The sequence below is a fragment of the Dermacentor silvarum genome, chromosome 10 (genome assembly GCF_013339745.2).
Source record: "Dermacentor silvarum isolate Dsil-2018 chromosome 10, BIME_Dsil_1.4, whole genome shotgun sequence".
NCBI classification, from domain to species: Eukaryota; Metazoa; Arthropoda; class Arachnida; order Ixodida; family Ixodidae; genus Dermacentor; species Dermacentor silvarum.
The window spans coordinates 134,521,736-134,665,914 of record NC_051163.1 but is presented as its reverse complement, the minus strand read 5'-3'; the positions used below and the strand labels follow the sequence as shown (position 1 = coordinate 134,665,914).

The following is a 144,179-nucleotide window of genomic DNA, read 5'->3' as shown; positions in this document are numbered from 1 at the left end:
CTTCTCATTGAGTTGCAGCACTGTCTGGTTGTTAGAGCCACTAGAATCAATCATCATGCCAAGAATTCGGATGGCATACACCCTCGGACTATAGCCTCCGTCGTTTGTCCGTAGTTTGATGTCGCATTCGGCGGGTGGCTTCCATCCCTTTGGTTTTGACCCTCTGCGCTTGAGTCGATATTGAGACGTGTACATGTTTATCTTTCGCCGATGGCCGCTTTCCACCGGCTAACAAATGTTAAACGTTATCGCTCGGCGCAGGACGTGCCTGTATCGGAAGATTCTAGAACATTATCGATGCTTCTTTCCGTTGCATGTTTTCACCGACGCTTATGTTATCTGATTGTATGAGTGACGCGAATTGTCTAGAACTTTCTGGAAGACACGCGCGTACCAGGGATTATTCGGGAACCTTCGATGACTCAGGTATAAAAGCCGACGCGTTTTGCCGCTGATCAGATTTTCGACGATCGCCGACTGTGTTCGCCGCTATCGTTGTGCTTTGAGTGTACCTTGCTTTTGTGGGCACAGGTTCGCCCAATAAACCACCAGTTTCGTCGCACACAGTTTTACGACTGTTTACTTCAGCGTCACTACTACGTGACATCTGGTGGAGCAGCGTAGGACTCGGCGCCATGCTTGTGCAGAGGACTGACGGACTAGAAAGGGTTGTAAGTTACGCTAGCCGGTCGCTATCGAAGGCGGAAGCAAATTATTCCACAACAGAAAAGGAGTGCCTCGCCATCATCTGGGCTACATCAAAGTTTCGCCCCTACCTCTATGGCAGGCCCTTCAAAGTTGTGAGCGACCACCACGCCTTGTGTTGGCTAGCTAACTTGAAGGATCCTTCAGGTCGCCTCGCACGATGGAGCCTGAGACTTCAAGCATTCGACATCACCGTCGTTTACAAATCCGGGCGAAAGCACGCTGACGCCGATTGTTTGTCTCGCGCCCCCGTCGAACCGCCGCCACAAGACGACCAGGATGACACTTTCTTGGGACCCATCAGTGCCGACGAATTCGCCGAACAACAGCGAGCCGACCCGGAACTAAGGAGCCTTGTAGACTACCTGGAAGGCAAGAGCGTCATTGTGCCGAAGGTGTTCAGGCGAGGATTGGCGTCGTTTTTCTTGCAAAACGACATTCTCCTAAAGAAGAACTTCTCGCCTCTCCGAGCCAACTACCTCCTCGTGGTACCCGCAGCATTGCGTCCAGAGGTTCTGCAAGCTCTCCATGACGACCCAACGGCTGGACACCTCGGGTTTTCCCGCACGCTCGCGAGGATACAAGAAAAATACTACTGGCCTCGCCTCTCTGCCGACGTCGCCCATTACGTAAGGACATGCCGAGACTGTCAGCGACGCAAAACACCGCCGACAAGGCCAGCCGGACTTCTACAGCCAATCGAGCCACCCCGCCGACCATTCCAGCAGATCGGGATGGACTTACTGGGGCCTTTTCCGACGTCGACGTCCGGGAATAAATGGATCGTCGTCGCTACGGACTACCTCACGCGCTACGCCGAAACAAAAGCCTTGCCCAAAGGCAGTGCCGCCGAGGTAGCCCGATTCTTCGTTGAGAACATCCTCCTGCGTCACGGTGCCCCAGAAGTCCTCATCACCGACAGAGGCACGGCCTTTACGGCAGAACTAACTCAAGCCATCCTGCGGTACAGCCAGACAAGCCATCGCCGCACCACCGCCTACCACCCGCAGACGAATGGCCTCACCGAGCGCCTAAATAAGACCATCGCCGACATGCTGGCAATGTACGTCGACGTCGAACACAAGACGTGGGATGCCATCCTTCCGTACGTGACCTTCGCATACAACACGGCCGTGCAAGAAACGACGCACATGGCGCCGTTCAACCTGGTCTACGGAAGGAACCCGGCAACAACGCTTGACGCCATGCTACCAGACGTCGCTGACGAAGAAAATCTCGACGTTGCCACTTATTTGCAGCGTGCCGAAGAAGGTCGACAGCTCGCCCGCCTGCGCATCAAGAACCAGCAGAGGACTGACAGCCGACACTACAATCTACGACGACGCTACGTCGAGTACCAGCCCGGCGACCGTGTTTGGGTCTGGACTCCGATACGCCGACGAGGACTTAGCGAGAAACTGTTGCGTCGCTATTTCGGACCATATAAGATAATCCGACGTATTGGCGCACTGGACTATGAGGTCGTGCCAGACGGCATTTCGCAATCACAGCGGCGCCGGGCACGACCTGAAGTCATCCACGTGGTGCGTCTTAAGCCTTTCTACGCCCGCTGACGAGCTTATAGGTACTTTGTTACTTTGTTATTTTCTTTCTTTATTACGCGTCATTTTGTTTTCGCTTTCGCGTTTCTTTGTAGCATCGGGACGATGCTTTTTTTTTTAGGGGAGGGTATTGACACGTATACATGTTTATCTTTCGCAGATGGCCGCTTTCCACCGGCTAACAAATGTTAAACGTTATCGCTCGGCGCAGGACGCGCCTGTATCGGAAGATTCTAGAACATTATCGATGCTTCTTTCCGTTGCATGTTTTCACCGACGCTTATGTTATCTGATTGTGTGAGTGACGCGAATTGTCTAGAACTTTCTGGAAGACACGCGCGTACCAGGGATTATTCGGGAACCTTCGATGACTCAGGTATAAAAGCCGACGCGTTTTGCCGCTGATCAGATTTTCGACGATCGCCGACTGTGTTCGCCGCTATCGTTGTGCTTTGAGTGTACCTTGCTTTTGTGGGCACAGGTTCGCCCAATAAACCACCAGTTTCGTCGCACACAGTTTTACGACTGTTTACTTCAGCGTCACTACTACGTGACAATATAGAAGCAGTTCCGACTTGTGAGGTGAGCACCGAAGGCCCGTGGACTCCAGGTATCTCTCGGTAGCATCAATCGCCTCTTGCAGGGCCGTCTCTACCGGTCCGTCACTACCTCCCGTACACTAGATGGTAACGTCGTCTGCGTATATGGTATGACTGATACCGTCGATAGCAGAGAGTTTCCTGGATAGACCAATCATGGCGAGGTTAAAGAGGGTTGTGGATATGACTGCCCCTTGTGGCGTCCCCTTAGATCCCAACTTGATCATGTCTGAAATGAGTTCCCGATCTTATGGGTGGCTTCTCTGTCTGACAGGAAACATCTCGTGTAGAAATGAAAGTGCTTTCCCAGGTTAAGGCTCGAGATTTTGTCTAAAACGAACGAGTGAAGAATGTTGTCAAAGGCCTTTTCCAGATCTATACCTAGTATGGTTCTCGTGTCCCGCATATTACAGTCAATAATGTGATGCTTGATGAGCTTCATCGTATCCTGCGCCGAGAGTGCGGCCCTGAATCCGATCATGTTGTGTGGGTAAATGTCGTGGTGCTCCAAGTAGTGAGAAAGCCTGTTTAGGATTGCGTGCTCAGCAACCTTCCCCACGCGCGATGTGAGCGAAATTGGGCGGAGGTTATCGAGGCTGGGCGGCTTGCCTGGCTTGGGGATGAGAATGGTGTTGGCAGATTTCCACATTTCCGGGGCTTTACCACTGCTCCATGCTTGGTTAATGATGTCCGTTAGGTATTCGATGGACTTGTCGTACAGATTCCGTAGAGTTTTGTTCGTGATCTTGTCCGGACCCGGAGCCGATCTGACGTTGAGGGCGTGGAGCGCCTGCCTGAACTCCGCAATCCCGAGTTCTGCGTCGAGCTCAGGGTTCCCGGAGCCTTCGTAGTCAGGGGAAGGTAGTGTAGGGCCCGAGGCGACAGATAGGTACTTCTTCACGAGTCTGGATAAAATTTCCTCGCTCGAATATTCTCGCTTGGGTGCGTGTAGGGTGCGCGCCAGTGTGTTGTGTTGGTTGGTTTTAGTGTTAGTCTCGTCGAGGAGATAATTTAGGAGGTTCCAGGTTCCCCCATTGCGCATCTGCCCATCGATCGAGTTACACACCTCATCCAATTGCTGTTTAGAGAGGGCTCTGCAGTAATGTGGAAAGTTGGGCGAGTTGGTTGGGCTTCACTAATACGGCTCTGCAGTGTTCCTCTATAGTTCTGTTGATTTCCGCCATCTTTTTTCTGAGCCTGCGGTTGAGCCTTTGCCCCTTCTACCTGGCGAGGAGGGACTGCTTGGCCTCCAACAGGTGAGCCAGACGACTGTCCATCTTTTCCACCGGGAGGTCGGTACAAACCTCTTTGGTGGTAGCTCTGATGTCGTCTCTAACCTGTGCTACCCATTGTTCGAGGCTAGTCTTGTCCTCGCTCTCCGTTCGCTCTTCCCTAATCTTGCGCAACTTGTCCCAGTCTGTGTACTGGAACCTGCGCTGTCTCTTCTGCTCGACCTGGAGGTGCGTGGCCAAGATATAATGGTCGCTACCAAAGTCTACCCCGAGGTTCGTCAACTTGACCGCTGCGATACTCCTGACAAAGCTGAGATCCGGTGTCGTGTCACAGCTCGACGATGTCCCGCATCTGGTGGGGAATGCCGGGTCCGTGACTAGCATCAAGTCTAGGTTTAGAGCCTCACACCAGAGGTCCTCCCCCTTGTTAGCGTTGATGCTGAGTGTTGACCCCTACCCCAGGTGCAGTAGGGGTCGTTGAAGTAACCAGCTACGATCAAAGGGCAGTCGCGCGCTAGTTGCGTGGCCTTGGTGAATAGGGCTTTGAAGCGTTGTCTTGGGTTTTTGGGACTACTGTGGACATTTAGGATGAATATACTTGTGTGGTTCGCTGGGCTGGGGATGATTTCTATCATTATATAATCCACTTTACTTGCGGTCATTATAACGTCGTGAGTGATGTGGGTCAGCTTGTTGCTAATCAGTCCGGCGACCCCCGTCCTTCTTCAAGTTTCGCTACGGCCCTGTAGCCAGACAGCGTGACGTTAGATGTTTGTGTTTCTTGTATAAGGATAACATGTGGCTTCTTTGTGTGTGAGCGAATATATTGTTGCAGGGGAGCCCTCTTGGGAAGGAAGCCCCTGCAATTCCATTCCTACATCCTGAATGAGCTAGTTTGAGTGGCCATCGTATTGCTGTTGAGCTGCTGTGCTAACCTTCGGAGGCCCGATCACCCCGCGCTGTTACTAGTCGATGCTTTTGCTGGGTGTGTAGGAGCTTTAGGTACCAGCACAGGTGCTACCACGTTTTCCAAGAAGGATTCAATTTTGCTGATGCGCTGATTAGTGTGCTCCTCCATGGAAGCCATATTGCTTTGGAAGAGCCAGAACTTCTCATTTATCTCTTTAATGATGTCTCTGAGAGCGGAGAGCATCTCTCGAATCACAGATTTGGACCTACCTGATACTCTCTCTTGCTCATTAGTAATTGTCCTCTTTTTAGCGGGCCTCTCTGTATCGCTTTTCTCAACCATGGGGACTTTCATTGGCTGGGGAGCCGCCGGTTGATTATCCGTATCGTTCTTCTCAGTTATGGGGACTTCCATTGGCTCGGGAGTGGCCGGCTGCTTGTCAGCCATGACGGCTTGCCTATTACTGCCCTTCTTAATCACGGCAATTTCTGTCATGAGTCGAGCTATTGTGTTCTTCATCATCTCATGTTCGCGCTCAAGTTGTGCTAGTCTGTTGTGCAAGTTGTACTAGCTGTGCTAATCTATCATGCTCTTCCGGTGAGCCCCGCGTTACCTTTTCCGGCATTCCTCGAACTCGGTCGGCCCAGATCGGGTAGCACTCGGGTCGGCGATCCCTGGAGCAGGACCTCGAGCAGGACTGGAACCGGACTTGACTGCCTCGGCGCCGGGATCCGGAGCGACCTATAATTCCTATAATTGCTATCGCAATAAAAAATATTCGGCCCAATTAAATCCCATCGAGATGGTTGACCAGCGAAGCTGAAAAGGGGCGGCCGCACTGTTTATCTTAAGGTTTATCACGCGGGTATACTAATGTGTTTTTGAGCTGTGTTGCCCAATTATGTGTCACTTTACGCGCCCCTTTATGCCGAGCAATGAAGACACTTGGCGTTCGGCACGGCGGCGGCGGGTGGACTCCCGGTGCTCTTCGCGGCTCCGTTCTTCGTACGCTAGCTGCTCCTCGGGAGAACGCACGACACGTGGTTGTACCATTGCGATGTCTGATAGAATGACGGGCGCGCGCACCGCTGCATGAGAGGAACGGCATCACCAACCGCGCAGTCAATTGCGCGCCAGACGTTTCCTTACCCCTTGCTTCCTCACAATTAGCGCGTGTGCACTCCCCGCTGGCACTGCGAGGGTACAGAGCGGTCCACTGTTGAAGAGAACACCGGATCGCGTGACCTCTACTCGGCGCCACCGCCAGCCAGCGGCTGCAACGAGTTTCGCGCAGGCGCAGTGAGCGCAATGGACGATGCTCTATCGTCGTCTACTACCGTCGGCTGCCGCGCTTCGGATAGTAGCGAAGCAATGCAATCACGCCTTTTTAATGTTGGCAGGTGACTGTGCAGTCACACACCGACACTCAGCCGTTGCACAGCTGAAAGAAAATTAGACGAGGCAAAATATTAACTGGCAGACAACTTACAAGACTAACATAATAATTTTGTTTTACGGACGTCTCTTTGTGGCACAGCTATATTAAAGAATATTTATCCGTGTGTAGTGCCCATCTCATTGGTACTAATGCATATTCGAGTCACTGCAGTGCGTAGGCTGATCAAAGAATCCACAGGCGCCAATTTAAAGAGCATAGTACGTTATAAAGAGCTATCACTCGAGCTATCCTTGAATTATTGGCATCGACGCGCATGGTGAAAAATTTTTGAAGCGTATGAAACGAGAAGGTGAACAAAAGACGGCAGTGTCAATGCTACTGACATTTAGGGCATTTATCTGATTATAAATCAATGCAATCACTTTCTATACAGCTGAAAGGGAAGGGGCTGCTTTTAAATATGAATTACGTGACGATCCGGAGCGTGGCTGCCGATGGTAGCAGACGACGAAAAAATCACCGCCCACAGCGGTCACTGCACCTGCGCGACACTCGTTGCAGTCGCCGGCCGGCGGTGGCGTCGAGCAGACGCAACGCGCTTCAGTGTTCCCTTTAACAGAGGACCGCTCTGCACGTCAGCAACACGTGTTGCTCCAAGGTGAAAGACCCAGACATCCCCTCTCCTCTTGCTCCTTACTACTCTGCAACTAGTTCTTTTTTTTTTTTTCGAGCATGCACACTGGTTCCTGCGGAGGGCCCTCCTGGGCACGGATGGACGTTTCGCTTAGGCATATGCAGCTTCGCTGTAAAGCCTGTATAGCATACCCGATTAAATCAAGCAGGCTAGGTGGTGGCGCCGTTTTGAAAGGGGAAAGGGGATGCCATTAAATCATCATCATCATCATCACTTAAAGGTTCTCCAGCGTGAGCGACTGCAGACGGTGACGTTCTTGCTTGTCTTCATGGTCCCGCGACGCATTCTCCGCTTTTGCATGATCCCACTTCCGCTGTCTGTGTTCACGTTGTTTGTATTCACGTTGCTGATTCGACGCTTCTTCGCTTTGATAGCTTTTTTGTCCGGCGTGAACGCGCTACACCACACCACTGGCTTTTTCAGGTAACGGTAATAGCCAACCGAGGACACCCGAGGGGGAACTAAGTTAATCAGGCGCGAAGGCGCTCGCGCGGACATCCGCGGGCTTGACAAAAGGCACGTACCCTCGTTCGCTCGACGCGTAAGGCACGGGTAAGGCACGGCTGGCGCCAGGAGGTCCAAGGTGTTCATGAGAAAAAATAACTACGGCAACTTCGTGACACCACACCCCTACAGAAAACAGCTAAGCGTGTGGGCCAGCTAGCTTTATTTCTACAAGGCTGCTACCACTGGTATTTGCGAAAAATACTTTTGAAGAATGCTGGTGGCCACGTTTTTCTTTTTGTGTGTGTGAAAGGGCCATCACCCTGTCAGCTAGGAGCGATGCAGAAATCTGATGGGGGGGGGGAGTCAGGACATCCGGACATCCCCCCTGGATCCGGGCCTGCTCCTTGGTGAGATTAGAGTGTACTAGAATACGTTGTCTAGTACACTAGAGATGGCCAATGTGGTGGTCGCGCGAACTAGTGGCGCTGCGATCGCGTCTTTCGTCACTTCTGTTCCTTCTGGTTTTGCTTCTGCTTTCACTTCGGTATTCATTTTGGTGGTGCAGTATCGTCTGTCGGTATGCTGTCGCCATGTTGTTGGTGTAGTGGGATGCGGGGCTGTTTTACCCAGTGATAAGTTTCGCGCAGAAGTGTTTCGGCATCTCATAACAGGAAGAAGTTGCCTATGCGATCCTGCTTTGCCCACGGCTGCTCGAGCAGCCAGATGCAGATTGATGCTGGTGCTCCCTATTTTTTTCGCACCGCGACGACGGCAAAGAGTTTTATGTATGAAAACACGTGCTACGATGAAAGGAAGAATGCCTCACTGATAAGTCCGAAGTGTGTCAACGTCATGTTATTTATTCATTCTGTAGCGAATAGAGACTCTAGTGGGTCCGGCTTTGGTGGGCCCAGACGCTATTGGGTCCAGCGCTTTTGCTCGGCAACGGCGCTTGTGCTTGAAAGCCGTGTCTCGTTTTGACTGTCACCGCTGCGCAGCTCCGAACTCCAAAAAACCCCTTTATATATATATATATATATATATATATATATATATATATATATATATATATATTGTACAGGGGTTTATTAGAGTTATTATTACGCTCGGCGACATGCTTTCAATGTACGTCGCGTCCGACCTCACGAACTGGGACGCCATTCTGCCCTTCGTCACCTACGCGTACAACACCGCTACTCAGAGCACCACTGGCTTTTCGCCCTTTTTCTTACTGTACGCTCGGCACCCATCGCATACCAACGACACAATTTTACCTTGCCGGCCGGATGCATCCGAGGGCTCGCCTATTTCTGCCACAGCAAGGCATGCTGAAGAATGCCACGACCTCGCACGTGCCTACCCCAGGTGAAAATTTCCAACTGGGATTCAACCGGGATCCGCTGGGATGAACTGGTTCCAGCTGGAAACCAACTGGTCCCAGTTACACACCAACTTGTCCAAGTTAGAAAGCAACTGTGTAGGAAGAATCCTACTGGAACAATTTTCAGTTATACTGGGAGTGACTGGACCCAGTTGGGATCCAACTGGGACTTTGACCAGTTGTACTGGAACCAACTGGTTCCAGTAGAGAGGCAACTGGAACATTGACCAGTTCTAGTGGAATCAATTGGTTCCAGTTGGATTCCAACTGGAACTTTGACCAGTTCTATCAGTAGCAACTGGAACCAACTTAAAAATTGGCTAGATGTACTGGTAGCAATTGGTAGCAATTGGCAATCCAACTGAAATGGTGACCACAAGTTTAAGTGAAAGCAGGCAACATGCAGTGCTTGCTAAGACAGCAGCAGCTAGTGCTACTGATACTGAGCAATTAGGTTTGGAAAGTGAAACTTAAATTTAGTTGGAAGAAACCATGTGTATGGCTGATTATTATAAACACAGGTGAACTTATTAAAGCATGACATATGCCATTTGCGCTTTCAATTGGAAAGCAAAATCAATTCACTTCGGAGACATCAAAACTGGATGTAACTGTTTTATTTGCAGGTGAAAAGACCGCATAAAAATCCAAATGGCATGCATGCACTAGCTGTGCAGCTCGACAAAATGCACTTGTTTGCAATAAGTACGAGGCAAAATAACTCGGGCAGGAAAACAATGGCAAACTTCAACGAATGGCTGTTTGTTCGATGCAAGGTTTGTTAATTTTTTTCTGTACTCTAATGACCCAGATGGCACAGACTATGTTGCGGTCAGTTTAACACATAATTACAAGGTTGATATAGTGAATAAAGCATGCACTAATCAGATTAGAAGGAAACCGCACCAAATAAACATTCAAATGCCTTGAGATAAGTGTTAAATGGCATTGAAATATGATGAACAAGGTTATTACACAACTTTCTTTTCTGTTTCGTTACTGTATAAACGTATATAATATGCACACAAGTGAAGTGAGACATCATGGCTAAACATTACATAAGCGGCTAGTAAATAAGAATACAAAGAAAGGTACATAACTTTTAGTTAGCATTACGTTCCGAAAGCCTAAGTAATTTGGGACAAGGGGATAATGTGCTGCGACATGAAAGTCACATTTTGCATTTATCGATGTTAAGGGCCACGGTTCACTTGGCATTAATAACATTTTCTTCGACAAATGCTTCTGGGACCAATTGCAACACATAAAATTCTGTTGTAGCAATTATACTGCACAAAATTCATAAATTTAGTTTTAACAGATCGTCCTTATACCAGTTAGCTTTCGAGCTCACTCATCAATATCTACCGAGCTTTCAAGGAAGTTTTCTAGCACACTGATAACTGCTGCAAAGTTAGGTTTAGTGTAATTATTTCTTATTTGAATTTTATTTTGAAATTTACAGCAGAATTACATTGTAGTGCTCAGTAACCAATAATTTCTGATACTTTGGCAAATAATTAATATCTGTTATCTTGGATAGTAGTTAGGAGCAATATACTTGTTGCAGTTGCAGCACTTATGTTACACCCTATCTATGTTAAGGCATCATGAAGATAATTCAGCAAAAGCCGGTATACGGAGGCCAGTAGCATGTAGAAAGAACAAGTGATCAATGACTTATATGCAACGCCTTTCGCACTACTTTTACAAAATAGGTTTTGTCCCTAAAATCTATATATATACATGGCAAAGCCCCTGGGAATATTTCTACAAGGCTCTTCTGGACCAGCTGGTGTGCTTTGAAGATATGTGCAGTCATTAACGTTGGGGTTATTACAAATTTCTTGCAGATTGCAAAATAACTTAGGGTAGCTGATCTGTCCTTAAAGGACACTATATGCTCATTCTTTACAAGCAAACCCGACGAGGTCATGACAGCTGTGGAATCAGTCTTGTGTGGCCTGCTGTACTGCTCACTGTGGAACACATACCCACAGACTTCAACTGTGTCGTGTTCAGCAATATGCCCACTTAAAATGTCATGAAGCTTAGATTTAACAAAGCCAAGGACAGGTTCATGCAGTTCTCGCGGATTACCTAACTGCAGCACTGTGTTCTTGCTTGAGGCCTTCTTAGCTTTTAACATGAAGTTTGTGTTTGCATGGTGGCCAATGCTTTCAGTTTTTCGTTGCTGCTACTCATCAGCAAACGTTCCACAATTTGCAACGAAACACCTTCGGCTGATGTCACTAGCTTTTTCAGCTTACCAAGGTTGGTTTCAAAGTGAAAGCACGAATGTACCCAAAGCGGTCCCTGAAGAACTACGCTTTTTGGCAAGTGCATAATTTGATGCATATAAAAAGTCATCTGCTTCTTGCTGTACAGAAACTGTGTGTCTCAACAAATCTCGCAAGGCAATGTGTGTGAAGACACACAGTCCTTCAGCAAGAGGCAAATGCCTTTTACAAAAAGTGAGAAGTGTGTCAAATATTCTGATGGCGAAATTCCCTGAAGGCATGCAAGTGAAAAATACAAAAGCCACTGCTGTCATTCTGTGGCTTTCAAATACTTTCTCAAAGCCAAAGAACGCTGAATGCGAACAAAGCAGAGTGGTGGCTTTAGACTTTGTAGGTGGTTGTCCAGCACTTCAAAAACTTGTGGTGTCCCATTATAATATGGCTCATTGACATAGGTTAGCCACAGATCAGCGAGCTGCCGAGTCACACCAAGCAACACGCAGTGCATGTAATCAGGAGTAAAACCCCAAATTATTTCAAAGTGTTTCAGGTTAATGAGAGGAGAGGGTCCTTTGATACCACTGATCGATGTCCATATTGCTACACGCGTGTGGTATTTGATTGTTTGACCGAGGCGCGCGGGCGCCATCACTCGAGAAAAGAAGAGGAAGAACGAGCAGGGCTCGCGCTGTGAACCTAACCGGTCAGCGCTGCAACCGCTGTCGTAAATACAACCTGTAAATAGTTGCCCGTCTTACTGACTCGTTCTTCGCGTAACATCGTGGTGGAGGTGGAACGTTCCCCGTCCTCGCCACGGAGCTCCGAAGCGGCCGCACCGTCGTCTTCTCAGCCATGGCTTCCGCTGGAAACACCCAGTCGCCACCTACACCTGCGGCGCCTACCACAACGTACGTTACGGTTCCTAGTCTCCGTGATCCTGGGACATTCTCCGCCCAAAATGGCGTTGACGTCGACGACTGGCTCAGCATGTATGAGCGTGTTAGCCGAAGCCACCACTGGGACCCTACCATCATGCTTGCCAATGTGATATATTATCTGGACGGGACACCGCTTGTCTGGTTTCGCACCCATGAGGTTGAGATATCCAGCTGGGACACTTTCAAAGAGAGGCTTCGCGACCTCTTTGGCAACCCGTCAGGTCGCCAACAGGCTGCGCGAAAGGAGCTTGCTACCCGTGTCCAGTCGTCGACAGAATCGTATGTCGCCTACATACAGGAAGTGCTCGCGCTTTCCCGGAAAGTCGACGAGCACATGACCGAGGTTGACAAGGTGGGCCATATCCTAAAAGGCATCGCGGACGACGCCTTCAATTTGCTCCTCTATAACGACGTCTCTTCTGTCGACGCCATCGTCAAAGAATGCCGCCGCTTCGAGGTCGCCAAAAGCCGCCGCGTCGTCCCACAGTTTTCCCGGCTCCCAAACACCCCTGCCACGTCCTCTTTCTCCGCTCTTCCTGCCACACGACCTTTTCAAGAGAACGTCACTCGTATCGTTCGCCGTGAGATTGAAGCGGCGAGTCCGGCCCCCCTTCCTCCACGACCCCTCGACGGTACCTTTGACCCAGCGGCCCCTACTATTTCCGTTATACAAGTAGTTGTGCGGCAAGAAATTGCCAACCTTGGCATCCCTACCGCCTGCTCTGTCTCCCGACCTGATTCGGCATCCATTCCCATGGCCACGTCCTTCCACGACCAGTATTTCGCTCCCCGACCACGCAATCCTGCTGAATGGCGTACCCCCGACGACAAACCGATCTGCTTCCGCTGCCACCGAGTTGGTCACGTAACCCGCCACTGCCGCAGCACCTGGATGCGGCCGTACTGGAGCTCATTCCCTGCTCTTCGCCCATACGCCGACGCTCGCCGTTACTCACCTCGCCGCCCGTACTGTCCTTCTGATGCCCCTGACAGCCGGGGGATTATGCGACACGCGTGTGGTATTTGATTGTTTGACCGAGGCGCGCGGGCGCCATCACTCGAGAAAAGAAGAGGAAGAACGAGCAGGGCTCGCGCTGTGAACCTAACCGGTCAGCGCTGCAACCGCTGTTGTAAATACAACCTGTAAATAGTTGCCCGTCTTACTGACTCGTTCTTCGCGTAACAATATGATGCAGCTTGAGCCATTTGTTGACGTGTCAAGTCATGCGTCCGTTCTTTTGGAACGTTGTCTGCTGGGTACTTGATTTTTCCTACGCACATGTACGTAAAGTATAAATTAACCATACAACACAATAGACTGCAGTACTTTTGATGCAATCAATCTTTCTCTGTTTTGACTGTTTTCTGTTCTTGCCATGATTCTTCCCGACCAGAGGAGATTTCGTCAGGCCTTAAACTTAACCTTTCACTGCAACTGAAAAGACTGCAAGATTTCAGTACAATAAGCTCCATGTTTAGAGGACTGTAAAAGTAAATGTTTACGAAATTATGTCAACATAGTATATTACACATCAAACTACAATGTACCACTATATGAGGTCTGTTTGATTCGCCTGCTCTACCTGAACCAGTTACGAGGTTCTGCACCTCAATTGACATTTGTTTCGACATTGTAGCGATGGCAACTTCTGAACCATGCCGAGAAAGATGCTGGGTTGATTCTCGGTTTTTCTGCATCCTCCCTACTGAAGGTACCACGTTAGTGCAAACATGCAGGTACGAAGCAGACAACGCAGCAGCACAGGGGCACAAGCACCACTGAAACCCTGCTCAGGTGCATCTGCTGTGTCTATGCAACGCGGGGTGTGTTGTTTACGCCAGATGTATATACTAGAATGTTTTGTATTTCCCATAGCTCACAATTCAACCGCTTGTACTCATCAATTTGCAATGCGATTTTGGAATAAACAACATAATGTCTACGTCCTACGCACATGCAGGATTCTCTTGTGTATTTATAGCACTCTAAAGCCAAGAAATAAAATTGCAGGGGAACAATATCACCCACGTTTGCCAGTCAAGGCATGATAAGTGTAGCGTTTTCCTTGCACTGATGAAACTCGGCTGCACCATTTCCGACATTCTTGAGCCTTGCCATCAACTGGTTCGCGTTGGTGCCGGCGAATCGAACAAACTTGTGAAATTGCACACAAGTTTCTTCAAAATTATTCGTGTTAAATTGAATGTCATGTTGATGGCAGTGCACTTAAATTCAATTTTTGATAAGAGGACCCAATTTCCACAGTATATTTGTCTTAAATGAAGTCTATACATGCCACAGAGAAAGAAAGGCACCTAAATTAAACGGATGCGAGTTTGCCACAATGCATGGACAGGATTAAAGAGATGGATGAAATGAGAGGAAAAAGATCAAAAAAAGGAGTCACAAATTTTCGCACCATGTACAGTCTCCCCTGGGTGAAGACACCAGCCACAACCATGGTAGCCATTGAACTGGATACTGTTCTGGAGGAGTGCTCCTGCCGGTGCATCAGCAGTACAACTCACACAGTATACCTGAAATTATAAAGAAAGGGGTGAAATTAAAATACTACGAAGTAGTTTAAACGCACACATCTGCCTGAGCTCAATTACCTTGGAATGAATGCTTTGTGACCCAGCTTTCCATGTGACTCCGGCCGTTTCAAGCTGATTCATCTGCTTCATGAACGACTTTACGAACAGAGTCATGTCAGCATGGGACTGTCCATACCTCAAAGCTGGTATCAGAACATTCTTGTTACGCAGATGTGGTGGCCACTCATTTATGGTCACTTGAATAGACCAATGCCTCTATGACTGCTGGTATCTCTACTGAATCAACTGCCTTTTCATAATATATGAAAGCCATATAGAGAGGTTGATTGTACTCCACAGATTTCTCGATTACCTGATTGATTACATGGATATGATCCATCGTAGAATATCCCTTCCTGAAGCCAGCCTGTTATCTTGGTTGGCTGAAGTCAAGTGTTGCCCTGATTCTATTGGAAATTGTCTTGGTGAATATTTTATACAATACTGAAAGCATGCTAATTGCTCTATAATTAATCAATTCTTTATTAACGTCTCCCTTCTTGTGGATTAGTATAATGTTGGCGTTCTTCCAGCTCTCTGGTATACACTTGAAGTTGTGAGGCATTGCGTATAAAGGGCCGCAAGCTTTTCAAGCATGATATCTCCTCCATCTTTGATTAAATCTACTGTTATTCCATCTTTTCCGGCAGCTTTTCCCTTGGTCATGTTTTTCAAGGCCTTTCTAACTTCATTTCTAGTTATAAAAGGAGCCTCTGTATCCGGTTCATCACTATTTCGAATGAAAGTATCTTGGCTGTTTTGGGCACTGTACAAGTCTGTATAGAATTCTTCCGCTGCTTTTACTATGCAATCGAAATTGCTGATGATATTACCATGCTTATCTTTCAGTGCATACATCCTATTCCAAGCTTTCTTCTTACTGATTTAATGCTGCGTCCATATTTTACGGCTTCCTCAATCTTTCCCACGTTATAATTTCGAATATCCCTTACTTTCTTCTTGTTGATCAGTTTTGACAGTTCAGCGAATTTTGATCTGATCTCTTGCGTTGGACATTTTTATGTTTTTTCGTTTCTTTATTAGGTCCTTTATTTCATGGGATAGGATAGATAAACTTTAATTCAAATATAGTTTTGTCTTGCCCCAATGGGGCATCGCTTGGGAGAGCTTACCTACTGGTTGCCTTGGTGCCTTACGTCCCACTTCAATTGCTGCTTCTGAGATCAACCTATTTACGGTTTCATTCATGACCTCTAAGTTGTCTTAATCTTCATTTTCTAAAGCTGCATATTTGTTTGCAAGCACCAGCCTGCATTGGTCTGCTTTAACTCTTACTGCGTCTAGGTTGGCCTGTGTCTTCTTGACTTATTTTATTCTTTCTTTCTTCAAATTGAGAGAAATCCTAGACCTCACTTACCTTTGGTCACTGCACTTTACCCTGCCTAACACTTCTACATCCTGCACTATGCTGGGATCGGCAGAGAGTATGAAATCAATTTCATTCCTTGTTTCTCCATTAGGGCTTTTTCAGGTCCACTTCCTGTTGCTGCGCTTCCTGAAGAAGTTGTTCAATATTCGGAGCCAATTGCTTTCCGCGAATTCTATCAACATCTCTCCTCTAGTGCATAGAATCAATGCTGTAGTTGTCAATTGCTTGCTCGCCAGCCTGCTTTTTCACCACTTTTGCACTGTAGTCGCCCATGACTACAGTACACTGAATTTGCACCTTTCTCATTGCTAATTCAACATCTTCATAAAACTGTTCTATTTCTTCATCATCGTTTCTAGAGGTTGGGGCGTAGGCTTGTACTACCTTCACTTTGTACCTCCTTTTCAGCTTTATTACGATGACTGCTACCCTCTCATTAATGCTGTAGTATTCATCAATGTTGCCCGCTATGTTGTTATGGAGTACAAATCCTACCCCGGACTCTCTTTTGTCTCAAAGACCTCTGTAGCAGAGGACGTGGCCGTTAATCAGCACTGTGTAAGCCTCGCCAGTTCTTCTAACCTCACTAAGGCGAATAATATCCCAGGAGTAATCAAGGAGTACAGGAGGCATACGTGAATATCTTAGCAAACATCTACAAGGATTCCACAGCTACCTTGGTTCTCCACAAGAAAAGTAGAAAGTTACCTATCAAGAAAGGGGTCAGGCAAGGAGACGCAATCTCTCCGATGCTATTCACTGCATGCTTAGAAGTATTCAAGCTCTAAGACTGGGAAGGCTTAGGAGCGAGGATCAACGGCGAGTATATCAGCACCCTTCGGTTTCCAGATGATATTGTCCTATTCAGCAACAATGGGCACGAATTACACTAAATGATTGAGGACCTAAATTGAGAAAGTGTAAGAATTGGGTTGAAGATGAATATGCAGAAGACAAAGATAATGTTCAATAGCCTGGCAAGGGAACAAGAATTCAGGATCTGTAAAGTCTGTAAAGGAGTACGTTTATCTAGGTCAATTACTCACAGAGAACCCTGATCACGAGAAAGAAGTTTACAGAAGAATAAAATTGGGTTGGAGTGCACGCGGCAGACATAGCCAAATTCTGACTGGGAGCTTACCGCTGTGATTGAAAAGAAAAGTGTACAATCATTGCATTCTACCGGTGCTAACATATGGGGGAGGGGGGGCAGAAACTTGGAGGTTAACAAAGAAGCTCGAGAACAAGTTAAGCACCGCACAAAGAGCGATGGAATGAAAAATCTTAGGACTAACGTTAAGAGACAGGAAGAGGACGGTGTAGATCAGAAAACAAACGGGGATAGCCGATATTCTAGTTGAAATTAAGCGGAAGAAATGGAGCTGGGCAGGCCATGTAATGCGTAGGATGGATAACCGGTGGACGATTAGGGCTACAGAATGGATACCAAGAGAAGGGAAGCGCAGTCGAGGTCGCCAGAAAACCATATGGGATGATGAAGTTAGGAAATTTGCAGGCGCAAGATGGAATACGCTAGCGCAAGACAGGGGTACTTGGAGATCGCAGGTAGAGGCCTTCGTCCTGCAGTGGACATAAAATATAGACTGATGATGATGATGATGATGATGATGACGACGAATAGGCCTAATCGAATACTTGGATGACTTGAAAATCGGTGCCCCATCTACATTGAGCAGAAGCGTAAGGTCGTGGCGAGAAATCTTCGCCCTAATGTTTTTATACATGTGACCGTCAGTCAAACCGGACATTTGGCTGTTATCTCTGTTTGCAGCAATGTCTTCAAGTTGGCTGGAAAGGGCAGCTGCCACAGATGTATGAGCAAGGAGAGAGCTGAGTTGCTGTTCGAGTGGCAATGTCAAAAAAAAGTGGCCATCGAGGAGCATTTTGTGGTCACTGTAATTTTTATGACAAATTGAACAGCAGCCCTCAACGCTATTTCTTTCTTGGAGTTTTCTCGAAGTTTCAGCCAGCCGCGTCAAGCATTCTGCGCAGCAGAAGTAAAATCTCGCAGCTTCGACACCTGCACCAACATACTTCTTGAAAAGATATTTGGTTGCAGGAACGCCGTTTCTGTCAAGAGCGTACGCGATCAGCTTCTGGAGAGCTTCCACGCCATTCCAGGGAAGCCCAAACTCTATCGCGAAATTGACTGTTAAAGCAAGCAGGTCTTGCGGCGGGATACTGTTGTGTGCGTCGACTTCATGGTCAACATCAACTTCTGCAGAAGCTGTTTGGGTACCACTCTGGTCACCAAACCAGAAGAACTGATCTGTTCCACTGGCAGCGTCACCAGACACTGTATCGGAAAACTGGGAAAACAGTTCATCTTCCATCTTAACCTCATTGCCAAATTCGGCTGCACGGCCATTTGTGTCAAGGGAGTGAATGGGCGTTGTGTCACAGTCGGGCTGCTGTGGTAGTGGCGTAGCAGCTGACACCGATACAGCAGACGCACTTTGTCCACCTGCCACTAGCGGGTCACATGAAGGAGTTCCCATCAAACGAAATCTCGTTGTCGTCGGGAGATCCGCGACACCACTGTTCTCACCGCAGTCAAGGTAGCATTTTCTCCGCTTCATCTTCGACGCGTGAGGCTTTACACAGTGCAATACAACAAAACCGTTTCCACGCGGAAATACTGTGTAGAATAAATATATACACAGCCGCTCAATTTCACTCAATGTTCCTTAGTGCGAACCAACATAGAATAAAGTGCGAACCACGATCTGATTGAAACAAATTTAGTACAAGCGCTGACGCATGTACATGCAATGTAATGTCCATGACGATGGCGGCAGCCAGTACAGTGAGCGGTCAATGAACGCATTCCACACCGTCGCCCTCATTTCCAAAATCTACAGTAAAACTCTTGCCAGAGACAAGAAAAAAAGAAGCGACATGCTAAATAGGTATAATGCACATTTAATTATTATGAATGTATAGTTACCCTGCCATACTTAGCCCATTTCATTAGCAGAAAAATAACGTTTAATTGCGCGTAGTTTTGTTTGGTGTTATTATATAAAATTAGCCTAAGTCAGCTTTGTATGTCAGTGTGTACACTCCAGAAATAATAATTTAAAAAGTCCTTGAAACGAATATGGCCTCGAAGTAATTTGGTTGGGGAAGGTCATATGGACATCGCGATCATCAGCGCCAGTGTTAGGCACGTTTTCCATGCGTTTTCCTGCTGTGTGTTGCTGATCGTTTGTCTATTATTGTTTTTTGTCGCTCGTCGTTTAGTTTCTTTATATATAGCTCAGCTTTTGTCGTACATCTTTTTTTGTATTTAGTTCTGTTAGTGTTAATATGTTTGCACTTGTACGGTTTGTACATGAAGAGGACAACCGGCTGCATATCGTGCCAGTCGATGACATAGAAAAGTTTAATCCCGGTGATGATACAGATTTTTATAACAGACTCCTATATTCTGTCATGTGGCGGGACGACGTGAATGAAGAAAATACAGGTGCCTACAGTGGGCAAATCCTGATGCTGGACCGTAAGTATCTCATTCTCTCGTTTATTTATGAGGTGTTCCTATATTTCTCGGGCAATTACGAAAATTCTGAAGTCGCTCGCAACATTCGCATATCTGGAGACCGTGTTTTGTGAACAGAACCATTTCGGGACGTCACCAATTACAAAACGTGACACTCGCGCATATAGACAGTGTGTTGAATTATTGTAGATTATTTTTCTTTAATTAGCACCCATTCATTTAATGGTGACGATTGCTCTTGATGCCGGAATGTAGGACCGGTAAACTAAAAAGAACTACGCAGTTCTCGAAAATATATGTAAATCAAGATATGCGAAAATATATGACAGTAAAGCAGACGTGTGTGCAAATAAAAATAGTAACAGTAAAACTGTGACAGATGGGTAGTTATTGATCGATAGAGTAACGGTAATATTATGCAGGTTCAATACATTCACTCATCTTACTTGCTAAATATAAATATTACGCCACCGAACTGCGACTGCTTTCACAAACTTCTTAAAGCATGTTCTCTTGGCTGCTAGGAGGGTAGGTGAAACTTTTTAGGAATGAAAGAAGCATAATGCTCGGTTTCCTTCGTTAAAGGCACACGAGACGGTTTGGAAAAGCGTCAAGCAAGAAAGAGGGTGCATATTCCAAAACATTATGTTGAAGATGAATCAACTGATGAAGAAGACAGAAAGAAAGGTACGAACTATCGCGAGAGTATAAACCAAATACATCAGCAAAGTATATATATAGCATGCATTGTTTGCACATTTTGTTTAGCCTAAATTATATTTGTACTCCTGTATACACATATATGAGCCGTTGGATAGTATTGCACATTACATTGACTAAGTGCTGCTCCATCTAGTTTCCCACGAGATTAGTATGCATGCCTTCTTTTTTCTGTCTGTAGAGGCGCAAGCATCATCGTGAAGCAGCAAAAACAACTGCATATGAGCAGATACTGCAGTCGAATGTAAAGGCGGCACTGAACAACAATTGTGTGCCAACAAGCTGAGCTGGAGAAAAAACGGTAAGCATAACTTGAATTTAGTAGATAGCTGATATGTCTTGCAAGGCTGACATTTATCTTGCCTGCAGGGTGCAAAGCGGACACGAAGTCCATCAAGTTCATCTGGTGAAAGTGACTCGCTTTGCTCTAGAAGCGAGTTGCTTAAAGCTATAAAAGAAAAAAAAATGTTGAAACAAAGGGTCATGGATCTGGAAAACCAAAACAGAAAACTGCTGGAGCACACTTCTTCATTTCAGCGCTGCCTGCAGTCAGAGATATTTAATTGTAAGTGTCCCTAACTATAGTGGTTTTGTGCTGGTGTTCAATTTATAATTGCAAGGAATGCACACTTCACAATCACAAGTGTATAAACGATGTCAACCATGTGTTTTAATTGTTTTAGTGGAAGCCAGATTTAAACGTTGCACATCTGGCGTGAGAAGTCCTACACGCTCTGAAAGGGCCCAAACGCCAGTTGACGGGGACGACGAGAGATGTGGTAAGCAGGGCATGGTACAAGCAGTGCAGCTATTGAAAGGGATGTTCATCTTTGATGAAAAACGCAAGTGAAATATATGCATCCTTTTTGTAAATTCGTCATGCAGATCTGCCAACCAGTCCAGCAGCGTGTCATATATGCTGAACCAGCTTCATCAAAACCTGCCCAGACTGAATGTAATTTTATACAGCATAGATTTGTATTACAAATGCAATTTATAGGTCATAACCATTTGCATCATTCAAATGTGCATTCAGTGAAATGAACATTGCATGTTGTTCTACATGTTAATTCCCAGAGCTGTTATGAATACACAATGATACATTTGAGTATGATGAGGTTTAAGCCAGGAGTCCATTTTCTTGCTTTTTTGCGAAGGGTTACATTGCATGACCTCCTTCCAGACCATATATTGCCATAAAAGCTTAGCAAATTTCAGAACATGCTAATGCTTTGAATCACCATAATCTGACCCCTGTCTATGCCACTGTGTGCTTGTGTTATTCACAGTAAATGACATTGCTTTACACGTGGCATAATGTGCTTATTCAGACTGTGCTATCGTGACTGGTGGTGCGAACTAGCGCTAAATTTCTAGTAAATGGTTCATTTGAACTCGAGGCACACACTTATACCGAGGATGCGCATGTACCTTCACAAATGACACGGACAGTGGTAAGAATGTTTGCGTTGATACATGCACATGTTCTCATAAGAAAACGGGCACAGTATCGTAGCGCATACCATGACCCATTAAAAAAACTTTTTCCTGGCAGAGGGAGGGACAAAGGGCACGTAAAGTTGCAGTCAATGGTTCTACAGTTGTTATTGTTGTTACTTTGACTTTGCCTCAACAAAACCAAGGTTCTCCGAAGAAGAAAGTGGTTCGCAACCACACGTTGTACAACCCAACCCCAGACACTTGTTTCGTCTTTTCTTGTCATTATAACACTCTTAATATATAGCCTTCAGGCAATGGCCCATCTGGCTCACATTGCTAATTGACTGCATTCTTGCAATTCACATAAGGCGTTAAGTGGCATTTTTTTTTCATGAATACGTATGTTTCATCTGGTTGTGGACTATCTTGCAAATTGTTTCTGATTTGAATGGGACGAAACAGCTACTTTAACTGGGCAATCTGCTAGCCTTTTCAAGTCAGCATTCTGGGCAGCACTGTTGCTGTAGTGCTGCACTTTCATAAAATCTTGAACAACTTTAAAGGTCTGGCAGAATATTGTTAAAGTAGTTTTTTCAGTCCCAAGAAGGTTTGAAGCAATATGTAAGAGAGTAGTCTACTACCAGATAGGACGTTCGTATTCTTGCAAAAAATTGGATTTAATGCTTTTTGTATATTGCAAAGAAGCAGTTTAGCGGATACCACAGTTCTGTGGCAAGCTCTATGTCAATTAGTAGGGCCATTGTCTGAATGTTAGATTAAGAGAGCGTTATAATGTCAGGAAAAACTGCAATGAACAGCTTGTGTTTCATTTTAGCACATTTGGGTGCAAACTGTATGTTTAAAGGACCTTAGCTTTGCGAAAATACAGAGTAATGATAAAATTAGTAATTGGAACCAATGCAAATTGCAAGTTTAGCTTCACTCTGTCGCTCCTGTCAGAAAAAGAATTGTCTTTCTTGAATCGGCCATAGTGTGTACTCTGACACTGATAGTTTTCTAGCACAAGAAGTCCTGTCACTGCCTCTGGCATTTAAAAGTATATGTGTTGTAAATATATATACGTGTGCCTCAGTACCATTTGTTGAAAATTAGCTTCTATCTTACTCCTCTTCTTTCTAGCATTTAATACTTGTTGCAGTGTCCTTCCCAACGAGGCCAGTTGTCAACTGTTGTGTGCTAAAAACGTTTCTTTTTCTGTTTACAGTGCAGAAGCCAGACTTTTGTACATGAGAGACGGCTTTGTAAGTTATAATTTGTTGCTTAACCACTGTTTAGCAATTTGTCAGCATGGTAACAGAAGTCCTTTTTTACTCCTGTGTAGCCCAAACACTGCATGTGTTTAATGCATCATAGTCCCAATTGAACATGGCGTGCAAAGCATTTTACAAACGAGCGGACTAGTAACACCTCGCCAAGTCCGTTCATATTTTTCTGTGTTCATTGTCAGTTTGATTATTTCTGTATGGTGTTATGTAAGCACACATGCTAAATTGTAACAATCAAATAGGTTCTGCCATGATATGTGTTAATGGTAGAAGAAGCCTCGGAAGTATTTGAATAATTAGGTACTGTAAGCCAACTTCAACAATGTCAAGCAAAGATCTGTGAAAACTGGGTGCTAATGTTTGGGAGCTCGTAGTTTTTGGAGGTAGTAAGAATTATAATGTTAGTAATTGTTTTTGTATTTAATAAACATGGTAAAACAAGGAAGTGGGCTGCTGGTAGCAGCAGAACCTGTTTCCTCTGCGTGACACCCTGTTAAGCTAATTTGGAGGCTGCCCATTTTCTATTTTCATGGGTTATGTGTATACATGTTACGTCAGCTAGTCAGAAGATCATTCACCATTGCAATATTGTTTTTTGCAGTTTCACTTAAAGGACGGCTTCTGCGTTTCTGGCGCACAAGCGGCCAAAATATTTGGCAACAAGAAAGGCACGCTCGTGTGCAAGGACACGGCACAAGCACTGTGGGGCAGCGCCATCCTTGCTACCAGAAGCATCAGCGGCAATGTAGCCCCCAAGAAGAGGGCATTGGGCGAGCTGCCAAACCAGCAGTTAACACCTAAGAAGGTGGATGTCGTAGTGGGTAAGCTGTCACAAAATGTTAACGCCACCACTAAATATGCAGCGTTGTATTTTAATGCTGTAGTTCACGTACTTGACGCAGTAATCATTTGGGTGGGTGGAGGTTCGACTAGAATGATGGATGGCAGCACAGTGTCTCTTTCTATTGCTTTTCATTCCTTGTACTGCCTCTGCTTTACATTGCTCGGTGACAACCGAAAGACTTCGTGCAAGGCCTTTCTCCAGAACTGGACTGCATGTTTTCTCTGTGCTTGAAAACATAGTTCTCTAGATGTGCCGATAGTTTTCATCTATGGGAACGTGATATTGTGTTATGCTAATATATCTTGCAAACCATGAAGTCAAAGCAAAAGTCAAAGTTAAGGACAACACAAAGCGATGGAACGAAAACTGTTAGGCCTGACGTTAAGAGACAGGAAGAGAGCGATGTGGATCAGAGAACAAACGGGGATAGCCGATATTCGAGTTGATAATAAGTGGAACTAATTAATGGAGCTGGGCAGGCCATGTAATGCGTAGGATGGATAACCGGTGGACCATTAGACTTCCAGAATGGATACCAAGAGAAGGGAAGCGCAGTCGAGGATGGCGTAAAACTAGGTGGGTTTATGAAGTTAGGAAATTTTCAGGCGCAATTAGGAATCGCCTAGCGCAAGACACGAGTAATTGGAGATCACAGGGAGAGGCCTTCGTCCTGCAGTGGGCATAAATATAGGCTCATGATGATGATGATGATGTCCGCACTGGCACAAATGAACACTGTAAGACTTGGCAATGGCCACAATTTTCAGACGAGTCTGTGAAGTAATGATCACAAAATTTCCATTGCGTTTAAGTGCACAATTTCTGGAAATGCATAACCCAAGTCATCTTATGCGCGAAACATTTCGACTGAGCCATGCAGCTGATGAAAGAACAGAACGGTCATTGTGCTTATTGTGTTAGTCGTTCGGCGTATTGAAAAATTTGTTTATGAGGCCAAAATGTTTTATATTAAAAGAGCATGCCTTTATTGTGATGTCATGGAAATGAGCAAACGTAATTGGCCTGAAGCATTTATCCAAATTTTAGTTTAATTAAACAGTGGTAGATTTGCCATTTCATTCTTAAGTTATTACTTGTGCAGATAATCTTAACTTTCACATAAGTTAGGGTTTTCTTGCGATCAATATTCTCATATGAGAATATTAATTTTATATAATGTCTTTGCATCATTTAATATTGTGTGATTTCTGAAGTTGTTTTTTTTTACTTATGCAATAAACGTAATTGTTTTCAGCTACAGTCCAGCACTGGGGCAAGGAAAAGAACGTGGATCTGTCCGACACCATGAAAAATCTGTTGCGCCTTCCAACCAAAAAAATTCAATATGTTTCTAAGGCACTCCGGAAGCTGGACAAGTAAAACTGCAATGCAAATAAAATTGAATAACACCTTAACTGCCTTTGTTCTGTGAAATCCATCAGCAGAACACGCTTTTGGTAGGGCCAGTCGCGATGGGGACCGCCATTGTACATATGCAGTAAAGCCGCCAAGGGTTTTTGGCCGTTGGCGGCTTCCTCGGCTCGCTGGACGGCCCAGAGTTGGTGCTGCAGGTCTGAGCTGAGCAGCGCAGACTACCAGTTGCAATGGGGACCAACGGGGACCGACTCGGAATTGTTCCATAAACCAGTTTAACTGGAACTAGTTGCATTCCCAGTTGGAAATTTTCACCTGGGCTTTACTTCCAACGACCAAGAGCGCCAGAAGAGCACTCGCGGCGACTCCACTTCCGCGGTCACCTTGCTTCCAGGCGCACTTGTGTGGCTCTCTGTCCTGTTCACCGCCCCTGGCCTCTCATCGAAACTACTCCCGAAGTATGAAGGCCCTTACCGAGTCGTCGAACACGCATCTCCCGTGAATTATGTCATCGAACCAGTTGAACCGTCTTCGGACCAGCGTCGTCGTGGACGAGACATTGTCCATGTCGACCGCCTCAAGCCATACTACGATCCTGTCATCCTGACAAGCTGTTAGGTCGCTGGACGGCTCCCTTATCACTCCCGGGGTAATTGTAGCGAAGATTACCCACTAGTGTCTGGGCCCACTAGAGCCGGACCCACATTAGTGGGTCCGGCTCTAGTGGGCCCAGACACTAGTGGGTCCAGCGCTTTTGCTCGGCAACGGCACTCGTGCTTGAAAGCCGTGTCTTGTTTTGACTGCCACCGCTGCGCTGCTCGGAACTCTAATAAACCCCTTTACAATTCATTCATTCATGATACCTCAAAGGTCCCAGAACGGGACATTGCAAGAGGGGTGGGCTGGGAGAAAAATGGCGGGACAGGTTAGAACTTAGGTGGCGTGATTTGACAGGTATTCAATGGCAGCTTTGAAACTGGAAATGTCGGTGATGATGATGGTGATGTCAGAAGGAAGGGTATTTCATTCGCGGGCTGTGTGCACAAATAAAGAAGGCTGATACGTAGTGGAATGGGCGCATGGTAGATACACAGATCGCCGTCCTCAACCACAACCGTTGAGGACGACGATCAATATTTTTAAGCATTATTCTTCATTCATTCAAATAACTTTATTGAGTGCCCTGCGATTTGGTGGGGTGGGCCTAGACCCCGCCTAGGCTTTGGCCAAGGGTTTTTGGCCCTTGGCGGCTTCCTCGGCTCGCTGGATGGCCCAGAGTTGGTGCTGCAGGTCTGAGCTGAGCAGCGCAGACTCCCAGCGCGCGCGGAGGCTGTCGCTGTTTGAGGCGGCATCACTGTTATCGTGTGTTATACCCACACATTCCCATAGGATATGCTCTAGGGTGGCTCTAGAGTCGCAATGTCTGCACTTGTCAGTCGTGTACAAATCTGGGTGTATTATGTGCACGATAGCTGGACTCGAATAGGATCTGGTTTGTAACTGAAGCCATTCGACAGACTGTTTTTTATTTAATTTTAGGTGAGGCGGCGGGAATGTGCGCCTCTGCAATCTATGGTGTTGTGTAATTTCATGGAATTTGGTCATTCGATCTTCCCACTCCCACTCGTCGGTAGTCGCTGAAGCGGGGCTAACCGAGGCTCGGTCCGTAAGCTCTCGAGCCATGCGGTGCGCCACCTCATTGCTACCGTCTGGTAGTGTGTGAGTGGGTGTCCAGATGAGATGGACACTTCTGTCGTGGTTGTTACCTAATTTTAGGAGTCAGGAGATTCGACCATTGGCGAAGTTTCGTATTGCCGTCTGGGAATCACTAATGATTGTATCTGCTTGTGTTTGTGCTATGGCTAACGCGACAGCTATTTCCTCGGCGGTTTCTACATGTGGCGTGTTGACTGTAGCGCTTGTCGTGCATTTTTTCTCGTAATTTATCACCACCGCTGTGTAGGCGCGCTTGTGTCTGTATCTAGCTGCGTCTGCCAATATGGTGTCCTTGCTGTTACCGAATTTCTTTTGTATATCGCGTGCTCTGCTTTCCCACCTACCCTGATGATGGGTGGGATGCATATTCTTGGGTATTGGAGTGACGGTTATCATAACTCTGATGTGTCTGGGCATATCTACTTTGACACCATGTTGGGTTTGATACCCTATACCCAGGCGATCCAATATTTGCCTACCTGTTTTAGTTTTGGACAGGCGTTCATATTGTGCGATGCGTTGTACCTCGATTAGCTCATCCAGTGTATTGTGTAGACCTGGCTGCAGTAGTTTATCGTTGCTGGTGGTGATTGAGAGTCCGATTGCTTGCTTGTAGATTTTTCTGATTAAGCAGTCTAATTTGTATCTTTCTGACGAGTACCATCGTAGGTACGATGCGACGTATACTATTCTGCTTATTACAAAGGCTTGGACTAGCCTAAGCAGATTGCCTTCTTTCATTCCACTGTGTTTGTTGGCTATTCGCTTCAGTAGTCGCATGATTTGAAATGTTATATTGTCTAATTTACGTATGGTCTCTCCATTGTAGCCGTTACTTTCAATGATGAACCCCAATACTCTGATCTTGCCAACCTTGGGTATGGGCGTACTATCCGCGGTAGTTAGGCGAATTTCCGGATTGTTTCGTTCCTCGTAGTTGCGTGGTTTTCGGCCACGTCACGATGGTACATAAATGAGGAGTTCAGATTTCTCAGCCGAACATGCCAGTCCGGTTCCTGCTACGTATTGTTCAACTGCTTCTATTGCACGTTGTAATGTGTTTTCAACCTGTCCATCGTTGTCATCACTCACCCAGAGGGTGATGTCGTCAGCGTAAATGGTATGATTGAGGCCATCGATTTCCTGTAGTTTTGTTGGTAATCCAATCAGAGCCTGGTTAAACAGCATCGGTGATATTACTGAACCTTGGGGCGTACCTACGCTTCCAATCTGTAGTTCTTCGGAGTTAAGGTCTCCTATCTTAATGTGTGCTTTTCTGTTAGTAAGGAAGTCTCGTATATAATTGTATACTCGCTGGCCTAGGCCTAGCTCATTTATTCTGTTTAATATTGTTTCGTGGGTAATACTGTCAAACGCCTTCTTTAGGTCCAATCCTAAGATAGCTTTGGTGTTCCGACTGGTGTTATCTATAATTTGATCTTTAAGTTGGAGCATTGCATCCTGTGTAGACAAATTTCTCCGGAAGCCCAACATTGTAGGCGGGAGAACTTCGTTGTCCTCGAGATAGTTGGTCAGTCTCGCTAGGACAACGTGCTCCATGAGTTTGTCCTCACAGGACGTGAGTGAAATGGGTCTCAGGTTCTCCAACTGCAGCCGCTTGCCTGGTTTGGGTATTAGAATAATCTGGGCCGTTTTCCATTGCTGTGGTATTGTACCGGTTAGCCAGCATGTGTTGATATACTTGGTAAGTTCTTCTAGAGAGGCATCATCGAGATTTCGGATCGTCTTGTTAGTTATTACGTCTAGTCCTGGCGCAGATGTAGTATTTATCTTTTGTAGAGCTACTCTCAATTCCGCTTCGCTAATCTCTTCGTCTAATTGTCTGTTTTTGGTGCCTGTGTATCTGGGTGAGTTGTTGGCGTAGCCCTAGATAAATACCTTGTGGCTATCTCATCGATAAAAGCTTCTTCAGTTTTGTCATATGCATGCAAGATTTTGTTTATGTTTTGTCTGTACGTGGCTTTACTTTCCTCAGGATTCAAAAGGTGCCTGAGGAAGTTCCACGTTCTGGATAATCCTAACTGATTATCCATATTGGTGCATGTTGTTTCCCATTGTTGGTTACAGAGCTGTTGTGTGTATGCTTCTATATCTCTGTTAAGTCGAGCTAGCCTGCGTCGGAGCGTCCTGTTGTGTCTCTGAGTTTTCCATCTCCTTTGGAGACCTTCTTTAGCTGCCCCCATATGTAGGAGTTTACTGTCTACCTGTTCCATTTGCGCGTCCTGGGGGATTACTTGGGTGGCTGAGTTAACATCCTGCTTCAAGATTCAAGATTCATTTTATTTCTCCAAGAGAAAAAGACCCGGGACAAAAAGCTGCCTTGAAGCAGCTTGACGGGGTCCGGGGCCCATTTACAAAATGTCCGCAGTGAAGCGGAAAAATACAATTTCACATATATATCATGAATCAAGGAACCGTACACAATACAGAATTACAATTAAACTAAATGCAAGACAAAAGTAAAATTCAAATATAAAATGCACTGATAGTAAAAATTTAGAAATACAGTGGTATAGCAGAAACAGAATATTTAAAACATTTATTTATTTATTTATTTATTTATTTATTTATTTATTTATTTATTTATTTATTTATTTATTTATTTATTTATTTATTTATTTATTCATCCTGCAGCCCAATTGGACTATCGCAGGAGTGGGAGTGTACATTAGATAAAACATCAGAATATTCGTCTGCACAACTCAACTTCAACACCTTGAAAATCAGCATTGTTACAAAATGAAACATACAACAAGTAACATAAACACAGCATGAATCAACCTAATTGATATAAAAATTCCTCTAAAGGTAACGACCTAGTCTCACCTGGCACTAAGTTCCATTTTTCAATCGTACGAGGAAAGAAACTGTACTTAAATGGGTTAGTGCGTGGTTGAAATGGTGCAAGGTTGAGTTTGTGGCTATTCCTTGTAGGTTTCAATTTAGCAGGAGACAGATAGTTGTTCGTTGATGAGTAGCATGGGGTGTTAATGAGAATATGCAACAATTTAAGAAATTCACGATCGCGCCGCTCGGACAGAGGTTGTAGACCTAGTGCAACAAGGTGAGATGAGGGTGAGAAGTTCCAGTCATAACGGCGGTATATGAAACGGATTGCTTTCTTTTGAACTGATTCGAGAGTGTTAATGTCAGATACCTTATAAGGGTTCCAGATGGGGCAGCCATATTCGAGAATGGGTCGGATGAGCGATTTATATGTTAGCAGCTTTGTTTCACGTGGAGCTTTTCGCAATGTGCGATTTAAATAGTCTATTTTCTTTGATGCTTTACTGCATATGTATTCAATATGCCTTGACCACGACATGTTGGGTGTGAAGATGAGGCCAAGGTACTTATATTCGGGCACCCGTGCAAGACAAGAGCCATTAAATGAATAATTAAGCAAAGAAGTAGAGGTGCGCTTACTGAAAGATAAAGTGACTGTTTTTAAAAAGTTTATATTCATTTGCCATTTGTCGCACCACCTGAAAAATTGGCCAAATGAATCGTTAAGTGATATGTGATCAGCATTCGTATTAATTACGTTATGAAGCACGCAGTCGTCAGCATAAAGGCGTATTTTTGCGGATACACAGTTTGGCAAATCATTTATATACAATAAGAACAAAAGTGGCCCCAGGACAGAGCCCTGGGGAACGCCGGATGACACATTTACTATAGACGAGTTTGAGGAATTAAACGAGACATACTGGGAACGGTTATGTAAAAAGCTAGCGATCCAGTCAACTAAGGATGAATTATTAAGTATAGCGCGAAGTTTATGGAGAAGTTTTGAATGTGTAACAGAGTCGAATGCCTTGGAAAAATCTATGAAAATGGCATCAATTTGATTTCCACTGTCCAGAGCGTAAGAAATGTCATGCGAAAATTCTACGAGCTGAGTTATAGTACTAAGTCCGCGACGAAAACCATGCTGGGCATCACTAAAAATTTTATTATTTTCAAGAAACTCCATAATATGCCTAAACATTATATGTTCAAGACGTTTACATGATTGAGACGTTAATGAGATCGGACGATAGTTTAATGGTGACTGTTTGTTGCCGGATTTATGCATTGGAAGAATTTTTGCCAATTTCCAAGCCAAAGGAACTGTCGAGGTAGATAAAGACTTTTGAAAAATTACAGTCAAATACCGGCTAGTCCAAGCACAATATCTAACAAGAAAAGCGTTGTTAATGCCATCAGGGCCACAAGATTTTTTATCTTCTAAGTGCAGAATTAGATTCAAAACACCTTCGAGAGACACGGTAATATCGCCAATTGAATGATGCGAGTCATGAATGAATGCAGGTATGTCGAAGTTATCAGTTGTGAATACTGATTGAAAATATTCGTTGAATGCGGTGGCGATAATTAAAGGGTCACTGGAAGGTACATTATTTATAACAACTGTATTTGTGGAGGCTGACCTGGGTAGAATTGAAGCCCAAAATTTCCGAGGGTTGCTCTTCATTAAATGATGCAATGTAACGCCGAAGTAGAAGTCTTTGGTGAATTAATTTTGCGGCGAAGTTCCTCCTTGGCGACATTAAACTCGGCAATTTTAAGGGGGTCGCCTTTTTGTTTTAAGCGCCTTAACCTAGCAACACGACGCGATAAGTGAAGTATGTCACGTGAAATCCAGGGCAGATGAGGATTATTCTTTTCTGTCTTCAAAGGGACGAAGCGCTGGATGCAGCTTGTCACAATCGCTTGTCACAATCGATTGCAATTCCACACTAAGATATAGCACATCATGTTCAAATAAAGTACATAGCAGTATTTTCCCTTTATGCCGTGGCAAAAAATATAAAAAGAATCTCTAATTTGGGTGTGAGCCCACCACATGCTCAAAAAATTGCTGAACAAATGTTTTTTTTTTTAGGTTCATATTTTCTATGTACCATTTGTTTGTGTTTAGGGTGTTCGGAACCACGAAATTCAACATTTGAGAGCCATACGTTGTGCGAAGTCGGGGTAGATGCCATTTCTCTTTGCGTCTGGTGCTAGTATGAGTGTGCGATTGTGTCACCGATGATAGTTGGATTATGAACTTAGCCCGAGGTAAGATCAAGTTATTCAAGGCGCGAAGTATGGTAAATGACACTAGATGATGGATGCATGCTCCAGTCCGCGATGTCGGTGATAGTATTATCCTTTTTCTCGCGAATTTGTCTCTGTTCCAGTCTACAATTTTCAGTTTGCCCTTGGATTTGCTTGGCCCTGCTTTAACAGTGATTTCGAGGATATTGTGATCGCTGCCGAGATCCTGTTGGGTGTTAAGCCAATTCGCATCCCTAATGTTCTTTGTAAAGGTGAGATCTGGCGTAGTATCCACACTAACACTAGACCCCCTCCTCGTACGAGTCGACGGGTCTGTGATGAGGGTAAGGCCCTCTTGTTGTGCGTCTAGCCATAGGTGTCTACCTTTGGGATTTTCAAATCTGTATCCCCATGCCGTATGTTTTGCGTTGAAATCCCCTGCAATCACCAATGCTCTGCCTTTTGCGATACTGAGAGTCTTGCGAAGAAGTGATCGGAAATTGGTAAGTCTGTTTCTTGGTAAACATTAAGTCTGTTTCTTGATAAACATTAAGGACAAATAGGCTTTGATTGTTTTTTCTAGCAGGTATAAACTCGATTAATATATTGTCTACATCTGCAATGCCTGTATCATACTGAACGACCGTGTACCTACGTTTGACTAGAGTGGTGACAGCTCTCGTCTCCCCGTCGGCACTACAGAATGATCTGTACCCAGATAATTTGGCCTTACAGTGTGGCTCCTGTAGCATTATGACATCAGGATGTTCCTTATTAATTAGGTGTTGATGTAAGTTGGATCTTTTTCTACTGTATCCACGACAATTCCATTGCCAGATAGTATAATAGTCGTGTCTATCCATGGTGGCAGTTACAGTTTTCCGGTTCCCTCCACCGTAGGTGTCGAGGGTTCATTATAGGGTTTACTGTTTGTTTTGATGGGGCCACCTCCACTGGTTTGCGGTCCCCACGTCTTCATACGAGATTCAATGTCGGCAAATTTTGTATTAATTGTGTTGAATTATTGTTGTATTTGAGTCATAATAGCCTGTGTAACTTGCTGGGTAATTTGTGTGCCCAGATCTGTAAACTGTGTACTTATGATATCTAGCTTGCTTTCTAGAATGTCAATTTTGCTTTCGAGTTCATGCTGTCTTTTCTCAAGAGGTTTAACGGATTTGGTCTTTTAACTGCGATTGTCTTGTTATCGTCTGTGGCTTTGCGTTTGGCTGGCACGTTAGCCTCTTCCTCCATTTCTGCCTCTTTTTCCTCAATACTATCTAGTGTGACACCTTGCCCGTTTTTAAGACTAATGTTCTCTTTCCGCAGTCTACTGTTTTCTTCTTCTAGAGCGACAATCCGCTGATTATGTTCTAGCATCATTTGTTTCATCTGTGCTAGTTCTTTTTCTAACGCTCTATTTCTAGTGTTAAGTGCAGCCTCTGCCTCCGCGCGCGCCCCGGAAGCCACGTCAGCCCAGCTCACCTGTGATGGGGGTCCGGTGGTGTGGTTGCCGATAGTGCCCTTGCTGTTGCCAATGGCCTGGGGTGACTTGGTGGGGTTGCCACTGCGGGTTCTGGTCCTTGACCTTGATCGGTTGCCGGAGTGTGATCTGCTTCTGTTTCTTAGGAGGGAACCCGATCTGTTCCTGCTGGCTGTACTTGGACTTCTTTGTTTGTCGACGTAGTTCTCGTATTCTACTTGTTCCTCTCTCCGGGCACGTTCCCATTTGACGAGGTATGGGATCCGGTACCTTGCTTGGCATCGTTTATCCGCGGTCGGGTGGTCATTCCCACTTAGTTGGCATTGTGCTTTGCATTCGTGGTCTTGCTTTGGATTTTTGGTGCGGCAACTCCGGCAAATTTTGTCAGTAGGATTGGGGCATACGTCCGCTCGGTGTCCAAGTCTTCCGCATTCGTAGCAGATGTCAAATTGTTTCTTATAAAGTGCGCATCGAACAAGCGCAGCTCCGTAGTTCACATAGCTAGGGACGTAATATCCATCAAAAATGACGATTACGTTGTTTGTATTGCCCATACATTTGGCGTAGAGGACGCTTGGGTTACGTGGAGTGACCAGCTTCCTAACGATGTTTTCCGGGCTTTCATCGGCAGAGATACCTCGAATGACTCCTTTCTAGGTGTTCTCCGGTGCTGCGCGATAAGCACAGGTTTCATATTCCTTTCTCCCAATGCTCAGACTGGTTATCGCGACATACTTTTTGGCTCTTTCTTGGTGTGCTGAGGACTATAATGTTCTGCTTCTGGTTGAGGCAAAGATTATCTTCTTCATCCGCTGTACGTTCAACATTTGCAGCACATCGTACACTGTGGTAGATGCGGTCTGTACCATGTTCAGTCACGTTGAGTCCCCCTCTTGGTCTAATAATGATCCTGTAGTCGTCTACTGGTAAGTGTGGCATGCGGCTTGCTACAATTATATGTCGGATCTGCCGATTGCCCTTTTTCTTGTTCCATGAGGTTTCGTTAGCTCGCTGAAGTGGTGTTTTATCACTACGTGGCCTGTCCACGTCAACAGTGAGTCTTCGATGATTTCTTTTAATTTGGAATCAATTGTCTTGGTCCAACTCTTCTGGTTGAATATCTTCGCCTTCTACACGTACAACGTCCATGTTTGGCATGTTTAGAGGCGTTAGGCTCAGCCCATCAGCCATCGTGGATGGTGATACATCGCGACGGGGATGCTATCGCTAGGCTTAGGCTTCCCAGGCGGCGTGGCAAACTGTTTGCAATGATTGCTGGAAATGGCCCACCTGGGTGATTAGGTGTCCAGGTGATCCTTGGATCTTCCTGCTTCTCCTGAGATGTGAATTTCCTCCTTATAGTCGAAAAACCGCCGGCAATCATTCGAAGTTTACGGAGCCGACGTGAAACGCATTCGCTTTCGGTCTTCTTCTTCTTCCTCTTTCAAGCGTTATTTTTGAAAACAAAGTATATTGAAGGCGAATGACCGCGCTTCGATTTCTGGGAAAAGAAGATGACGATGAGCGGTGGTTGTTGTTGACGCTCTAGCTCGCGCTCGCCAGTAACTCAACCTGCCTTTCGAAAAGCCTTCTGCAACGCAACGTCCAGGCCCACGGGTCCTTGCGCTGCTGAGATGGCATGTCAAAGATGGCGAGAGCGGTGGTATCGCAGGTAGTATTTGTGAAGCAGACAGGGTCGGTAAGCAGGGGCGAACGGGAGAGGGCGTCTGCATCCGAATGTTTCCGACCACAGCGATACACGACGCGGATGTCGTATTCCTGGAGGCGCAATGCCCATCGAGCGAGGCGACCACTTGGATCTTTCAGTGACGACAAAAGATATATTGATTACTCGTGGGGAAATATGAATGCTGGTTTCTACCCCGATTCCTCGACCCGGTCTTCATGAACACATCCAAAGCCAAGAGATATGATGCAAAGACGAAGTTCACCAAGAGAAGGAGCTCGAGTGCCTACAGGTACTTCGGTGGAAGCTTGCAGTGATGCGCTTCAGGTTCAAACCAATTGTGCTTATAAAAGTGTTGTGCTTGCCTTCGAAACACACGCTACTGACTGGGACCAACAAGCTCACGATAGTGAACTTTCCTTCGGTACTCTGAAATCTTGAATTTATTGAACACGACACTACACAGCAGCGCTATGTGGATCGTTTTACAGAGGCAACTCGTAGCATCGTTTGAGTCATGGAAACTGTTGTCCTTGAAGAGTATCGCACCTAATTTGCTGCATGAAAGGCTGTAACAAAATCCACAAAATGCTATTTCTAGTGGCTATACTACCCTCACAAGCGCAATCGAAATCATCTTTAGAGAAGCAGACGGCTTGAAAATTAAGCACGACCGAGTGTGCATATCATCAAGCCAAAGTAAAATGGCGACATATAAGATCATATGTGCACCACAAGCAGTGTAGCGCACAGTACTTATTCAGAAGCGTGTGAACGTTATCTCCATCTGCAGAGGCAACTTCGTTTGAGCAAGCCTCCCAACACAACCCTCAAGTGACACCAGAAACATGTATGGCTAATATATGGTGAAGAAAAATGCCTGTGCTTCAAATGTACTCAATTCTCGATCCCCACAAGCCTCTTGGAAGAGATATGAAGTCTTTCAAAACCACCCCGAGATATTCACCGTTATTTAGCACATACAGAATTTAACAAATATTCTCCACGCATTCAAGTGAACCCTGTTTCCGCCGATTTATTCGGGAACACCCCGGTCAGGCTAGAGATACCATATAGAGACAGTAACTGTGTGTGCCTGGATTTGGATGCGATGATTTGTAAACCCTGATATGTGCAATCAAGTTTTGTGTGGTCATGCGCATGCACTTAAAAGGAAGAAAATTAAAGCAAGTGTTACACGTTTGTACAACGTGAAGGCGAAAGCCTGTCAGCTGCGAAAGAAGACGACGAACGCGCGAGCAGGGGCACGAGCGCGTCTCTGTGATCGCTAGATGTGTGCAATCCGCCGCGAACTAGCCACACAGTTAGTAAACCAAACCGTGGAGCAGCCGTGACTTCAGGTATGCGTGCTCGTCTCGCTTGACGGTGACTGGGGCTCGATGCCCACCCAGACCAAAATTTAGCAAATTTTGTTTTCAAAACCACTAATTTACTTTGCTTACAGGAACCTCAGTGAGAAATGTGACGTCAGTGACAGAATTTTGAGACGTGTTTTTGCTCTTTGCAACGTCGGCCATTTCTCGTAACGGCACAGTTAAAAGGTCACAGCCATGGGCACCACCAACATGGACACCTAAGGCTTTCGCCTTAAAAAGACGTCACAATGTTCATTGCCAATTTCGTTTATCAAAAACAACATAAACTTTTGAAATATTAAGGTTCAGTTCTGGAATCGGTTCTTGCCGCTTATTGACGATGACATATACCTTTTTAAGGCGAAAGCCTTAGATGTCTATTTTGGCGGTGACCTTACGGTGACCTTGGTGAAACTGCGCCGTGACGAAGAGTGGCCGACGTCGCAAAGAGTAAAACCACATTTAGAAATGCTCGGACTAACGTCACATTTCTCAGGGAGACACCTGTAAACAAAGTTAATTAGTGGCTTTGAAAAGAAATTTTGGTAAATTTTGGTCTAGATGGGAATCGAACCCGGGCCTCCACGGTGCGAGACGAGCACGCTTCCCTGAAGCCCCTCAAAGGCGGATGCACACGAGCCTCCCCCAACGGACGCGCACGCGTACTTAGACTGACGTCATGAGTCGGACGGCCGGTGGCACCATAGAGTCAACTCTAGAGGAAAAGCTACCCATAGCGCCCATGTATTGAATTCGGGAACCGAAAGGGTGCTGCCATGTGGCTACTCTATGCAGGCTCGCAGGCGCAGACGACGAGATGCGATTCAGACGAGGCGCGCAATCAACGCGATCCCTAGCCTCCGTCTAGGGTGTTTCGTTGTCTTCCTCCCCCGCCGCTCCGTGTAGGGTGGCGACATTCATTGTTGGGTTAAGTGCCGCCGATATTAAGCACGTCCGCCATTGGGGTGCTCCCGCCTTCGCTCGCGCACGTGCCAAAGCAAGCTCACACAGTGGGTTGGATTCCGCGCTCCGAAAAAGATGCCTGGGGGTTGTGCGCGCCTGTCCACGAATCATTCCAGGAATGGCTGGAGAATGTTTTCATTTCCGAAAAATCCAAAACGAAAACTTCTCTGGATGTTTTTTTTTTCTTTTTTTTTTTTTGCTATCACGCTTGGCCCCGCTTAAGGCCTGCAGTACGTAACAAAAAATAATAAATATGATACATCTTAACGGCCCACTATAGTTGTAGCTGTATCCTATTGCGTGGACGGCTGTTTTATTTCCACTTGCAACTAAATTATGTCCCTGCGTAAACGTGAAAGCATGCGCATGCGGCTCATTAGTTTTAAGCGCACCTTTTAGGGCACTCCGAGATTTATTACTTCTGATAGAAATAACATCATTTTTTTGTTTGTACAGCAAGTAAGCTAATACAACCGAGTTCAACGATGATGTAGTCCTCCGCTGTTTTTTTTTTTTTTACCCTACACTCTTTAGTCGCTAAAGTTTATTTTTGATTGGTATTATTTCATAAAAAGCGTGATGACGCGATGAGTTTCTGGAAGTGTTTGTTTGCCATGGATTGAATCAAATACCATATTTTTAATTTTATTTGAGCTGCTCAGCTCACGGGTTCGATCCCAGTCGCTACGGGCAGAATTTAATTGGAGCGAAATGTAATAACTCTCGTGCACTTAGATTAGGCGCGTTGTAAAGAGAACAAACGGGGATAGCCGATATTCTATTGACATTAAGCGGAAGAAGTGGGGCTGGCAGGCCATGCAATGCGTAGGATGGATAATCGGTGCACCATTAGAGGTACAGAATGGATACCAAGAAAATTGAAGCGCAGTCGAGGACGGCCGAAAACTAGGTGGAGTGATGAAGTTAGGAAATTCGCAGGCGCAAGTTGGAATCAGCTAGCGCAAGACAGGGGTAATTGGAGATCGCAGGGAGAGGCCTTCGTCCTGCAGTGGACATAAATATAGGCTGATGATGATGATGATCATGATGATTAAAGGACCCTAGGCGGTAAAAGTCAATTCTGAGTCCCCTAATACCACGTGCGTGTAGTGAATTCGGGGTTTTGGTATGTAAAACCCGACAATTTCTTTTTTTTTTCGCGACACTAAGTAGCGCCGTAAAATAATCTGCAGCATCATAGCCCGGTTATTTAAGCGAAGTGTTCTTTTCAAAAGGTTCCGACCCTTAGTGTGTAACAATACAAAACCCAAAAAGTCCCCCCACGGAAAAAGGAAGTAAAAGGATCATGCGCTGTCAGAAAACACTATAATGTCTGCAAAAAAAGTTCCAGCTGTTGTTTTATAATTATATAAAATAATAAAACGACCAGCAGTGGAACCCACTTAACTGCTAAGGGTGCTAACGCAGGAATTTGCAGGATGTAGAAGGCAAGCGCTCACCCGCCGGGGTGGCTCAGTCAGCTAAGGCGTTGCGCTGCTGAGCACGAGGTCGCGGGATCGAATCCCGGCCGCGGCGGCCGCATTTCGATGGAGGCGAAATGCAAAAACGCCCGTGTGCTTGCGTTGTAGTGCACGTTAAAGAACCCCAGGTGGTCAAAATTAATCCGGAGCCCTCCACTACGGCGTGCCTCATAATAAGAACTGGTTTTGGCACGTAAAACCCAAGAAAGAAGAAGACAAGCGCTCACACACACACACTTGCTCACTCGCAGAGCACATCACACACACTTACAGGGCAAGAACTCGGAAGTCGACGTTGCAGAATATACAGGAGTGCCGGTTTAGTCCGGTCGCAAGGAAGGGGAGTCCTAGGGGGTGGAGAGAAAGCTCTCTATGCTAGATATAAGCATGAAGTTGCGGTGTTGGACTGTACAGGTGTGATGGGGCTCAGGCTGTCCTGACGGCTTGTTCAGACGGACAGAAGAAGAAATGTAAGTGTTTCCAGAGAGCCACACAGCACCCTGCAGAATAGACGGACTAGTGCAATGTTGCGCTGGTTTGCAGGGTGCGCTACTTGAGGGCTTTAAGGTGATCCTCGTAGGCTGGCATGAGCTTGCGACGATCGAAAAGATGGGAGCAGAGGGTGCGCTCTTGCCCGACGCTGAGCAAGCTCAAGTTTGTCAGCGAGGTAAGTTTGGTACGGGGACTATACTGATGAGCAGCACTCAAGCTGTGGCGGTATAAGAGAAGTGTAGAGTGATCTGAAAACCTCAGGTCCCCAGGGAAGGGAGGGCTAGGTCACAAACCCCAGTATGCGACGAGCCTAGTGACTTGTGCGGAAAAGTCGAGAGAAGGGCTGAATATTTTACACCCAGGGTGGGAAGGGCCCGAACGGTCTTCATGGGGGTGCCACCGAGAAAGTAGGTTGGGTGCACAGCGGTTTTGTTGTGGCTGATTCGCATGGCAGCACTTTTTTCAGTGCTAACACAAAGTTTGTTATTGTGGGCCCAGTCGTCCACTTTTACAAAATGTATTTATTTCAAGCGCATATGCTATGTATCAGCATAATTTTGTTGCAGTGCAAGTGTTAATTAGCTAGTTAATTAAACACATTCTGCGAAGATGCATTAGGAACTTCGTTTTGAGTTAATATTTTTCCTGACTACAGTTCACAGCGAGATGCAATTTAGTGCAAGCTGAAGAGATTTGGGCAGCTTAAGCATACCGTCTGTGCAAAGCACTGACGACACCTTTACCCCTGCCCTGCAATGCACTCACACCATCTGCTCTTTCCATAAACAAAAAAAGATATCAAAAGCCAATTACAGTTTCATTGACTCAGTATGTGCTGCTTCTCAAGCAGGCATCGAGACATTCCTGGTATATGCAGCTGCATGCATAAGTCTTGTATGATGCAGGTCCTCCTATGAATTGCACACGGTGCACATATTGCAAACAGATCATTTCTTTTTGCAGCGCTCAAGTACAAGAACCCACAAACTCAAACATGACTGCACTATGTCCCGTTTCCTTCAGTGCTTCAGCGTTCTCGAGTGCTGCACGTGCTACTTATCCTCAATAAGCCCATAAGACGCCTGCACTTGAAAGAAGTGAGTGAAGGAGTACTGTGAACTTATACTGAACTAGATTTCACATGCCGAATAGAAGAGCGCACTCTCAGCTGAAACGGATGACATTACTGAAGATGTACTTCCCATTGTTCGTCTACTAGTGTCTTATGCTTTCGCAAGTTATCTTTGCCACTGGAAACAGCGCAGGACTCGCCCGTTAAACTTGAGTCACATGAGCCCACATAATTCACACACGAAACACGCCGCGCGGTTCACCACCTGAAGTTCCACACCGGTTCATTCACCACACCACACGAAGTCAGGAGTGCCATATTTCAAATCAGTGCAGCGCAAGACGGACCTGAAAATTCATTTCCTTCGGCAGAGTTTCTGAACTGGGCTCGTTCACAGCCGGTTACGAACTTGACGCACGCGCTAGGCCTACACGTAATCTAAACAACATCGGCGGTAGACGAGTGCTGATTGTCCAGACTTCGGACTTGGAAAGCATGCTTCCATTCGTTTCGAGCACAAGGAAATATACATAAAACAAGCATAGGCTTTGTGACAATCGTGATTTGGTCGGATGTTTTAGCATACGATCCCATTGAGATAGGCGGAACTCAGCGAGCCGGCAGGTTGGATTCGGCGGCGTCGTTCGAACTCGGCACGAATTCTCGTCGCACTTCTACCACTCATGGTCGTCGGTCGTGTCGTTGTTGGCCTGGTATCACAACACTGTCTTTAAGGAACACTGTCGCACGCGTCGTGCGTCCAAAGAACTCTGACTATCGTTGGTGTCGGCGCCTTCACATCGGCGGCCAGCACCAGGCGTAGCAGCCAAACATTTCGCGACCTCTTATTGGTTGACACCGGCGTCGCGTCGCCTCGGCGTTGCCTCACGTCGCCGGTCTTCTAGCATCCGCAGCCGGCAAAATCTCCGCGCGTCGGCACGCGTCACCCTGTTCGCGACTGACGCTTTTGACGCGTTTGACACATTGGCGCGTGCCGAAGCGTGCCAGTAATTAGGCCTTTAGGAGCGGCGCGGAAGGAAGCCATCGAGGCACCCTACATCCACATAGAGTTGCTGTATATGCTCCCCTTGGTGAGCAGAGTTGCGCATCGGATTGAACGCGCCGCTCGCGCCCCTATTCGCCAAATCTGGTCACATGCGCAAAGAGCATCCTTTTGAGGGAAAGCTAACTTCCCGGCTGCGCCTGCACCATAGTGTTTCTGTGACCTGCACAGCCGCACGGCGCGCCACCTGGCCTTCGCAGAATGAAGGAGCAAGTACACTCGGCAGTTAAGCCGTGCTGTATCCTGCATTCAAGAGGAGTGGCTTTTCCGCTTAACACGGATGTGTCGGCGGGCAAGATGGCGGACCTATGCGCAACTACAAAAGCCTTCTAGAACCCTGTAGCGCACCTATGTTCTCTGCGGGAGCATATACAGGAGCCTCCGTCAGTATGGTAGCCCCATCTGCGTTTCCAGGCTGCGCCTGCCAACGCAGCCTTTTAGGCACTGTTAATTTCACATTAAAATTTTCTAAATAGCCATTCCATCTTTCTGAAAAATATAGGGAATGAACTTCAAACGTTGTCCGTGCCTACGTGCTACGTATAAGCGCTGGCTTTTGGATATATGTTGAATATTTTTAGTGCTACAAAAATGAGTCGTAGCTACATGGCGGCGCCTTCGCGGTCCCCGCTTTTTTCGCCCAGCTTTTCCTCTAGAGTTATAGTCGGATACAACTTAAGTCTGCAGTGAAGCCCCGCCAACGCCTTCATAACCGCCAGCCACTGTTCCTCCGAGAGGCTGCAAACAGTTCGTACTTCAAACTTTCCCTGGTACCTAAATAAGGCGGTAACCACAAAAATAAAATCATAAGCGCCTAATTTTATACCTTTTCTCTCGTCTATTATAGTGGAACGTACAAGTACGACGAGTACAGTCGCATCAAGTACGACGCCATTTGAAAAGGTCGCATGACGACGATTTTGTTTGCTTTTGTGATTGGCTGTCGGGTAACACAACCGCGCGCTGTCCGTGTGCCTTTGTTGTCAACTGCTTGTTTTTTTTTAAGTTGTATCCTACTATAGTATACTAACTGTATGGGTGACCCCCGCCGACGGACTGACGGCCGACGGACTGAAGCTTCGAACTGGGCCGAGTCGCGTCAGAGGGCCTATTTCTTTAGTGGGGGAGGCAGTCGGCTTCCGTTCTTTGGTCATCTGGGCGGGGCCTCTCCTGCTTTCTTAAGTTGTACCCGAGTATAGATAAGGTGTTAACCACAAAAAAATCGCAATTTCGCCCGAAAGGCGAAGCATCAATTGCGATAGCAAATTAGTAGAGCTATACGGAGTGCATACGGCAGGCATTACCAAATCCTGACTGGGAGCTTACCACTGTCATTGAAAAGAAAATTGGACAATCATTGAATTCTACCGGTGCTAACATATGAGGCAGAAACTTGCAGGTTAACAAAGAATCTCGAGAACAATTAAGGACCGCACAAAGAGCGATGGAACGAAAAATGCTAGGCGTAACGTTAAGAGGCAGTAGGAGTGCGGTGTGGATCAGAGAGCAAACGGGGATAGCTGATATTCTAGTTGACATTAAGAGGGAAAATGGAGCTGGGCAGGCCATGTAATGCGTAGGATGGATAACCGGTGGACCATTAGAGTTACAGAATGATACCAAGAGAAGGGAAGCGCAGTCGAGGACGGCAGAAAACTAGGTGGGGTACGTGATAAAGTTAGGAAATTTGCAGGCGCAAGTTGGGATCAGCTAGCACAAGACAGGGGTAATTGGAGATCGCAGGGAGAGGCCTTCGTCCTGCAGTGGACATCAATATAGGCTGATGATGATGATGACGACGACGATGATGATGATGATTATGATGATACGGATTAGGGATAGTAGTTTTATCGGCTGCATAAACTTGGACACATTCGCTTACTAACTGAATTAACAAGCATGGTGTCAGCGCTGTTGCCAAGTCCGAGGGTCCGAGCGGCGACGAAGGTTCCGTGGATGGTGACGTGCCAGGTACCGGGAGAAGGAGAGGTCCAGTAAGATCAGAAAAAGGTTTTATATACAAATGTACATGGTATTTTACAAGAAGGGCTCCCTGATATTGGTACCGTCTACAAGCTAACGTCTTTGCATGTCTGAGCATTTACGTCTCGCTCAAGCCCCGCTTTTTATCAGTTCGTTTACCCCCTTCACTCGTCGAGGGATTTCACTGCAGTTCTACTCGGCCATTCACAGTCGTCGACCGCTGGCAAAATCCCGCCCACCATATGGCGACGTTCCGCCGGGCTCCGCCTCCAATGTTGCTCGATCGCCCCCGTATACTACGCAACGAGCCAAACGGCGAAGCTGTTCCCACGGAAATGCCTGACGTTGGCATCTTGGAAGCTTGACGTTGGCATCTGACCTATCCATGACGGTCAGCTTGTCAATCAGGAGACTGGCCTTCGGGGAAACTACCGCCAAGCCCCGTCGTAGTCCGGGCGGGTGCCGGTGCTTCAAAGAAACACACCAAGTTGGACGTTGACGTTTTATCGGCGCACGAGGTCCATTTCTCATGGCAACCTGGGTCTAATTGCTCGTCCATTAGTCCTGGATGGCAGTGACGCTCCCCGGCCTCGAGAAACGATGAAGCGTGAATAGCATTCCACAACTGCACGTCATTCGGTGAGGCATTCTTTGTCCCGAAGTACCGCCAGGCATAACAGCGTGCACAAACAAACATGAATAGATCACACCCGATGACCGCAGAAAACCACGGTCATAACGCTGGCGTGAGCAAGCGCGTCACTTCAAGCCGTCACCTCACGTCGAAGGCTTGCCACAATAGAGTTTAGCGTGTCCGGAATCCAGGTAAACGCAAGCGCAAGTGTATTGGACGTTTTACCACGTTTTACGTGGTAAAACGTGAACTGCTTGCACGGTGCAGGCACCTGGTGGCCCAAAGCTCAAACGCACACCTAATATAGCAGTAACCAAGTTTTTTATACTTTGCTGCGGGTTCAAATGTTCGGCGGGAGCGTAATCTTGAACACGTCTTTTTATATGTTTAAAATGTTTTACACTTGATTACGGGAATATTAGCTCTGTATTTGGCTGGTTAAGTTCTGCGCCACCGGATGGCTGGACCGTGCATGCCGATCAGGCCGCTCACGTACGTCTACGAAGCTCCTTCATCACAGCGGTATGGAGGGGCTTTAGTTTACGCCTCTGCCTATCCGTCAAAACATCCAGCTCACCTGTGGTTACCGGAATACCGGACACGCTCGGCGTTGCGACAGAACGCTCGTAACGCACGCTGCTTGATCGCTCTCGCTGGGGATCGACGGCCGGGCGGCTAGCGGAGAGGTTGGCGAGCCTTCGCGCGCTGGCTCCAAGACAACCGCAAGTAGACGACATGTCATATAACATGACGTAGAGCCAGCGAAGGCGGAGCTTAGACCCGATCACTCGGCGAACGAGTTGAGGAGGAAATGCATAGCTAAGGAGGAGGGTAACTTGTAATCGTCCGTAGCTCTCGTAATATGAGACGCTTCACTTAAATTGTGACGCGAATGTTTTACTGTATAGCTGTATGACGGCCGCTACATAAAAAAAAGGTGCGGCCTGCTGCGTCGCCTCTCTGTCAATGGGCGAGCGCGTCTCGGCTGAGTTGACAATTGCGGCCGCTGTTTTTGGTGAGGACGCCACTGCTCCGGTACGCAAGGTAGACGCCGGTTCGTGCTACAATGTGATTGCCTCAGGATTTATGCGTGTTGGTGTGCTTTTTCGTGTGCATTCTCGTGTGATTTTTTGCGTGATCGTGTGTGGGAGCAGCTTGCGTCATGTTTTCTGTGCTTCAGTATGGTTCTTTGATGTGCGCGTGTGTGGCAGACGGTGTTTTTTTTAGCGGTTTCATACCGCGAACGCGGCCGTGCCGCGAACCTCTTGTGTGCCGCTGTGGAACTCGAATGCGAGAAGAGACGCTACTGTGAAGTATACCACGAATTCCCCTACGATCTACAGCGTCGGGAAGCGTGTCTGAAGAATATTTCTCGCCAAGGGCCGTCAGGGAAAGGAAGCAAGTGGGAGCCAAGCGGCAGGTCGCTGATATGTTCATTACATTTTACTGAGAATGACTATAAAAAGAACGCGAAGATTAGGCTTTTGCTTCCGACTGTGGTCCCGACTGTGTTCCCCGGTTATCCGCAGTACATGCGAAAAAAGAATATCAGAAATACGGGCACCCGCCGGGGTGGCTTAGTCAGCTAAGGCGTTGCGCTGCTGAGCCCGAGGTCGCGGGATCGAATCCCGGCCCCGGCGGCCGCATTTCGATGGAGGCGAAATGCAAAAACGCCCGTGTGCTTGCGTTGTAGTGCACGTTAAAGAACCCCAGGTGGTCGAAATTATTCCGGAGCCCTCCACTACGGCGTGCCTCATAATCAGAACTGGTTTTGGCACGTAAAACCCCAGAAAGAAGAAGAAGAAATACGGGCAAGATGTAAGATGAGCAGCGCGTAAAAAAGAAAAAGAAAAAAAATGGAGGCAGAAGGAAGCAACGTACACAGAACAAGCGCTTGTCATTTCCGCGTATCTTGTTTTGCCACCGTTTCTTTACGCGCTACTCATTTCAAGTCATGCATCTTTACTAACCTGCCCAGCCTGCCGCACTTGTCAGATTGCCGAGCACAGATAGAGGAAAAGTCATATTTCAGGAGAAAAGGCGTCAGGGCCCTTTGTCCACCCTCCTCAGTGCCCGCATCACTCACTGCTTCGTTTTAAAGAAACACGCAAATCCACTCCCGATTATTCGTAATAGAGCACTTGTTTCATTTCAGGGAGTCGAGCGGGCAGCCTTCATGCGCAGCATTGCGGCCCACTCTACAAAATATTGGCACTCCTTTTCACATATGTAGGGTAATCGGCACTTCTAATAACGACTTCAATATTCAACCGGTAATGTGCAACTTTAACACGCGTTATTTACGGCAAAGACACCGGTCTGTAATTGCTTGCCAAATCACGACAACTACTTTTAAATATAGGAGTTACATTGGCCATTACATTAGACGATCTAGGGGTCCGGCCTAGCAAGACGGAGACCTCCCTAGTCGAAGTCATCCCAAGTCAATCCAACAACTCCAGCATTTTTATACTTAACGTATAGAGCAGCCCAAGCGATCACAGACTACGTTTCAAAACCATCATCACTAGGGCAACGAAGCTCGCCGGAAACTCTCCACTGGTTGTGGCCGGCGATTTCAACGCTCCCTTTCACGCTTGGAACTACGCGCACGACACGGTCAAGGGCAGAAGCCTGTGGCAGGAGGCGGGAGATGCGGGACTTTCTCTATTGACGGACCCAACATTTCCCACCAGACGTGGCACCTCCTCGACCAGGGACTCTGTCCCGGATCTGGCCTTTGTTAAAAACGCTGGCTCAGCCGTGTGGTCGAATCTGCTCATAGACCTCGGTAGCGATCATTACATCACGGCCACCAGCCTACAAGTGGAGCAGAAAAGAAAAAAAGGCCTTCTCGGTCCCTGACTGGGACAAATTCCGTGAGGTTCTCAAGGCCCGCGCCGCCCGTGGAGAAAAGCCCAAGAGCCTCGTCCAGTGGTCCGAACTAATTCTGCAAGATGTCTGCTCCACCACCAAAACCATAGAGACGGATCTATAGATAGACAAAATGGATAGCAGGCTAGCACACCTACTCGAGGCCAAGCAATCAATCCTCGAGAGGTGGAAAAGCCAACGCTGGAATCGCAAGCTCAGGAAGAAGATAGCCGAGATCAACAAACAGATCGACCAGCACTGCCAAGCCCTGTCTAGGAAGCGATGTGGCGAAATTTGCAATTCAATCGACGGGCAGATGCGCACGGTAGGCAAGTGGAGTCTTCTCAAACACTTGCTCGACCACTCCGGCACCAAATCAAACCACAGAAGTGTCCTCGCTAAACCGCTCCACGAAGCCAAGAAGTCATCTAGCTGATGGTATACGGGTTTGTGGAGACACATCTTAGGGACATGGAGCAACCTCCCTATAATCCTGACTATGCATGGGAATATTGCAATAGAACAGAGGGCAGCAGAAAAGGGGGTGGAATTGGTGCATTCATTCATAAAAGTATGAATTGGCAAAGGGTCAAACAGGAATGCAAGGAGCATTTATGGTTAAAAGGGAAAGTTGCAGGAGAGCAGACGCTCCTTGGCTTTGTATACCTGTGGACAGGAGCAAATGCCAAAGAGGAAAACAAAAAAATGCTGGAATGCATACCAAGTGACATTAATGAGCTAGGAGAAGGGTGCGAGATTATTATACTAGGAGATATGAACGCACACATAGAAGACATGGACGGGTACACAGACTCAACAGGCAACATGATGCTGGATATGTGTGAAATGCATGACTTAGTTGTACGCAACAGTACTGAGAAGTGTGAAGGGCACATAACATGGGAGGTAGGGAGCCTGCAGTCGACGATAGATTATGCACTAATGTCACATAGGATGCACGATAGGCTAAATGTAATGAGCATAGATGAATATGGCTCCAGAAGTCTAGGTAGTGATCACAAACGTATTAAGGTGAGTTTTAGAAGGGAAATGAAAGTAGGTAGGAGGCAAGATGATCAACCAGGTGGGATATTTTACTCGGAAAAGCAGCTTGAAATAGCAACCCAGCATATTGAGCAAGTAATTTCGGAGGATACAAAAACAGAATGGACATGTGCAAATTTAACAGGGCTATTTGAGCTAGAGCTTACTAAGGTACGAGTCAGGACAAAAGGGAACAGAAGACGTAAACCCAAGAGCTGGTGGGATGAGGAGGTTAAGAAGGCCATAGAGAAACGCCAGGAAGCATCCAGGGAACACAGATATTCAAAGCAGAGGGGTGAACCAGAAGCTGATGTAGGCAGAAAATGGAATAACTTTTTAAACTGTAGGAGGGAAGCATCCCATTTGATCAATGAGAAGATCAGAAGAAAGGGGAGCCAATGGTTGTCAGAAGTAAACAAAAAGGATAGAAAAGCAGCGAAGAAATTTTGGCAACATCTCAACTCCTTGAGTAATAAGACTAGCCTAGAGCAGAGGTTTATAGTTACAGCTCAAGGTGTTCGACTAGAGGTAGATGAGGCAATGGAACATATAAGAACAATGATGACAGAAAAATTTAAAGAACGAAACATAGCATGTGCTCAATCAGGTGAGGATGGACTAGTGAGTGCAGTGGCTCCACTGGCACAAAGCGAGTGGGAAAGGGCAGAGAAGAGGGTTCCTAGTAGCACGTCGACAGGTCCTGATGGCATCCCAATTATGTTGATAAAGACATTGGGCCCAAAATCTAAGAAAGCATTAAGAGAGGCAGTGAGCGAAATGATAATGGACGGTAAAGCCCCCGACGGGTGGAGACTGAGCAGGATGAGCATGATATATAAGGGAAAGGGGGACAAAGCCGACATAAACAACTACCGTCCCATAACAGTGACGTCAGAGATTTACAGGGTAGTGATGCAGATTATAAAGGACAGACTGGGCAGGATGAGAATGATATATAAGGGAAAGGGGGACAAAGCCGACATAAACAACTACCGTCCCATAACAGTGACGTCAGTGGTTTACAGGGTGGTGATGCAGATTATAAAGGACAGACTGCAGGCATGGGTGGAGAGCGAGGAGGTGCTGGGGGAACTACAAAATGGGTTCCGGAAACAAAGAAGGTTAGAAGATAATCGGTTCTCATTGACACAGTGTATTGAAATAGCAGAAAATGAACACAGGCCCCTATGGCTTGCATTTCTGGATATCAAGGGAGCCTATGACAGTGTAATCCAAAAGGATTTGTGGGACATACTGGGCACTCTAGATGTGGAAGATGGAGTAAGAAATCTTTTAAAAGATATCTATAAAAGTAACAAGGTGCTTATAAAATGGGAAAACAAGGTATCTGGGCCTATTAGAGATACAGCAGGGGCTTAGGCAGGGGTGCCCTCTGTCACCTCTGTTGTTCATGCTGTATTTACAAGGATTAAAGACAAAATTAGAGAGGAGCGGACTTGGCTTCAACATTTCCTATTTCAAGCAAGGAGAATGGATTAAACAGTCATTACCAGGACTGATGTATGCGGATTACATTGTACTTATGGCTGACAGCAAGGAAGACTTGCAGAGATTAATGAACATCTGTGGTAAAGAGGGAGATAGCTTAGGTTTGAAGTTTTGTAAAGAAAAATCGGCAGTCATGACTTTTAATTATAATCAGGGCAGCGTGCATAGGATACAGGAAGTTACGCTGGAGGTGGTGGATAAGTACAAATATCTTGGAGTGTGGATAAACAATGGGGCTGAGTACCTAACGGAACATGAAAAATATGTGACGGCTAAAGGTAGCAGAAATGCAGCTGTGATGAAAAATAGGGCACTGTGGAATTACAATAGGTACGAAGTGGTGAGAGGGATTTGGAAAGGGGTGATGGTCCCTAGATTGACTTTCGGCAATGCGGTCCGGTGCATGAGATCAGAGGTTCGAGCAAGGTTGGAAGTTAAGCAGCGAGGGGTAGGTAGACTGGCTCTGGGAGCACACGGAAATACACCAAATCAGGGGGTACAGGGTGACCAGGCGCGGATCCAGGGGGGATGTCCGGATGTCCTGACCCCCCCTCCCCTCAGATTTCTGCATCGCCCCCTCGCTGACAGGGGGATGGCCCTGTCGCAAAAAAAATATGGCCACCAGCATTCTTCAAAAGTATTTTTCTTAGTTGTATTCCGTAGGAGTGTGGTGTCGCGAAGTTGCGGTAGTTATTTTTTCTCATGAACACCTTGGACCTCCTGGCGCCTGCCGTGCGTTACTCGTCCCGTCGGTGGCGTCGAATGAACGAGGGGACGTCCCTTTTTTCCAAACACGCCGAGGTCCGCTCGAGCGCCTTCACGCCTGATTAACTTAGTTTCCCCTTGGGGTGTCAATGGTTGCCTCATTGGCTGTCATAGGTTCCGCGACCAACCTGCTTAATGAAAGAGATCTCTTGCTGAAGTGTTCATATATAAATAATAACAACTAACATCTAAACTAAGAACTACGCATAGGCAACTTTTTTTAACTGTAGCACTCATTGTGATCACAGTTGCACGTTGACAATATCCAGTACGAGCACAGTACCGTTCGTACGCTACAAGTTTTTCATTGTAACTTCGCAGTTTTATTGTCGTACATTAAGCATAGGAGGCTCAAGCCCACCGGATCCGTTTATCTGAGTGGGCGTTCTCGCGGAGCGGGGCGAAGCCTCGAGCCGCGGCTGCGAAATGGGAGAGCGTGACGTCAGCGGCCAACGCCAGCGCGCGGGCCTAGGATGGCGTCGCGTGGTTAGAGAAACGGGAGCAGATGCGCGCCTTGTGTAAAAGGATGACGTCGCGTGGCAAACAAAACATGAAGACGCTGGCTCGCGCTCTCGCCTACTACGCCACATCGTTATTCTTGTAGGTGGCGTCCTGAGACTTCAGACGCGGTGATTCGCATATCATAAACAACCAGCGTAGTGGTTGCTGCGTTGGAGCAGACCGTTACGCCCGTATTCAAGAACGTTCCTCTAGTCAACACACCACCATGACTCAAGAGAGAAGATGGCACGGTCATCCCTCCACAGAAGTGGTCACTGAGCTTCATGATCATTCACGGGAATTCATGAGAATTGTCGTGTCTTTATTCTCGATTATTCTGCGCAGTACGACAATTGAAATTTGGAGTCTGATATCTCGGAGCACGGACACGCTAGAATAATTCTTCCGACTGATACTGTGTAGAAACTCGACTGTCTCTAAGTTTTCAATACAAACATACCCACTTACTGCAGTTAACAAAAAATAATTGTTCAATTTTAGTTAATTGGGCTGCTCACAGCGATAATTATCATCTCACTTTGTGCCCCCTTAGCCACATAACTTATTTGCAAAGGTGGTCTTCGCATGCCTCCCAGTGCCTAACTTTAAGAAAACCATAAAGCTTAATTTTTAACACCCTGTATTATCAGGCGCAGCCACCGAGCACGTGGCTGTATTGGGTAACGTCCTTTTCCTATAAGCTCAGAGAAACCGATACCTGGCTTCGCTACAGGTCTTCTTCCTCTTTCTTGGGTTTTACGTGCCAAAACCAGTTCTGATTATGAGGCACGCCGTAGTGGAAGGCTTCGGATTAATTTTGACCACCTGGGGTTCTTTAACCTGCACTACAACGCAAGAACACGGGCGTTTTTGCATTTCGCCTCCATCGAAATGCGGCCACCGCGGCCGGTATTTGATCCCGCGATCTCGTGCTCAACTGCCTGAGCTGACTGAGCCACCACGGGGGGCTACAAGTGTTGCTTTAGCCGTATAAAACGCGGGTTTGTCGTGAGAAAAAACGGTAAATTTCGGTAAATAAGAAAGGCTACTATCATCATCATCACCATCATCATCATCATCATTGACAGAAGCTGACCCCCCCCCCCCCCCTCAGAAAAAACCTGGATCCGCCCCTGAGGGTGACATGGGATGGACGTCATTCGAGGGCAGGGAAGCCAGCAGCAAGATAGAATTTGAGGAGCGATTGAGAGAAATGGCAGAAAAGCGGTGGGCAAGGAGAGTTTTCAGTTATTTGTACATGAGGAATGTTGATACAAAATGGAGGAAGCTGACCAGAAAACTGTCAATCAAATATTTGGACTGCAGGAGGGGTGCAAACCAGGAAACAGCGGTTAAGAAAAAGGTTAAGGAAACAGAGAGGGGTCTGTGGAAAACAGGGATACAGACGAAATCAGCACTGGGAACATACCGAACTTTCAAGCAAGAAATTTCCAAAGAAAATATCTACGATAATTCTAGGGGAAGCTCTTTGTTGTTTGAAGCCAGGACGGGAGTATTGCGGACTAAGATGTACCGAGTCAAGTACCAAGGTATAGACACGTTGTGCTGTGCGTGTGGAGAAGAAGAGGAAACGGCTGAACACCTCATACTTTTCTGTAAAGGGCTTAACCCTACAGTGCAAGGCAACATTCAAAGCATTGGGGTTTAGGGACAGTGAAGGCAAAATAGACTTTAAGCGAGTAGAAATAACCAAACAGAGGTTATCTCATTGGTGGATAAAATCAAGGCAGGGGTGAAATTTCACCCACCACAAAGTACAAAATATGTAAATAGTCATGGCTAGGTGGCGTATGCCACCGCCCGGTTTAAAGGGTTCAGCCTCATCCATCCATCCATCCATCCATCCATCCATCCATCCATCCATCCATCCTTGGAAATAATATCACTAATAATAAGAAAAGGCGCTCGCTCTTGGCGCGCTTTCTCTTTCGCTCGGAGTCGCCGGATGGAAGACAAGGCGGCGGAGCGACGAGCGCGCAAGGCGGCGGCAGCGTGCGCTCGCAGACAGAATCCGGCCTTGCGAGAACGAGAGGCCGAAGCGTGTCGTCAGGCTGCTCGGCGACGCCGGGAAAACCCCGCAGTGCTAGAACGGGAGGCCGAAGCGGCACGGCTGCGGCGTGAAGAGGATCTGCAGAACGTCAGGGAACTTGAAGCGGCGAGAAAGCGCGCGTATCGGCAGGCAGACCCCGATGCAGCGAGAGCTCGTGAGGTGTCTGCAAAACACATCAGGCGAGCTCAACCCGAAGGTGCCGACGCGCGGTTTAAGCGAGACTTTCTAGACGTTACGTTCGGACACAGCTGCAGTGTGTGTGACTGATTATGGTTCTCCAATAATCTCGTCCGATGATTCCCTCCGGAGCTTCGCCCCACTCGTCATCATTCACCCCGTGGATATGCTGTGATTTTTTTGTAACTATTTAGAATCGCTGGAACCATTTTTATCTTATTGCGGCAGTTCGCGCTGTATTTCAAGCGCCTATTCTATCACGAGCGAGAGGGTAATTGCTTGTGATCAGAAATTTTCGATAATAAATTGTTATGCGTAAACAAGGCCGTCGTTTGGAAGCTGCGCTGCACTCATGCATCTGCCTCCAAGTTGTAAGACATAAAAAGTGACGTTTTTTGTCTCATACCGCCTACCTTCGGTCAGCTTTTCGGCGCTCTGGGAGGGGAGGGGGGGCTGGCTGCCGCCCACCCGTACGCAACACTACATTTGCTAGTAGGTACAGCGTTTGACCGCTGGCGCCACGCTGCGCCGCTCGCACGTACCGCGTTTCTAGGTGGTTCCGTTCACCGAGGGCGCTCGAACGCAATGATATGCTTTGCACGAATGCAACCCTTGGAAGCGTGGCTGTATGGCTGATCATTCTTTCGTCGGCTGTCGTGTGCATCGCACGCAGGAATCATGAGCTCCAGTGGAGCTGCGTTTGCGGCCGTGTGCGGTCGCGGAAACAGGCTTGACGAAGTGGAAGATAGCGAGTATCAGGTTATTTTGCCGACTCTGCCCACCGGACGCGTTGTTTTAAACACGGTTTTTTTGCACGGAGACGTGAGAGTGCGACCGTTCAGAGTCGAAGATTTTCGAGACGCGCTGACCAAGACCGGAACGCTCCCTGACGTGGTGGCGTTGGGGGCGTACCAGATCAACCACGTCTGGGCTGTGACTTTGAGCAGCGCGGAAGCAACGAAGCGGCTTCTCGCCTTCAAGGAGCTAAAAGTGAAGGGACGCCGGTGCCTCATCCTGGACCCGGAGAATCAACAGGTGAAGCTGCGGCTCCACTGGATGCTTCACGGCGTGACCGATGAGGACATTCGGACGGCGCTAGCGGCGTTTGGAAAAGTGACCGAAGTGACCCGTGAGCGGTGGCGTGTTCAAGGCGTCCAGGAAAAGGGTTCAACGACCAGAACCATGCTTCTAAAGATGAAGCCTGGGATGAAGGTCGAGGACCTGCCGCACCAGATAAGAGTTGCAGGAGAGCTGGCCCTGGTAGTGGCGCCTGGACGGCCGATGCAGTGCTTGCGCTGCCGCGGCACAGGCCACGTGCGCCGAGAGTGCAAGATACCACGGTGTTCGAAATGTAGACGGTTCGGCCATGGTGATGCGGAGTGCGTACGGACGTACGCAGCGGCTACAGGATCCGCATCGACGGAGGGGGTGGCGGACCACCTCATGGATGTCGTCGAGGCGGAAGAAGCTGCAAAAGGAGCCGGGGAAGACAAGCCAGCAGCGACTCCGGATTCTTCGGCTCTTGACGGAAGAGGCAAAGATTTGTCCAACGAAGAAAGCAAACAACCGCCAACGACACACGGTGAAGGAACAGAAGGCGGAGGGGCGAGTGATGCAGAGGGCCGACCAGAGCCGGACACATCGGAACCAGGGAGCAGCCAGGAGCCCCTTGTTAAGAGCGGCGCCCGAGCGACGAGCGTCACCGGCGCAGTGAAACGCACGCACGCCGAACGCGGGAACGAAAAGGATCAAGCGACAGACGCTAGCAACGAGGAGCCTCCGACGAAAACGACGCAAGGGAGACTACTAGGCTTAATACCAAAACCAATTGTACCGACGGACGCAAGAGCCGTCGAAAAGCAGGCCTTGCAACAAGGCCGACCTTCCCAAACAGACCGCACTGGTGACAACAAAAGCGTCTAGCGACGCGCTAGACGCGAAAGGTAAGCGCTATGCTCTCGTTCTCTTCTAACCGCTGCAAAATGGCTTCTGCTCTTACGCTTAAAGTTGCCAGTCTAAATGTGCGAGGTTTAGCCACGAAGAAAAAGCAGAGCCAAGTCCTGCACCTTTTAACTGAGCAAGGTATCGATATGCTTGGTATACAAGAGACAAAGGTCGAAGGGGTCGAGGAGACCGAGAGCATGGTGCGGCGTTTCACGTCTAGGTTTTGTGCTATTGTCAGTCACGCAGTTGGTACTTCTGCCGGTTGTGTCTTGTTTGTCAAAAAGCTAACAGGTCTCCTGTTTCAGTCGCATGTTTCACTTCCTTCGGGACGAGGAGTTGTCTGTGATTTTGTGTTTTGCTCTACTCAATGGCGCGCTGTCTGCATATATGCACCTACCGCAGTTGATGAGAGGGCGGCCGTTTTCGAATCCACTCAGCAACATCTGAACACGGAAAGGCAGCTCATCCTGTTGGGCGACTTCAATTGTGTTCTGAGCGCCAGTGACAAAACTAGCGGGCGCACCTTCAGGGATAAAAGTACTGAGGTTCTTTTTCGCTTAATTGACGATCTTGCTTTGGAGGATGCGGGCGATTGTCTGGTGAGCAAGAGCCAGCTTAAGTACACTCATTTCCAGGGTACCAGCCATGCTCGACTCGACAGGATTTACGTGTCTGCATGCTTGGTCCCAAAGTGCCATGGCTATGATGTAGTGCCCGCGCCTTTCTCGGACCATTGCATGGTTGAATGTTCCATTGGAACCAAAAAACGAGGCAGCAGTTTCCAGTGGGACCTTTGGAAATTGAACAACCAACTGCTCAATGATGTAGAATTCACCAGAGGTGCGGAGGAAGAAATTAGTAATGTCACTGGTGCTGGAATGCATGAATTGGGCTAGGAATGGGAACTATGCAAGCAACAGATCAAAATAAAAGCTATTGAAAGGGCGAGCTGCATGCGTTACCAGGAAAAAATAAATGAAACGCAGTTAAAGACTATGCTAGAAAAATTACTAGCTCTGGAGTGCAACGCGCCTGGCTTATGCATGGATGACATCAGAAAGATAAAACAAAAGCTAGAACTGAACGCAGAACACTATCGCGGAGCGCTTGTCCGCGCCAGAGCGCAGGAACTAGACGCGGCGTAGACGCCCACAAAGCGGGCGTTAGGGATGGAAAAAGCGCACGCAAAGCGGAATCACGTCAGTGAGATAGAATGGGCGGGACGCAGCACGACAGATAATGGAAGAAATCGGGCAAGCTTTCTTTGAGTATTATCAGGCATTGTTTGATCAGCGAAATGTTGACTTGGACCGGTTTAAAGTTTTTTTGAGGGCGATACCACGACTAGACGAGGAACGAAAACTAAGACTGGAAACGGCCATTAGCGAGCAAGAAGTACAGCGTGCAATAGATAATTTAAACCCTGGGAAGTCACCTGGGCCCGATGGTTTGAGTGCAGCCTTCTATAAAGCATTCAAGGAACAACTAGCTCCATTGCTGACTGCAGTATTTAATGAGGCATATGAAGTAAATGCATTGCCGAAGTCGTTTGGGACGTCACATACTGTACTTATTCCGAAAACTGATAAAGCAGATAAACTTAAGCAGGTATCGGTCGTACAGACCTATCGCTCTGACAAACGTGGACTATAAAATTTATATGAAGGTTCTTGGTGGGAGACTACAGGGGGTTATAGGCGAAATAGTCGGCCCTCACCAAACGTGTGGGATCAAAGGTCGTTCCATTGTTTACAACATTCACAAGGCGCGATGTGTACTCGAATGTTGTGATGCCACATACGCACGTGTGGCGTTACTACAGTTGGACTTAGAAAAGGCTTTTGATTGTGTGCCACATTGTATTTTGTTTTGCATATTGGACAACATCAATATCGGTTCAGTCATCCGAGAGGGAGTGACTTTGGCGTACCGCAACTGCACTACGGGGGTAATTGTTAACAAATTGCTGGGGGCCCCCATAAACGTACGACGTTCTGTGCGCCAGGGTTGCCCCCTCAGCCCTCTATTGTTTGACATCTACATAGAAGCGCTATTTCTTAATATAATACAGGACCATGCAATCCATGGATTCAATCTACAGGCGACCGAGGTTAAATTGCTCGCCTATGCAGATGATGTCGCGGTTCTTTGCAGGGACAAGGAAAGTATTACCAGAACAGTCGAAGGAGTGAAGCGCTTCAGTGAGGTAACCGGAAGTGAGGTAAACTGGGGTAAGTTCCTGGGATTTTGGCACGGAGAATGGCCTTCGACCCCAGACACATTTGCCAACGTGGCTTGGGTTACGACGCCACCAAGGTACTTGGGGGTGCCGCTGGAATTTTATAAAGACACTGATCCATACTGGCGAGCGCAGGCGCAAGAGACGCGAGAAAAAGCGGACCGATGGAAAAGTTCTCGTCTATCAGTCTTCGCAAGAGCTACGGTGTGCAATCTTTTTTTGATCAGCAAGTTGTGGTACGTAATGCAAGTGCTGCATTGTTCCCGAGTAAATGTGCAGAAGCTGCACCGTGTTTTTGCTGTCTTTGTTTGGGCGTCCAGTTGGGAGAGGTGCAGCCGCACGAACTTGTTTCGGCAGGTGAAGGCCGGTGGTTTAGGACTGGGACATTTGTTTGTGCGACAGATTGTAAACAGGTTTTTATTTACAGCTCCCCACACTCCATTTCCTCGCCAAACCCCGCTGACCAAAATCCATACCTAAAGATATTGGCCGAAGGCTCTCCTAGCAGAGCACTGATGCATTACATTCGCACTAAAATAAAAGCAGATAGTAAACGGAGACTATTAGAAGCTACACCAGTACATGTGTTTGACAACGGCGGCCTTACTCGCACGGAAGAGGTTTTTTTGAACAAGGTTATGGCCAATGCTGCATACACACCACACATAGTTGAGAAATGGCACCAAACCAGACAAGCTACGACTGCGAACACTTATACCCAATGCACACATTGTCAGGAGTCATGCAGAGCAGACTTGCAACACCTCATTTGGAACTGTGCAGCTTTTTCACAAGGGAGATCCAACATTCAACATTTACTGCACGGAGATATTAGAACACTAGGAATTGAAATACAGACTAACCCTGAAACACAGAAAGCCATTGCGACATATGGCAGACAAAGTGGCTTGTTTCGAGTAGTGTAGAAGGGGTCGACCAGCCCGTGCGAGAGCGGCGGAAGTGAACATGCACCTGAGTCTGCATAAAGCGGGAGATCAAAGACTGAGATGAAGATGTGCCCCAGCCAACAATCCGGGAACCCACATTCCTTTCCCACCTAATCCCCAACAGCGGCCTAGAGCCGTCCCCTTCCTTAAAATAAAGGCTTTATTCATTCATTTTTCCGAGATGTTAGAGACCCATTCCTGCGTACGGTGTGTCAACAAAGACTCGGGCGTGCACTGCCTAATTTTGTGGTGACGACGCAATATGTTTCAGGTGGCGTTCGTGGTTTCTTCAGAGAAATGGTTGTAAGTCTCAAATTTCTAAACACACGTTTTTCGATGGAGTATTTGAGTAGCGTTAAAAGGAAAAAATTGTACAAGGATGTTTGTGACGTGGTGTTTCCCGTGCCCTTGTACAGGGCCGTATACTCTGGAGGCCCAGGTGGAAATGTTTTAAAGAGAGTTAAAAAAATGCAGGTGTCGCCGGGAACCAAAACCTTTTTTTTTTATGTTACACACTGGAACTTTAACTGTTAAGTCTTTTCTAGAAGAAAGGGGTTTCTTTCTACCTTGGGGTTCCCACTGCCTCATATGCAAGCAGCTTGAGACAATAGACCATGTCTTTCTTCACTGCTGGGAAGGGGTATATTTTTGGGATGTGCTACAAAGAACCATTAAAAAAGAATTACCGCTCGACTCTTACGGGATCAGGTACCTGCCAACAGATAATGAGGATGGTTTTCCGTTTGACCAGATTATGCTGATGGGCCTCCACAGTATATGGCGCTCCAGAATGGCTGGCTATTTTTGTGACCCAGACGCAAGACCAGCCCGCATGTACTTCCGCGAACGTGTGCACAGGTTTATTGAGATATTGAAAGCACAAACAGATGTTCCTGAGTGGCTGTCAAGGCTGGCGCCTTTGGTAGTGCTCAGGGATTTTAAAATAACAACACTTGGCCGCAGTGGCATTTTGGCCACTTGAGCGATCTGGCGTACTGTCTATTGTTGTGTGTTCATTTCTTGTACTGTGTCGAAGCCCGGCAATAAAGAAAAAAGAAAGGCTGTATGGCTGAGTGGTTACGGCGCTCGCTTCGGGATCTTGCGTACGCGGGTTCGAAACCCGCTCTGGCTACTTTTTTTTTTCTTTTTTTTTTTAATATCACGCTTTTCCCTTTTTTTTCTCTCACTGTTTGCCAGCGCGGTCGCTTGAACCCCGGCGCCACGGCGGCAGCTGTGGTGCCGGGCGCCGACGCGAAGCGGCGGTCGTTGGGGTGTTGCGGAGTGCAGCGTAGCAACACCCCAAATAAAAAAATACTGCTTCAGTCAGGTAGACTGCTCCCTCCCTGATAGTGAGATTATATTTGGATCATCAAAACAGTGATGCGTTTATAATACCACCGATCCCAACAGCAAGCTAAGTCACCACCAGCCCAGCGTTTTCTCCGTCAACGCCTCCTCCGTTCCAACGGCGGCGGCTCGAAACCATGGTACGCGCGAGCGGCGCAGCGTGGCGCCAGCGGTCAAACGCTGTACCTACTAGCAAATGGGAATACGCCACCCGTACCCCCCCTCTGGCGCCGCCCCTGCGACGGACAAGTTACAGTGTACTAGAAGGCAAGTGGTACAGGCCAGTTGGGGCAAACTATAGTGCCTAGAATATACTGGCTAGTGTGCCGACCACCCGCTCTTTTCAATGGAGGAGCGTGGCACCGTCTGCAATGAATGCCCACGGTGGCCGCCAGGGGTCGCAGCAATACAGGTGGGTATAAAGCCCCTTGATGTTAGAAAGTAGCGACACTCTCCCCCACGCGCGCGCTTTCCTCCTCAATTCTCCTCGGATTTCTCCCCCTCACCGGGCCGGCGCGGCGCTGAACCCTCCAGTGGCTCTCTGCAGCCGCATTAGAATCAATGCGCGCGCTTGTTTATTCGGCCCTTTGAAGCGTTGTATGGGAATTTATCCCTTGTGAAACTCTCATGATGAAAGTACGTTTCCGATAGAACGTCGTGCCATTTTTTTAGGACGCTTCTATAAATACAAGCGGAAGCGTTCCGAAAAAATGAGCACCAAGCAGTGGCTGAGCTGTTTACCTCTACGTCGCCACTTGGGTTGTCCGTAACGCGGAGGTGTATTGGGTGCATACAATATAAGCAGTGTAGAGTATAAACGAGAATTTGGTTCACTATCTTCGCTCTTAAAAGGCTCAGAGAAGGTAACCTAGAAGGAATGTGATAGTTTACTTAAAGTGAATTCGCCAAAATGAGTGGGCCAAAAGCCTTTGTACCAATGCCACTGTGCGAAATGCGTGCTGTGCTTGCGAAACAGCCAACATAGAACTTTACACACGCGCCTGTATTCCGTCACTATGAAACGACGAGAAATTACATTCCATCACCTCTGGGAGTAACCTGGCTCCCAGGCTGATTGCTTACAAGGCTGATTGCTTACACGGAAACTGCTAAGACTGGCACTTGATAATTAACTTACAGACTTCAAGATGTCAAGTTTATCAGAATTGAGGGAGATTATCAGAAGCGCGTGGCTTGTACTTAATGAACATGCGCGAATAATACATAATACCACTTATCTACCTATATATTGCGGTTCATGCCTTTGCAACATAAAGTACATAAAGAAAAAAATGCTCGCAGTATTGAAACTTTGCAAAGATACAATAAGCACGCAATAAGAGTAAAATAGTTCCTTGGCTTCACAAGTATCAGGCGCAAGGATCACAAGCACACACACACGCGCGCACACACATGCATGCACACACATACACGCACACAAGCACGCACATACACAAACACGCACACACACACGCACACAACTACAAAATATGAGTTACAGGCATTAACTCACAAATTACATACATTTGAAAACTAACGCACGCGCGAAAACACAAAAAGCTTTGTCACGGCTCGAAGAGTCAACGAAAATTTCAGCCGACACACTTAAAAAAAAAACTATATGCACAGTTATCGGTGCTCTGTATTAAACTGAACGAAGAGTCCGGCTATGCGAAGAGCATTAAAATCTCCATGCAACTTCATCCACAAATATGAGGAAAGCTGCAACATTCACCTCGCAAAGAACGGCGTGCTTAGAAGGGGCGAAATCCCTTCTCCCGATGTTATGGAGCCACTGCTTCCGACGCACGGCATTCCGTTCACCTCGGGGGATATAAAATAAGGCTTGCCCTTTCTCTGGCCTGCTGCTGCATTGAAACGCGCAGCAGCAAGGCATTTTCACGAAGAACGAATCTCAAATTCCTACGAAAGAATGGAAAAACTCGGGAAACACACGTTCGGAGCGGCAGGGCGACCACCACTTGGACTGCTCATGGCGAGCGGGAGAAACTAAAGGCGCGCGAAAGCAAGTTTCGCGCCGTTTTCGTGACGTCAGGGTCACCTGACGGCGTAGTCTCGAGCGCCGCAGCCATTCAGCGTGGCGGATGCGCTGTCTCCGCGAAAGAGGGGGAGAAAAAGAGGAGGTTGACCGCGCCGGAGAGGGTGTTGCGGCGTAGATCAAAGCGCGTCGCTACCACGGTGTAAGAATAAGGAGAGGTGCTGACACTCTCCCCCCAACGCGCGCGGAAGCGCCGCTCGCTCGCGTCCAGATTATGTTCGGCTTGGTTGCAGCTGGTTCGGCGCCGTCGTAGAGGGCGCTGCGGTATGCGGTCCCAGCCTCGGTGGCAAGGCGCGTGCTGCCGCTGCTTCGTCTTCCTGCTTGCATGCGTGGTTGCGCTGTTTTGAAGGCACGATTTTTGTTCGCGTTCGTTTCATGAGCTTGTGCTTGGGTATTGTCGCCACGGGCCCTCGACGAAGGTGGCAGCGGCCTTCTGAGGGGCGTTTGAAATGGCTAGAAAGTACTTCGTTCCGAACTGCAATTCTGAATACCTGACTTGTGCGGAGCGTGTGCCTTTATTCAAAGCGCCGTCCGACAGCGGTCGTCTAGAGTAGTGGCGCCGTGCAAATCTGAGGGCAGACCGAACTCTAACGCCTACCGACCATGTCTGCACAGCCATTTTTCAGAGGATACGATATCGATGGCATATTGTCACGACGTCGAAAGCTCGAGGGACAAACGAAACGCATTTGTCGGCAGAGGCAGTAACAAGAACGGACGGTTTTAAAATAGCGGGCGCTAGTCACTGCTTCTTCTTCTTCTTGCTATGTTTTTCATAAGTGCCGATGTGTCTTATGCCGTCGTCATCGCCGCGCTAGACACGTTGCAATATTACGCGGAGCGCTCGATAGTAGGATTCCCACCTTATTTCCAAACTGTCCAAAGAACCTCACATGGTCAAATAAACCTCGAAAGCCGCTGCGGAAGAGAGAACCTCCTGTGTGCCGCAGTAGTTTGTGCAAATTTTGCTGCATGTACAAGATATATACTGGGTGGTTTACTATCATGCACCAAGATTGGAAATATCTAAATGTCACGTAGCTGGACAGAACCAAGGTAATGTTGTCTGCCGTCGCTTGGAGATACTTAGATTATTTTTTTATACCGCTTAATTACATAATTATTTTCATAATTGATTAATCAACTCTTTTAATTGGATAAACAGTATGATCAAGAGAATTGTACAGCAGCGTGGAAAACTCCCAGTATAACTTTCTGTTGCTCAATACGTGATACATAAAAGTGTTTTCCGAGCGTGAACGAAACCCGCGAATACAGCAATTGGGTGTATTCGTGAGCTTCTTTCATGCTCGGAAAAACACTTCTACGTAGCGCGTATTGAGCAATACAAAGCTGTATCGGGAGTCTTTGATGTTGCTCTACAATTTTCTCATTGACACTTTTAATCTAATTATAATAATTTAGAAGTTGATCAATAAGTACGACTAGTTATCTAATTAGGCGAAATGTAAAAAATAACCGAGTATCTCGAAGGGACGGCAACAACATTACTATAGTTCTGTCCAGCTACGTGACATTTGCATATATTGAAATATTTGTGCACCCTGTAAAATACTGCTGTTTTCTGTGCAGATGTGTGCCTGATTTGCAAGTTTGTTCCATCCTGGCTACTGAGTTTTTTTACAATGCGCGTGCGGTGTGTATTACACGCTTGCATGTTTTTATACATTTTTCCATTGTGGGAGTGTATGAGACCGCAAGCTTCTGGGATGGTTATCACCTATTAAAATTATCGAGCTGCTTCATGCACAAGTTTTTTTCGTATTGTGTCTATGCAAAAAAAAAAAGGTCTATGGGATTATTGTGTGGTGGGTGTAAGTGTATTTGTGGACAGGCTGTAGCATGCATTGTCAAACACGCTTACATTGGCACATTCTCATATGCAATTTAAGAAAAAAGAAAGATACCTCTTCTTTTTTAGATCCTGCAAGAGTCACTCAATCCTCAATGGACGAAAATCCAATGAATAATATACATGATCTATGTTAAGTGGAATTGGAATAAAAAAGGCATTTGCTCAGGTTTTCATCAGTAAACTGTGGTAGTGATGCTCTAATCCAAGATAGTCGCCTGCCTTCGTCCCGCCTAATAAATTCCCATTTGAAAGAGTTTTTACATAGCTGATGTGCATTGTCATCTTGAGTTCTATGAACAGCCACTTTGCTCTAGTGCATTGCATATCGGAAGCTTGTGCCGTTTCATTTCTTAATTTATATCGCGGCCACATTGAATTCGCGCAACGATGATTGAACGGTTTTCTGAGCGTGAATGGAAGCAGCGATAAGCATGAAATACATTTTCTGGTGCAGTCACTATTTTCTTCTGATAGAGGGGTAGCACGTGGGCTAACACTCAATTTTTTATGCTTGGATGACCGGCTAGACCAGACGAAACAAATTCCGCGCGCGAGGGTAACTTCAGTGGGCTTTGAGTGCTGCGCGATTGATCCGTGTTCACGTCATCCACGCCCTGCAGAAGGAACCTTCATGTTAGCGAAGCCTGGTACACTTATTACTTTAATGTGAAATAACGATTTTTTTTCGCGCTTTGAGATTTACTCACTCCACTACGAACGAAAATTTAGCGGAGGCAGAGGAATGCCAAGCCGCCGGCGCCGCTAAGCTGGGACCGCTGGCCGCGGCGCCCTCTAACTGCTCGCAGCAGAGCTACTCGGTGCGCCCGCGCGCGGCCGAACATAATCTGGACGCTCGCTCGCGCGCAGTGTCAACACCTAACCGTGGTCGCTACTTTCTAACATCAAGGGGTTTTAGGTGGGTACAGACTCCGCGTGTCGTCTGCTTGGCTGGAGCAGTTTCGCAGTGCTTGCATCGATTTCTGTGTTTGCGTTTTCAGTGTCATTACGGTGTTGCGTGTTTGTTCTTGCGTCATGAAAGCTTCAAGTGAGTTTGTGGTTGTCTGCTCCCGTGTCTGTGAGTAGGGGGACTATGTGACGGCGGTGAAAGAATGTTGAAACCACAGCGGCAGTGAAGAGAGGACAATTGCTTTGCGTGGTTGCGTTGGAGTAGTTACTGCTCGAGCGAAGGGCTTGTATTCTTGTTCACTGCACCATCTGATGACATACGACTCGCAGAATGGGAACGAAGTATAAGAAGAAACGACAAAAGGCTGACGCCAACTTCTGTGGTGTGTGAAAAGTATTTAAAAAGCCGTTTCATCGAACGCACGTTCACTATCATCGTGAACGGCGTTTTCAACGATCTTCGCCGCAATAAATCGCGTCTGAAATCGATGCGATACGTACGATATTCCATAAGTATCCTACACACCTTAAGGTGTAGGAACATGCGCAGCATATATACGAAGATCATCGAAGAGAATTAAGTCATATATATCGGGTGTTTTTTTTTCTCTTGGAGATACAATTGTATCTCAAAGCAGAAAATTAAAAGAGCAATATATATATATATATATATATATATATATATATATATATATATACAGAGTGTTTCAGCGAACACTTTCAAAAATTCTTATAGGTTGCCTGTGGCAGATAGCACAATCCTAGTTCAGGAGCTGGTCTACTCGAAGAGGCGGACATTACTTGCACAATAAATTGAACTGCATAATCGAATAGTTAACAAAAATCACTAAGTTTTTCACTAATTATCTGATGGCCCATATTGCAATTGACAAATTGCAGCCGTGGAGTTCGCTAGGCGGATCCACTTGGAACGAATTCTCGGGAGGGCACCAGTTTCGAGATATTATTTCCCGAAGTTTGCGGAGAAATGCATTGGCGTTCCAGTTACTTTCGTAACAAAACGTTGCTTTATGCATTGATACAAGATTAACTGGAACGCCAATGCATTTTTCCGCAAAGTTCTGGAATTAATATCTTGAAACTGGTGTCATCCTGAGAATTAATTCCAAATGGATCCGCCTTGCGAACTCCGCGACTGCAATTTATAAATTGCAATATGGGCCATGAGATAATTAGTTAAAAGCTTAGTTAGTGAATTCTTGTTAATTAGTCGATTATGCATTTCAATGTGCAAGTAATGTCCGCCTCTTCGAGTAGACTAGCTCATTAACTAGAATCGGGCTATCTGCCACAGGCAACCTTTAATAAATTTTGAAAGTGTTCGCTGAAACACCACATATATATATATATATATATATATATATATATATATATATATATATATATATACGAAAGAATTTCCGTCAAAGTGACACATAGGCGCACCCAGTCGGTGGCCTCCTTGTTGTGCTCCGCCGTTGAGCGCGCCGAATCGGAGAACTTCGAACGATCTGGTGTCCACCACGAAGCTTCTGAATCGGATCGAACAGTGCGCCCAACGCTGTAGTTTCAAAGCCGCGAGCGCTGATAGATTGCAAAATGATGGTGAACAACGGCCGCTAACCACCAATTGAATCGTGCTATCTGGGCCGGTGGAATCATTAGCTTATGTTTATTGAGAAGGTGAAATGAATAAATTAAAATAATTTACTTGCCACCTTTATTTAAAGAAAATGAGAGTGTTCTGAATGCTGTGATGAAGATAGAAGACAAAACAGGTCGCACAACTTGTGATGAGTTGATCAAGAAAGTTGCCTTAATTAACAGCTCCTGCTTGTTTATGGTCGACGCAGTTTAAAGCCTGCTTCAAAGAAGCAGTACTATAGAGACATGGTTCTCGCTAAAAAAATGTTAGTTATAGCTTATGAAAAGAAGTAAAATGTACGGGGAACATTGTAGGTGTTTTCTGCATCTACCAAACAGTTCTCATATACCAACCAAGTTACCATCCTTCTCGGCTCACCTTCGCAAGCTTTCGCTAGCACCTACATAACACAGCGTGTGGCCGCAATGTTATGGCACTTGGACTTTATACACAGAACATCACGGCGACGGTGGAAATTCGCCTGGAGTGTCCATCGCAAAAAAAAAAAAAAATCGAAAGTGCAGGAAAGTATGGAGAAAACGAAGAATCAAAAGGAGTAATTCCATATAGGAACATTCTGGCAAGTGATCGAAGCAAAAATTTATATTTTGCCTTGAAAGAGCAGCTCTTGTTGCACGACGTAAGTCGCATCACGGCATGCGATACAATGGTGAGTTTTTAAACGTATGTTGAACATGCGAAGCATATATACGAAGATCATCGAAGAGAATTAAGTCATATATATAGGGTGTTTTTTGTTTTTTTAGACAATCCAGATTTTTTATAAAGAGCTAGGTTATATAAGAGCAGCGAAATGGCGTTGTTTTGCAGATGAGTTCCGAGGCGAGGCGAAAATACATTGCCGCTAATAACGTGAGGTTCAGAAGATGAATTAACAAAAATGTATTAATGACCTAACTGTAGAATATGAAGGCACTCACATTTTAATGCACCTTTGTTTTTACCTTGAAAGTCACATTTAATTCGAGATACTTATCATCGAATTTCAAAGGTAAATTCAGGCTATCCGCTGGAGCACAGAAAAGGCGACCCCGTTATCAGACCGAAACGCCGTGACGAGAAGCGCGAGAAAGTAGCAATCCGAATGTCTCGGCTAGGTCGCGGCTGCTACTGATGCGTCACATACGCTTTGCCTGGCAAGCGTGTGCGGCTGTGTGTCCGGTTAGGATTTGCCGCGGCATGCTGTCATTCCAACTTCGCCACACACTTCTTGAATATCTTGAATTAGGTGCGATTCTCCAGGTCTTTAAAAGATGGGTGTGGATTACCCCTGTTCTAGTACACTGTAGTGTGGATGAAAATGTCGCTGCCTCTAGCTAATTTCCCATTTAGACAACGGCCCCTAGACACGAATAACAAATGTAATCATAAATTTTTCTTAATTAGTCTTCTGAAGCTCACGTTATTTGCGGCAATGTCCGCCTCGCCTGTGAACTCGTCTGCTAAAACACCACGTTCGTTTCGTTCACTACTTGTTAAAGACAAAAATCTGTATTGTCTAAAAAAAACTATATATAGTGCAGTTTCACATGTCCATGCAAATTAGGCATTCTTATTTTCTATTAGTAAAACGTCACCCAATAAGTATACTTTAAAAATTCTACGTTGCAATGAGCTGGAGTGTCTTAGAAAACGAATGTAGAGCTTCCTTTTCCTGAATTGAACCACTGGAGGTTGGACACTCGAAACAGAGCTAGCTGGTACGTAAGCAGGCAGCAAGCAGTAAATAAGCTTTCTGAACTCATCTAACTCATCATCAGCCTCGGAACTCATCTGCAAAACAACGCCATTTCGCTGCTCTTATATAGCCTCTTTATAAAAAATCTGGATTGTCTAAAAAAACAAAAAAACACCCTATATATATGACTTAATTCTCTTCGATGATCTTCGTATATATGCTTCGCATGTTCAACATACGTTTAATAGCTCACCATTGTATCGCATGCCGTGATGCGACTTACGTCGTGCAACAAGAGCTGCTCTTTCAAGGCAAAATATGAACTTTTGCTTCACGTGCCAGAAATAGTCAAAAGAAACCCTAAATTAGAAATCACCTCCCTACATGAGAAATTTACTGCTCCTACGGCTTTATAAATACAAAAGGCGCAGCAGCCCCCTTGTGATAACACGGCGGTCTATGAAGAGCGGGCGGCGCCGCGGCACGATGGATGGATGGATGAGGCTGAACCCTTTAAACCGGGCGGTGGCATACGCCACCTAGCCATGACTATTAACATATTTTGTACTTTGTGGTGGGTGAAATTTCACCCCTGCCTTGATTTTATCCACCAATCAGACAACCTCTGTTTGGTTATTTCTACCCGCTTAAAGTCTATTTTGCCTTCACTGTCCCTAAACCCCAATGCTTTGAAAAAAAAAAATCAGCCCCGTTGCCTTGCACGGTAGGGTTAAGCCCTTTACAGAAAAGTATGAGGTGTTCAGCCGTTTCCTCTTCTTCTCCACACGCACAGCACAACGTGTCTATACCTTGCTACTTGACTCGGTACATCTTAGTCCGCAATACTCCCGTCCTGGCTTCAAACAACAAAGAGCTTCCCCTAGAATTATCGTAGATATTTTCTTTGGCAATTTCTTGCTTGAAAGTTTGGTATGTTCCCAGTGCTGATTTCGTCTGCATCCATGTTTTCCACAGACCCCTCTCTGTTTCCTTAACCTTTTTCTTAACCGCTGTTTCCTGGTTTGCACCCCTCCTGCAGTCCAAATATTTGATTGACAGTTTTCTGGTTAGCTTCCTCCATTTTGTATCAACATTCCTCATGTACAAATAACTGAAAACTCTCCTTGCCCACCGCTTTTCTGCCATTTCTCTCAATCGCTCCTCAAATTCTATCTTGCTGCTGGCTTCCCTGCACTCGAATGACGTCCATCCTATGTCACCCTGTACCCCCTAATTTGGTGTATTTCCGTGTGCTCCCAGAGCCAGTCTACCTACCCCTCGCTGCTTAACTTCCAACCTTGCTCAAACCTCTGATCTCATGCACAGGACCGCATTGCCGAAAGTCAAACTAGGGACCATCACCCCTTTCCAAATCCCTCTCACCACTTCGTACCTATTGTAATTCCACAATGCCCTATTTTTCATCACAGCTGCATTTCTGCTACCTTTAGCCGTCACATATTTTTCATGTTCCGTTAGGTACTCAGCCCCATTGTTTATCCACACTCCAAGATATTTGTATTATCCACCACCTCCAGCGTAACCTCCTGTATCCTATGCTCGCTGCCCTGATTATCATTAAAAGTCATGACTGCCGATTTTTCTTTACTAAACTTCAAACCTAAGCTATCTCCCTCTTTACCACAGATGTCCATTAATCTCTGCAAGTCTTCCTTGCTGTCATCCATAAGTACAATATGTACTTATGGATGACAGCACTATGTACTATTTCAAGCAAGGAGAATCCATTCTCCTTGCTTGAAATAGGAAAGGTTGAAGCCAAGTCCGCTCCTCTCTAATTTTTTCTCTAATCCTTGTAAATACAGCATGAACAACAGAGGTGACAGAGGGCACCCCTGCCTAAGCCCCTGCTGTATCTCTATAGGCCCAGATACCTTGTTTTCCCATTTTATAAGCACCTTGTTACTTTTATAGATATCTTTTAAAAGATTTCTTACTCCATCTTCCACCTCTAGAGTGCCCAGTATGTCCCACAAATCCTTTTGGATTACACTGTCATAGGCTCCCTTGATATCCAGAAAGGCAAGCCATAGGGGCCTGTGTTCCTTTTATGCTATTTCAATACACTGTGTCAATGAGAACAGATTATCTTCTAACCTTCTTTGTTTTCGGAACCCATTTTCTAGTTCCCCCAGCACCTCCTCGCTCTCCACCCATGCCTGCAGTCTGTCCTTTATAATCTGCATCACCACCCTGTAAACCACTGACGTCACTGTTATGGGACGGTAGTTGTTTATGTCGGCTTTGTCCCCCTTTCCCTTATATATTATGCTCATCCTGCTCAGTCTCCACCCTTCGAGGGCTTTACCGTCCATTACCATTTTGCTCACTGCCTCTCTTAATGCTTTCTTAGATTTTGGGCCCAATGTCTTTATCAACATAATTGGGATGCCATCAGGACCTGTCGACGTGCTACTAGGAACCCTCTTCTCTGCCCTTTCCCACTCGCTTTGTGCCAGTGGAGCCACTGCACTGACTAGTCCATCCTCACCTGATTGAGCACATGCTATGTTTCGTTCTTTAAATTTTTCTGTCATCATTGTTCTTATATGTTCCATTGCCTCATCTCCCTCTAGTCGAACACCTTGAGCTGTAACTATAAACCTCTGCTCTAGGCTAGTCTTATTACTCAAGGAGTTGAGATGTTTCCAAAATTTCTTCGCTGCTTTTCTATCCTTTTTGTTTACATCTGACAACCATTGGCTCCCTTTTCTTCTGATCTTCTCATTGATCAAATTGGATGCTTCCCTTCTACAGTTTAAGAAGTTATTCCATTTTCTGCCTACATCAGCTTCTGGTTCACCCCTCTGCTTTGAATATCTGTGTTCCCTGGATGCTTCCTGACGTTTCTCTATGGCCTTCTTAACCTCCTCATCCCACCAGCTCTTGGGTTTACGTCTTCTGTTCCCTTTTGTCCTGACTCGTACCTTAGTAAGCTCTAGCTCAAATAGTCCTGTTAAATTTGCATATGTCCATTCTGTTTTTGTATCCTCTGAAATTACTTCCTCAATTTGCTGGGTTGCTATTTCAAGCTGCTTTTCCGAGTAAAATATCCCACCTGGTTGTTCATCTTGCCTCCTACCTACTTTCATTTCCCTTCTAAAACTCACCTTAATACGTTTGTGATCACTACCTAGACTTCTGGAGCCATATTCATCTATGCTCATTACATTTAGCCTATCGTGCATCCTATGTGACATTAGTGCATAATCTATCGTCGACTGCAGGCTCCCTACATCCCATGTTATGTGCCCTTCACACTTCTCAGTACTGTTGCATACAACTAAGTCATGCATTTCACACATATCCAGCATCGTGTTGCCTGTTGAGTCTGTGTACCCGTCCATGTCTTCTATGTGTGCGTTCATATCTCCTAGTATAATAATCTCGCACCCTTCTCCTAGCTCATTAATGTCACTTGATATGCATTCCAGCATTTTTTTTGTTTTCCTCTTTGGCATTTGCTCCTGTCCACAGGTATACAAAGCCAAGGAGTGTCTGCTCTCCTGCAACTTTCCCTTTTAGCCATAAATGCTCCTTGTTTGACCCTTTGCCAGTTCATACTTTTATGAATGAATGCACCAATTCCACCCCCTTTTCTGCTGCCCTCTGTTCTATTGCAATATTCCCATGCATAGTCAGGATTACAGGGAGGTTGCTCCATGTCCCTAAGATGTGTCTCCACAAACCCGTATACCATCACCTTTTCTTGCCTTAGTTGCTCGTCTATCTCCTCCCACTTCAGCCTATTCCTGCCACCTTGCATGTGGCACACACCCGCACTGCAGCGCTCCTAGCGGCAGCCGCTAACATTCATTGCAAATGGTGCCACCCGGGAGGCCGCGGTCGGCACACTAGCCAATATTCGCGCAGCCGCTAGGCGCGTGAGGAAAGATGCGACTGTAGCGCCGCTAGTTCTAGTGACAGCCGCTGTGGCCACGCAGGCCACGGCCGCTCGACGAAACGCACTTTCATTGAGCGGCCGTGCGCAGGGCCGCAGGCGATCCCTCAAACATAGCCTCCTATATAATGTAGGAGGCTATGCCTCAAAAGACACGGCCGTGCGGCCGTGCTCCCTCAGGGGTTGCAACCACCCCAGGAGGGTTTCACTCCAATCCCGACTGTGGCTCCGCATCGCTGCAAGCCGAGTTGGAGCGTGGTAGGAACCAGCTGATCGAATGTGTCTTCACATTTGTGCCGCTCTTCACTTGCTTCAATTATTTCTTTATTCCGCCCGTGATTTGTTGTTGTTGTTGCTGTTTTCTTTTCGCTGAACGTTTTGTTTCTTGAAGATGTTCGAAACATGCAGGAAACGTTACAATGACGTCTTTCTTTCTGCCGCAATCCCTTCTGGTGCTTGCAGAACGCAAAAACATGGCCTTCAAGATTTGTTTTTTTTTTTTTTGTAATAAAACAGCATCTTTAAGGCCATGTTCTTACGTGTTGCAAGTAACAATAGAACGTCATGGACGCCATGTTTAAAACATTTTTTCTAGGGACTTTTGAGGAGTCATTGTAGATCATTCTAGGGACAACTCGGTGTTTCAACTTGGCAACTCTGCAGCAGCCTGTCAAGCCGTCGCGCGAACGTGCCACGCACGTGCCATGTGGTCGCGGTTGTTGACTTTTCGTAGTTCGGCAGCTGGCAAATCAAGCGGAATTGAAAGCGCACTGCAATAATGGTAGGTTCGTCGATTTTTGGAAAGCCTTATTATACACATTCTTTAGCCTCATCGCTTTGCAACGACGGTGAGCTTTCGATGTCATCCGCAATCAAAGCGTGATCTCAGCTTGTTAACGCGGTACAAGGTCGCGGCATTCTATCTGTTGCTTTGTTTGCAGAAAAAGCAAAGCAGAGACAAGTTTTCTAATCGCGCTGTACTTCGCTTGGGAACTCGCACGCTATTGCCGAGAGCGCTGAGATCAACTTACTTTTCGTTTTTACCGTAACCGAAACCGGCAGCGTTTCGCTTTAATTGCGCCTTTTACTTCTTTCTTGTTCTCTTGTTCGTTTTTTTTTTATTCTTTTCCATTTTTTTTAATCATGCAGGCGTCACTAATCAACACCGTGGACACTGCTCATCATGACATGGTGGTAAGTTTCTCCTCTTGATCTAAGCATGTGGCCGCTGCGTTTGGTATGCGAGCCATCACAGCAGTTTTGGGGATCTCGTTGTAAGCTGTTCATTATGCGTTTTCACATGGTACTAACACGTACGTTAACCTTTCCATAGCTTTACTTATCAGCGCATACATCGTGGAGTCTGGACGCGGTGTTCGGCGGTAGTCGTCGTGATCACGTGTCACGCGCAGATGGATCCCGTTATTCGCTTTGACACTGTGACGCACATATCGTTTCCGCGCAGCACGACGCCCAGACCGACTTCTACGGTACCCGGCTGGCGACTTGCTCGTCGGACAAGTCGGTCAAGGTGTTCGACATCAAGAACGGCACGCAGAAGTTGCTCGCCCTGCTGACGGGGTGAGTCAGCTGTTTGCAGTATCGTTATCGGCTGATGCGATCAGATGTGTCCACACGTTTGACTTGACGCGGAATATACGGAACGAAGTTTGCGGGTTAATTTTTGAAAATAAGGAAATAATAAAGCTGGGAACTTTACTCTGAACAAGCTCTTTTTTGGTGTGCTCTTCGTCCAAGTTCTCTGCTCTGTCTTGCAGGGCAGCCTTCTCACACAATTTCGCATGTCCACCATTTGCCGCAACGTCAGGGACCGTTTTGTATCTCTAAATGCAAAACCTGCCCCGCCATTCTTTCTTTGTGATTTACACTGTTGTGTCTTCCTTGGATGATTGAATAGCAACACAGAGAAATTGAAAATTCTGATAGGTGTGCAAGTGGTAAAAGTTTACCTTGTGAGAGTGTAGAGCTTTTGTGGGGAAATGTTCTGTTCAAGTGCAGTCAATGGCTGAGAGCCAGTTGAAACATTAAATGGTGCAGTTCATGTGCAAGGGTTTGCTTTGTCTCCGTGTGTGACACATTCGTGTGCACAGTCACTGCATTATGGATAGAAAAGCATCCTTTGACCTATGATGTGTTCATCTCGCAAAGCCCAGCAAGGTGTTTTAGTGATCTTTAGCACAGACTTGTCTTTGTAAAAATCCATACACACCTGACATCCTTGTTGGAACCTCCTGTGTACTGTTTTGCTTTTTCCCTGTATCATTTCTGTAACACTTTTTTAGTGCTTTTTAGCTCTGATAGGTGAGGCGTAAACTTGCAAAGGCTCGTGGGACGCATTGTCTCCTTGGTGCTTCCAATTGAACAGATGACTGTTCTGGCACGCAACTCTCCGTTCGCGGAGTGAATCGCGCTTGCTCTTTGTGTGCTTTCATCGCAAGGCATTGCCCGCACTGCTAACTTCTAGAGCCTGTGGTGGTCACACTGATGACTGACCATGAAAACTGAGCATAGGCAGTCGTTTAAATAATTGTTTTTTAGCTGAATCAATGGAACACGTGAATTAGCTATGCGTGCTGTCACAGTTTCGTGCTTATCTTGAATGACGAGTCGCACTTTCTTGTTCTCAAGTGAATTCTGCTCGTGCCGACGACAAAATTTTTTTTTTTTTTGCTTTTTTTATCTCAATTTCACTAGGCTGATCTAAACATGCATGGTTTAGTAGTGGAGGCACTATAGGGGGGCAGGCAGTTCCAATCCAAGCTCTTTCTTGGCACAAATGTCTTGGAACACCACTTAGGCGACCAGCTTGCATGGTGTAGCGACTTTAATTCGGTGTTCGATGCGAGATGAGCTAGGTGTACTGAGAGAATTGAAAAAACGTAGACCATAATTTTTCTCGCTTATCCTCCAAAGACCCCTTCCACAGTACATTGCACATTGCCTTCTACATTTTTTATAATTTCACTCAGTTCCGCAAAATATTCATTATGGGTGTAAAGTACGGTCATGTGTAACTGTAAAAAAGTGGTTCACTCATATTCTTGTCATCTGCTTTCGAGGAATTTGACACTCAATCCGCCTTTTTCATGGCGCTACGGCGCATGCGCCCTGCCCTGGCGGATTAGTCGCGAAACGTTTTGGAAGGGTCGGGCGCGCGGCCGTGCGGCCTCGTCTCGGGGAAACGTCCCCCGAAAAAAAAAAAAATGCGCTCGCACGCGCGTTACTGCAAGTGCAAACTCGTGCTGTTTACCTCGTTGAAACTTCACTGGTAGCTCGACGTCGGTGCGGTATCGAAAACGTGCGTAGCGTAAGACTGCAACTCCACTTTTAACAGAAAGTGGCGAGGGCTTCGTCCAGACTGCACAGGGAACCACGTAGTTGCCGCCTTGCATTGATGGCTGTAATAGCAAATTTATCGATAAACCCCTGCGTTACACTTGGACAACACTTAAAAACACGTTGCTGACGAAGACATCTTGTAGCGTCGTTCCTCGCTTGCTGGTAGTGGCAGCGTGTGCCCGACTTTGCATACGCGTTCAAGGCGCGGCAACACTGGGACGATACGAGACCGACAACACGCGGACGCTTACGATTGGCCGACCATTCAGCACTGTGTCGCGGAGACCATTTTATCATACCAGGCCTATACAAGACGTAACCGACGAGCGCGAGTTGTACTGCGACGGGCTTTCTTGTCGACGGCACCGATAAAATCAGCGTGCCGACCATCATTCGACCGAACCCCGCGCGATCGGCCGTCGAACCGATAACGCGATAGCCGCAACGCCTTCGTTGGTATATATAAATAATCGTGCTCAAAATGAGTCAATACATGCCTACGAAGTTGAAATGCACAAGATTCGACCCTCTCAATTTGTGCACATAAGTTTGAGCCAATGTTGATCCTGTTCAGCGGAGGTTAGGCCTGGCGCCGTCGAGTTCGCGCACCCGCTACCGGCGGACCTGTACTGAAAAGTAAGCAAGTTAGGATGAAGGAAAGTGCTTTTATAGTCCAGTTCTAGCTTTAGCGATTTGAAATAAACTACTCTTCGCGTGGATCGCCGCGTACAAAATAAGTTGCAAGTGGGGACACAGCGCTGTGCCCAACACCTGTGCCAACATCTGTACGTCACCGTTCCCGTAGGCTGCCGGTCGCATTCGCAACGTAGATGGGTGGGTTTTTACGTGTTGGCATGCTGACACATTTCTTAATTCCTGAGATGTACTCTTTATCTCTGCGTCAAACCCGAAACAAGAGATGGTACATTCGGTACAGCATCATAAACAGTCGCCTCGCTCAGTTATATACCAACGGTGTCAGCGATGGCATCCGCGTTTTTACAGGAGAACAACACGGCCTTTAAATGAGCGCTTATGCGAGCACAGTTTGCTCTAATAATGTTTTATCACACGCGCAAACTAACTATCGCGAAGTTAAAGAAAAGTGAGAATCAGTAATAAATTAACAGCCCAATATTTGTAACTGGATCACAGCCGCCATTGTTTAAGTGGCTCAGCCGCTCATACTGACTCGTCTCACGATGGAACAACGCGGCCCATATGAGCAGATATGTGTGTTTTATTCTACGTTTCGACATTCTTTCATGTCAGCGTCTTTTCATATATGCACCTTTCCCCCATTTTTTGACGCTAACAACGATCTGTGGCTGTCGATGCCGATGTAAACAAGTGCATCGCTTTGTTAAATCCGACGCGGAAGGCTGTGGACTCGAAAACATCTTATTTATGCGAAATGTCTAAAGAATGTGTAAAAAGAATTACAAAAAAAGTGACGTGCAAGTGCAGCAGTTAGCGCCAAGACACTCCAAAGCAGCCGCTACGGCAGAGGGAACTCAGCGTGCCTTTATCGGCCGCACTGTAAGCAAAACAGCACACTCAGGCCTGCTCACCCTACATGTATATAGTTGGTGAGTGCTACATGGCTTCCAGGAACGACATGCTGCCCCCCAGAAGCCATTAATAATTATTCGCAATCCACGAAACGCACAACCGATGCGCCCTTAACACGGGTGCAGGTTCACAAATCAACCGGCGAAAGCCCCAGCCCCCTACCAAAACGTTTCCAGCGGCGCGCGGCAGAGGGAAGCACAGGAAAATGAAAAAGGCGGATTGATCTAGACCTATGTGTCGTCCTAGGTGGTGTAAAGCAACCTTGAGGTGTGTTTCAAAAATACTGGACGCTCCAGCAACATGGCAATGTACTACACGTAGTTTCATCTTTGTCTCTGCGTTTAGGCAATGTCTTGAACTTTCTTCTAAAAGTTTTTACCATAGCAAACATGAGGAGATGAGCAGGTCTTCACGTAAATGGAGATGCAGATTTTGGCATATAATCATGATACTCAAATTTTAAAAATTGTTTATAAACTTCATAACATGACAGTAGACAATAAAAACCATTCTGAGAGGCGATTATATCACATAGTTGTGTTCGGGTCTCAGGAAGATATATTGTGAAAGGTGCGCAGGGCGAGAAATGCTAGCCTAATGGTCACAAAGTTGCAATGTTTTCCCTTATAAAAAGAAGTCGAAAGCATATTGAGACAGGCACAACCGTGCAGGGCAAGCCAAATGCAGTCAAGGAATACTTCTAGCACGCCTTACGTTCCTTATCTCACACAAATATCACAGTATCCCAAACACAAGGGGCATATTGCAGCTTTGAACACTTAAGTGACTTTTATAACAAATGTTTTGGTGAAGTTGGAAAAAGAGGTACTATGTTAAAATATGGGTAAACCATGCCGACCGCATGGTTAACCGTTTGTTATCATGTATGTTGCACAAAATATCCGTAACATGGACTGCAAGTTATTTTACAGGACAACGCATGTGTGATTCATATGTAAACATCGCGAAACATATAAAGGTTCGCTGTAAAATTATATAAAAGTTCCAAACTTCAAATGTGTGGAAGGTATTTTTCTTAGGGAAAGTCAAGTTTCTTGGCAGCTGTGCGCATTTGTGCAATGCAATTTATCGATGGCTACGACAGGTGAACACGTTAGTGTATACGATGGGTTCTAGCGCAAATCTGATATTCACGTATGAAATGTTACAAAATCACTCATCGTTGACCCAAAAAGAATTGAACTGATAACTTCAAGATAAGTACGAAACTGGGACAGCATGCATAGCTAATTCACGTGTTCTAACAGTTCAACAAAAAAAGTTATTTTAAATAACTGCCTATGCCAGATTTCATGGTCGGTCATCGATGCGACCGCCACACTACAAGCTCTAGAAATCAGCAGCATGGGCGATACCTTGCGATGAAGGGGCACAGAGAGCAGGCGGGAACCGCCCCCTGAAGGGAGAATTGTGCGCCAAAACCGTCATCTGTTGAACCGGAAGTGCCGAGCAGACAATGTGTCCCATGAGCCTTTGCAAGTTTACACGTCATGTATTGTACGGTAAGATTTCTTTCTTTTCACCTCACCTGCAGCAATGATGCCTTTCCTTTTTTCTAAGAATTTTAGCTATCAAAACATCAAATATGTGAGGAGGGATGCAAATATGACAGTTGCAGGTCATCAGTGTGAAACATTGTTAGCTAGTTGATTGTTACCACAGTACAACCTGCACTGATTTTCACAGTGCAAGAAGTGTTTCCTTTGCTGTGCGAACAATTTGCTTTGTAGAACCCTGGCTTTTTGTATAAAGAGGCTGGAATGAGTTTGATGATTGTGTCAGAATGCATGGAGTTGGCAGGGCATTTGCTTGTGATCTTCAAGTGCCAAATTTAATGCTCTGAGCAAAGCACGCAATTTATTACCAGGTTTTAAACGCCAGAATTTGCTGGATTGCAATGGCACCACTGCCTGCATTTTCACTAACCTTCATCCATTCAAAGTAGAATGGTTGAGTGATGTCACCCTAATTGAGCAATCTGATTGGCTGCCCACAAACTCAGCCAGGAGGTGAGCTTCAGTACCAACGTAGACACTCTCTCCCTTTGCCTTTAGTAGCATCTGCTTGTGGCCTTTCTTCCCTGCCTTCTTCCATGCGGGAGCTTAGGATCTGTGCCACGTCCATGTCGCAATCCCCACCTCCGTTTTTTTTTTTTTTTCTCTTCTTTTTTTTATGCTGTGTGGTCTACTTGCGGGGGGGGAGGTGGTGGTATTGCACATTCTGCATTGGATGATTTACCAAAGTCAGGTACTATAATCGTCGATGTTACTAGCAGTGCATCTGATATAGAGTCATATGTGCACATGACCGTAAGTCTCCAGCAGGAAGTGGCACTCTTGGGAGAGCAAGGGTGCATGGGCGTTCATTTGAAATTGCAGCTCTTTTGTTTCCACATCTGTGCACTGTGTTTGTCTACTTGTAATAGCCAAGCGTGGTGAGCTGTCCATCACGGATACTTGGTGGTGAGGGCGAGCACAAACACACATTTTCTAAGTTCGAGATGCTCTACCACACACACATAAAACTGCAATACAGGGCAAGTATGCAGAAACAACACTTATATTTTAATTTGTTACTAAAGTTGGTCTTACAGTGTTGATGTTCGGATGAGTTGGTGTAGAGAGATGGTAGTAAACAACAGTGCAACTTTTTGCATGTACGGAGACAAAGTAGGCACACTCCAGCACTGAACTCGCGACTAAACATTGATTGAAAACATAGCAAAATATTGACACGTGTACTTATTTATCTTTCTCCGGTGACTGCTTTTCATGCGTGGCGTGAAGCAACAACTTTTCACCAGAATGATAAGGAACCCACTGAAGACCGTCGAAGAGTTTCTTTGTGAGGCACCAGCATTGAGAAGACAATCGAAATGCTTAGTAACCGGCAATACTTCAGCCGCACGGTGAAGACAAACTATGCCGAACTTCAATCGCAGGGCACCGACGACCTGTGCGAAACCATCAGCGGTCATGTGGGAGGAGCTTAAGAAATTGTTCACTTCATTGCAGCCTTAAGTGGCTTCGAGTGCCGACATAGCACGCAAGGAGATGAACCAGGAGGGCCTGAACCACCGCAGCCTCAGCCAAGAAGCGACGAGCTACACCATTGCCACCTGCCGTCACATCCCCCCTCTGCGCCCACGTCAGGACCCGCTGCTGGCGCCAGTCCACCCACTCGTTGGCCCGCGCAACGCCCCGAGAAAGACGGACATTTGGCATGTCTATCAAGACCCTGACCACCACCCCCTGTGCTTTCACTGCAGAGAAGCAAGCCACATTTACTGCATGTGCCCATAGCCACGAGATGGCCCTACGAGGGTTCACCGTCAACCACGGTGTAAGAATAAGGAGAGGTGCTGACACTCTCCCCCCAACGCGCGCGATAGCGCCGCTCGCTCGCGTCCAGATTATGTTCGGCTTCGTTGCAGCTGGTTCGGCGCCGTCGTAGAGGGCGCTGCGGTATGCGGTCCCAGCCTCGGCGGCAAGGCGCGTACTGCCGCTGCTTCGTCTTCCTGCTTGCATGTGCGGTTGCGCTGTTTTGAAGGCACGATTTTTGTTCGCGTTTGTTTCATGAACTTGTGCTTGGCTATTGTCGCCACGGGCCCTTGACGAAAGTGGCAGCGGCCTTCTGAGGGGCGTTTGAAATGGCTAGAAAGTGCTTCGTTCCGAACTGCAATTCTGGATACCTGACTTGTGCGGAGCGTGTGCCTTTATTCAAAGCGCCGTCCGACAACGGTCGTCTAGAGCAGTGGCGCCGTGCAAATCTGAGGGCAGACCGAACTCCTACGCCTACCCACCATGTCTGCACCAGCCATTTTTGAGAGGATACGATATCGATGGCATATTACGCGGAGCGCTCGATAAAAGGATTCCCACCTTATTTCCAAACTGTCCAAAGAACCTTTCTGTCCAAGAAAGAAAGTTAGTTTGTCATTCACTAGTTTTGCTATTGTGTTCTTGACTGTCACTACAGCGTGACAATATATATCTCACAATTATCGCAATAAACAGATAGCAAGCAAGCATAACTCAAGCAGTAAAAGCACCCCTTACAATTATATTGATGTAGATGAGTGTGTGAAGAAAGCCTGTCTTTGGGATGATGCATAATAAATGGGAGGGGCCATGACACCAACCAAAAGGACTTAAAAGTGGAGGTGGGTGAATTTTCCTAGTTTTGATTACGAATCGAGCACCACGCACCAACTATGCTAGACTCTGCCTAAACTGAACTCAAAGGGACGGAACATAGAGTTCCATTCATCAGAAGTTTCGCTTATGCAAAATTACGAAAAATTTTTAGTTCAGAAGCTTGGAGCATTCTAATTTCACTGCAATGAAAAAAGACATCATTGTACTCTGCTTGTAGCATCACAGCTTCTTTCGCACGAGGTTCAGGCTCTATCGGTTTTCGACTGTCGTCATCACGATGCACAAAAGAACGCGAAAACTCTACAGTGTGTACACTACAGAGCAGCCACTGCTGCCACGACAGTGCAAATGACTGATACATGGGATTTTCTTGGCTATTTGACATCGTCATTTGAAATTCTTGTCAACCTAATCCTGTTTCATATGAAGTATGACAGCCTAGGAGGTAGGCACAATTTCAGTTGTAGTTTCATTTGACCGGTGTTCACAAAAAGAAGCATTCCTTTTAACGCTTTCTTTACCGTGCCTATTGAAAGGGATCAATTTGATTGGCAGTTTTTCTATGCATTGTTAAACATTTCCGTTAAAATTCTTCTGTTAGCAACATGATGCACCATCTCAAATGACACTTTAACTTTACCTATTTTTCAGATTTGGCAATTTTTGGCAGATTGGGAAGTCTGGAAATATAAGTCTTTGCCTAGGGAGGTTTTGCCAAAACTAGCCCCCAGTGCTCCTAGAACTTTCTCAATAAAAAGACGTAAAATGTGCACTTTGGCCGACTCGGTCACATAATTTTTAAATGATGGCAGCAGTGAAGACACAGAAGCTTCTCTCCGATTGTCAATTTTTCAATCCCACATATAGGCTGTTTTAACATCAGTGCTTTGACAGTGTATCTACAAATTATTACGAGCAATCGATCCCCTCGTGTGGGGGTTTTCATTCACGCAAGAGCACGCAGTCGATTTCTGGCCAACCTTCGACCGAAGCTTGACTAGCTGTTTAATGTCTTACATTTTGAACAGTGCCTCTGTAAGTGCCCTCATTCATCAATGTACAATATTGTACAACACTCCAAATTATGGTACGGCACTGTACAGAAACTAAACGAAGGACATGGAGGCTCCAGCGCTGTTTGAATGCACGCTAGACCACCTTGCTTGCTCAGAAAAGCTGGTCGAACTCAAAAATCAAATGTGAGGAGGCTTTGGCATGCTCCCTGACTTGACAACCTTTGTGTCATGAGCCCTAGGAATCCTGTAGAAAACAAGCCAGGTGCCTGCTGCAATGAGTAAAAACAAGTACTCCTTGTACTATAGAAACTTACCTGTTTTCACGTTTGCAAAGCTGCTGCTTTACCACATAGCATGGGCACCACTATGGCTAGTATTTATGCCAAAAAATCTTCGTAATATCTTTTATTGTGGGATCTGACTTACAAAAGTTGGGAACCTAGAAGCCGGGTGCATATCATGTATATTTCAGATGTGCTTACGTTTATGAAAGTAATAATTTGCTATTTTAGTATACATAATAAGTACTAAAATTAGCAAATAATTACTTTCATTCGTGTTCCTTGTGGTGCTTCTTTGAAGTTTAAGCTAAGAATTCGCAAAAATTGACCAAGGAATTATTACTGCTACACACCCACTCAAAACAGCATATATTTTATGTATGGCAGTATACGAGGTCTGTTAGAAAAGTATCCGACCTTATTATTATTATTCTTTTTTTGTGAACACCTGATGTATATGAAACAAGCATGCTTGCATCAGCCGACCTTGAACCTTCGTGCGCATGCACAAATTTTTCCTGCCTGACGGATAGCATCAGTCGCTGGGACGCAGCGTTTGAGTGAGGTAGTGCGCAGTGCTCTTGTCGGTTTTTTTATTGCAAGGAAAATGACAGAGCGACTGGAGCAGCGCTACTGCATCAAATTTTGCCAGAAACTGGCCACAGCCAAGTGGAAACCATTCTCGGAAGATTCAGACGGCTTTCGGTGACGATGCTGTGAGCAGTACAACCGGTTTAAAGATGGCCGCGCATCGATGGAGAGCGAGCCACGATCCGTTCGGCCATCAATATACCGAAATGACCAGGTCATTGCCGAAGTGAACGCCGTGCTGATGCGGGACCGTCGTGTGGCTATCCAGGAAATTGTGGAAGAGCTGGGCATCGGCACTTTTTTCTGCATATTCCATTATGACCTAAGATTTGGCCACGAAGAGGGTTGTGGCGAAATTTGTGCCGAAGCTGTTCACGGTGGAGCTAAAGCAGCTCAGTGTTGAAGTCTCATAGGACATGCTGGATTCCACGAACAGTGACCCCAACTGCATGAACACCATAATCACTGGTGACGAGTCTTGGGTGTACGGCTACGACCCGGAAGCCAAATCCCAGTCGTCACAGTGGAAGCATTCCACGTCACCAAGACCAAAGAAGGCCCGCCAAGTGCGCAGCAACGTCAAAGTGATGCTGACTGCTTTCTTTGACTCCCACGATGTGGTACACCCCGAGTACGCACCACAGGGTCAAACAATCAGCAAAGAGTACTACAGGGATGTCCTCTGTCGCCTACGTGATGCTGTGCAGCGCAAGAGACCGGGGAAATTGGCGCAGCCAGCACGACAATGCTCCTGCACATTCCTTGCACTTGATCCAGACTTTTTTTGGCAAAAAACCAGACTCCTGTAGTTCAACAGGCTCCTTACTCTACTGATATGGCCCCCTGCGACTTCTGGCTGTTTCCCAAAATCAAAAGGCCATCGAAAGGAGCGGGATTTCAGACAAGAGAGGACATAATGGCTGCAACGACAGCTGAGCTAAGCTCCATTCCGAAAGAGGCCTTCTCGGAATGCTTCCAACACTGGCAGCGCCGCTGGGATAAGTGTTTCAAGTCTCAAGGAGACTACTTTCAGGGTGATTTTAGGTCTCCAACGTTCCAGTTATGCCAGTTTTTTTCTTTGGCCAAAGATCGGATACTTTTCCAACAGACCTCGTATGTTATGGCTGCTAAGTCATTAAATCAAATGTTAAATCTTTATATAAAAGCACCGAAAATGAGCACATTTATAGTGGTTACGGAACAGTTAACTGAAGTTTGTTAACATTGTCCCTGTGGGGTGGCCAACCAAAGTTGATACCCTCATCCCGCTTATCTGGCATTTCCCTTTAATCTAGTTTCGTTTATCCAGAGTACACTGTATTCATATTTATGTTTAAAAAAAAACAATTCAGTATTTTCGAATATCGAAACTAACCAAATATTTCACAAAATTTGAATGTTCAAGTCTGGTTACTGTTCTCCATGGGCTAAGCAAAGTATCACAAATTAACACATGCGAACTACCAACAAAAGTTTTTGAAGCTATGCATACGTGAAATTGGTACTACTGGCTTTGTTTTTGGTTTTGCGGTGTAAGCCTACATGACAGCCTGTGATTTTTGCTTGTAGTATGTCACATACTGTTTTTGGCAGTCTAGTCATGTAGTATTTTGATCTTTTCCTTGCAGCTGTGGCCATGGTGCACAGAGCTCTTCAGCGGCCTTGTATATATATATATATTTTTTTTAGCGTTTTGGGTAACTACAGCTGCCATTCCTTTTTGGAAAGCTTGTTTGCAAACCAAATTCTAAAATGGTTGAGAGGCTACTCGTGCAGTGTCTTTAATGACAATTATGATCCTATGTTTAAAAGTGATTCGTTGTCCCCGATAGTTAGCTGTGTTTGTCTTTTTTGCACTAGTCAGTACAAGCGTGGTGCCTAATTATATCGGAATAACTACTCCCGCTTTAAATATATGCGTATGTGTTTCGCTATTTGATATTCGATACTTAAGAGGCAGCTTTAGCTCGGGCCCAACTCCGTTGCCGCCTATTCAAATGTAAAACGCGCGAAGGCTTTTCTGAGATAAACCCTCAACCGATTTTAATTAAATATGTTGCATTTGAGAGAGAAAGTTAAATTCTAATGACTGTTAGAAGCGGAATGTTGATTTAGGGTGTGAATTTCTTCAAAGTAATTTTCAAAAATGGGTAAGCTTGAAAAAACTATAAGGATAAATTTTGCAAATTCGTAGCTGTGCATCTACAACAGATATCGCAGTTCTGCGAATTGCATCCATTAGAGCATCCAAAGCGAACAAATTGTCAATTTATATCTTACGTGAATTTCTTACATTTTTACAAGTGTGCTGCAAAAGTTGTGCTCACATAATAGTGGTTTACTTGAGATCCATGTATAATATATCAATTTTGTCCGCTTTAGATGTACTATTAGGTGCAATTTACAAAATTATGATAATCATTTTTCATTGCCGAGTTACATAGTTGCAAACTTGAGCTCTAAAAGTTTCATTTTCTGAACATGTGCGATATCTGCCAATTTTTATTGCCAAAACTGGCAACCTAAATCGAAAATTTGCCATCAACAGTCACTAAATTTTTTCTTTTAAATCCAACAAACCTCATTAAAGTTGGTGCAGCGCTTACTGCGAAAAAAATTTCTCATTTCCCGTGTATTTAGATAGGAGCCCCAGATCTAAAGCTTCCTCTTAATATTGGTATTCAAAAAAGTTTATATTCGCACCCACCTCTAGTTAAAAGCATTTCAACATTTCTGCTCATGAACCAAGCTGCGGTTGCTAGCGTTTGTTTCTCTTTTCCTTTTTTTTTTTCAGCATTTTAAGTTTCTTTTCCATTTGGTGCAGACACCCAGTCACCAGATTTATGAGAGCATTGTGGTAAGCAGTGTACCTTGCCAGACTGTGCTGCCACATTTATAAGTAGGTTTGATCTAATGTAAATGTTTATGTCGGTTCCTTCTCTTTTTGTGTGTGTGGAACCCGGTTATAACAATTGAATTATGGCAGTGGAATCGTTCTGGCTCTTGTTTAAGGGGGTTATATTGAAGTTGCATCCGACATGCCGATTCTTTCGTTACATATCTGATATTTCTTGTAATCTATCGGGTGGAAGACACATTAATTTAGATTTTAGTACTTTTAGATAATTTTACTCTGTTATGTGCGATAAATGTTATGTTCATCTGCTGAAGCGTATGCATTTAATCTGGTTGGTTCATGACTTGAGCAGAAACAGTGCCAGACAACGGGACCTAAGAAAGGGAGATACAATGGCACCGTTGTCACGTCCTGTTATGTCGTGCTGTTCTTTCTCTAGTTAATGTACATCCAGCCAACTGCGACTACAAATGCTCTCAAGTGCCGAACCCTCTCTACCATATGGTATAGGAATACCCACCAAAACATATCCACACAATCCAACCAACCGCGGAGTGGTGGGAGGACCAGCCCTAACTGGTGGACAGGGCCAGACTGGCGGCAAGCAACCACGGAACCGAGGAAGCCACCCACCTGGGGACAACCAGAACTTTCGTTGACTCATTTTTCAATAAAGTTTATTCATCATCATCTGGAAAGTCAAGAATGTCATTACTGCTTTAACAGTGAAACATCCTTGCGTAATTATAATGGGCCTGCAGTTGTGGAGTGAACGAGACCCATCTCTCTGGCTTTGCAGACACGAGGGTCCCGTGTGGCAAGTGGCATGGGCACACCCCTTGTTTGGCAGCCTGCTTGCATCGTGCTCGTACGACCGCACCGTCTGCCTCTGGGCCGACCAGGGCACACATGGCCGCCCAGACTGGCACCGTGTGCACCATTACCGGGACCACGACTCATCCGGTCAGTGAGTGGTCACATTTTAGGGGAAGGGGTGGGGGACACTACAGGAAAATGTCAAGTCGAGCTAGATTGAAAGATCCTGTGATAAATTCTTAACGAGAACAGAGCTTTAGTTAGTGACAAAATGGAAAATACTGTATGCGTGGTGCCATTATTTGGACTGTGGTACATCTCGTGTGACAACACTGGCTACTAAACTGCAGCACCCCCCCCCCTTTCTGATGCCCACATATTCATAGAGAGGGAGGGCACCTGGGTGTTATGTCAAGTTGTCCGTTCAAATTGATGACCAGCAGCGGGACATTCAGTGGCAATGTTCCACAAAACAATGTAATATATTGGCACACAGAATGTGATGATAGCCCACTATTTTTGGTTTCATTTATTTGCTCTCAAGGCCAAAGTGTTAAGAATAGTAGGGGTTACAAAAGTACATAAATATAAAAAGAACAGCAAAGTGAACATAATACAGGTTACTAACAAACAAAACAACATTACATAATAAATTCAGAAACAGCAGTCCTGAAGGCATTAGCATTGGTTATGAAATTTAATAATTTGTCGATCTTACTCGGGCCTAATATTTTCCTTTAGTGTCAAGGGACAGTAAAAAATGAATCAGTTCAAAACTGATAATGCAATATTTCTTGCCAATTTTGCAGCAGTAACTTGAGTAGAGAAATAACAGGAAGCTAAGGGGAGACTTTGATTTCTTCACTCAAATGCACTTGGAAAGGCAGATAAATGACGAGCTCTTACAAGCTCGTCAAGTGGGCTGAATTTGCGTTTAAGGTAGCAAGTTCAATAGTACCAACTGTTGGCTTTGACAAGCTGGGTCTGCCTCTGGGTCTGGTATTGAGAGAGATAAGTGAAGCCTTCCACATATGAAAAAATCGTAGATGTGTCAGCTAGCCATTCTTAGTGCATTTAGAGCCAGAAAAATCTTTTTTATATTTGGGGGAGAATAGGTATTCATGTATGTTTTGAATACTCGAACGGTTTGCTAGGTTCTAGCCGGTGCTACTGTGTGCTTTTTATGCAGATTTTTGTTACTTTTCATTCGTCCATGTACATTTGAAGTCACACGCAAGCATGTGCTATTGGTTTTCTATATTTGACAACTTTCTCAATTAAACTCTCAGTTGTCGGTGTGCGCTGGTGTCAGTGTGTCCCTTTATTAGCCGTCTGTAAACCGCACTGAATTTTCAACTCGTACCCATACCGACTAGCTCATTTTATTCCACTCCTGCGGTAAACTTCCTCTGAACAGTGGTACTTGGTCGGAACAAGCTGCGATGTGTACAGCCCAGCGAACTGCACCGTATGGCACCTGCCATACGCCAATGGCTATCTCGACTGAATATGTTGCCTGTAGAAAAGCCCACCATCGCAGAGTGCTCAAGTGTGAGCTGACCAAGGCCTCTCTAAGTCTCTGATTATTAACGGTGCTAGGTAGTGGGGGCAGGGTTGATTGGTGCTGTGTGTCATCTGCTGTGCAATGAATTCATGGCTGACTGCAGTGAATTCCATCTGCTGGGCTCCTCACGAGTTCGGCCTGATGCTTGCCTGTGCCAGCTCGGATGGGGCTGTCTCGGTTCTCTCTAGCACTGGCGATGGCGTCTGGGTGGCCAAGAAGATTGCCAATGCCCACACGGTCAGTGCCTGTTTCTGGTTCATTATAAATGTTGTTGTGGGGTTGAGTGAATACAAGAGAGGCCAGCAGTCATAAGCCCTTTGAGGGTAACATTTTTTAGCACCGATACAAATGCTTCAGAGTGACTTATTTTCAAAAAGGATAAGAAAATAATTTTTTATATACGAGGGCGAGTCAAAGGAAAGTGAGCCAACCTAACCTGCACAATAATGGTTTGGTCCATTATCTGCGAGGCATGCACGTAGAACACAGGCATCTCTCATTTACAAAAGTGACACGCAGGTGTCAGGGTAAATATTCTTTAATGCCCTCATATACTGGGTTGAACATGGTTGTGCTACATAATGGACGCTCCAAAAGTTTAACAGCATGGTGTCATGAGGTTTTTGATAGCTGAAGATGTTTCCCCAAAATAACTTAGTCGCCGTATGGCTGCCGTGTACGGTGAACATTGCATTTCATTGGCCACTGTGAAGCATTAGAGTTAACGGTTCAAAGAAGGACGTTGGGGGGAAAGTTGCAAAGACAATCGAAAACAGGGCCAAAGCCACCGTGCAATCACCCCCAACACAATGCAAAGGTTGAGTAGCTGATTAGACAAGAACGGAGGATAAGCATCGATGAACTGGCAGAGCATGTGAACATCAGTCACGGTTCGGTTCACACCATAACTCATGACCATCTCGGTTATCGGCTCTTGTGTGCGCAATGGATGCCCAAGATTTTGAACCACAGCCAGAAGACGGAGAGGTTCAACGCTGCCTTGACTCATCTGATCCAGTATCACAATGAGGGTGACGACTTCTTGTCTGCGATTGGGATCACGGTACCACTACTACGAGCCTGAAACACGACGGTAGAGCTTACAGTGGAAACATTCGAATTCACCACCTCCAAGGAAAGCAAAGATTGGCATTTCCACCGGAACGGTGTTTTTTTTTTTATCGTCAGGGGCCATTACTGATCTAATTAGCTAAAGCTATCAATATTTTCGATATTGTGAAACGCTGGATCGGCTGCAACATCCGCCATACAGCTCAGACCTGTCCTTGCAACTTACACATTTTCGGGCAATTTAAAAAACAGCTCAAAGGAACCAGAGTCGTGTCGGACGATGATGTGAAAGAGTCAGTAACAGACTTTTTCAAGCAGCAACCCAAGGAGTTTTATGAGATGGGAATCACGCAACTTGTTAGTCAGTGGGACAAATCTAAATGCTCATGGAGACTACTTTTAAATAAAGTACCCCGTTTGTCATATATTCGCATTGGCTCACTTTCATTTGACTCGCCCTCATTAGACCAACAAAACTTTTTATATGTATGTGGAGTGTTATACAGTGGAATCTTGTTGATACAATCTTCACGGGAATCAAAAAATAAAGCGTGTTATCCAAAAATCGTATTATCCAACGTATTATTCAACCAAATCGTGATATCCGGAAAAGAAAAAGAAATGTATTATCTCGAAAAACATATTAGGGAGAATCGTATCAACGAGATTCGACTGCGCATGACTTAATGTTGAATGCATGAATACACTTGCATAATAAATTTTTTTGCAAATGTAATGCAAATGTGAGGCTTGCCACAACTAGAGTCCCCTTTTTTGTAATGTTCTATTTTATTTTTCATTCTCATGTGTCACACCGAAGGTGGCAGTACGGCAGCCTCTGAGCCATGTCTGAATCAATCTCAATGAAGTGGATCATTAGAGAATACGGCCCCAGGTACACGCAGCTATAGTGAAAGCGAGGCATGTTATGTGAGCGTCTCCAAGCAAATACAGTAGTTGCCACCTATCAGAAGAAAAAAAAAAAGCGAGTGAGAAACCTGCAGTCTGTTTGATCACTAGATGAGATAATATCAGTTCTTGTGTGTTTTGCAAAAATAGACACCCGCGGCAATATCGTCGATTTGCGAGTGCTTGCCTGTAAAGTAATTGCACACCTATAGGAGAGCCATGCAGGCGAGCATCTCGCAGAAATGCTTTGAGTGATAAGAAAGAAGACAAAAACCACTTTTTCTGAAGCCGATAGCTTGAAATGACATGCAACAAAATTCAAAATATGGTGTGCATAAGTGCGAGAGCAAACCTAACCTGAGAGAAAATGGGGATAGCTGATATTCTAATTGACATAAAAAGAAAAAATGGAGCTGGGCAGGCGTAGGATGGATAACCGGTGGACCATTAGAGTTACAGAATGGATACCAAGATAAGGGAAGCGCAGGTGTGGATGGCAGAAAACTAGGTGGGGTGATGAAGTTAAGAAATTTGCAGGCGCAAGTTGGAAGCAGCTAGTGCAAGACAGGGGTAATTGGATATTGCAGGGAGAGGCCTTCGTCTTGCAGTGGACATAATATAGGGTAATGATGATGAAGTGCGTGGCAGTAAGCTACGCGAAGTGGTTACTCTTAAACACCAGGGTGGCAGCCCCCATAGAGCAAAGCAAGAAATTAGTTCTGGCAGAAGCCGATGGGTGGCAACGCAGGAACGAATTTTTTACAAGTCGCAGAGGGTTTGAGAACCTCCAGAACGATGCTACGTGGCATTGCGTTTTGAAAGGGCACATTCTTTCAAACATTTGGTAGCTACCATACACGAATGTCCATGACTACTTAGGACTTGTTTCCTCTTCTCTACATGTATGGCAGTGACCCTTGAAATTTAACGGGACACTAAATCAGTTTACACTGACTAATTGTTCTTTCTCAATCTAAAGTGGAGTTCAGCAAGATGGGGGAGTTGGTTTGTTTTCATAATAGAATACAGGGCGTGATAAGGGGTCGAGGACTAGATAGAAGACGAGTACTCGCTCACAACTGAAGCTTTTTAGGGAAATCATGTGATGTATATACATATCAGAATAACACCCTGCAGATAACGGAAACTGTGACACCCTCAGTCTAGCGCAGTCATCTAGTACTAGATTCAGCAGAGATGCGACAACACAGACGTACACCTCACAAGTAGCAACATAGCAGACAACTGAGCATGCCAGAGAAAGGTTCCAAAGAGTAGCAATATCCTGCTCTCTCATGACCTCCTTCTGCATCATGATATCACAACACAGTCAACTACTGGGATATGCAATGGAAACTGGCTTTAACAAAGCTGTTAAATTATGTAGGATCCTCTGAGACTGTCCAGTTTGTTTTCTTTTTTTTTTTTTTTGGTGGGGGGGTGTTAGAGTGAGCATACGTGCAATTGATGCAAAACATGAAGAGTTGCAAGCATCATTTCAGTACACCTTTAAAAAACTGGCAGAACCCATATTGTAATGACTGTTGACGTTACTGCAATTAGCATTAATGCACATTATCGACACACTGTATTGCCACCACCGAAACTCGTCATGTATGAGATGTGTATGCAGCCGCCCTTAGCACATCCCCCTGGACACTTGGCACTATTTAGCACCGCCACAGCGAAGATAGTCTGAATGTATATGATGCAGGCGCGACTCCACCTTGCACTGGACACATTTAAATGACTTGTCATTTAAGGGTGGCACATACCCAGTCACCCATGTTGGTGTGAAACAGGTTGCTGCCACCAGCACGGGGAGCACGTGATGCATGCGTTAGAGAATGAAGCCAGATCCCTAACGTTGCAGCTGCACCCGAGGCACCGCCTTCTATTTCTCCTTGGACGCCATGCCCGGCCACGGAACCCGTCGATAAACTGGAGACGGTCTGACCGACATCACCGTTTCCACTATGGACATCGACAGCATGGCCCTCCTTCCTGAATACACAACGGCGAGCAGCACTCTCGAGCCACCACTGTTCCCAAAGTTCTGGGCTACGAAAACTGGAGACCAAATTCTACCTTCATGGCATCGCGTCACAGCAGGACACGTGCCACATTGCGGTAGCTATGCTTCCTCCTGCTCTGTGACGCGATGTCCCACATCCAGGGCCAGAACCGCTCTCCAGACCTTTGTGCTGGTCCGACCAGAACCGGCCACAGCGCCAGCCACGTCGAGTCTTCCTCCTCCAACGGCAGTTGCACCTCGCGATCGGTCACTTCAACTGTCCTCGGCTCCCGCGCGCGTTCCTCCGCTCCGCTTTCCAGCAGTTCCCATTCTTTTCTCTGTTGCACCCTTCTCCGTGATGTGCCTAAGCCCCGCACCTTGTCACCTTTACTTGGGAGTGCGGAGAGTTGCGAGCATGCGCTACTCTCGATGGAGGAGAGAGACGACTGGCGGCACGGCAAACGAAGATTTAATATATACAGGAGACGGTGAACACACGCGACACACAACACTAAAACCACAACTAAACAACTAAAGGCCCGCAAAACTAGACATAACTCAGCGAAAAAGCTTATTTAAAAGAACATCCAAATCTCTAACTAAATACAACAGCACTAGAAAACCACTATCTCATTTCCGGAGCCTAGCTCCTCCTTAAAGTCTCTCGGTCAGTCTTAGCTTTTCTCGCCAAAGTCTGGCCACCTTGGCCCCGGCCTAACTGCGTCGTAAATCAGAAACGGGATCGTCTCTTACGGGCCGCCGACTTGAAGCTCCTCTCGTCGGGTCCAAGTCGCATTCATTCGGGGCGTCGTTACTGCAGTAGATGCCGACGACTCGCGTTGCCTCCTTTGTCGGTGGTGAGCTCGTCGGTATCTCGTCGGTGGTGCGCTCATCAGCTCGTCATTGATGGCGTTCACCGTAGCTTAGGCCCACCTGCCTAGGCCTAGCGTCGGGATGCGTCGCAACTTCTTCAGGAGTGCAGACGTGGCGTCCCGAGGAGAATCAAACGCGCCGGTCTGCCGCAGAAGGGGGATCCTCTCTGGGGTGCCTGGTCCTGCCGTGAGAAGCTGCAGCCCGTCCAGGAGCCTCGCCCGAACTTGCCGAGGCCGACGGCCACACCATGGACGGCCAACGTCACGGACTCGGCCAGACCCCCAAGTCTCCCGTCGCCAGAGCGGAGCTGGAGATGCGACCTTCCTGACCCGGTGCCACGTTGAAACTCCACGGACAGCGCCGTTCATCTCTCGACTACGCCTCGGTTCGTGCGCCTCGCGCGCTCGCGCCGTTCCGAACACCAGGCATTGCGTGCTCCTCTTCTTTTTCGCGCCACCGGCGGCCTCTTATATGTGACATAGGCCCCCTCTTCAAGAGTTTTTTCTAAAAAAACTGCTCACTCTTGGCGTTCAGGTGATGACTGTGACTCCTCGTAGTGACATTGGTGCTGGTTTATTGAAGACTCGATGCACTACACAACACCACACTGTTGTGCACGGTTCACCAGACGCACTGTTCACCGCGTTTAGGAGTTCACTATATGCACTTTTCACCACCTAATGCATTTCACTCAGCTGTTCACAATGTCCACTACTTCAATGTTTCGAAACACTCTACATGAATAAACTTTGCATCACAGCATGTTTTACAATACTCTACCTACTCTATATCTACATAGGTACTGTTTCACTTCTTTCCTCTCTATACACATTTACAAGTTCTGCAATCTTCCGCGTGCCAGTCCTACATGGTTTTCCTTTTCGTTCTTGCCATTGCACCTGCCCTATTTCTTTTCCATCTTCTGCGCTTGCGCGTTACACGTTTTGGGCGATTTGGGTATCTATCTCCTTCGCCCTTTTTCTCGGAGTCCCAATGTTCCATCGTGTCTGGTGCATGATGCTCCCTGGACTCAACTGCACCTATCAACTTCCTATCTTTCTGAGGTGGAACTACTTCTTTCTTTACTCTCTTCTGCTCTTCGGGTATATGGACCTCGATCGGGATGTTGTCCATCCTCTTATCCCGGTTAACCTGAATCAAGGGCTCTCTAGTCGTGAGCTTCTTTACGGCGTCACTGGCATTATCTCGTATCTCTGTCCTTCCCTTCAGCAATCATCATGCAAACGCTAGTCTTCTTCTCGTTTTTCCCCTAAGCCATAGTCTTTTGACATACATCGCATGCCCTGACGTATCTCCTCACGTCGCTCTGTACCCCGATCCAAAAGAAATCTTTTGTAATACTCGCCAACATGCTCCCTATCCCTTGATGTCCTGCCATCACACTGTCATGTCCTATCTTCATTACTTTGTCTCTAAGCTCTTTCGGGACCATCAACTGCTGAACCTCTCTTCCCGAGTTGAACACACACCTCCGGTATAATAAATCGTTCTTCTTGAAAAACTCCACCACGTTTCGACTTCTTTTCCTTCGTACTATTTCTCCTATCTTCTGTACGCACTTCTGCAGCGACTCGTCTTTCTCCAGTAATTCCTTTAATTCGGCCGCTGTTCTGCTCAACCCCTTAATGTTCGTGACCGGTAATGGTGTTAAGGGTTTAGTACTCTTACTCATAGCTCGCGTTTGTATTTCCGCTGCTACCTCTACTTCAGGTGTCTCCTCTTCTGGCGCTTCTGGCTTATTCCTCTCCTCTAAATGCTCTGTCCTCCTCCAGTTAGGGTCTGGGTCTTCGGCCCTTCTCACCCCTGGTACATTTCCCAAAATCAAGTCAAACAGAGGATCTTCTACACACCTAGCTGTGACCAATCCCGTAAAAAATGGTGTCGAAACTTGAATTTGCGCCTCTGGCAAATACTTAACAGACCTGTCCGCCAACATGACTGGTTTGAAATAGCCGGTCATGTTCTCTGATGGTACCAGACTCTCCCTGACTAAGACTGTGTTCGCCCCCGTGTCTCTCAATACCGTGGCCCTGCGTCCTTGAACTTTTCCCTCTACCACGGGCATGCTCTTTTCTCTCGGCCCATCCTCTTTACCTTTCATCATACATGCAGCTTTGTCCACGTATCCTGATCTGCATTCGTGCGCTCCATGCCCTCTCTTTTGACATAGCTGGCAAACCACTGGTGGACCACGTCTACTATCCTTCACCCGACAGTTCATTGCTATATGTCCCAGCCGGTTACAAAGAAAACATCTTTGGGGCGTCCCTTGCCTGTTCATTGGGCCCCGATTCCTCGTCTCACCTGCAGCTGCCATCGGCACATCCTTGCCACTCTTTCCTAAATTCCTTAGACCCTGCGCCTCTACAAACTGATCTGAGTGCGCTGCCATCTCCTCCACTGTTTTTAATTTCCTCTCTTTGAGGAATACCGCCAGACTGTCGCTGCACCTGGCGAGAAATTGCTCTCCTACGACCTTGTCCCGCACCCCTTCATATGTCTTGTTGACCTCCGACAACTCCATCCATCTCTCAAAGTAGTTTGTTAATCTACATGCAAACTGTTTTCCAGTTTCCGCGTCTTGCGGCTTGCATGACCTGAACTTTTCGCGGAAACCCTCAGCGGTTAGCCGAAATCTTTGCAATAAAGTGTTTTTCACTTTGTCGTAGTCTAGACTCTCTTCGGCGGGCATCCGTCCGAACACACTCAAAGCCTCACCAACTAGACACAGGCTTAAGGCGCTAGCCCACTCGTTCCTTGCCCAGCCTTGCCCGACCGCTATTCTTTCGAAGCGATGCAAGTACGCATCTAAATCGTCCCTATGCTCATCAAATGGAACCATTAACTTCCTGGGGCAAATCTGCTTTGGCCTGGGCGAAGTAGAGTTGGATGACGCTGACCCCGGCGAACTCGCGCCGTCACGAGAGCCCGCGCCCATCTCCGCTAGTTTTAACTTAAGTTCCAAAATTTCTTTTTCGCTTTTCTGCTGTTTTTCCTTCTCTTGTTGCGTGTATTCGAAAAACGCCATCGTCTCCTCCTTCGACATATTTAAATCCTTCGCTACCGCCGCCAAACGTTCCCACTCCATCTTTACCACTCCCGAGTATCGGTGACTGGGCCGTATCTATCCTGGCAGGCTCGCCAATATTTTGTCACCTTTACTTGGGAGTGCGGAGAGTTGCGAGCATGCGCTACTCTCGATGGAGGAGAGAGACGACTGGCGGCACGGCAAACGAAGATTTAATATATACAGGAGACGGTGAACACACGCGACACACAACACTAAAACCATAACTAAACAACTAAAGGCACGCAAAACTAGACATAACTCAGCGAAAAAGCTTATTTAAAAGAACATCCAAATCTCTAACTAAATACAACACCACTAGAAAACCACTATCTCATTTCCGGAGCCTAGCTCCGCCTTAAAGTCTCTCGGTCAGTCTTAGCTTTTCTCGCCAAAGTCTGACCACCTTGGCCCCGGCCTAACTGCGTCGTAAATCAGAAACGGGATCGTCTCTTAGGGGCCCCCGACTTGAAGCTCCTCTCGTTGAGTCCAAGTCGCATTCATTCGGGGCGTCGTTACTGCAGTAGATGCCGACGACTCGCGTTGCCTCCTTAGTCGGTGGTGAGCTCGTCGGTATCTCGTCGGTGGTGCGCTCATCAGCTCGTCATTGATGGTGTTCGCCGTAGCTTAGGCCCACCTGCCTAGGCCTAGCGTCGGGATGCGTCGCAACTTCTTCAGGAGTGCCGACGTGGCGTCCCAAGGAGAATCAAACGCGCCGGTCTGCCGCAGAAGGGGGATCCTCTCTGGGGTGCCTGGTCCTGCCGTGAGAAGCTGCAGCCCGTCCAGGAGCCTCGCCCGAACTTGCCGAGGTCGACGGCCACACTATGGACGGCCAACGTCACGGACTCGGCCAGACCCCCAAGTCTCCCGTCGCCAGAGCGGAGCTGGAGATGCGACCTTCCTGACCCGGTGCCACGTTGAAACTCCATGGACAGCGCCGTTCATCTCTCGACTACGCCTCGGTTCGTGCGCCTCGCGCGCTCGCGCCGTTCCAAACACCAGGCATCGCGTGCTCCTCTTCTTTTTCGCGCCACCGGCGGCCTCTTACATGGGACACACCTGCAGCATCCGTTGATACGACAGCAGACTGCCAGCATCGGAAAGAGCTCGCACGAACTGCAACCTAACTTCTCTTCCAATCCCAACAGCCTCCAACATTCAGAACACGCTGCCCATACAACTGGACAATTTGAATGCAGCTCTGCAAGTGTGTTCTCCTTCTCCGGCCTGTGACGGCGATTCAACAACAACACACGCAGTGTCAGTTCCTCTTGCCGGGTTGAGAACTCCACTGGGGTCCCTGTGGGGTGCACCTTCTCGAGCCCTCGGCGCACGAGACCCACCGCCAGGCTAAGCTGCACACAGCACGACTGCCGGTCATGACGGCAGTGATGCCACAACGTGCCGCAACTCGTCCACTGCACTGACGCTCTGGCGACGACCCCACCGCACCCGGCGCTATGCACCGATACTCAACCGCTCGTGCAGCGTGTTCAAGGCTGCACGTGGCCATCGACTCAAGGCGTCTCTTCGCCTGTCGTCTGCTGGGGCCGGTACAACAGCATCTTGCACCTACAAATGGGGCCCCTGCTGCTCATGGAAGAACAAACGCCCTTCTCGCACTGCACCACGCAAAATGCCCAGTCAGCCACACATTTGTCACACTCGGTACAGTTGACTAGCATCCTACTTCGAGATTCAAAAGACTGCTGGTGCCCCGGTGTTTACCACATGACCACGACGCAGATTATCGTTGGCCTGTCGTTGCCTACAACTGTCGCGCATTTCCTTAACTCTTGCACTCCTGCACCTTCCAAGTCATCGACCTGAGATGAATAACCTCCCGAGACGTGTACATAGCTTCATTCAAAACATCTGTTACTTCGCTGCATCTAAGCCGACACTGTACAAGTGAACGAGCTGTTCGCCTCTGCAGTAGAGCGAATCGTGGACACCAGTGCCACGATCTCACCCCGCACTCAACAGCCAGTGTCGCCCCCCTGAAGCAAATCACACACACCGGGTGTTCTATAACGGCCTTTGAAGTGTTGGATGTGGACATCCACCAATTTCGTGCCTCCGTGCCTGACATATAGGCTGTAAATAGTATTGCATCTCTGTACAAACTCTATATTGGCACTCTCGTTAGCTCACAATTTTTTACGCAATTTATTTTTTCTGCATTTAGTTTCCCGTGCCCTTACGGCATAGTCCTTGTATTTTCCTTTTTCTCTTGCCTGTTTCTTTTTCCTTTATGCTCCTTACAAATTCACACTAAGTGGGGAAGTTATGTGATAGCCCAACTGCCACCAGCGCGGGGAGAACGTGATGCATGTACTGGAGAACGAAGCTAGATCCCGAACATTGCAGCTGCATCGGAGGCACCTTCCTTTATTTCTCCTCTGATGCCCTGCCCTGCCACTGAACCTTTGAATAAATTGAAAGTGAGTGAGGGGATTGTAGGGCTGTGGGACAAGAGAAAAGTCTGTTGTACATGTCTACACAGTTAGGGCACGAGGGGATACAAGTTGGGACTGAGCGCTGCACACTCAAGAAAACACAGTATTGCCCTAAGTTAGTGGAAACTGTTTACTTGTCTCCGGCAACACCCAACACTGCACAAACACCCGGTCCCGGGCCAGCATGGGAATCAAAGAGGCTCCTGCACCAAGGGCGAAAAATACAGGCAATGTGCCGCTAGCACGTTGCTGCAGGACGATGGCTCTCCGCGACATGCCACTAGGAAAAGTTCCCACAGCTGTGCTGCTTGCTCTCGTGAAAACCAATATGCCCACTTGCAAGAAGTCGGGTAATCTCCATCGGCTTGGGCCTCCAATAAGTGCGGCTCAGCGCAGTATGACCGCGCGCGAGCACTAAGCACTGCTCTTCAGCTTAGCATTCGGAAGAAAGGAACAACACAAGGTACATGCTCGCTGTTAGTGCGAAGGCACATAGACAAGCCATTTCTGAAGCCCTAACAAAGGGGCCGGCGGACGAGAGGAAAACATGTACATACCAACAGCTCTCCCTCGCGCTTGCTCTGCCCATCGCACCAGTCACACTGTCATAGCGCCGTGGCCGCCGCGATTGGCAGTGCGAAGTGCCACCGCCGCAAACTGGTCCTTGGCAAAGGCGAGCCCCGACAACCTTCAGAGTGGAAAGGGAGAGGCGTAGGGAGGACAGAACAAATGAATGCCCGCACAAAGAATGCCGGGGTGCACCTCAATCCCCGCAAACTTCACCCACTTCGTATCCAACTTCTTACATACCCAGTGACCCAAGCTGTCTACTATCTTGTGGCCACTAGTTATGTGCTGGCTGCTGTCTTGATGAGCTCACAACATGGGCCACTGCACTTGCGGTATTACTAGTATGTGCCCATTCTTGGCCCATGCTTTAGAATGGATGTGCCAAGATGACACAAGGGGTATATAGCCTTAAATACGCTAGAACCTTGTGCATACAACCTGGAAAAAATATGTGAAAAAGAACATAGTACTAACCGGGAAAACATACTATTCCAAGTGTTGCGGAAATCATTGCAGCACGAGACGCCATAGTGCGCTGAGCTGGTGGGGCCCAAAATTCTTGTTCTCGCGGTTTCATCAAGCACATGTTTGCACTCCTCAAATTCAATCTAGGTCAGCAGCTTCTTTATGCGGGGCATTTTGGTGGGAATTTTTGACGTGCCCTCTTTGTTGAGAGTTGTTGCAGCACGGGAGGCCAACACACATCGAGCTAGTGGTGCTCGAGCGGCCAGATACGCGCTTTGTTGTTTTCCTATTGCATGATGTTTTAGGATGGCAGAGGGAAACCAAAACAAAATCAAGCTGGTTGCCGATGGTGGAATACAATACCACCAGAGCAAAACATGATGCTCACTTAGTGCTGTCTGAAGCAGGGAACAGCGGCGAGTTCGGGTTATCACCTAATAAAAGCTTGCAGTATGCTTCCAACGGCACTACACCACACGTGCTGTCAAACATATAAATGAAGATGCTTATTGCAATGAGGTTGGCAGCGATTGCTGTGAATGCGGCATGCCATTAATGACCTGCAAGAAGATTCGCGGGTGTGTGCCGGCGTTTTCACGTGATGCGTGGGCGAGTACTACAGTGAAGCTGCTGCAAGCGGATGTGCTTGATCGTGTGTGCCTCGCACCTTTTCTTGTTCGCATGGGATCTAGCAGCCAGAAAACGTATCATACAATCGTAGTTTGGCGATGTACTGAACAGTGGTGCCGAAATATTGTGTCTTCTGGGAACGTATTAACTGGCAAAAAAAGACGCATAGCTGTATCGAGTCATATTTTGTCTTCCCGGTTGCAAACGTTGGCACCAGAAAATTGTGTAAAATGGGATCGTATCAGCGAGGTTCTACTGTATATGAAAGTGATAGTGCCCCATCCATAATAGACACCTCTACGTTGAGTGCGGCCTCTTGAGGGGAAGCCATTGCAATGAAGTTGCAGCCCGGATACGGAGGGATACTGTGGAGTTTCAACTGAGGTGCACTAATTACAACAAAATATGTTGTGGTACCGTTCATCATTGTGGTTGGCCGCGAGATTGCCATATCGTGTGTCTGTTGATGGGCCCATAAGGTTTCGTGATTCGTCGATGGCATAGAGATATGTCATGGGGATAGAATCATCATCATAACATAAGACATCACCACTTATACACTTCTAAGATTGCTAATCACATTAACGTCGGCAAGTATCTCCAAAGGATGGATACGCCGCCAATTTTTGCTGTTGATTTTAGCGTAAGAGGTTGTTTACTAGAAAAGAAGGCCCAGTTTACATGTTTTAAATTTTGTGCCAAAGCCTGAGCGCTGGTACTACAGTCGAATCCCCTTACAACGAATGCCGCTACAACGAAATTTCGAACAAAGCTTTTTCAATTCCCCGTCAGCTACCCATAGAAAGTAATACAAAAAAAAGTCTCTCCTTAATGAAGGCGTTTTATTCGGTATTTCCACTTCAACAAACTTTTCGAAAATGAAACTGGTACTGGTACTGAATTGAAATTGGAACTGCCTAGTAGTCAAATTTGAAGCCCCTTCCAAAGCTGTGAGGATCGTATGTCTGCTTGAACGAGGTTTTCGCGAACGAAATCAAATTAAAAGTACCGATTTACACCACTGCATAGCCACACGTGGTCATCATGCGCAGACTGCACGGGATCACCACAATCGCTGCCGTTTTCTGTACTGTGTCCGGTCGACATGGCTACGTCAACGAAGAAGCGTAAATTTCTCTCTCTCAAGAGAAGGCACATGTAATCGCTGAAGCAGAAAGCGGAAGGAAAAAATTTCACAGTTTTGCCCAAAAAGCGAAGCATCGATTGCGACAGCTGATTTGTAGACAGCTATACGAACAAGGATCGTAGTTTTATCGACCGTATAAACTTGTAGACATTCACTTACTAACTAAATTACCAAGCATGGTGTCATGCGTGCACAGGTAAACATGAACACATTTCGCCCGATGACCACGGAAACTCGGTGTCAAAACACTGGAATGCGAAGGCGCGGCAATAGCAGCGAGCGAATTGACCTCTGTGCCGTCTCCCGCTTCAATGCGAACTAAACATCGAAAGCACAGCGCACACGACTCTACCGGCACTAGTTGCACTTTGCCACATCGCAGGTTGCTTTGAAGATGAGGACCGGGCGGGCGCATCGCAGATTGCTTTCAAGATACGGTGGCCGCGCCACAGCCGCTGTTGTCAACGTGATGCCAACGTCTCGTCGTCACGGGAAAATGACAACCTGCTAGACACACTAACTCCGGCGACTGCTTTGAAAGTAATGGATGCATTTGACCTCATCTTAAAAGTTATCAGAGCCCACGACAATGACATTGCGATGACTCTTTTAACGGACTGTGAGACTCGCGTAACGCCTTTGCTTGCCGTGAAGCGTAAGAAATCCAGGCTGACCCACTTCAGGAAATAATATTCTGGTAAGCGCAAGCTTGCCAAGTTTGCCGACTTTGTCATACATATGCAATGAAATTGGGATAATTCAAACCGCTTCATTGCGACGGTGCATGTGCCACAATATGAGTGTTTCGCAATCGGCCGGGAAGGCGCATTGGGTTAGGCATCGGCCGCAATGTATGAAAAATGCTGTAACAGCGGCGTGAAATGCATTCTGTCGTGAAGTTGACACTTTATTGACTGCCTTCGGTACGTCTCAGTCTTTGTCCCCACGCCATTGTGAAGATTTCCCGGACGATGGTTTCAGTTTCGTTCGCAGCTTTGCCGTTTGGCATACGTATATACATACTAATTTCACATCAACGAAGTTCCTCCACAACAAAATTTTTCGCGTGTCCCGTGAATTTCGTTGTAGCGAGACTCGACTGTACAACACTGTGACATCGCAGATATAAAATTATTTTTTCGTGCTTTGGTCGTTGTGTTGAGTAACGGTTCTCGAAACTTGCCTAGTTCAGTTCTTGGCTTGTTCGGGATATGATGCATACTGCATTTTTTCCTATAAAGAATTCCACTAGGCGACACCATCAAAATCCATGACATCACAACTGGTGATGGCAGTCATGTGTGACATTTTCAGAAAAAGCCACACGTAACAAAGTGGGGTGGAGATAACAAAAGACATAACGAAAACAAGTTTCCTTGATGAGAAAGTGTTTGTTTAGCGCAAGTAGATGGGAAAAAAAGAGTACTCGCCGCGCTGCGCTCTCCGAGGCGAGGTGGGGGGGGGGGGTTAGTTGTGACTGCCAGGGGCTCTTTATAACGCGCACCCAATGCACCATACTGTCACGTAGTAGTGACGGTGAAGAAAACAGTCGTAAAACTGTGTGTGACGAAACTGATTCTTTATTGGGCGAACCTGTGCCCACAAAAGAAAGCTACACTCGAAGCACAACGATAGCGGCGAACACAGTCGGCGATCGTCGAAATCTGATTAGCGGCGAAACGCGTCGGCTTTTATACCTGAGTCATCGAAGGTTCCAGATTAATCCCTGACGCCCGCGTGTCTTCCAGAAAGTTCTAGACAATTCGTGTCGGTCATACAATCAGATAACATAAGCGTCAGTGAAGACAGGCAACGGAAAGAAGCATCGATAACGTTCTAGAAACTTCAGATACAGGCGCGTCCTGCGCCGAGCGATAACGTTTAACGTTTGTGAGCCGGTGAAGAGCGGTCACCGGTAAAAGATAAACAAGTACACGTGGCAATACGCATGGGCGTGTTTCCATTTCGCCCCCATCGAAATGCGGCTACCGTGGCTGGTAACTGATCCCGCGATTTCATGCTTAGCAGTGCAATTCCATAGCCACTAGGCAACCACGGCAGGTTGGAACCTAGTGCTTGCTGTGCCAAGTCTATGGTAAATTTAGTTTTTACATCTCTTTATTGTATGTACCATTCTTACTTTCATGCCGCCAATCTTCCAGCGGCATTTTACTGGCGTTTAGTGCGTGATTACATGAGGGCCGGCATTTGGCGGGCGCCATCTGACATCAACTTTTTGCAGCATCAGGCACATGATGCGAATGAAATTGTTGAGCTGATGATGTTCTGCCGCATGCATGCCCGTGGCTGGCCTCTCCTTTCACATTGTGCACTGAGTCTCCCAGCCTTCCCAGTATCCTGTACGAAGGTTGAAAGGGCGTTCTCTATTGTTTCATGTCGGGAACAAGAAGGAGCGTGCCACAGTTGCATGTGCAAATGTTGGAAAGTATGCTGTATATATTACAAGCTTGCATATAGGTTGGATGCTGTAACAAGCAACAATGGTTTTGTTGCCATTTCCTTAGTAAAGTTAATTTTTTTTAGCATTGACAATGTGTTCTTGCATTAAGGAAAAGTTGCCTAAACTTGGAAGAAATAAGTCAATTCGGAAAAAATACAATTGGTGCATGTAACTGTATGTTAAATTGACACGCTCTGAAAAACGCAGATCTTTTCAAAAAAAGTAACTTCGAAATAAACCCTTTGAGTTTGCCCAAAAATATACTACAAAAATGCAGCATCCTTTATATAACCAACTTGCCCAGTGAGAAACTTTAATGAGCAGATGGAAAAGTCCAGTGCAGCGGAAACAAATATGTGCCCTTTGTCCATCCAGATTGGCTGCAATGCAGTGAGCTGGGCCCCAGCCCAGGGTTCAGGCCAGGGCGGCGAGCCAGGTGTATGGGTTGGGCTTCGCCAGTTTGCCACGGGTGGCTGTGACAACCTTGTCAAGATCTGGCAGCTCCAGTAAGTACACAGGGGGTGGAAATTTCATTCCTTTGAGGAACTTGAGGGAAGTTCACCAAGCTAAAAAAAAAAAGGAAAACTCATTTTGTAGAGCATTCCTTTTCTCTCGCTAATTTCGTAACTCACCCCCGCTGCAGCAAAAGGACTGTTTGTTCAGCGTTTTAGAGGATACCTTCAATTTTGCATGAGCAGCTCAAGTCGTGTCGGTGTCTACGAGTGACGGCATTCTCGGCACATTGCCAAGCATGCTGTCTTGTCACAGTGTGAAAAACTCTGCTGCCCATCGACGCATTCAGTGTTAGTCATGTGCGCGAAAGTGAAAGTACAGTAAACCCTTGTTATAACAAAGTGAACGGAACAGCGAAAAAATTCAATACAAGCGGTACTTCGATAACAGTGACTACTCCATAAAAGCTAAAAAAGTAGAGCTGAAATACAGTCAAACTTCGTTCATACGTAGTTGGCCGAAAACGATGTTTAGGTACGCACTATACGATGTACGAATTAACCACCAGTGCTAGTTTAGTGGCTGCTTACCGGCTGGAGAAGAACTACATCATGATGCTCTCAAACACGCACACTCAGACGGGCTTTATTTGCAGGTAGATAGCAAAAAAAATTGGTTATCTTCACTTGCCGCTGTGGTGGCCTTGCCTCGACGATGGCATTATCGAAGAGAACACTGCAACAACACCACGACCACAAGCACACTGGCAGGGGGAAAAAAAAGAATGTTGCAGCATCGATTGCAATAGCAAATTAATAAACTATACGAGCTAAGGATATTACAGTGTAGACCGCTTATAACGTAAGTCGCCAGAGTCGCGAATGTCCGCACTATAAGCGGTACCGCACTATAACCAAAGCAACAATTTTCAAGGCCCGCACATATGCAAAACATGTGCACCGAGCCGTCATGCGTAAGCGACAGTCGAGGAATGCGGCTAGAACGTTTGCATTCAATTTACAGTCGAATCTCGTTAATTCGAACAAAATCACGCGGCGGCACTGCCATAGAGTAAAAGCTTAGGGGAGACCCCTCAATGTCGTGCGCGAACAAACCAAAAAGAGAAAAAAAACGCGGCAGACATTTCACCCTCTCTCAAATAACAAGGTCGCTGATTCTGCGTTGCGCCGGAACATGCGTGTACGTGCTAACGTCTCAGCCACGCTACTGTAGCCACGCGTAGAAAATGGCAGTAAGCCCTTCTTTCTCCTTTATGCTTCCTCTACTTTCTAGTCACGTGTTGACCTTGCACGCTGCGGCTATGGCGCAGAAGGAAGCAGCGGCGCTGTCCCAGGCCGGCCAACGAAACTACCCACGCCGGCAAACGCCCGCTTGATAACGGCAGAAAACGAAACTTCGGGGAGCTGGCGCCGGGCCGGCTGTAGCGGCGGCGCCTGCACGGCGGCGGGCGCGCACGGTGACAGTCCAAAGTGAGGGAGCTACGAGGGAGGGCGAGGGGAGCCACCGAAGTGGCGGAGTTGCCAAAGCGAAATCCGCTTCCCTGCCGCCCTCCTCCCTCACATTCCACGGTCTCTGCGTGCGCCCTTCGCCGTGCCGTGCCGGCGCCGCCCGCTCGCTCGCTGAAGTTTCGTTTACTGCCGTTATCGTGAAGCAAACGTTGGCCGTTTCGTGGCCCTCGCTCGCTATGCGCGCCGTGATATTTCATGACTCGACTCGCACTCAAGATTCTGGTTTTAGCCTCACTGGCTGTTCGTTCGCACCACGTGCCCTTCTCCTCCAGTTCGTCTCTTTCTTCCTCAATCACTCCCTGGGGTGCCCGTTTGAGGGGAGCGTTCGCCGTCTCCGCTGACTTCCGTACTCCCAGGCAGCCGCACTGTAACCGGTATTTCGTTTCCCGCAACTGCACTATAAGCGATGCGTGTATACATGGACTGCTATGGGAAAATTAACGGGAGTCTGAAATGACCGCACTATATGCGGTCCTGCAGTATAAGCGGTTACGTTATAAGTGGTCTATACTGTAGTTTTATTGGCCTCATAAACTTGTAAACATTCGCTTACTAATTAAATTACTAAGCACAGTGTAAAGCGTGCACAGGTAAACGTGAACACATCTCGCTCGATGACTAAGGAAACTCGATGTCAAAACGCTGGAGCGCAGCAACAGCAGCGAGCGAATTAAGCTTCGTGCCGTCTCTGGCTTCAATGTGAACTAAACATCGAAAGCATAGCGCACACGAAGCTACCGGGCACTAGTTGCACTTTGTTCACATCGCAGATCGCTTTGAATATGAGGCCCGCGCGGACGGGCACTTTTTCCATGTCGCAGATCACTTTCAAGATACAGCAGCGCCCGCGTGGCTGCCGCCGAAGTAAAACGCCCCCCACTTTCTCGCTTCCGCCCCGCCCCGCCTTTCTGCCTTGCGCTCATGAGATTGAGCCGCAATCGTCGGCTGACCCTCGCAAGCTTTCACTCGCACATACAGCGTACGGCGCGCAGCGACGGATGTGACCGTGTTTTTACTTTTTACGGAACCTCAAAGCGACGACCATAGTGACGGCAGATATGCGCTTGGAGTGTCCATACGATTGCTATCACAATAAAATGTGTTTCTGCGCGGTTGCTACTTGAATTGATTTGGATTCGACGGCGACAGCGAATTCGCAGCCCCTACCAGCACCTTCTTTGTGTTACTGGAAGCCAATCTCAAAAGCCGTGCTCTTGTGCGCTGCATTCGGCAACAGCTGTATGAGCAGGAAATACATCATGGTAGCCACGTTTTAAGGTCACTATTGCTGGCGACTGGCATCTAGGCATCACAACTCGAGAATGGAACATCTGCGCACATGAGATTTTTCTGATTTAGTGTCCATGCGTGTGGAACTAGAAGGAAAACAGTACGCACTATTCGTTTGGTGGCAAATGATTGACTACGGCTTAAGCAGTCAGCCAATACATGGGGTTCAGGGGGGGCTGGGTGGGGGTATCTTCGCAACTATGTTTAAATCGCAATTACATATTAAGCTGGTACGTCTAATATGGGTGTCACAAGGCACATTTTCGATCGCGATTGAGTCAGATTAGGATCATCTACTCTTGCATCTATTGCATCTACTGGACACGGATGCATCTACTGGACACGAAACAACAGTGTAGCTCCAGTGCACGATGTTGCCCGTAGATGCCAACGTGTTTGGTGCGGAGTGCGAAAGTGATCATATCTTGTATCCCCGAAAACCATCGACCGAGACTACAGCCCCTTTGCACAAATCTACGTTGATAACGCGGAATCTGCACATGATGCTTGTTAGGTAGTACTGAAACCAGTCTTGCCTCAAGGGACGCATATTCTTGGACGATTGCTAAACCACATCCGGATTCGGGGCAGCCCATGCTGCGTCCGCCGTGTCAAGCATCATAAACAAGTCCACGTCTGTGGGACGTACATTTCTTTGTTTTTGCTGCAATTTTCTCACTGAGCTGTATATTATCAAGGTGCGTACTGGTCCTTTAAATCCTTGAAAACCCTTGAAATTGAAAAGTGCATTTTCAAGGGCCTTGAAAGTCCTGGAATTTTTTTCCTTCCTTGAAAATCCTTGAATTTCGGGAGCAGTGCACTCTGATATCGACATTGCGGCCTCCTTTTTGTGGTAGATCGGCGTCGATCTGACAAACTCCCCATTTCAGAAACAATACGTCGGCACGGGCACACATGGTTCCGTTTTGCAGAACTGCCCGGAAAAAATAAAAGGCTTCACCGCGTCAAACCGCGAACGGAGCGTGAGACCCGTGCCGCGCTTCGGTGCTGGCTGTGCGGTGGCCCTGGGCCCGTGAAGGGTCCAAGTAAACTCGCTTGCTTAATAAAGTTTTTCCATCCATACATCAGTGCTGGCTCCGCTGGTAGTGTTTACGCTGCTTTTCTCACGTACGTTTCACTCCTCGCCCGTGCCTTGTCCCACTTTCACTCTTGCGCGCGAGGTGAAGCTAAAGAGAGCTATAGTGGAGCAACTTTACCACTGATGCTCAGTGCCTTTGGCTGGAGGTTTGTTATAATATTTATGATAATATAAGTGCAATAACATTACCGTATTTTCCGGTGTATAATTTGCACCTTTGTATAAGGCGCACCCCCCCTCGAAACGGCAGTTTTTCCAAAAAAGAAAATGTATATACGTCGCACCGGTGCATAAGACGCATCTGTTCTTTTTTCGGTAAGCAATTTAAAAAAAGTTATGTTTCGCTCAGTCAACGCAGGTCACGCGCAAGCGTATGGGTGCCATATATTTCCACTCCAGGCGTATTTCTGCCGTCGTGGTTGCTGCTTTGTTCCGTATGAAGTCCAAGGGCGATAACATTGTCCCCGCGTGCCGTATGCTGTATGTGTGAGTGAAAGCGTGCGACGGATAGCCGAATCGCGCACAAGGGAGGAAAGCGGGAAGGCAGTACGGGAGGGAGGGGGGGGGGGCTGCCTGTACTCTTGTAGCAACTGCGTAGTTTGCGTAGCGGCGCGCGCCGTATCTTGACAGCGATCTCCAGATGCGACGACTTCGAGGTCGATCGACTCGCGGTTGGCCTACCGCCGCTTGCGTTGCTGCTCCATCCTTCTCGCACGGCGCTCGGGAACTTGATCACGAAAATCCGGCACCTCGATAGTGGGCACAGAACTCATAGCAATTAAGTCAACCAGCCCGCTTCGCGTGGCCATAACAGCGGATCCGATTTTGATGGCAGTTTTTCCGAAAAAAAAAACATACACCCGTGAGCAAAAATATACGGACCAGGGGTTGTGTGAAAAAGCTGATTTTTTCCTCAGCCTATGAACGCAACTTTAAATTAAGGACTGCACTCCAAACTTGGCATTGCGAACTTTTCAGTGTACTCATCAATTTCAGTTTATGCTTGGTAAATACGAAGAAATTCACTTTTTTCGCCGACCCTGTGGTCCTTTTGCTCACGGGTGTACATAGGTCGCACTGTTCTATAAGACGCACTGACGAAAAATTCAGAAAAAAATGCGTCATATACACCAGAAAATACGGTATGCTGAATGTTTTGGAAATGTTTTATGAATAAACCCAGCTAATACTGCAGAAGCCTGAGCAGCTGTTGTGAGTGTTCATTGTGTTAACTTTTAATATTGCGGACTTGAGAAATGATCAAGACAAGGCACGTTTTACAAAATTGCAATATACACCAATTTGTTATAATATAATGGATGTGTAGCAAGACTACACTGAATTGTTTGGAAATGTTCGGTAAACTTGCCCAGTTAATACTGGGGAAGTCAGAGTAGCTGTTAGTAGCATTCATTGTGATTTGTGAACTTTTTTTTTGTATTTGTGAACTTGCAAAGTGATCAAAGCTAGAGATTATTAACATCATTGGGATATACATTTATTTCTTTTTATTTTAGGACAATAACCCTATACTGAATGTTTTGAATATTTTTGGTGAACTTTACTCAGACCCGCTGAGGTGGCTCAGTCAGCTAAGGCGTTGTGCTGCTGAGCACGAGATCGCGGGATCGAATCCCGGCCGCGGCGGCCGCATTTCTATGGAGGCAAAAGGCAAAAACGCCCGCGTGCTTGCGTTGTAGTGCACATTAAAGAATCCCAGGTGGTCAAAATTAATCCGGTGCCCTCCACTACGGTGTGCCTCATAATCAGAACTGGTTTTGGCACCTAAAACCCCAGAAAGAAGAAAAGAAGAACTTTACTCAGCGTATACTGGAGAAATCTCAGCCGCTGTTAGCGTTCATTTTGTGTTATGATCTTGAGAAGTTATCAAAGCTAGACATTTTTATTGTAATTGTGATATGCATTTATTTATTGTAAGTGCAATAAAACTAGTCATTTTTGAAAATGTTAGAGTAAAGAAATCCTACTTTGAATGGCGCTTTGAGTACTTGAAAAACCTGTGACAGGTCCTGGAAAGTCCTGGAATATCCTTCAATTTTTTCTGTGGAAACCGTACGAACCCTGATTATGTACAGCGCTATGTACGCAAGAACCATCGTCACATGCCGGTAGAAACGTACAGCTGTGCTCTTTGAAATGGGCGATCGCCAAACAAGGATTGCAGCCACTACGTGTTTCCAGCTCATGTGGTAGCTTCCAGTGCTGGGTTGTTTCTGTAAACAAAGATTGTAGCACCCATGCAATGTGAGGGTATTTTATGCAATTTAAGCGCTAAGTGAAGGCATTTGTGCACTTATTGTATTCTTGTAACCTTGCGGGAGTAGGTAATATGCATGGTAATGTTCCGACAAATTTTGTTGATGGGAGATTGGGGTTCAGCGTTTGCTTTACTATATTACATGTTCTCTTAGCACTAGTTGCCTTCTTTCATAAAAATAAAATGAACACTTATGGCTCGTGATTCTGGCCTACGGAAGACCAACAGGGACACAATGTACACACAACACACATTTATAATTGAAGTACTGACACTTGATACACAACATAAGAACCCTACCAATCTATAAGTTGCATCTACAAATTGCATGCAAATATTCTCAGCCAATACATGGGATTCAATGGGGGCTGGGTGGGGGTATCTTCGCGACTATGTTTAAATCGCAATTACATATTAAGCGGGTACGTCTAATATGGCTGTCACAAGGCACATTTTCGATCGCGATTGAGTCAGATATGGATCATATTTTCCTGTCATGATTGCACAAGCTGTAGGAGGGAGCCAATAGGATTCAGGTGACTTTGGGCACATCAGGCACACGGAAGGCAGTAACAGTTGTCAGTTGTGTTACGCACTACTTCCATGGCGCCATGGTGGCACTCACCGCTAATAATGCATCTACTGCATCTTCTCAACAAAGTCAAGCCATAAAACAAGAATAAGGAAGGACGAAGCGTTATGTTGAGCAGGCGTCGCTGACTCCTACGTCGCGTAGCTCGGCTCGACTTGGTGGCAAGGGATCTGGTGTCGCTGCTTCTGACGTCAGGGTGACAATTGTGGCCCAAAGGTGGTGATGACACCAGGTTGATGCACCGCTCGGAACTTGTCCACTATGCCAGCGGAGCATAGACGTAGGATCTCGGGTACGTCCTCGTGGTGGACGTGCCGTAAGGTCATTGCTGTGGTTCTCAGTTGCGTCCATTCAGCCAGTGGATCGTAACCGCAGAAGCGGTACACAGCCTTCACAGGACTGCTGCCTCTAGGCCACCGCCTTCTCCACTGTCCCGGTCGTAGCTGGGCGCTGGTTCCTCCTGTTCCGTTTCTCTTCGATGCGTCTTACGCTGATTGGTGCTCTCAACTCCGTCTGGCCATTCTTGATTCGCTGACTTGTGCTACTTGCATTGACTCTTCTTCTACTTCCATTTCATGTCGTCTCCTTGATTCTCAACTACACTTTGTTCCTTGAATTGTGAGAACGAAATACTGGGGTGGTTAACACTTCATTAACATTATTTACTTCATTTTGTACATTATGGACAATGAGCATGAGCAACTTCAAGGATCCAATGAAGGAGAAAGTCTGAGGTAGGTGTGACATGGTAAGACATTGCAGGCACACCAGGTGCCATGAAGCCCACTGAATGAACAAATTCCGACCCCTAGACACATCTGTATGTGGCAAATCATTTTTGGGATAACTTTTTAATAGTTAATGGCTGTGCGAAATAAAACAATCTGCAGTAGCTTTCCGCAGTTAGTAGTAAGGGAACATCTACGTTTGTACAAAAGCATCGTGCTTTTTTTAGCCGGAGTTCAGCGACATTTCAGTGTCGAGAGATACGAAATGCATTGAATCCTATGGCTGTTGACTGGGGATGTGTAAATATTTTGTTGTTGTGAGAATTTCATTTGTAGGGGATTTCACTGTCGTGGATTTCTACTGTACTTATCGCTAAACATGTCTTGGTCCAACTGGCAGGGTACCTCTGTTCGAGACACAACCATAGCAAGAGCGTGGCACTCGGTGCCATACACTAGCGCTGTAGTTCACCTCATCACGTTCTTCGTACGTCAAATTACCATTCTGTGAAGTATGAATAAATGTGATGGTCTGTATATACTGTATTCATTCGAATATAAGGCGAGGTTTTTTCCTCAAATCCTTAGGCTCAAAGTCACCCCCCTCCTTATATGCGAATTTTGCCTTTGGGTGTGGCTTCACGGCATTGCGAATTTCTTCTTACAGTGTTGCTTTACAACAGTGCTTGGCGCTATGCCGTGAAGTCACACCTAAAGGCAAAATTTGCAGATAACTTGCAATCCGCGTGGTGAAGCTCGCTTTACCCCTATTTCATGGTCACCATTTTGTGCCAGTGTGCATACTTCAGTTTTTTTGTTTTTTTCTTGGGTCCCCGAACTGCACCCTCGCCTTATAATCGTGACCGCTTGATAATCGAATAAATACGGTACTGAATTTTCCAGATTATAACTCCCTCTTCCCCATTTTTGCCAGTGTCTAAAAAAATGTGGTTATATAAGCCACACCATTATATAGGACTTGCCTATTTTAACTCAGTCAGCATAATGAAACAGTACATTCAGTGTGAAATGCTGAACTTACTAACATTTCTGGGTACTAAATTATTGTAAACAATGTTTTTATGAGCTGCAAATTTTAGCAGAAAAAATTCTTCAACTAACGCTCCAATTAGACTCAATAAGCCAATATTCACTAGACTTCACTCGAAGCCATCAAAGGTCTCGTCCTGCAATGCCACTTTAGTTGCCAGCATCGCTGAGGAATCATCATCGGCCTCTGATTAACCTTAAGTAAAACGGCAAACTTTCGCATTCTGACTTCTTGATTTTGTGGATGGCAGTAATTCATGCCTGCCGCTGTTCCTTTTCATACCATTTATCCAGGAAATTATAGAACTTGACAGGCAGGTGCAGGCCTCGGGTGATTTGGTCCCTGTTGTGGTAGTTCACCATGTGACAGTACCGGGCCCCTCAGCTACCCAACTGCCCAAACAATCACGAAAGAACGGTGACATGAGGAGTGATTTTGTAATAATCACAGGCATTGAGAGCGCCTGACTGTGCCTGTGTCCTGATACATGGTGATGCCGCTCTCCACTAGGGAAAGGAGTGGCGCTAGTGTCTGTTGGAAAACGAGGTTGGGAGCCTTATCAGCCAGCCATGAACATTGGATGATAAATGTGGCATGTAATCAAGAGGGGGAAAGCATCGCTACAATATCACAGCCTGTATCTCGGCCATTGTCATGTTGTCACTACATATAGATATAAGTATAGTCAATGCATGCACCAAATTCACATCCACAACTACTAGATTGACTAGGCTTCGACAGTTTCGGTTTTATGGAGCTTGACTCAGTGACAAATTAGCACACGGTCATGCAGTTGGAGCCCGAATTATCACACATTCAATATTTTGGCCGTTCTTATGTATGTTAAGTCTATAGGGCTAGTAGTGGTGCCGTGAGGCTGTTCGAATAATCAAGTATGTCCGAATAATTGGTCATTGACTGTATTTGTTTGTCTGGAACCAGTTATGAATTCCTCGGATAACGGACTTCAAGTCTTGCTTCAAGATCAATCGTGTCCTCTCAGTGCCAAGCGCTGAGTCATGCTATAAGTGTTTGAATGAAAAATTACTGATGCCATTTTGGAAAGGGTCCATGGGGTCTATGCTCTTCTAGCGAGTTTCCATTGTCATAATTTTGCTTATTTTTAAACTCTGGTTACTGTATCTCTAAATTTTTTTCTCTATGTACAGTTTTGAGGTAATCTGGTTTTACTGTAGCTTATTTCAAACCTTTGAAATGCGCAATAACGTTAAAAGGCACTTCTCTGCACTATAATTGCTTAAGTTAGACCCAGAAGGGACTGCCATGTAAATACGCTAACACAGTGGGCATGCTAGGCCATAAGATATCAACAAAAAATTATGAATAGTGCGGTTGTAAAGTAAGTCGAGTTTCAGAAGCTAGTGCTGATTCGCTCGAGATGACGTCGCAGTTATCGTTTAAGCCCACAATGGCCGATGTATTATTGTTTATATGCTGAGTTTGGTACTTCAAAAGGACAGAGTTAAATGTGGGAAACTTAACACAAATCCTATAGCAGTGTTGTTGACAGATTGAAGTGAAATTTCATTTGTGGATAGCTCAGCAATCTAATTAATATGCTGATTAACTCTTTCATTACCGCGTCCATAGAAATCTATCAGTTTGACCGACACAGTTTTTGTGGACATTTAACATTTCCGTTGCAATTTTTCTACCAGCACCGTCATGCATCATCTCAAATGACGATTTAACTTTTCCTATATTTCAGATTTTACAATTTTTGGTGATTGGGGAGTCTGGAAACACAAGTCTTTGCCTGGAGGTTTCGTCAGAACTAGCCTCCAGTGCTCCTAGCACTTCTTCAATAAAGTTATGTAAAATTTGCGATTTTGTCAACTCGGCAACATAACTTTTAAATGACAGCAGCAGTGAAGACACCGGAGGTTCTGCCGGGTTCTCTTATTTTCTCATCCAGCGTCTAGGCTGTATAAACGTTGTCTCAAACAATGGCAAAGATGCATGAGGGCATGGCATAATTGTGTTCGACCAATATCAAGTCACACTTTATTTTTTCTTTGCGGGTTGCTTTCATTCATTAGCGTGCCAACAGTGTTTCTACAGATTATTACGAGCAATCCTTCCCGTCGTGTGGGGGCTTTCGTTCACACAAGAGCATGCAGTCGATTTCAAACCAACCTTCGACTGACACTCGACTAGAAGTCTGACCGCTTGCATTTTGAACACTGCCTGTGAAAGTGCCCTCATTCATTAATGTACAATACGTATTGTGCAACACTGCAAATTATGGTACAGCACTGTACAGAAACTAAACGAAGGACGTGGAGGCTCCAGCGCCAGTTGGACGCACATTAGACCATCTTGCTTGCACAGAGCCGCTGATTGAATGCAATAATCGAATGAGAGGAAGCTTCTGCATGCTCCCTGACCTGACAGCCATTGCTTCGCGAGCCTAAAGAATGCAGCAAAAAACAAACCAGGTGCCTGCTGCAATGAGTAAAAACAAATGCTCCCTGCTCAATAGGAACTTACCCATTTTCAAATTTGCGAAGCTGCTACTTTCCTGCATAGCATGGACATCACTGTGGTCATTATTGACGCCAACAAATCTTCATAATATTTTTTATTGCGTGATCTGACTTACAAAAGTTGGGAACGATGAGGCACGTGCGTATTTTGTATATTTCATGTATTTTTTTTGCTCTGAGTACTTATTCTAAAAATAGGAAATTATTACTTAATTAGTGTTCCTTGAGGTGCTTCATTCAAATTTCACATAAAATACTCAGAAACTGTCTAGGAAATAATGCTGCTTTACATTCATTTAAAACACCAGTGATCAAGCTATAATTTTATGTATCGTGGTATATGTTGCGACTTACTACGTCTTGAAATAAAATGTTAAACCATAAAAACACCGAAATCGAGCACATTTCTAGCGGTAACAAAAGAGTTGATTTGCTGCAAAACTTTCTCATTATTTTTTTTTTTTTGTCTTCTTTCTTCTTACGAATATGCTCCTCTCGGCTGTAGATGAAGGTCAGCAAATTGTTCCCATTTTCTTTGGTTTGTAATGGCATTTGGGCTTTGTAGGGTTATGCAATTAGGCCTGTCTTCTCTGCTTGAATGCCCAGCTGTGTGAGCAGTTGAGTTAGTCGTCTGCTTCTGCTTCTGCCAGGGACGGTGCGGAGGACTGGCAGGAAGCCCACCAGCTAGAGGCCCACTCGGACTGGGTCCGGGACGTGGCCTGGAGCCCCGCTGCGGGGCAGCCCAGCCGCATTGCCAGCTGTTCCCAGGACTGCCGCGTCATCATCTGGACCTGCAACCTCAGCAGTGGCAGCTGGCAGCCTCTGTTGCTGGGCACCTTCGACGACGTTGTCTGGCTCATCAGCTGGTCCCTTACGGGCTCCGTGCTGGCTGTGTCGGGAGGTGACAACAACGTGAGAACTGTTCTTCCTGCAATTCTAATGATGATGAACTGCAGCTGTGCTCTCGGAGATTGGGAGCAATGTTTTATTAACTTATTCTTGGTTTGAATTGCATTTTGTGCTGACTTTTGGATTATAATATCAAAACTAAATTTTAAAAAAATTTATGTGTACATACTGCAGCCTCAATGAGGCTATTGCAGGAGTGGGATGAACAAACATATGAACATTCATGCACATGAACAGGCTTCTAAGCATTCTTTCAATAGTAGTGAACAGATGCTTCCCGGCAGCGAGTTCCAGGCTTCAATTGTTGACGGAAAAAAGCTATATTTGAAGAGGTCGGTGCAAGCGAAAAAGGTGGAAATGTTAAGGGTGTGGTGGCTCCTTGTCGATAAAGGTCTAGAAAAAGTAACATAGTTATCTAGAGTATCGAAGCGGGAGAATTGATTAAAGTGTAAAGGAATTTCAGGCATTCAAGATGGCGACGCATTGCAAGTGTAGTGAGACCAAGCTGGGGAAGAAAACTGGACGGTGAAAAATCCTTGTCATATCTTCTACAGACAAAGCGCACTGCCCTTTTTTGAAGGGACTGTAGTTTTTTAATATCACATTTTCTATAGGAGTTCCATACAATGCAACCATATCCGAGAATAGGACGAATGAGAGCTTTATAAGTAAGAAGTTTGGTTTCTTGAGGAGCACGACGGAGCATACAATGTAAATAACCTAGTCTTTTAAGGTCCTTGCTACAAGTGATATCAACGTGTTTGGTCCATGGCAAATTGTGTATTACAAGGATACCGAGATATTTGAATTGGAACACTCGGCGTAACATAACATTGTCAAAGGCATAGTCAAAGGACAAGGGGCCTGGACGTCGGGAAAATGACATGATGACGGTCTTGGAAAAGTTGATATTCATCTGCCAAAAAATGAGTTGGACCAGTTACAGAAGTCAGAGAAGGAATCGTTAAGGGTGGCATGATCGATCGGAGATTTTATGGTATGATATAATACGCAATCATCTGCAAAAAGGCGTATCAGCAGACCAGTGCTGCTGAAGGCCACAAGGTAAAAGGGAGTGGCGGATTCTGCAGAACTGATTTGCTATATGCATTCCCTAGCTGTGCTTCATGTTTACTACTAATCTAGTGTCCCTCTGCGCTCTGCTGGCCTCTTGGTTAGCTCAGATGACTGAGCAGCTGTCCCGGAAAGGTGTAGGTCCCAGGCTAACCCCCCCCTCCCCAGACCAAGACGAATTTTTCTCGACTGTCAAGCTTTCTTTCTGGCAAACCTCTGTGAGGTTCCTCTGCAGCTTTCTGTTGGGTGGATGGCAATAGTATTTTTCTTTTGATGGATCCAAAATGACCTGTGTAGCTAATGATCTGGGTCATACTGTCAACACTATTGATTCATATTCATCAGCCTGTATTTTATGTGCACTGCAGGACAAAAGCCTCTCTTAGCGATCTCGAATTAGCCCTGTCCTGCACTAACTCATTCCAAGTTATGCCTCCAAATGGCTTAATTCATCACGCCACTTAATTCTCTGCTGTCCTTGACCGCACTTCCCTTCCATCGGCACTAATTCTGAAACTCTGATGGTCCATCAGTTATCTGCCCTGTGCATTGCATGGCCTGCCTCTCCAGCTCCATTTTTTACTATTAATGCTCACTAGAATATCAGCCAACACCGTGTGTTCTCTAATCAATGCCGCTGTCTCTTGTTTCTGGTGTTACGCCTAACATTTTTCGTTCCATCGCTCTTTGTGAGGTCCTTAACTTCTTCTCGAGCTTCTTTGTTAACCTCCAAGTTTCTCCCCATATGTTAGCGCCAGTAGAATGCAGTGATTGTACACTTTTCTTTTCAACGACAGTGGTAAGCTCCCAGTCAGGATTTGGCAATGCCTGCCGTATGCACTCCAACCCAATTTTATTCTTCTGTAAATATGACTGGCGATCCTGAATTCTTGTTCCCTTGCCAGGCCATCGAACATTACCGTTGTCTTCTGCATATTAATCTGCAACCCCACTCTTACACTTTCTCGCTTAAGGTCCACAATCATTTGTTGTAATTCGTCTCCATTGTTGCTGAATAGGACAATGTCATCTGCAAACCGAAGGTTGCTGAGATATTCGCCGTTGATTCTCACTCCTAAGCCTTCCCAGTCTAAGAGCTTGAATACTTTTCTAAGCATGCATTGAATAGCATTGGAAAGATTGTGTCTCCTTGCCTGACCCCTTTCTTGATAGGTAAATTTCTACTTTTCGTGTGGAGAACCAAGGTAGCTGTGGAATACTTGTAGATGTTTGCTAAGATATTCACGTATGCGTCCTGTACTCCTTGATTTCGCAGTGCCTTCATTACTGCTGGTATCTCTACTTAATCAAAAGCCTTTTCATAATCTATGAAAGCCATGCATAGAGGATGATGTACTCCGCAGATTTCTCGATTACCTGATTGATGACATGAATGTGATCCATTGTAGAATATCCCTTGCTGAAGCCAGCCTGTTCTCTTGGTTGACTGAAGTCAAGTGGTGTTGCCCTGATTCTATTGGAAATTTTCTTGGTGAATTTATTACACAATACTGAAAGGAACCTAATGCGCCTGTGCTTATTCAGTTCTTTAATCTCGCCCCTTATTATGCATTAGTATAATGTTGGCGTTCTTCCAGCTTTCTGGTACACTTGAAGTCATGAAACATTGCGTATAAAGGGCTGCAAGCTTTTCAAGCATGATATCTGCGCCATCTTTGATTAAATCGACTGGTATTCCATCTTCTCCAGCAGCTTTTCCCCTGTTCATGTCTTTCAAGGCCCTTCTAACTTAGTCGCTAGTTATAGGAGCCTCTGTATCCTAGTCACCACTACTTGGAATTAAAATTCGTGGTGGTTCTGGGTACTGTACAGGTCAGTATAGAATCCTTCTGCTGGTTTGTATTATATCATCTGAATTGCTGATGACATTACGGTACCCTGCTTATCTCAGTCTTGCCCTGTCCTATGCCAAGTTTTCTTCTGACTGAAATCATGATGCGGCCATTTTTTACTGCTTACTCAATCTTTCCCGTGGGATAATTTTGATTATCTCTTTCCTTTATTTTTGATCAGTTTCGACAGTTCAGCAATTTCTATCTGATCTCTCGAGTTTTACACTTTCATGTTTTGCAGTTTCTTTATTAGGTCCTTTGTTACTTGAGAGAGCTTACCTACTGGTTGCCTTGGGGCCTTACCTCCCACTTGAATTGCTGCTTCTGAAATCAGCCTAGTTACAGTTTCATTCATTACCTCTATGTTTTCTTCAGGTTTCTGTTCAAAAGCTCCGTACAGTAAAATCTCGGTGATACGAATCTCGCGGGGTCGCGTGAAATATTCGTATCACCCGAAATTCGTATCATCAAAACATACACAATATCGAGAAAAATGAATTTATTTCTACCAGGAAAGGATTTCTAATAGTGGAATCCCATTGATACCTTCCTCGCTGCTGCGTTTTCCCGGCTCCTACGTCGCGTTTTCGCGGTCCCGACCTAAATCTCATTCACTTTCATGTACTATACTAGTCGAATCGTGATAATTCGAACTCGAAGGGGCCCAAAAATTTGTTTGAACTTAAAAGGACTTATTTTTGAAATATTCGTGCACCATAGCACGACGTACGAACGGTGCTATTCGTGAAATATCGCGGCGCGCAAGCACATATCAAGCGAGGGCCACGAAACTGCCCGCGTCGGCCAACGCTTGCTTTGTGATAACGGCAGAAAACGAAACATCAGGGAACGGGCGGCGCAGGCACGGCGAGAGAGAGAGATTGGGGTTGTTAAGTTCAAGTCATGGGGTTTTACGTGCCAAAACCATGATCTGATTATGAGGCACACCGTAGTGGGGGACTCCGGAAATTTGGACCACCTGGGGTTCTTTAACGTGCACCTAAATCTAAGTACACGGGTGTTTTCGCATTTCGCCCCCATCGGAATGCGGCCGCCGTGACTGGGATTCGATCCCGCGAGATTGGGGTTGTGAAGAGGAAGAAACGACACAGCGACGGGCACGCGCGGGGACCGTCGCAGGTGAGGGAGGAGGGCGGCAGGGAAACGAATTTGGCCTCGCCAGCTTCGGTGGCTCCCCTCGCCCTTCCTCTCAACACCTTCGTAGCCCCCTCACCTTCGACTGTCTCCGTGCGCGCTCGCCGCTCCCGCCTGTCTGACGCCAGCTTAGCCCGCTCCCTGAAGTTTCGTTTTCTGCCGTTGAAGCGAGCGTTAGCCGGACTGGGCCTCCGCCGTTGCTTCCCTCTGCGCTGCAGACGCAGCGGCGGCTGAGACGTCGGCACGTGCACGTGTCTTCCGGCGCCATGCAGAAACGGCGACCTTGCCGTGACGCCGCGGTTCTTTTTTTTTTTTTCCGCGCGGCGTTGAGGGGTCTCGCCGCCGCATGATTTGGCGCGCTGCTGAGAGCATTGGCAGTGCGCGGTATGTTCGAATTAACCATCGCAAATGCTTTCACGTTCGAATTACCAGACGTTTTCGTGATACTTCGCCAATCTATAATGTTCCTGCATGTTACGTTCCGTTTGAATGTGGCGGTCACGTAAATTTAGCGGTACAGCCAGCTTGTACATTGCAACAAGCGACCGGCACATTGCAGATACGGCACACCCGTGCGGGTGCCGTATCCTGAAAGCGATCTGCGACGTGCGCAAAATGCGCACCCGCGCAGACCTTATCATCAAAATGATCTGCAATGTTGACAAAGTGCGCCTAGTGCCAGTAGCTTCGTATGCGCTGTGCCTTCAACGTTTAAATCGCGTTGAAGTGAGAGACAGCGCAAAGGTCAATTTGCTCGCTGCTGCTGCTGCGTTTCCGTTGCTTCACCTTTCGGGCGAAACTGCGGCTTTTTTTTCTCTCTCTCTTTTTTTTCGCGGTCCCTTGAAAAACGTATCAACGGGACGTTTTCTTCTTGCCCAAATCGTCAACAATCGCCTTCTGAAAGGCGTATAAGTGCGCGCATGTGATCTTGGGAATGTTTTCGCATGCCACTGAACGCCTAAGCACATCGAGTGCAGGGAGCGTTTTGACCGTCGCAGCTGCGCCTCGGTCGTCGTTGCAGCAGCGGTCCTCGATCGTCTACTTTCTCGCCCTGCATCAGCTAGGCTGTGATGTGGTCTGGTCCGCTTGACGTGGGGACCAATGAGAGATTGCGCAGCCGCGTGACGTAGTCGGTTGCTTGGCGACTATGGATCCCGCCCAAATCCCGCTGTGCTGGCTTGTCTGTGCTAAAGCCCCTCCATACGCGTTTTCGCCGACTAGGTGCAAAAGCGGCGGTGGTGCGTGGATAGAGGGGCTTTATTTAGTCAGTGCCGGATGCCCCACTGGCTCGGCCGCCGCCGCTGTTGCTCACGCGTTCGTATGATCCGAAGCGGTGCAGCAACACTTTCGGAACAGCCGATTTTTTTCGTATTGTGAGCAATGTATTTCGGCCGGGGAATGTCACGAATTCATATCACACCGAAATTCGTACCAGCCGGGTTCGCATCACCAGGGTTTTACTGTATTTGTTTGCGAGCACCAGCCTGAATTCATCTGCATTTACCCGTACGTCTAGGTTGGCCTGTTTCTTCTTCACTAATTTTGGCTCTTTACCTCTTCAAATTGAGAGCAGTCCTAGACCTCACTAACCTACAATAACTGCCCTTTACTCTATCTCATGGGTTCTCAAAGTGGGTTCCGCGGAACCTACGGGTTCCGCAGGCCCCTGCTCGGGGTTCCGCGAGCCACTGATACATTTTCCCTGGTCCCGCTCTCGACAAGTGTCTAAAACGGCGAACACGAGGTGCACTTGATCCAAAGGACCACCATTACCCATGCCCGAGTGTCAAAAAGCACATCACCGTGCGTAACAGCAACGCGCGAACTGCGCAATAAATACGCAAGCCGCTTGCAGCCACCCAACCTCTCAGAACGGGCAGCGAGCCTAAGCTTTCACACTTGAATCTCGGAGGCCGTAACTTACCACCATGCGCCTTTCTGCTATTTGTAGATAGGGTAGGTGCCGATAGCATGCGCACTGGCCTATACGTTGGAGAAAAAACAAAAAAAAAAGAAAGAAAAAAAAAACGCGGAGCACCGCAAATGCGCGCCGCAGAAGAGCAAGAACGGCGTAGCGTACAACCGAAACGAAGCGGCGCAGTCCGCATCGCCGTGGTCCTTGGCGGCAATCGTACGCGGCACGTGACTACAGCAACGCCGAAGCGCTTCGTGCCTAATTGTGCCTTTAAAGCCTTTATTCTTGCGTTTATCGCCGCGCGTAACACCGCGTTGGCGGCTAGCCGCGTGCCTCCGTAAGTGCGTAGTCGCTATCTCTGATCGCGTCGATAACCACCGCAGTTTCATCCGCAGCGGTTGCGGCAAATAGTAGTTTCGTTTTCACTCGATGCGCGCGTCAGCTGCGTGCCTTCACAACTGCGTAGTCGCCTCCCATGGCAGCGTCGATAGCGACCGCAGTTTCGTCCGCACTTCTTGCAGTGAAAGGCAGTTTCGTTTTGACTTGGTGCGTGCGTCAGCCGCCTGCCTTCTGAACCGCAAGGTCGCCGTCCATGATCGCGTCGATAGCGGCCGCGGTTTCGTCGACAGCGGTTGCGGCAAGCAGTAGTTTCGCTTTTACTCAGTGCAAAGCTGTCGAAGATAAAAAGCACCGGCTACATCGCGATGGACGGACAATTTGTTGGCGAGCAGCTGAGTGGCGAAAAAATAATCGGGATGTGCGCCCGTTGGTGCAAAGCGCGTCTCGGATGAAAAAGCGCGCCGCGAAGGATGTCGCGAGGCCTTCGCGGCTGCTAGCGCCAATCAGTCATGAGATGAAGAGAATTTCAGCTTCCGCACTGGTCTTGTGCTAAATAGAAACAAGATTTGACGATTCATTGAGTAAATAAAAGCGTGTTGACGTAGTGCAGCATTTGTTTTCTTGATACCCTCGATTCGGTTAAATCGGGGGGGGGGGGGGGGGGGGGTTCCTTGGCACTTTATGGAGCTTAGCAGGGTTCCCTGGGATGAACGTACTTGAGAACCCCTGCTCTATCTAATACTTTACATCCTGGACTATTTTGGGACCGGCAGAGAGTATGAAATCCATTTCATTTCTTGTTTCCCCATTAGGACTTTTTCAGATCCACTTTCTGCACTAGGTGGGCTTACAGAAAAAAATATTCATTATTCAGAGCTGATTCCTTTCCATGACTTCTACCAACATCTCTCTTCTAGTGATCCTAGAGTTGGTGTCGTAGTTGTCAACCACCTGCTCCCTAGCATGCTTTCTCCACACTTTCGCATTGAAGTTGCCCATCACTACAGTACATAGCAGAACCTCGTTGATGTGATCTCGTTTCGTACAACTTCCCGGCGCAAACGTTTGCGATTGAGCATGCAAAAAGTGACCCAATACAGTTACGCATCTTTTTTACCGGTTGGTATGTTCCCGGAATACACTATTTTTTCGCCCCAATGTTCAGTACATCGGCAAACTCGGATCGTATGATACGTTTTTCAGTTGCTAGATCCGACGTAAACAAAGGGACGTAGGTGCACACTGCAGCAGCTTCCCCGCACAGGCGCTGGCCTGCCCGTGTCACGCTAGAACTTTTCTCTTCTGCAACTGGCAAATTACCTTGGGGATCATAGCCGTTTCATTTCCAGCTATCACCGCAAACCCTATTGCATTAAGCATCTTTACCGATCTCTTTGACAGCGCGCGTGGCTTAGTGCTGCTGGAAGCATACTGCGCACCTTTGACCCTTTGAAGTTACATTTTTTTCACCAAATTCAAACTCCCGGGGTTGATTTCTTTATTGCTGTTAAGGTCTTAAGACTGACCTGTTTCAAAAAATGTACCGCAATCTTTTTAGAGTGACCATAATGGGACAAAAAAAAATACTTTCCATAAGTAAACATCCGTTGTTTATTCGTGAATACAGATGGGCTTGCATAAATACTTATTAATAAGAATAAGAAGGTAGATATGCTGAAATAGATATGTTTCGATTCGGCATTTGGGCACTAGTCTGCATCGGAGAAATCGCCGCTCAACTCACTTGCAGCAGAGCAAGCAGCGTGCACAGCCATAGTGTAATCGAACCGTGTATGTAGCCATGTGCAAGACATCTCAATGGTTGTGCGTGTATCAGAAAAACCAACAATTCAGAAACTATCAGTAATCGTTCATCCCATCGCCAAGTAGGGCAATCAGTTTTCGCGAGTCTCAAGAAAAGAAATGCAAGGATTGCAGGATCGTTCGTATATGGTGGCATCGTTTGTACCAATACCAAAGGGGAATCCAATGCTCTGTCTTGGCTTGGTTTCTCCATGGCCACACATTTGCGTGCATTTTGCACAACAAACCTTAGTGTTGTCTGTCGGGTGCTGTTTTACTCACGGGACGGCAGTAAAGGGCAGTGATGCAGCGTCATCACTCCCTGTTCGGGGGCGAGCAGTTTCAATTGCACTAAAGGTATGCGGACCGTTCAGACACAATTTTCTCGTGAGCTAAGTCTTTTCTTTGCAAGAAAGAAGTGCTGCAAGGTTTCTGCAATGTTATTATAACCATCCACGTTGACTTAATATTTGCATTTCCTTTAAGCGAGGACGGGAGTTTTAAATTGTTTATTTTCTTTTCTTTCTTTTATTTCTCGTTCAGCTTAAATGAAATTTCAGTCTGAATCGGTTTTCACGGTAATTTCAGACCTATAATTAGTTTTTTGATAGCGGCACTACTTCTAAAAGTATTAAACATTGAAAACAAATTTCATGCTTATTTATAAGGGAGCTTTTTGGCAATTTCATCTTGCTAAACACAAAAAGTAAGTGTATCAGCCCCATACAAAGGACTTACTCTTAGGGTAATGCTATTTTTATTGATTTGAAAGCATTCTGTAGGTAAAGAAACAGACCAACATTTACTGTGAATGTTTTTTCCAAATTTTTTCTTATTACTCTTTCTGATTGCAATTTGCAAAATGACTCCACTGTAATAAAAATAGCATCACCCCATAGATCATTACAATACAAATAGAACAATGCGGTGTGTAAAAACATCGAACTGAGAGAAACGAACTTGAAGTTTTTGACAACTGTAACTTTTGCTAGAATGCAGCTACAGCATTATAAATGACATTATTTTGCAGCCCTCTTCTTCATGAGCATGGACATACTAAATCTGTGACAGTACCCTTCCAAACACCTGGCATTGGCTTCTTATAAAGCCCTGTGCTTTAAAAGAGCCACCATGAGAAACTCCGATCACCCCTTCATGTGCCTATTCCAGCGCCCTGCAAGGTAAAGAAATGGAGAAATATTTATAAAGGCGCCTTCATTAGGTTTTCGTGTTTTATAAGAATGGGCGAATTCCCGACTCGTGTGTCGAAGCATTACTTTTCGAGGGCACGAAAACAGCACTTGCACTGCAAAACTCGCCACATTCAGCGGTACGCGTATGGGACCCACATCGGGTTCAAACAAATTGTAAGCCGCAGACACTGTCCCACGTCTTTCACATTTTGAAGTGCTGCAAATGCGCTGTCTCTGATAACGGTGGTATCATACGTGTACCTAGTCTCAAAATGGGGTCTAGACTGCAAGAACCCAAGGCTGCATGGAGAGTAATGGGAGCAAGTGGGCTCACCGTCTACGGTCCTGTACGGTTTGATAAGTAAAACAGCATAGTGCACGGTGTCTGCATTGTCACACAGTCCATGACCTCACAACACTTCGCGGTCTTAGCTGTCGCCAAACAGCCAAGGCGATATGGGATTGCAAGACACGTTGACAACATTATTGGTCTTTTGCAATCCACTCACCGGCTTGCATGCTGGCTCGTCTGATCCTTGTGATAAGCGCCTCCTCTTTCTTATCGTATGATCAGACAACAGTTGCGCTTTGCTTTTCGTACACGAGGCCGGTTTCGAACTTCTTAAAACAAGCGTGGAATAACCGCTGCTTGCGCTCACGGTGTGATCAACTGCTATGGTGTTGCGCTGCAAAGCTCAAGTTTGCGGGATCAAACCCCAGCCGCGGCGGCCGCATATTGATGAGGGTGAAATGCAAGAACGCTCATGTCCCTAGCATTCGGGGCACATTAAAGATCCCCTGGTGATCAAAATTAATCCGGAGTCCTCCCCCGCTGTGGCGTGCCTCATAATCAAATTGTGGATTTGGCACGTAAAACCCCTAAATTTAATGCAACAAAGAAATGGCTATCAGATTTCAGCCTAAGATTTCATCCTAAAATTTGCAGTTTTGGGTTCGTTTTTGCTCACTGCTATCATCATCAAGACTCATGGCGGAGTATGCGTCATCTTGCGGTGGCGTCGGTAGGCTGCTGCTGCTTTCAACGGGCGCCATTTTGACCACGCTAAGAATCGGCACGTTCGCTAGTATCTCGCACTATGTCGGGACCGCGACGGTAGTACCCAGCTGCCCTTAAAAGGAAAGTTATTTTAGCTGCCGAGGTCATCGGAAATTGTGCCGCAGGGCGGCACTTCGGCGTCATCGAGGGCAGCGTTCACGGTTCGGATGACATCCCAGTTGCAAAGTTGGTTTTTTATTCTATGGTTGCAACGGCGACAGAGAAGCGCATTTGGCCTTGGCAACGCCGTCGCTTCGGCGGCAGTGGCTCCCTTCACCAACCCTCTCGACTCCCTCGTAGCTCCCCCCACCTTTGACTGGCTCCATGTGCGCCCGCCGCCGCTCCCGCCGGCGCGGCACCCACTTAGCTGAAATTCGTGCAGCCAAGAACGTAACACCGCTTGCCACCCCCCCATTACTTGCCTGTCTACAGGGAACGCAACTTCTCGCGACAGCAACATCTCACACCAAGCACTAGCTCACGATCGTCGACTCCTGCATGCTCTCATCCACGGTGGTGCTCTCGTCGCTGTCGTCTGCATGATCCCGGCATGCTCTGCCTGGTACACTCCTGACGTCATACACAATGTGGCCTGTAACTGAGAAGGAAGGTAACGTAAGGCGTTTGAGGCAATTAATTAAATTCGATTGTAAAAAATGTGCGCAACTCTCAAGTCTGCTTTTTTTTAGGTCTTGACGGAAGTGTTCAGAGGAACATACCCAGCGAATTTCATTGACCTCCGTTGACATCGAAAAATCGCCAGAGTCGCCCTTTGAAAAGGAACGAACCATGTATTTCTGCGACTGCTAAGTGTTACGTTAGATAAATTTGCTTTTCGTAGTTTTTCTTTGCAGGTTGATTATTTGCCACCTGTTGCGGCTACTTCACATGCATGCTCACATTAGCAAACACCGTTGGCGCGCAGCGAAGCTTAGATGGAATGCGCCATGAAGCATTGATGAAACCTTTTGCGCAGCCTCCACAGCGTTGCATGCTAAGTATGAAACGGAGTATAGTTATGCCGCATTCCTGCTAAGTATATTAGCAATGTTTCACCGTATTGTGGACAAACAAGCGCTGGACACACAGAACCAACACCAGCGGAACTCGCTCAATGCAGGTTGCTTGGTTCTCCTGCAGTTTGGGCACGGTCTCTGCTTCATCAACTAGGCATCTATAGCTTTGGTCTCGAGGTAGTGCCAGCTACGGGGCCGATGGGCATGCCGTGGCAACGCTGGCGATGTATCAAAGCCAAAATATCGCTTTTTCTGCTTGACTCATGCACAATTACACGCTGTACAGTGTCCGAAATTTAGGTCGCTGTTACACATCATGTCTATAAGGCTAATGGCAGAGCCACGAAGCAGTCCGAATAATCAAGCAAGTCTGAATTATTGGTCAGCGACTGTATACCATGGTACTCATGTAAGGCCCGCACATTTTTTTTTTTTTTTCAGAATATTTTACTAGGTGCGAGCCCTACACGAAATAGGCTTGTATGGGCTACTGGCACTGTAGGCACTGATAGGCACTGATGCCTCGAACTGTGTATAGACTGCTATGCAAAATAATGCAACCATTGGCAGCTGACTGTGAACGCATTTACGGTGTGATCTTTCCGATTTTTCGGACACGGACAATGCCGTAAATGTGTCAGAATAATCAGGCAGTCGGAAAAAAACTCATTACGGCAGTGAAATTGATTTAATTGTCCGTTAGAGCACCACCACAGCAAGAAACTTGTGCACAGATTTTTGCTCAGTGTGGTTTTCTATCAAAATAAAATATGCTTGATATTCCGTCACGGCCGATACCGCGGGCACAGCTGTGCATGCAGCTTTGATGACATCACTGTCAGTTTAGGCTTTGCTGCTCGAAATCAGTTTGGAGACTTTATGCCCACATCGTGAGGTTATACCGTTCCCGTGCATTAAACGCACACACAAACTTGGTAGGCATTAGTGGTAGTTGCCGGACTAAAACTTCGCTTCATACGTGAGGCCAACTGTCGAGCCCGTGCACGTGATCTCGAGCACGATCACCGATGTGGTCTACTGGTAGAAACATTTTGAGGCCAAACTACCTGCAATGGCTTGCAGCCCGCCACACCAATTGGCTAGGCCTAACCAGCGCTGCCTCATCTGAATTGGCGACCAAAGTGGGGGCAGAGTCATTGGTTGCAGTTTAGTGCCAATTACGGGATATAGTGATGATGTTGCCATTGTTGGCAGGACAACTAAGGCCATCTAATTGTGGCTTGCAGAAATGAACCAGCGCACAAACATGTGCATACGCTTAGCTATGAAACTTCTTTTTTTTTTTCACACTTCAATGACAGCAGGGGTGCGGGCTTTACATGAATAAATATGGTACTACCAAAGAAAGCTTGGTAGTGCTGTGGGGTTAGTTTTCTTATCAGCAGCATTTAAATGCAGCTTAGCAGGTGACACTTGCAGCGGTTGCTTAGCGGATATGACAAAAGTCCCAGCATGTTGCTTCGCGATTTTTCAGCACACTGCGAGCACTCATCAGCCTAAAAGAACTTGTAGCTGTGCTAGTTGGTAATTCATTTTGATAAAAGCTTAGTATGAGTGCAGAATATTTTGTGCTATTTATAGAGGCTTTCTACGCATCAAAAACAAATGACGAATTGCCACTAGCTGAGCACACAAAACAACTTCTCCTTTGAATGAATTTTCATAATGAAATTGGCGTATTGTTAATTTCAATAAGGCCAACTTATGCAAAAACTTTTCTGTTGCCATCTTGCAATGACAGTGGTGATGACGCTGGCTCTGACAGTGTTATCATGGCTCTTGCCAGCTCCATGAACAATGTTGTGATTTTGCATCCGATTATAATGCAGATGTAAAGCAGATCCATTTTTCTTGGAAAGAAGGTTGAGAGGATATTGGTGGGCTAGTTCCTCCTCATATTTGTTCCTCATATTTGTTGCACTTGTGGACATGTCTTGATAATCTGCCTTTGCAGCTATAATGGAAAAAAAAGGTGTGCATTATAATTGGGTTAATTTACATAATCATTCCATGTGAGCTGCCATTTTCGCTGGTAAACGTGCTGAGGGCAGTCCACAAATCAGCATTTTCAGTGGGAGGCATCGACACTGTCCCCTAGTGCTGCCAAAACCAAGGCCATGGGGTCAATGCTGCAGTCACCATTGGGGTTGGATGTGTGTGTGCTGACCATTTGAATTATTCAGCGAAGGACAATTTTAGGATTGAAATGCATGGGCGCCAGATGGGACCTGCAGTCTGTTGAAGTCACCAAAAATATTGGCTAAACTATAGACAATGTAAATATGGAATGTGTCAGTGTGTAATGAATATATGTTTATAATGGGCATAACAAGAGTGTCGAATGTGACTTCATTATACGGGGGTTTGGTCGCAGTGCAAGTCTACTGTGGTCTGTATGTAAAGCTTGTCTTACTTGCCCCGTCGCAGCGTGCTCACTGTGCAAGAGTGGTGGCTATATGTGTTGATTCTTTGCAGGTGACCTTGTGGAAAGAGTCTCGAGATGGGAGCTGGGCTTGCATCAGTGACACGGGCCACGAGGACGACCGCACCAGCGAGTACTCAGACAAGAACAACGGCTGATAACCTGGCTGTGGCACACGCTTGGCCACAAATGTGGGCAGCCGGTCAGTGCAGCAGATGTCCGGCCCCCGACGGTGCACAGCGTACAAACCTGCTATGTTCAAATATACTCTCTGGCGAGTTGGTTATGCATGCAGACGATGGGGAAGACAAGACCAAGGCACTATTTGTCGGCCCGGTCTTTTTTGCTCTAATAGCACTGCTGCTATGTTTGTACACTTCCGTTTTGGATACTGAGAGCACACAAACAACCATGGCATGGTGTTGCTTTGTGTAATGACGAAATGCTGTCTGTGAGCAGAGATGATTTTTTGAATTGAGCAGGAGAAAGCCAGGTCATTGAAGTGTAAAGTGCTAGGTCATTGCACAATGGTGAAATGGCAAATCGCAGCAGAATCGCATTGTGAACACTGCACCCAGCGGTTCCCACCTCCAAATTTGTGTGGAGGTTGCTGTGCCTGGAACCTGGAATGCAGCACTGGCAGAGCAGGAATGCTTTGTCAATGTTTTACCATTCCACTGACACCAGCTGAGGTGACGTTATCTATGTCACTGCGTACTTGAACACATTGCTCACAGATTGTCTTGGCATCCTCAGTGGTGTCCACCCTTCTACTCGAGCTTAGTTGCGGGGAATATTTTGAGAATGTATATCTGTCTTTGTGGTACTGTCAAACCTCAGTATAACAAGCCTCACTTTAATGAAATTCCTGATGTGAATTATTGTCATTTCCCAATCTTAGTGCCATTAAAAAAATTTTTTTTTTTACTTTAGCGAAGTAGTAGTTCGTGTAGTTGTCTCTTTGCTAACGCTATCAATGCTCAGCCTTCCTCGTGAAACTCTGACCTCATTTTTTTTCTTGCTTCTTCTTTTGCTCAGGGCAAATATGCATATCTTTTTACGCTTTTGTTTTTAATTTGTGGGGGCCATCTGATGACGCCTGCGGGCACTAGGCGCGACCAGCCATGACGTCCTAGATTTTCAGTGCCACACGACGCAACGCATGCAAATCTCGGACGCTGTGAGCCACGTCGATGCATTGCTCGCGGTGCTATCTGCACCACACACGCTGGTGCTCATAACCGCGCTATTATGGCTCAACCATCTTGCAATTTGTTTATACCGTAAGTGCTTACTGGCAAGATACTGTCCACCAGGAATGCCCTGGGAATTTTTGAAGTTGTTTTTACTGCTGAAACTTCAAAACCTTGAAATAACGAAATTCACGATTTAATGAAGTTTTTTGCTGCAAGTACAGCTTCTCTATATCGAGGTTTGACTCTATTTGTAATGCAGAACGTTGCTTTGTGCTTTTCGCTTTGCCTAGTCATTGTGTTGCGAAACTGGCTTGTCCGTTCCACAGGATAAGAGCTGTTTGTGTAAGACACATCAAGCTGAAGTTAAGCCTCCAGACGCACAATTTTTTGCACAGGTGCACAGTTCTGTAATTTGATTAGATATCGGGCTTGTATGGTGTGGGAGGAACTAACCTGCGGGTTCTGGTTTGATATATTGTTGGAAGGCGCTGGCTGAACGGGAAAGTAGGGGACATGGCAACATCTGCGTGCCACTTCCTCCTCTCTAGTGCTTCACTGTGCACATATCTACGTGCTGTAAACACGTCACAGCATGCAGTGTCTAGTTCTAAGCTGGCGAGGCTTTTGTGCCTGTCACTTTGAATGTTGAGCCGTCGCCGCGGCTACGGCATTGTTAGTTACTGGACCAAACAGCATTGATTCATGTGGTAGAGAACGCATCGACACTAAAGCAGCTTCTTTTGTGGAATATGTCTAGTGCTAGCAGTCGCTTCCAAATACCATGCCTTGTGTATTAACTAATAACCTTCGAATAGCCCACCAATGCTAGGCTGCCATTTTATTTGTTTACATCAATCTAGCTATTTGTGAGGTCATGATACAGTAATACCATTTTTGTTATGCTCTGTGCTGTGGGTGCAATGACCTCAGGTGGTCAGAATGAATGCAGGGCACTCCTCTGTGGCATCTCTCGTAGCCCGTCATTGTTAACGACCCCTCTGGTTTCTTAAGCACGGTCAATCAATCAGAGATATACAGTCAATGACCGACACCGATAATTCGGACATGCTTGATTATTCGGACAGCCCCACAGCACTGCCACATCCTGTCTTATCGTGGACAGGACAATGAGATATGACTTATTGGATTTCATGAATGATGTAGAAGCCATTGATACTCCGCTTGGCAAAACTGAAAGAGGTATTTCTTCCTAATATTTCCAGAAACTGAAGTTAGGGAAACTTTCGTAAAATTACAAACAAGTTAGATAAACCGACAGGGGTCTCATATTTGAAATAACTGCAGTCAAACCTCAATATATGAAGTTGTACTTGAAAAGAAAACTGTTATATTGCGTATTTCGTTATATTGAGGTTTCGTTAATTCAATGGAACTAACATAGAGAAATAAAAATAGCGCATTACATCGCAAATTTCGTTAAATCGAGGTTTGACTGTACATAGTTACATATATATTTACAAGATGTCAGTGCCATAACTCAAAGAATAAAGCTTTTTTTTCAAGATCCAACTTCATTCTTTAAGGAGCCCTGAACCACTCTTTATCGAAGTCGAGAAATGCATTTGAAGTTAAAATAAACAATTTCAGAAATACTGAACCGCAAAAAGTACTGCAATACATTAAGCAGAAGCAGAGTTATTGGCACTGAAACATACAGTTTGCGTTGCGCCCGTTCCTTCTTCGATGCCTTGCATGTCGAAGGCTACGGCTAAGCGGGGGGTGCCCACAATGCTCCACCTCCTGAACGTCATCATGGCACGCCGTTCAAGTTTGATTTTGGATGTTCACATAGATGCGACTATTTCTGATTTTGGCGTCTGCGATGCACCAAGCACAGTTGTCCTCAGCGAGCTCAGTGGGCTCGGCCAGCGGACTCATTGCGGCACCTCGCCGGCGGCTGCGGTATCTTTGCTGCATAGCGGAGCACAGCTACATGCAACTGCAGTGCACGTGTGCAGCGTTTGCTGTGTGCACGACAGGGCCGCACTCGAGCGTGAGCAGACGACAGACGGCTTCTTCCGGAAGTACGTAATTATTATCGAAATTCGAAAGCACATTTTCGCTTACTTCAGCCTTGTTTATTAAACTGCGTGAATAAGTACAAACAGTAGCAGTAGGAAGAAGCACACTGATCCAAGCACCCTTCTTGACTGATGTCAGCTATTGGCCAACAGCAGCCGCTTATGGGAACCTGCTATATTACCAAATAAAGTGTCCAGAAAAGAGTGAGGAGCAGGCTTCTGTAGGAAAGAGAGCGTTTGAGAAAAAGGTGACTTCATGCTCTGCTTGCGAACTCGATGTGCTGCGCACGACTACAAAATTTGACCGAGATGTTCACAGCAGCATATGCTATCCACGGGCTGTAATTTTTTTGCCAAGCCCGAGCGGTGGTTCAGGACCCCTTTAAGATATCAAAAGGAGCATTCTACATTTGAGCGATTGGCTCATCTGGGGTCGTCATCTTGTGCCCAATGAGTGGCCAGGCATAATGTGGTTGCATGTGCAGCTCATCTAAGCCAGTGCGTGATTTCGCAGCCAATGGTTCTTTTATACTATACGTATTCCCATTATGTATGCTATCCTCCAGTGTTTAGACAGGTAACTGGAGCTGTAGCACCTAGTCTTGGCCCTCAACAAGGGTCTGCATCTGTGCCTATGCTGCCAGGATGGCAAGACAACTTCACTTGTGAGAATGCTGTTGCTTCACTCACTCGAGTCGCAGTGCTCGGCCAACCATATTGGGTGGGGAGATGGGTGGAGAGCAGTGTAACTTTCTTGTTGAGACTTGTTCAATTTCATCATTTTTCAGGCACGTAAGTGGGCAGTCTATGGTGTGCACTAGCCGTGACTGTAACAGTGTAACTCTCCAAATGTGGTAAATGCCGAATGAGTGCGCATTGAAGAAAGTGCCGGATGTGGTGTGTTTTAGTCGAATATGTCTTGTCATTTTTTTCTCTTTGAGTTTGGAGGAAAGGGTAGTACATTTTCTTACAAAGTACTTTGCTTACTAGACCTTTGGATACTTAGGTATTTTACTTCATTTTGTCATCTTACACCTTCTGTGGACCCGTTGAGGAGAGACACTTTTGGTGCACTTGTATATGGGTATTTTGGTATTTTTTGTAGAAGTTTAAGTTACGAATAGATTTTATTGTGGGTTGTTTTAGGTGCTTGTGCTGGAAACGTGGCTGCCTCCGCACAGCACTTAGAGAAAGGGCATTGGGTGAGGCCTATCTGTGACCTAACTGGGCCACAGAAGAGAGCAGTTTTCTCTCGTAAACTAGATTGCTCCACGGACAAGACTCGCATGTCTTTGCCATCATACCTGACTCGCAGCTTTCGTGTCTCGTCATTTCTCTGCTGCCGAGCCACTTCGTCCAGCATCGTCTTCCACTACGTCCGGCCATCTTGTAACTATTGGCCCCACTCAAATATTGTGCCGCAGCTTAAGGGTGCCATCACCATGCTAAGCTTGAATATAGCATGAAATTCAGTTGTTTTTAGGCAATTTTTGGTGAGAAACTTAACTACAACGTGTTGTCCCACAACTGTGTTCACAGGCTTCTCTGCCATCTCGTTTAACATGTCACTTCCCGTACAAAGCGACATTAGCGCACAACGGCACGATAGCCAGCAAATCTCTTGTCAAAACATGGCAAACAGATGGTGCTAGTAGGTTATGTGCATACTACAAAAACAAATCCGGGTTTGACTCCAGTGACCCTCGTACAATGCCAAAAAAGCCACGCTTACCCTGAGAGAAGGCATGGTAAGCCAAATGAGACTCTAAAACAAAACGTGGGTGGCATCGACGCCTCACGATCCCACACGAGCACACTGTCATGTCCTTAATTTTTAGTGTTCGCTCAGGCCGTGATAATGCTTTTATCAGTAAAGACAAGAGATGATATTCTAAAGGAGCTAAAGACCAAACTTGGCAAGTTTCAAGAACTTTTGCCGTGCCACAACGGCCCACATGAGAGAAAATACTTTGAAACTTGTGATGTGGCACTCACATGCCAGCACTGATGTTTGAGCGCGAACTTTTGTAAAATGGAAGTTTGTCCTTCATTTTCTATTCTAAATAGTTATTTACCTCTTAACGCAAAGTTAATGTAGATAGAGTTTTGAAAGAATACTCTGTCAGTCTAAACTGATTTAGTGTCTCTGTTTAGTGGGGTCTCCTTAGCCTCTCACAATGCCTGGGATATGTCCAGAGTTTATAGGAGATTCACAGCTGGTTCTATTAAAAACTTCCTCGCAGCATGCAGCGCTACGCAGTGCCATTGGGCATGGCTGTAGGAGCCATGGAATGCCGTGCAGTGAAACGTGTTAATTTCTGTAACAGCTACCAACTTTACTGTTGTGTATAGTATCTGCGCAGACACACACAAACATTTGTTCTCGGTTTTCTGGGCTGTTGTGTTACTCTCATGGTGACCAAGATGTGCAGGTTGATTAATGGGCAAACGAGGGCACCCTCGGTCGGGAACCAACATCCCCAACAAGGACATTTATTGTGTTAAAACGTTGGCTTCAAGCTGAAGGTTCTCTTCTTGAAACTTTCACGTTGCTGTGACCACTTTGCTTTGGTTGTAGTGCATCATTCATGCATTGTGATGTTTCAGTCTGTTGCTTTACATTTAGGTGAAATGTGCCTCTGACAAATTCTATACACGAACGATCATTTAGGCGATTATCTTGTGATCTGAGGCTTGCATCACGTGTGCACTGACTTACACGTCGTGAGCAATGCTTAGTCACATTCTGCCACGCGCTTCACTGTCACAGCATCAAACTTTTCCACTGCCTCAGCTAGTGCAGTACAAAAAACTTGACACTGTAATTGAGACAGCATTGTTATATAGTGACTTTTTTTTGTGCTGCAACCTAGAATTGTCAGTACCTGAACACAGCTCTCCATAGCTATTGTCACATAGTAGTAACGGTGAAGAAAACAGTCGCAAAACTGTGAATGACAAAACGGGCTTTTTATTGGGGGAACCTGTGCCCACAAGAGCAAGTTACACTCAAAGCACAACGATAGCGGCGAACACAGTCGGCGATCGTCGAAATCCCATCAGCGGCGAAACGCGTCGGCTTTTAAACATAAGTCATCAAAGGTTCCAGATTAATCCCTGGTGCCCGCATGTCTTCCATAAAATACTTGACAATTCGCGGCGCTCATACAATCAGATTACATAAGCGTCGGTGAAAACAGACAACGCATTGATAACATTCGAGAAACTTCCGATACATGCAGGTGCGTCCTGCATCGAACATTTAACATTTGTTAGCTGGTGAAAAGCGGTCACCGGTGAAAGATAAACAAGTACACGTGTCACTATGAAGAAAGATACCAGAGATAGAGCGTCCGAATGTGCATTGACCCACAAGCTTTAAGACTCGTCTTAACTGTCGCAACTATTTGTTTGATGTCACGTTTGGTTTCACCACATGTGACGTCTTAGCGAAATTTGTGGTAAGTGGTGTAACGAAACAGCTCTTGACCCACTGCGGTGTCTATTGCATGATGCCACTGAGAACGCAGCCGTGGGGTCGATTCTGCAACCTGATTGGGTCAGAAGGCTCATGTACCGTGCTTTAGGTGCACAGTAAAGAAGCCCAGATGGCCAAATAATCTGTAGCTACTACTACAGCGCCACAGTTTTCGCATGTTCGATATGTCAAAACTAAAAGTTCTGACATTTCATTGTCTTACTTGCTCTCACATGGTGCTTTTGTGGCAACACATTCCTACTTATATAAGAGCACTAAATACACCAGTGCAATCTTGTAATGAACCTTGAAACACAAACATTTTAACTGAAGTTTGTGGGGTAGAGTCTCAACATTTCGAGGCTAATTTGGCCTCGTCTTCAGAGAGGACTGTTTAAGCAGGTGCTGCAACAGGTGGCACTAAGCAGTTATGACGAGGGTTTCAAACCGAAAACAGTACCCGAACCACAATTTCAGGCAGAACTGAACCAGAACCGATATTTTTAGAACGTGCCTAAACCCGAACTGAAAAAATAATGGTTACCGGTTCGGCATGAAGTGGTTCAAGCATAGAAGGCGACAACCAGTGCTCAATACTTTGCATGATTGTTCAAATGGATGGATACTATGAGCATCCCCTTTGGTTTACGCCACCAAGCTCTTGTTCTTTTGCCTAATGTCCTACCTATGTCTTTTTTTTAAATAACTGCTTCGATCAGCACACTCTACTAGCAGATTGTTACAATTCGCGAGTTGCGTTGTCTGCGAGAGTGGGGATAGACGATGGGTATGGGCTGGTAACCTTGGCCACCTCGGCACACTTGTACTTCTCAAGTCGGCCATGCCAGTTGTGTTCTGCGGCCAAAAAGTTGTTTCACGGGCTCCCCAGAATCAACGTTTCTGGTGACTCTCTCAATTGGGTCGTTAGGTCAACTTGTTACTAAAACTAAACAAACTACATAAACACAGATAGCGGAAACGACGATGTCCTCAAGGAGGGATATCTATGAGTCCAGCTGCATGATTTAATGTAACCATAACACTGCAGTAGGTAATGAATGCCATCACCTTCTCAGTGAGCGGTAAGCACAGTTGTAAACACCACACAAAATCTGCCGTTGTTACTTGCCATGGTTGAACGCACATTTCATGTTTAGCCTAGCAGAGTACAACGCTCTTTGAGTTGTAGAAATTATTGATGAGGCACAATGTGCGTGCTTTTAACTTCTTTGTCCGCCCTTAGCCAGCGCAAGACAGAAAACAAATGGGGGTCAGTGCAATTGGGGCAACAGTAGCAGGCTACATCATTGCAAGGGTGTGTTCATCAGCAAAAAAAGAAATAAAAAAAAGAAGAAAAACAGCTTTGAATACAAAACTAGGTGGTAGTATGATGAACACGAAATGTGGAAAAGTCTTCAGTGACCTCAGGTATGCATTTTTGTTCTGTAGTCCCGGAGAATATTCTGCATACAATATTGCGGCAGATCCCCTACACTTTCTTTAGTTTTTTAGAGTATACGAAGTGATCGTTTTTAAGCTTTCCAAAATTTTTAGAAATTACCTGTGCCATAGCGTAATTTTGTTCCTGAGCTGGATTATTCAAGAGGGAGACATTACTAGCACTAGCAATCAAAACACATATTCAACTAATGAGCAAAAATTCAATAAGGAACGTCCTAATTACTTTACGGCACATATTGCAATTTACTGATTGAAGCTAATGAGTTTGCAAGACGTCTCCACTTGAAATGAATCTCCAGGGTGACACCAGTTTTGAGATCTTTCGCAAAGTGTGGGACAAAATACATGGGCTTTCTAGTTACTTTTGTGCTTCAGTGCATAAAAGAGCGATTTGTTAAAAAATTTAAGTGAAGCAACAGTGCATTTTTATGGCGAGTTTGATGGTGCATATCTCGAAATTGGCAACATTATGGAAATTCATTCTAATTGGATATGCCTGGGAAAGTCGGCGGCTGCAATTTGTGTGTGGAAATATGTGCAGTATAGTAACTAAGAAGTTAATTAGTGTATTTTTTCTTATGCAGTGGAATATGTGTTTCTCTTTCTCGTGCAAGTAATGTCTGCCTCTGAATAATCCAGCTCAAGGACTAGAATTATGTTACTCGCAATAGGCAATTTTTTTTAATTCTGGAAAAGTTAAAGGTGATCAGCCCATATATAAATCGGACAAACTAAGAAAAAGGAAAGACTTTCTTTGAGGTGTAACCGATGTCACGTATCTTTTTGCTCAAGTGGGTTTTGTTAAAATTTGTTTTATTAAAAGTTTTATTTATACAGTTACAGCTCAACATAACTATTCTTGGTCGTAGGTTGCTCATGTATTAAATGAATGGCGTATTTGTGCAACTGTTATGGCCAAGCATACTTGGTCTGCGGCTGCTTCCATTTGTATTTTTTTATTGAAAGAATAAACTAATTTTATTGCTGGAAATCTGCTGTGTACATTTTTCTATAATCTTTGTCATTCTGCAAAAGACATGCAAGGACACAAAAGGTGTCAAATATGTACCTTTGTGGTTTCTGAAACAAAGCTATTGAACTCTTACTACAGCATAGATGAGTAAGAACATTTACACAATAAAGAAACACTGCATTGATTTCACAGACTTGTTGTACCAATAGACATGAAAGGACATACCACAGGATAACATACTTTTTTATTGAAGTTGCATTTAAGAAAACAATGAATGCTACTAAATATATAGAAACGTAATGGCTCGACAAACATAATTATAGAGCAGCATGCAAGTTAGATGCGTTCCCCTTTTTTCTTTTCTGTTTTTCTTGCATGAGTTAAGTTCTTCAGTGTTGTTCATCTGTCTTCTTTCATAGCAACCACAATGAAAGGTGAACTGATAACTATGCAAACGTGGTATCTTGGCAACCATCTCGCATGTTCACAGAGTCTGCTGAACATCCCAGCTTCTGCGGTTAACGCCCTTAAGGGCTTATGATGACCTAAGCTCGTCATGAGCAGTCGCCACTTTTTTGCTTATGACGACCTGTGGTCGTCATGGGTTTTCCGCAATGTTCCAAGAGGCTTTTGACGAGCCCAGCTCGTCAAATGGGGCTTTTCTATTTACAACACAGATGGCAGCACAAGTTCCGTCATTGGCGCTTTTGTTGAATGAGCGTTTGCGCGCTAGTTGGCGGAATGCGCGCGCGCCTTGTGTTTCCCGCACGTCATAGAGGTTTTTGACGAGCCCAGCTCGACAAATGGTGCTTTTCTATTTACAACATAGATAACAGAACGGGTTCCGTCATTGGCGCTTTTGTTGAATCAGCATTTGCGTAATAGTTGGCAGAATGCGTGCCTTGTGTTCCCCGCGCGGCGTACTCGCATGGGAAATCTTTCTCCCTCAGATGAGGAAAGCGCGAGTGATGAGGATATGGTTGTCATGTTTGATTCTTCAAGTGAAGAAGATAGTGATGACATTTTTACGGACAGCGACTCTGAAGCGGAAGAAAGCAGTGATGATACGATGGCCAGTGCCCGCGAATGGTACCGTACAGACCCCGACAGCATCCCTGCCAGACCTCCACGGTTTGAATTGAAGGGTTCTCCAGGAGTGACGATCACAGTGACCTCTCCCCCTCAACAACGTCAGATTTTTTAGGCTTACTTTGATGATGAACTGATTGATGTTATCGTAGTCAAGACAAACCGGTACGCCTCTCGGCTATTGAATTCGAGTAACCTGAGCCGCCATTCTCGCTTCCGAAAATGGTCTGCACTTACGCGAGAACAACTTCGTGTCTCTCTTATCCTCTTGTTGCTGCAGGGAATTGTACATAAACCAAATGAAAGGATGTACTGGTCCAGAAACCGGCTGATTGAGACTAATGCTTATGGCGAGATAATGCCCAGAAACCGGTTCTAACTCATGATGAGAATGTTGCACTTTGTTGACAAAGCGACCATCGAAAATTCCAGCTATCGAGGAATAGTGCATCTTCTGCACGGCAATTCAATTTCAACCTTTACTTTCTGGAGTTGCAGAAATTTATTTCAGAATACACCTCAAATGCCCCATGTATTATAGGGGAATACATGATGGAGCGAGGAATGGCCAATAAAACATTATTATCTGCCGAAAAAAGTTTTCGAAAGTGTTTTTGGGTTTTGAACATATTACTGAAGCATTTCGCGTCATAAAAAAATTTGGCAATTTTGGAATATATTTTTTTTTGTTAAATGAGCCCTTAAGGGGTTAACAGTACGGTTGAAAATAATTGCTTGATCAGGGCAGCACGTTTGGAAAAGCAAGCAATAAAAATAGAATGATCTCTCGCTCCTCAGTGGGTGACATTTGCCACAACTAAGGTCGGGTTTGCTGATGACTAATTGCATTTTTCTGTTCGTGGCTAAACAGTGGTAGCAGCTTGCATATTATATTTTGTGCTCCACTATAGGTGTACATTGAGCAATGTCTCCTTATGCAAGCCTCAATATAGGTAACACAGATAGAATGAATTATTGGGTATAATGAAGTAAATATAAAGTGTTTGATGCCGATATTGGCAATGTAACGAGTGTATGCTTATAACAAATATTTGATGTAACAAATTTTCGTGCCAGATTCCAGTTACAATGACGTCCTGTGGATATCCTATAGACATCCACTGCCAGGACATGGATGTCCTAGGGATGTGACGAGTACGTCCTGCGGAAGTCCCTTTCATGACTGTTTGGCCACACTTTCCTTGTCTTGTGGACATTCCTTGCGCATGTCCACAAGGGATATCATGGGGACCTGCTGCGCATACTTTACGGACATATGCCAGGGCCATCTGCACATTGTTTACCATAATGTCATGCTGTGCGACAGATGCAATGAGCAGAGTGCCCACACATCAAAAACAGACACCGTATGCACACATTGCACACGCATGCATCTGTGAGTAAGTGCAGCATACTCCTCATATCCTTCCTGGCATTCCACCAAGCGCAAGTTGCTTATTGAACTAATTGAAGTTTTCAAAGTAAATGGCATTAGAAAATTCGTAATGTACAATGTACACATGAGCAGCAGACATGGTTGCTTCGGATTGTAATTCACACATGCAAGAAAACCTAAACTCAACGACAAAGCTCCATTGGAGCTCATACTTTCACGTGTATGTCCAAAAAGGTCCATGTGGGATAACCTTGGGACATCCATGGAAGGGTATCCGAAACAGGTCCATGTGCAATATTCTTGGGACATTCATGGTAGGATATCGTAAACTGGACGTCTGGCGGATGACCTATTTGTCTCCAAAATGGTACATGGACAGTAGTACATGATCCGGATATTCTGTGGAAGAAGTGCACGTCCTTACTGGGATGTCATGGCAACCACCATTAAAGGGGCCCTGCACCACCCCTCGGGCTTGGTGAAATAACATAGTCCGCAGGTAGCACACGCTGTTGTGAACATCTCAGCCAAGTTCTGCTGTCGTACGCGGTCCGTGGAGCTCGCAAGCGCAACGCAAAGTCTCGATCCTTTCTCATAAACGCTCTCGTTTCGAAAGACCCCATGATCCTCGCTCTTTTCTATGTGCTTTATTTCGTAATAGTGGTCGCTGTGGTCGGCTACACCGCGGCCACCGCGAGGTGCCGCCACGAGTCCGGTGGCTAAGCGCACTGCGGCTCGCTGAGGACAACCGCGTTTGGCTTACGTTTAATGCTTCGCAGGCACCAATATCGAGTCCAAAATTAAATTTGAACTGCGCGCCACGGTGACGTTTACGAGGCCGAGCGTTGTGGGCCCACCCCGCTCCGCCGTAGCCAACAGAGGCCCGTGTTTGATTGCCAATAACTCCGCTTCTGCTGAACGCATTGAAGTACTTTTTGCGCCAAAGTGATTCTGAAATAGCCTATTTTCACTTCAAATGTATTTCTCCACTTCGATAAAAATGGTTCATGGCCCCTTTAAAGGGGCTGACAGCTGGCCAGAATGTGTTGTGAGACGTTGATGGAAATGAAATACTATGATTTATAGTAATAAAATCCAGTATGCTGTTCGCAATTTAAGTAGGGATTAGAATTTTAAATTAGCAAAGAAAAGTCTCAAAAACCAGTGTAAGTAGTGCGGCCTGGCGGTGAAATCTTTGTACTCCGATTGTAGTATGTGATTACTATGTCGGCTAGCTGTTTTTACGTACAGCATACGTATATTACTTGAAATTGCAGTTCGCATATATTATTAGACGCGCTTTATTCTATGCTTTTTACAAAGAAAATCCACTCTAACGAGCGGCACGCGTGTCCCACAATGCATGGCGGCGCAGAGTTGTGTGGTCTCCGTGTGAGATGCAAAACGCCATCAACTAGTGCCGTAAATGTATAGAGGCGAGAAGGGTTCTAGCCTCTATAGTAAATGTGTCCTAGCACTACAAATTGGTACACGCGTGGCTACGCGTCGACGCACTGAACTGCGTATCATAAGCGGACGTCGTTCCGCTTTCGAGAACTTGGCTATAAACACTGACCAAAGCTATTGGACTGGAAGCCACAAAAACGCGTAGCTATGGTAGAAATAATTTAACACTTCGGAAAGCGCGTTCACCTATCACTGTTTTCAGCTATGGAGGTAGGAAAAAACTTTTTTCAGCCAACGTTTATAGATATTTGTTTTCAGCATGCCTCGATCCAGTGAACGACTACGAAAAGTTCTGATAAAAAAGAAAACGATGTTCCACGGCGTTTTCTACATTATCTCTTTATGATTAGACACGCTGACCGGTAAGCTTTCCATCGCACTAAAAAAAATTTGGAGTAGGCTTCGTGGTTTCGTGGCTTCCAGTCCAACTGCTTTGGTCAGTGTTTAGCCAAGTTGTCGAAAGCGGAACGACGCTTTTACACGTGAGACGCGATTCAGCGTGTGGAACGCGATAGCATTAAAAAACCCCTGACTGCTTCTCACGCTTCCCGGCAACTGCGGCTTATGTAACCGTAATGTCTACCGGGAGGAGGAGGAAACAACTTTATTTTGTTTGTTGGGCTTAGTGAGGGGTGGCATCAGGTCAGTGCATGGCGCACCGACGGGGGGGGGGGGGGTTGTAACCCCCCCCCCTTTTGTTGAACCCCTTTTCTTTCCTTGTGCATTTGAGTACTGCAACTAAGATGTAAGTCGCGCAATCGTCTGCACACTTGCAAAAAGCGCGTTTTTTGCCAATTTCCCGTGAAGAAATTGAAATTAGTGCTGTTTAGATGGCATTGGCAAACTGTCAACCCCCCCCCCTCCCCCCCGCCCCCTCTGGCAGAAATCCTGAGTGCGCTACTATATCAGGTGATGCCTTACAGCCACCACCTCGTTGAAACACTGGCGATAAATGATATGCATGAAGTCGAGCTTTCTGGTAGAAACGCGGCCTCTTGCGTGGGCCCATCCCGGAGGTAGTGCTCAGCCGCACCAAGAAATATAATA

General features: G+C 46.2%; 1 protein-coding gene across 1 annotated transcript; it reads left to right on the top strand.

Moving 5' to 3' along the window:
- Positions 1 to 72,476: 72,476 nt before the first annotated feature.
- On the top strand, positions 72,477 to 139,198 carry LOC119430958 (protein SEC13 homolog). The gene is made up of 8 exons (XM_049657143.1): positions 72,477 to 72,605; positions 72,974 to 73,018; positions 73,290 to 73,405; positions 86,479 to 86,642; positions 88,163 to 88,296; positions 104,122 to 104,252; positions 115,924 to 116,185; positions 130,084 to 139,198. The coding sequence occupies exons 1-8, from the start codon at positions 72,603 to 72,605 to the stop codon at positions 130,186 to 130,188; spliced, it is 960 nt and encodes a 319-aa protein (XP_049513100.1). The 5' UTR covers positions 72,477 to 72,602; the 3' UTR covers positions 130,189 to 139,198.
- The last annotated feature ends 4,981 nt before the right edge of the window (positions 139,199 to 144,179 follow it).

Bases quoted from the DNA above. Each gene is read 5' to 3' on its own strand.
- LOC119430958 (XM_049657143.1), top strand. The intron at 88,297-104,121 runs GTCAGTGCCTGT...TTGTCCATCCAG, and splicing joins AGATTGCCAATGCCCACACG to ATTGGCTGCAATGCAGTGAG. The intron at 116,186-130,083 runs GTGAGAACTGTT...GATTCTTTGCAG, and splicing joins TGTCGGGAGGTGACAACAAC to GTGACCTTGTGGAAAGAGTC.